The following is a 121,896-nucleotide window of genomic DNA, read 5'->3' as shown; positions in this document are numbered from 1 at the left end:
GAACGGGCTCAATGGACAGAGGCAGTCTGAACAAAAAAAGCAGCAACTCCCTCCACAGATTTTCAACGTCTCATCTGATGTTTCCACCCCCATGCTTCACAGTGGGTATGGTGCAATTCAGTATTCCTTCTCCTCCAAACACGAGAACCTGTGTTTCTACCAAAAAGTTCTATTTTGGTTTCATCTGACTATAACACATTCTCCCAGTCCTCTTCTGGATCATCCAAATGCTCTCTAGCGAACCGTAGACAGGCCTAGATGTGTGTTTTCTTCGGCAGGGGGACACGTCTGGCAGTGCAGGATTTGAGTCCCTGGCGGCGCATTGTGTTACTGACAGTAGCCTTTGTTACTCTGGTCCCAGCTCTCTGTAGGTCATTCACTATGTCCCCCCGTGTGGTTCTGGGATTTTTGCTCACCGTTCTTGTTATCATTTTGACGCCACGGGGTGAAGAGGGAGTTGAAAGTCCGTGTTGCCCAACGACAGCCCCAAAGCATCACTGCCCTAGAGGAGATCTGCATGGAAGAATGGGCCAAAATACCAGCAACAGTGTGTGAAAAGCTTGTGAAGAGTTACAGAAAGAGTTTGGCCTCCGTTATTACCAACAAAGGGTACATAACAAAGTATTGAGATGAACTTTTGGTATTGACCAAATACTTATTTTCCACCATGATTTGCAAATAAATTCTTTAAAAATCAAACAATGTGATTTTCTGTTTTTTTCTCCACATTCTGTCTGTCATTGTTGAGGTTTACCCATGTTGACAATTACAGGCCTCACTAATATTTTCATGTAGGAGAACTTGCACAATTCGTGGTTGACTAAATACTTATTTGCCCCTACTGTATATCTTTACATCAAGCATGCATGTGATGGTGAACACTTAATTATGATTTTTTTTTCTTATGTGTTTTCGCTGGTTTTGCATTTAGGCCTATAGACCCTACTCACCTACGTCACAAAATGGGCGTGTCGCTGTTTCCGGCCGCCATATTGTACCTCTTTTTCAGACCTATTCTCATTGTTTTCTATTAGTCGAGCAAGTTATAGAGCAATTCATGGAAGCCCCGGTGTTATCTGACGCTGTAAACTCATTGGATCCGTTGCATAAAAGGCGTTACGTGGAAAAGCTTCAGTTTATCCATTCGCCAGATCCGTATTTGATGCCTAAATCGATGTTTTTCGACCCGCTGGCTTCGCCTGACATCTGATACCCACACAAAATCAGCCTATTCTCACGAAAGTTTGAAAAACTTTAAGAGCTTGGAGGCTTATAAATGCTACGTTGCTGGTTAGGTGAAACACGTCCTCGTACACGAAAATTCGGCAGGAATCTTGTGCTCGGAAGGTGAGTTACGAAATTTTCAATTGAAAATCTTTTGTTCTTGCTAACATCCACTGTCAAGTCTAATGTATTTCATGTCATTTGTCAATGGAGCTAGGGCTTTTAATGTTTATATGGTTTAGCGATAGCACTAACTACATACATACGTGTATGTTGTCGGCGATTAGCCTAGCAATGATCTTAATTGTGGTTGTCAGCCCGAAACCCTCTAAATATATATTAAATGCATCTTACCAGATATAAAATGACTACTACATAATCTGTGGTAGTCGTTTGGAGCCCAGTTGTCTCGTCAAATTGCAGCAGTCAATCGCGGCCTCCTCTTCGTGTCTCTCGGAATACGGTAAAAATTCAAGTCTCTCAGTCTATCTTCTCTGTTTTTGCAACCGACCGCCACACACGACTTCACCATTTTGAGTATTAATGTTGACGAGCAGTAAAACGTGCAATAATAGGAAGAATTTACGAAGCGCTAATGCATTTCTATGGCGAGTATGCGGACATCATGGCGCGGGGGCGTGGCTGTGACGTCACGTGAGTAGGGTCTATAGAAATATCCTCCCTTCCCAACATACCCTTTATGCAATTCATATGAGAATGTATAAGGGTTACATTATTTATAAAAGGATTAGAAAATACAGTACACTGTAAATAAAGAACAATATGTCAGTAACTCCGCCTATATATGGGCGGCTTTGACCCAACTTCTTTCAATGTACTCGAGTCAAAATACGCGGTGGTTCATATTTCTGTGTGCTGTGTGATAAATAAAAAATATTCTTTGTATGCAAAATGTATATTTAAAGATTCTATAAATTATTTCATTATGACTAATACCAAAACGTTTGTATATTCGTGCTTTGAACTTTACATGTTCTTAGTTAACGGATTTGCATAGCCCTTCCAGGACCTTTCCCGCCTCTTCAAAAAAATTCAAATAAAGTTCCAACGTCGCTCTTTAGGATATCTTTAGTATATATTTTGTTATCCTTCCAGGACCTTTCCCGCTGATACAAAGCAGATTTTTTGAGTGCAAGAAGTCCGTTGGCAACGTTGCAATTTTCTGACTCTATTTTACTTTTACCATGGGCTATCTCAAACTAATTGTGGTTGAAAACTTCAAGTCGTGGCGTGGAAAGCACATTATCGGTCCATTAGCAGAGTTTAACTGCATTATTGGCCCTAATGGCTCTGGTAAGTTTTTTTTTTCTACTCCACTCTAGTTTTGTCACGGGCTAATTACCTCGTGTTCCAAGCTAACTGCTAATACTGCACTTGTTATCTTCAATTAACTTATTATAAACTATTTTTGGTCCTTAGAGGATAAAAAAGGGACTTTTCCTAGGTGGGAAATTTGCATTTTAACGTGTAGCTATTTTCGCTACGATTAATGACATTTTAGAAAACTTAGTTTTAAGTTAGGCATAACAGGAACTTCTTTTCAATCTGAATATCGTCACGAAATTCTTAGGGCATTTTGGGAGAATAGTGTTGATAAAAGCAGTAAAGTGCTCTATTACTTTCATTTGTGTTTTGCACTCGTACAGTAAATCAAATTACTGTATATGTATCAACCGAATTTGCTGATTTAACTCATTGGCTGCCATTGACTACGCTAAACGTCCATTCCATTTTGACAGGGAAAGGTTGGCGGTCCTAACAAAATGGATGGACGTCCATCGTTGTCAGTGGCAGTCAATGAATTAATACTACGGATGTTTTCCAATTAAATCTGAAATTAAGCCTTTTGATCCTAATTGATATTTTTTCATAAAACCTAAATCCATTTTTTTCTACAGTATATGTTCAAATTATAAAATGATATAATATATATATATATATATATATGTATATATATATATATAAGTATATTTCAATAAATGATAGTAAAGACATTGTAATCCATTAGAGAAGTTGGTATTTCCTAGTTGTTTATGGATAATAACACGTATCGGTTCACTATTTTAAAAACAGGTAAGTCTAACGTGATGGATGCCATAAGCTTCGCTTTGGGCGAGCGGGCGAGCATACTGCGAGTGAAGCACCTCAGCGACTTGATCCATGGTTCTCACACTGGGCAGCCGGTTTCAGGCGATACTTGCGTCACTCTGGTTTACCAAGAGGACCAGGACCAGGAGATCCTCTTCTCAAGAAGCATCTCTGGCAAGCACACATTCACTTTGACAGGATGTAATAGTTTTGCCTGTAATTTATACAAGTTTTGATGAAGTGCCTTATCAAACACTCATACATAATATACCATATAAAAATCATTTACAATATTTAAGTTATATCAAAATATGTGAGTTAGCACATTTGTTTCGTTTCAATTGGTTACACCAGCTTTTTCCACCAGTTGAAAAGCATGCAATGAAGTAGAAAATAGATTTGACTTTATTGCCTCCAGGAAGTATGGCAGCCAATTAATTTCTTTGAATATTTGTGATTTGAGGGAATATGTTGCAACATTATGTGCTTAAATGATAAATTTATTGACTGTTATTTAGGGGTGCAAATCACAAATATCATACATGCCATATTGATTCCTTGGGAAAAATTATTGGAAATTTGCTAATATTACAAAGTGCCACAATTAAATTTGATTCATGGCCCTTTGTTCCATTTCATATAATATGATTTACATACTTAACATAATTTGCATGTAAGTAATTTGAAACAATTTGATGTTTTGGTAATTTTAATGCTGAAACATTTCTAAAATTTTGAATGAAAACCATTCTTTTACAAAACACTATATCTGAAGATCGCTTTGGTAATCAATGTTTTACGTTTCAATTGATTTGATCGAATCGTTAGGTTAATCAATCAACACATCAATCTGTCCTGACTGCTAATGTGAGCCTACATAACTTTGCAGATGTCAGTCTTTTTCTTTCAAAATAGATTTCTTTCAATTGTTGCTATATTTTCTCAGGCAACTCCTCCGAGTACCTCATCAATGGCCATCGAAATACTTTCAACGGCTACACAGCAGCGCTCGCCAAGATTGGTGTCATCACCAAAGCTCAAAACTGCCTCGTGTTCCAGGTAGAAATTTTGTCACGTTATGTAAAGAATAGTTGTTGCTGGATTTTCAGACCATGTTGCTGGTCACTAGGGAACAGTGGAGTCCATCGTGCTGCAGAACCCTATAGCGCGGGGCAAGCTATTTGAGCTCATTAGTCAGTCCAATGAGTTTGTGGTCGAGTACAACGAGAAAAAGGAGGCCATGCAGAAGGCCAAGGAGGAAGCACATTTTCAGTTTAACAAGAAGAAATCAGTAGCTGTTGAAAGCAAGCAGATGTCTGATGAGAAATCAGAGGTAAGCAACTTTGGGCAAATTAATTTTAAAGATGAATTTTAAAAAATATAACGTCTTTCTTTATATTTATATATTATTTAACAGAATTTACTTTTGTCGTGACATCACAAGCATACCGTAGGTCACGGGTGTTCACAATTTTTTGCTCCAAGATCTACGTTTCAAGGAGACAACCTCCCGCGATCTATCTGTTCCTTTTTAAGGGGCCATCAATGTATGTTGCGAACTACTAGCTTGGTAGCTTTGCATAAATGGTATTACAACACCTGGGGAAATGCTAATATTCCATCATTTATCCATAAACGCATGCCTTTTAGATTCCTGTCATGCCACTTCGTGTAATTACACACATCGCAACACCAAGAAAATGATAGAAATTTGGATTGATTGTGAAACTGAAAGGACCCGCCCCCGAGATCCCGGAAATCTGGCATATTGTGTCACTACAAGGAAACAACCGGCTCAGTGCTTAGTACTGAATGGCGGCGATGATGGCGGACAATTTTGTTTTCTAGTTGCAGCGACGAATCCGACGAAACGAACATTCTTCTAATGGTGACGAGGAGAGTTATGAACCTTTCTTTGGTGTTTTGGCTTATCAATTTGAGCCCAAACGAAAGCCAATGCAGCCTAATGAAAGGATCATTGAGGGGAGCAATCACACTGATGCAACAACAGCAACATATCGTGTGGGAAACACCGAATGGTTTGTTTTGCATTTCTTTTTGTGAGGCTGATACACCGTGACCGCAAAATAATTTATAGAAAAATTATCATTTATTGTGCTATCATAGGTTTTCGCTCTGCCAACAGAAACATATGAATGGGATTAGAGGATCTGTTCTATATATTTTACGAGTGATAATTAATACATGTGTCCAATCCTATATCCAATGCGTGATATGTTTTTTATTATAAAAGATTACTCACTCTGGCCATTTTGAGCTTGGCCGTCCTTTGGTTAGCCTGGGGTGGTCTCATCAGAGCCAGTCATCGTCCTCTTTCTTGTTATCTCGGGACATTTAGGTTGCTGCGCGTGTATGGTGGGCACCGCATCTGCTTTCATCAGCGATTTCTTAGCAAAACCTGACTTCATTTGTCCATAGTTCGAATAGCTTTCAGCTGTAAAATGCGCACCACAAATAACCGTGCCGGAGGCTGGGTCTGCAAAATTAGCTCTCTTAGCGAGAACGAACTTTACTCATTGTCTGCGTAGTCCAGCTCTTTTTCTCGCGTTCGGGAACTCATGGGTACTACATTGCGACAAATGGCTATTTGTACACCACATAGCATGACAGGTTTGAACCATTTTAGCGATTTTTTGATAAAACACGAACGCAACTCTCTCGTCAATAAACAACGATGGCACCTGCCTCGACCTTTGTTTCCTTGTTGTGACGTCTCCGCCCCATACGGCTGTTTCCGGAATACTTTCGGTAATGTTCGTAATTTTCGATCTATTTTCGATAACTGGTCATGAATATGATTTCTTTTTTTTTTTTTTTTGTTAACTTTATTAATATTTGTTATCTTGCCACATAACGGTTCTATTGATATCTCACAGCCCCTTAGTATTATAATACCTTTTAACTGACAGATGTTGTTTGAGCATGCACAGTGACCTAAGTGTGGGTAAAAAAAAAAATTTTTTTAAAGTAGACATCTCTTGACTGGTTGCCCTGTATATCAATCAAGTGATGGGATTGATGATAGGCGTACAGTATGTCTATTATTATTATTATTATTTTTTTTTAAATCACTACAATTCAACTTTATTTGTATTAGCGCTGAAACGACTACCCGAATAATTTTAGTAACTGTATTTTAAAAATTGATGAAGGCATTTTCTTTGCTTTAGGGTATCGTTTAATTTTGCTAGTTTTAAGCATGATGTTTTGCCAGGACTACTTTTAATGTGGCATAACGTGCTCACGTCATGTCCGTAGAGGAAGAAGTGAGCGGCGGCGCTATATTTGATTTCAACCACCCATGAATGTAGAGGTAGCGACAGAGAAACCGACGAAAGCGAAGAAAAAGGCACCAAGAAAAAGCAGAAAATGTCAAAAGTGTGGGAGAAAAAGGCACCAAGAAAAAGCAGTAAATGTCAAAAGTGTGGGATAATTTCAAGCTGGACATCAAGGCGAACACTGTTTCATGTATTCGCTTGTAAGACAGTGCTTGCATAATACTACCTCTGCCCGGCCCCGGCTACCTGCGGCTCCGTCGACGCTTCCGCACCCCCAGCTGGACCCCACGGCCGATAATCACCCCTGAAACCCAAACGCCACTGTGCGACCCGTCTACCTAGCCCCCGTTCAACTGAAGGCACCACGTTTACTCCGAGAGTGGAGGCGCAATACTCGGGACAAGGTCAAATTAGCGCTAATTAATAACATTAACGTTACTGTACCTCGTGAACGTAATGCTAGGCCTGCGGAGGGCTAGGTTTCGATTAATTATGACTACTGTCGATGCGTGGCTAACATATCTTTCATACAGGCTTTATATGTAAAAAACAGCGCTGTAGAGTGATGAGGGTGTAAAATAAAAATATAATAAAGCTAACTATCAATTTTAGCTGGGTAGTCATTGATGGATAAAACACCAAGTAGCACTGTTGCCTAATGTGCTCCAATATAGCAGGTGTCATACATTTATTTTGAACACTGCAAAAACGCAATCCTATCAGGACTTACAATTTAGACTTAAACTTAAAACTTAACTCGAATGTAAAAATAGCTTGACACAATTGGAAATTCAATTGAAACACATGGGAAAAGCACCTAAATTTTAAATGATGTGTGTTATCAAGCATAATGGCATTTTTCGAATTTTTTCAGTAGAATACTCGATTACGAAAATATTCCATAGCTGCAGTCCTAACTTGTTTAGCGCCATATAGCGCATACAAAGGTCAGCAGCAATATTGCACAACAAAACATTATAAAGCCTTTTTTGGCCTAAAATGTTTTTTTTTTTTTTTTTTGTGATGCCTTGATCTAACCACACGATCGTTGTGATCGACTGGTAGATTGCGATCAACGTAATGAACATCCCTGCTGTAAGTAGTGTTGCTTTCCATAGATCATTAGTGCTGCAGAGGTATGGAGGTAGATTTGTGTCTTTATTATTCAATCAAAAAAAAAGTTGCTTCGATCAAATAAAAAGTTGCTTCAATCAAAATATATACTTTCAATCGAAGAAAATGTCACTTCAATCAAAATAAATGTGTTTGAATGCAAAAATAAATTTGAAACTCAAAAAAATATATTTGAAAACTATTTTTCTTTGATTGAATTTTATTTTTTTGATCAAAGTCAAGTTTTTTTTAATTGAAACACCATTTTTGATTGAAGTCATGTAATTTTCCATTTGGACCACATTTTGGCTAGGACATTTGTGTCTTTATTATTCAATCAAAAAATAAATTGCTTCAAACAAAAAAATATATATTTTCAAAAGAAAAATCACTTCAATCAATTTTTTTTTTTTAAATCAATCGTAGAAAAAAAGGTTTGAATGTGAAAAAATATTTGAGACTCAGAAATTCACATTTGAACACTTTATTTTTCATTCAAACTGTTTTCTTTGATTGAAGCAATCCTTTTTGTGTTTGAGCCATATTAGGGGTAGGACATTTGTGTCAAAATCATTCAATCGCAATAAAAGTTGCTTTAATCAAAAAACTATTTTTAATGAAAGAAAAAAATCATTTGCAAAAACTTTTTTTTTTTTTAAATATATTTTTTATTTGAAATATATATTTATTTTTTTATTGAAGTGTCACTTTTTTTGAAAAGCAAAAAGTTTTAAACTTATTTTTTTCAAAGTGGAAAAAGTTTTGAACACACTTTTTTTTTTTGAAGTGGAAAAAGTTTTGAAGGCACTTTTTTTCGATTGAATCATTTTGACACAAAGATTCTCCTTCAACGCTAGTTCCGGTGTGTTTGATTGGCAGGTAGCTGAGCCAATGACATAAAAGTATGAAGCAAGCATAATGGCCACCAGGGCTCCATCCAGCTATCGGAGTCTGTTGGAGTCTAAGCCGAATATAGGGCACCGGTACGGGCGTGTGACATCGGCATTTCACCGGAGTACGGTGCCCTGTTGCTTAATGTGATTTAACACGGCGAACTTCACCCGCTGCCCTGACGTGACGGTTGGCAATTGGTTCCAACCAGTGTCCGCGACGCGCCGGTACGGGAGTGGTCGGCGAGTGGCCCGACACTAGCCTGCCCAGTAAGCGAGTGGACTACCGGCGAGTCGCCGGCGTCCACGCCGGCAGCCCCATCACTTCAGCTTTGAATGAGTGCCGTGTCATTCGCGGGGCGTCCACTCGACAGCCGGCCTCCGCGCCTGGGGGGTGATATCGGGGTCCGACCAGTGTGCCACGACAGGGCACCGTACCGTTGCGGGTACTCCGGTGAAATGATTTTTTTCTTTCATTAAAAATAGTTTTTTGATTAAAGCATCTTTTATTGCGATTGAATGATTTTGACACAAATGTCCTACCCCTAATATGGCTCAAACACAAAAAGGATTGCTTCAATCAAAGAAAACAGTTTGAATGAAAAATAAAGTGTTCAAATGTGAATTTCTGAGTCTCAAATATTTTTTCACATTCAAACCTTTTTTTCTACGATTGATTTAAAAAAAAAAATTGATTGAAGTGATTTTTCTTTTGAAAATATATATTTTTTTGTTTGAAGCAATTTATTTTTTGATTGAATAATAAAGACACAAATGTCCTAGCCAAAATGTGGTCCAAACGGAAAATTACATGACTTCAATCAAAAATGGTGTTTCAATTAAAAAAAATTTGACTTTGATCAAAAAAATAAAATTCAATCAAAGAAAAATAGTTTTCAAATATATTTTTTTGAGTTTCAAATTTATTTTTGTATTCAAACACATTTTTTATATTGAAGTGACGTTTTCTTCGATCGAAAGTATATATTTTGATTGAAGCTACTTTTTATTTGATCGAAGCAACTTTTTTTTTGATTGAATAATAAAGACACAAATCTACTGTGCCACAGTAAGTAATGCCATATTGCAACACTAGGAATCACAGTTCTTTATATGGTTGAAACTCAAAATCTCAAATATTATATAATCAGTAAAAAGAAAGCCGTTAACGGACAACAACCCCCCCAAAATGCTAAACATGCATGCCATGTTTTTAATTCATAAATTCCATAATTCATGAACTGCATGTGTATATATACTTCTGCAATAATCAGACATCATTTAGGGTTTTCCCCAGAAAACTTGCAAAGTCCTGTGATAGAGAAGCCAGCCTGAGGCCCACCATGTTTTGGGGAAAACATTTAATACAATACATTTAAAAAAAAGAATGTTAAAAATAATATGAATTTACAGGCGAAGCATGGTAGCGTGCTAGACTTATAAAGCACTGAGGAAAGCCCTGTCATCAAATTATATTTTCTTTCTTTTTCCAGGCCCAGAAGTACCAGAGCCTCGTGGATGTTATTCAAGAAAAGCGTATGCAGCTGAGCTTGGCTGTGCTCTATCATAACGAGAAGGCAATTGAGAGAACCAGCAACACTCTGAGTGTCATGCAGGGGACTGTTGCTGCTCAGAGTGCTTCTTTGCAGGATTGGGAGGAGACTGTGAAAACCCTCAAGAAGGAGCACGGACGCCTGGTCAGGGAGCAGCAGCAAATGGAGAAAGAGATCCGGTTAGTTCATTTCTACTTGCTTTTTTCCACATTTTCAAAAATATAACATTGAGTCTGCATCAAAAAAAAAAAAAACACGTGCCATTTTATCATATGTGCTCTTAACCCTTTGTAGCAAACTCATTTAAATACTATGTAAATAATAATATTAGTTAATAATAATTAGTTTAGTATATTTTATTGATTTTAATTTCACAAGTTTTTTTTTATTATCATTATTATAATTGTGAGGTTCCCAAGAGTCATTAAAAAGTCTTGAAGCGTCTTAAATTTAAAATCTGGAGAATCAAGGTCTTAAATTGTCTCAAATTTAATGGAAACTTGCAGTAGGTATTAAATTTCCAGACAATGCATTTAATGCTAGTGAGTAGTGAAATGACTTTAGTACTATTGCTTCAACGATTAATCGATAAACTCGAGTAATTCGATTAGAAAAAAAGATTCACATTAAATTATGCTGCATCGAGTATTCGTTTAATTAAAGTGGCGTTTTAATGGTTTGTTTTCAAAGTGTTTGTTTTTAGTTTTTATTGATTTGGGTGGATACACTGCCCCCAGTGGCAACAGTGAATATGACATAACTCATTTCACATGGCTGAATCCAGCTGCTCTCTGTTAAGCCCAACATAAGCTCATTTTTTGTTTTAGCTAATGTTTTTGAATGCATTTGTATTTTAGTTCATTCGTATATTTAGCCGTTTTTTGTGGAAATATGTGTTTGAACCATTTGTTAAGAGCATTGTATTGTTAAAAATAAAGACGTCCTGGATTATTCATGTTTTATTAAAACATTTTTCTTTAGATATGTAAACAGTTAAAAAACAGTAACTAACTACTTTCCATTAGTAACAAGATAAAGCTATGAGGCATAAAATATTGCCAAACATTTTCTTTTAAATAGTGAAATGTAAACACTGATAATTAAACTGCAGGAAAATAACAATTAAAGTGCAACACTTCAACATTAAATTTTTTAACAATCCGTACCAATTGTTGTGACTTTTCGTTCAATCTCCCAAGGCTCAGCTACCGAAAAAAACTGGTCTGCACAGTTTACTATGTCTGTCGTTGGCTTTTTGCACAGTCAGGACGGAAGACACCAAATGCCATTCATTGTTGACGACTTGTATTGTATGTGCGGTCACTCCAAAATAGTTAGAATTGCCCAAGAAAGTCCAGTGGTACCATGTCAAACCAACCTACCCGACAAACTTCAAAAGGTCTTCTTTGGTCTGCTTTTCGTCATCGTATAGCAGCTTGCACAAGTGCCGTCCGAGGCGGCCCGCTGAGTGCAACCGCGACCGCCAAGCCGACCCCGCCAGGACCCTTGCCGCCGCCGCGCCCTGGTTAAAGGGCGGGCGGGAAGAGGCGCGGCCGCGTCGGCAGCTTGCACAAAACGATGCTCTTGTCCATTGTCCCATCAGGACGCGTTTTATAGGGAATAACTAGTCCCTAACTGTCCAAATAAAACGTCCCTCCCATCACTGCTACTGTTAGCGTTTGTTTGTGTGCGTCAGATTTATTGGCGTACTAGAAGCACGTGAGTAGGAAGGTTCCGCATGCGTACAAATGGAATTGAAACAATTAATTGCGTTAAAATTTTTAACGCATCAAAAGCTTTATAATTAATTAATCGAAATTAATGCGTTAAAGTCCCAGCCTTAGTTCACAGTGAAATAAAATATTTTTTTCCTCTACATCAGGAATTGTTGCGACATGTTTTGCTCTTAAATTATATTTTTATGGTATTAAAAATTTCTTGAAAAGCATTAAATTTGACTTTTAAAATAGTGCAAGAATCCTGATTTATTCATTAAATATTTTGCATAAAATTAATATCCAAAAATACAATAATCAGGCATGAAAATCACTCACCTTTCGGCGAAATTCACCGTTCTGAAGTAAAAAAGGGTGACCTACGTGAATTGTGTAGATCCGAGGACACAATTTTAAGGGGGGGTCGTAATTCCATCTAACTAACTAACAATGTGTTTTATTGAAGTTTCTAAGCCTGTCGCGACAAGTCCATTTTTGGCAAGGTAAATAAAACACTGCTGCGTGTTATCACCGCGTGCGTGCATGCATACATTTGTGCGTGCGTGTAGATGACATATGAGACTTGTTCATTTCACAGATGTTTATTGGTAATCAATACTGTACGTAGATACGCCGTAGAATTAAGGTTCAGACATACAAAATAAGGAAACACATGTTTGAAACACATATTAAACACTGTAAACGTTAGCATTGCTACATTGAGACTAATGGGGAAAAAAGACAGCTTACTTTAGCCAGCTAAACATTAAAAATTGCTGGTTAACAGCATTTGCATACGAAAAAAAAAAAATCAATGAGTGACACCACAAGCAATGACAAAAAGTGCTTTTTTGCGGAGTGTGAAGCTGTTAGCGGTTTAGCGAACGCACTTCCGGTGAACATTTCAAAATAAAAGCATGTCACGTTCATATAAATAAGGATTTCTGGAGTTAATCCCCCATACTCCAGAATTAATACAATCAAGGGCGTAGTTTTGGTCTCAACATTGGTAGTGACGATATAACAACATAACCTGCATGTACACCTTTTGCTGGGGCCGGGACATTAATAAGACCAAACAGATTGGGAGAACAGCTGTCAGGGGTACATTTCTCACGAATATGAACCTAATGAATTGATAGGCAAAATGATCAAGGCAAAAATAAATCTGTACTAACTTTCGTTCAGGTGACGCACTGTTCGATTCAAACTTTTGTTTTAAAAAACTACTAAAGAAACATTTTGAAAGCTTAACCAGAATAAATTATATTAACATGCACAATAAATACAATCTTGCTAATAAGCTATTTACTATCCAGGAATGCAAAAAATAAACATTTGTCTTAAGAGCACTCAACATGTCTAAATAAATAAATATAACTGAAAAGAACTTCTTAGTCAGGGACCAGGGTATAACAAAAATAAAGAAAACTGGAGCGTTTTTGTCCACAAGTAGAGCTAAATACAACAGAAAATGAAAACTTTTTACCCCGACTATGATTAATGTATAATAAAATGAAAATAATCTCTGCATAGGCTGCAAATATGTTTTTTAAAAATAAATAATGTAGAAAATAAATAAATACATTTTAAATAGATGCAACTCATCAGCCAATCAAATGTGCGTTTGAGGGAGAAAAAAATGGAACAGCACATTCAGCAAGTGAAAAGGGGTAAATTAAGTCCGAACATAATGAAAATAATTCACTTAATAATGGTAGGGTCAATTCTATCCTTACAACATATGGGAAGACAATCTACTGTAAATTACTATATAACTGAAGTCATTATATAATGCAAATAAGGTTGCTTAAAATTTGGATGGGACAATTTGAGCAGCCTGAAAAGTTGGTAGTGTTATGTCCCTACCGTCCCTATGCAAACCTACACCCTTGAATACTATAATATGTAAATACTATAATACTACAGAATTCAGATTCTACACTAAGAATAGCTTTAAAATGACACCCTTTTTGTAAAATATGATTGGCAATGAATATTATAATTATTATAATACTATTATATATAGTAGTATACTATAATAATAATGCTATATATTTTTTTAAAGAATTGTTTTGAGTAATGATGGAAAGGTGAAGTCAGTGTTCTGAATCTGTTTACATTCCATTCTTTTGTACAAGGAAATGCTATCAACATTAGACCTCATTGTATTTGTGTGATTAATTATTGTTATTTACATGTTTATTTGTACTTTAATAAAGAATTTAAGTGTTCCAAATGTTTTTGTGAATTAAAAAGCGGCAACAAAAATTTCATTGCTAAAATAGTTTAAAAAAAAAAAAAAAATTTTTTTTTTTTTATTGGTCGACTAATCGTGAAAATAGTCGGCTGACTAATCGGGAGAAAATTAGTCATTTGGGACAGCCCTACCAGAACATATTTCCTGCACACCCTTCTCACCTTTTTAACCCCTGACCCATTTTCATGCCTGAATAATTATTAATGTTATTAAGGATATACATATTAATTATACCGGTAACTGAGATATAGCATCCACCTGTCATGCATGTGGAGACCACACTTCAATACCAAAATTTGATATGCACGTATGTGGTCGCCAAGTCTTTATGGTGTTATTTATTTATTTATTTTTAATGACTAATAATAGAGAAAAAGCGGCATGGAAAATGAATGAATGAATAAATGACCTTATGAAGGGTTTAAGCAGAAACTAAAGTCTTACGATTATTATGGGTTGCTTTAGAGTATATATTTAATGTGAGAGCTGTATGGATGAACCTTGATTGACTAGATCTCCCATGAACCTATGCCCAGTTCCCAGGAGCATGTACTGTCCCAATCTCGCTCTCATTTCATCAACGCCAAAGTAAACACCTCTCATCATATCAAGAGAAGAGATGAGCTTCAAGCTTTGATGAAAAACAACCAGAAAATCATAGCTCGAATAGAACAGGAGCTTACTGAGGCCCAGTTGGAGAAAACAGACCTGGAGAACACCTGGAAGGTCTGTGAGGAGCAATTTAGGAAACAGAGAATGTCCCAGGTCAGAGACATCGAGCTGGATGACAGTCAGGTGAGTGTGTCAGAGGAATTCAAGTTATTAAAATTGCATGTGTTTAGTGACATTATGTGGTGTTTTCCTGACAAATGTTCTTGACAGCGTGAGCGCTACAGGGAGCTCAAGGACTTGGCCATGAAGCAGAGCGCAATTCTGTGTCAAGAAGCCCAGAAAATAAACAGAGATACCAAGGCAGCGTATGATCAGTTGGCGTTTGACCAGCGTAAAAAGAAGGAAGTTGAGGTAATGGTTTAAAAAAAAAAAAAAAAAAAAAGCAACTAGTTTGTAGTCTGCGGCCTACAATACTTTAAGGCACTGTCCAGTCGAAGTAAAAATTATTTAATAGTTTGATTGGAGGAATGTAAATACTATTGTTAACTTTTTAAACTGCTCATTTTTGGTCGTTTGAATAACGTCACCATGTTTTGTGCGTTGTGGCATGTCCAATTTTTTATTTGTTGTTCAAGTCCTTGCTAAGCAGGACGTGACGACACCTGGACCTGTCACGAAACCCGATTCAATTTTAGATCCTGGCAAAAATCCAGACAACAAAAGAGTTTCTGGCTATAACTCAAGCGATTCAGCACTCAGTTGTTCTCAGCTTGTGTCCGTGTTTTTAGCACTTATTTTCAAACATATTTCATCATGTAGACACTGTAGAAGCAAATAATCAAAATGACTGGAAATTGCCTTTAATTTGCTTTACGAAAAAAATTATTATTAATAGAAATAATATTATTAGTAAACTTGTTTTTCTCAAGCTGTGGCTGGACTACAGTTCTTTTCCCTTTTCTTGCTCTTAAATCTTATTGTTCATCTTATCAAAATATTTTGGACGGTTGACCTTTTACTGTATTTACTTTTCGTCTAGTAAGTTAAAAGACTAAAAATGACACAATATTTCATTGCATTTAAACAAAACAACAAAAGTTGAAGTGCATTTCTATCCACATGATATTTACTTAATGTAATGGAAAATCTCGACTATTTCTTTTTTGGGGTGTAATTGAAAAATCTCAAATGTAACTGGTGATAATGACTCTTGCTGTAGACTGGCATCCAGAACAACAAGTCGCACTTGGATGAATTGACCTGCAGAGCAAAGAAACTTGAGGAGTACACTAAAACTTCCAGGTAATTCTGTATGCCCTTATGTTGTACACATAAATACAGTGATCCCTCGCGACTTTGTGGTTCACGTTTCGCGGATTCCGTGCATCGCGGGGTTTAAAAAGAGTCATCAAAAATTAAAACTAAAGAAATATGCAGTGTTTCATTTTGAGGCGCAGGAGACATTATTTCGCAGCAAGGCAGACGTGACTCAGGGGCTCTGTACATAGTCAAGGTAGGGCTGGGCGATACGGCCTTAAGTGCGTATCACGGTAAATTGAGCAGATTTACTTCGATGACGATAAATTTGCCCAAGCGGGCTGTTATATAATTTGAAAATCTGAATAAATGCATGAAATACAAATTAATCATTTCTCTTTGATTTATTTACCAGCTTTAAATTTAACAATTGTACATGCAGTCTAAACAACATACAATAAGTAGAAGTATATAAAAATTTCTTGTAAAGAATAAGAACTCAAGTATGAACATTTATAACAGCTTGTCTGACTTCAACAATGTACAACATTATAAAAATCGGTACGACGACTGTGCAAATATGTCATTGTAACACAAATGACTTACAGTACACTTAACAGTACACTTGAAACAGACAACTTATTGTTAATGGCTGCTGTGACATAATTACTCAACACGAGTGTTTACTTCAAGGTTTCATTTTTTTTTTTTTTCCAGAGCATGTTTTTAATACATGCACGCACACTTGCACCGCCCACACAGACACAGCTACATTAAAGCTATTATGCTCTGATGCCAGTGAAATACTCAAGATTTTATGATGGCAGTTGTAGGATCCTAAATAAGGTTGAGTTGGATATTCATGTTAGTTGTGAATAATTTATATTTTGGTTCTATAAGACAGGCTTGTGATTTGTTTGTTTGGTTTCGTGGGATGGGCTTGTGACGTCACGTCGTACGATGTTGATGCTGGGGGAGCTGTGGGGGGCGGGCAGTTGGCTCTAAGGCAGAGAAGAAGGAATAAGATAGAGCCTCAATAGTTTTTTGACCACTCTCTCTCTTTCCCTCTCTGGATTAATCTCTCTTTATTTTCTATGTTTTTGGATCTCTCAGTTTGCTCTTTTGTTGACGCCTTTTGTTAGAATTAAAAGAACGAACTCAATGCGAGCAGTGGGAGTATTTATTCCCGCTGTCTAGTGGGCTGGTGAGGAGGACGAGGGGAAGTATGTCGATTCTGAAGGCTTTTTTGTTTTTCAAACTACAGCATTAATGACACAGAATAAAGCAAGCACATACAGAAAAATAGCTGTGGCCATTAAACGGTCATATTATAGGCTTCACCGTTGGATTATACTTTATGCTGAATGCTTTACCATCATGAAAGCTATTAGAGAAATCACACACACACAGAGATACAAAATAACGCGACATACTGATTGCTAGATGCAGTCCGTTCCCAATCCACTCATTAAGTTCAGCCGTTTCGACAAGGTTAGAGCTGCTATCCGACTCCATCATGTTCATTCGTTGCGTTAGCCGCTTGCGTTAGCCTGTGGCCTGGCTACCAGTAGAAAACACTGAAAGCACCCTCTTCTGAAATCGTGAGAACCAGGGAGGACAGCCGGTGAAAGCCTGTCTGGAGGCTGCCAAGAGTCTACTTAATGTCGGTGGAAAGTTTGGTGAAGCTCCCTTAAAGTGCCTGTGACATGAAAAAGCATGTTTATTTCATAATACACGCGGTATTTTATGATCCTGAATGAAAAGGACCGCTTGGATGTGTGTGGAAGCGATCGCTATATTTATTTAGTTTTTTTGAATCCCGCGTCATGAAAATGAGTGACTTCCGGCAACAGTCTCAAGTTGAGAAAGAGGGCGCTATGACGTGTACGGAGGAAGGAGTCTTCTTCACTATACAGCTGTACTGTTGTATGAGAAGGACTAAGGATTCAGCTGATTTTTTTGTGGATTAATTATTTTTCGCATCACACCAGCCAAACGGCTGCAGAAAAATCTTGCTGTACGAGGGAGAGGCGTGTGCGCCTTTTTTGGGTTTCAAAAGGTTCCCATTCACCGGTGGATTTTGGCCAAAAGAAGCCCTACTACTGTGGGACCATGGGACTTACGAGGAAGGGAGTAAACATGTGTTTTGTATTATGTCAAATACTGGGATCATTTTAATATGCAGGTGGCTTGCATTTTGTGGCTTGCATGCTCCTTGTCCCCTCGGCTGACAACCGGCAGCTTGTCGCACATCCCCCCGCCGGGAGAGCACTATACTCTGTTTATTGTGCTCATGTGCCAGGTGTTCGATCAAATTTTCCATCAGAAATTGCAACTTTGTGTTAAAAATAGCCCCGAATACAGCGATTACAAAGTAAACACTACAAACTTTCTTTAAATAAAGGACTACTTACGTTTGATCATGGATGGTAATGTAAAAAGCTCTCCTCATACACATCAGTTGCACGTATTAGCTGCACAACAACTGCAGCCGCCCTCCTCCACTCAGTCTCTCGCTGTTTACGACTTCGCCGTGTAGTAAAGCATTATTTTGCCATATTCACATTTGGCAGCTACATGCTCCTCCGACATCGAACTGTTTGTTCGGCGGTCATTGTCCAGCTGCTTCCCCGGCGAGCTCTCCTGTCCGTAGTAGCAGGGGAACGAGTTGTAAATTGCTCTCCACCGGGCGAGTTGGCGATCGGCGAAGACAACCGACAACCCAGTCGTCATGTGAAATGTCCGGGCTAGTTATTTGGGATTTTCCGCTTCGAAGACTTTGAAACATCACTCGGTTCGGGTTAGCATGTCAGCTAGCTGTCAGGCCTCTTGTTTTGTTTACATTCTCCGAAGCTGGGGAAAGGAAATGATATAAGCTCGATTTAGGTGGCATAAAATATCGTTCTGGAGGTGCGACAGTAAAGGTGAAGTCGACAGTTTAGACCATTATGAAGTAATTTTGCCATGCCGACCTGAATAAATACATTTTTATTATTTCATATTCCATTTAGCACAGGACTGTTATTTGTCATGACCATGCCATTTTTTTAGCTATTGAGGAAAAATACTATGATTAAAAGAATATCCTGTAAAAATATTGGAGTAGAGAGACGGAAACAATGACATTTTGCAGCTCTCTTTGTCGCGTTTTCCTCGTTCTGAATAATTCCCCCTCAACGGGTTGACTGGTCCTTCTCAAGCTATTTATTTAGCTATTGGGGAAAAATACTTGGATAAAAAGAATATCCTGTAAAAATATTGGAGTAGACAGACTGAAACAATTACATTTTGCGGCTCACTTCGTTGGGTTTTCCTCGTTGTGACTAATTCCCCCTCAATGGGCTGCATACTAAATCAGATGAAATCGTGACTCCGCTGACGTCATCCACCTGTTGGGGACGCTAGATCCCTTTAATGGTAGGCGTGGCTAACTGGCAGATTAAAAGACTAATTTCTCGTCATCTGCGCTTTGCTAAATTGTTGTATTTAGTCGAATCGTCTCAAAATATGATTCTAATTTACATAATAATCCTATTTAAGACTTTTTTCTCCTGTCGTACGCACTTTTAAGCCCGACTCCATCACATTTGCTTGTAGCGTTAGCCGCTAGCGTAAGCCTACTGGGCTTCTGTTGATCTGATTTCCTGATAACCACGTGGCTTCATACGTAAGCACACTGACTGCTTTCTTAAAGGGGAATGTACATAGCCAAACAACATAGAGTCAAAGCAGGATGAAAGGACTATATTTTCCTTATTTTATTAAATTTTTGAATTTACCGACATGGTCAAAATTACGTCGGTCATCGTGAAGAATTTCGGTAAAATGTAGCCCAAACACAAAACAACATTACTTCAATCAAAAAAGTTACTTCAGTCAAAAAAAAAAAAAAACTCAATTCAGTCAAAAAAAACATTTTCATTCAAAGTAAAAGAGTGTTCAAATGCAAAGTTTTGAGTCTCAAATGTATTTTTGCATTCAAACACTTTTTTTATCTGATTGATTTTTTTTAATTGAAGTGATGACCTTTTTTATTGAAAATATATATTTTGATTGACGTAGCTTAATACTAATAAAGACACAAATCTACCTCCATATACTGTAGAGCATCTCTGGATGAGTTCCATCAAAAGGAGGAGAGCTTGCAGGCAGACTTGCAGTCCAGCAGAGAGCGTGCCATCATTATACAAGAGGAGTTGAAACAGATACTGCATCAACTGGAAGACGCTTGCCTGGAGAGCCATGAGAGCAAGCGTCAGCTGCGGCGCAAAGACATGCTGGAAAAGATGCACAGGCTTTTCGCTGATGGCGTGGTAAGAAATACATGAAGATGATAGCAACTGAAAGCAAAACGGGACAAATTTGCCATGTGTTTCTTGTCCTAGTATGGGCGCCTTTGTGACCTGTGCAGCCCTATCCATAAGAGGTATCGGCTGGCCGTCACTAAGGTTTTTGGCCACTTCTTGAAGGCCATAGTGGTGTCGACAGAGAAAGTGGCCCAGGCCTGCATCAAGATGCTAAAAGAGGAGCGGGCTGAACCTGAGACCTTCCTTCCCGTCGACTACTTGGATGTAAGAGCTTTAATAATGTAAATACCCCACTATAGAGTGAATCTATCTGACTATAAGCCACTCCAGCCAATACAGCTATACTCATCTACTGTAAGCCACAGGTGTCCACGTTTTGATTGAGGGTATTTACATAGAAATATTTTACACTCTACAGTAGGGCTGCAGCTATCGAATATTTAGTAATCGAGTATTCGACTGAAAATTCTTTCGATTAATCGGATAAAACATTATTTTTTAGGTAAAGAGCAATTAAAAACATACATGAGAAAACGACATTTCATCTAATACTGTACCATTTTCAGTCAATGTTTTTATTTTCGATGTACATTGTTGAAAACAGCCAACAATTGCATCTCAGATGAGACTAGAAAAAAAAAAAAAAATTCACTGCTTTCACGGAAAAAACTTATGATCTTATAAAAAAAAAGAGATTCTTATTTCTTACCTAAAAATGTCATTACGCTTGATAACACACATCACTTAAAAGTTAGATGTTCTTCCTACATGTTTGATTGAATTTCCATTTGTGTCAAGCTATTTTTAGTTCTAGTTAAGTTTTAAGTTAGTCTAAACCAGACATGTCCAAAGTCCGCCCCTGGGGCCAAATGCGGCCCGTGGTCAAATTTCATCCGGCCCCCGGCCTCTGTCATAAAATCAATCACATCTGGCCCGCACACAGACTTAATAAATTGGTCAGCAGTACCGCAACCAGCATATGAAGTAGCTTACACACGAAATGCTGCTCCTCATTTACCCACTAAAAGGCAGCAGCACTTTAACCCTCTATTGCCAAATGTATCACATGATTTTGAGACTAATTTAGAATTTTGACATTTCTTTTTGAAAAAAAAAAATGATGGATGCAATTCAACACATGCATCTGCAGGTTCCATGAGAAAAAACATGATTTAGCATGGGTTATAGACAGGGGTGCACATAATTTTTTTGCCCAGGTTCTCAGAGGAGGACCTGGAGATGTGACTTGGTCTTCATTGAGCTTGAGAGCCGACCCGCCTGATACGATAAATTTATGACAAGCTTTACTTAGAGCCAATTGACTTTAATTATTTATATTAACAATTAATGCTTGATTAACATCAACTGGCACAACAAAATTGCCATTACTTTGAAGTGAAATGTAAAGAAATAAACATAAAAGCACCAATTCAAAATAAAGGGCATTATGCGGCTCCCACATTAACTCCAAGCCTTTTTAAAAGTGGGATGTCCTCCTCATAAGACCTCATTGAACGTGCATGTTTAGCGTTGTAAAATGCGAGCAAAAACACGTTTGTCAGTGCATGTCGCTGTTCATTACCTTTATTCCGCCCTATTCCGCCACTTGTCTGACATCGATAGTTTGCTTAATTGCCACATGCTCTCTGTTTTTTTCGTGCTTTTCAAAGTTTGGATGGCTGAAATTCTTTGACCCTACATAAAATGCGCTGCTCTTATCGGCGACATTGGGATTCTCACGGCACGTTTTGTAACGCATTTCCGTGCGAGCATCATTTGCTTCTAGCCATGGTACCTACTGTAGCCACTTTTCAGCAAAAGTCCTTTTTTTTTTCGGTAGCTCCGGTGACGTCTCTGTCGTCTGTCTGTCTTTTGACAGGGGTGGGGGATTACGGAAATAATTACTCAGTGTGGCCTGCCTCTTCGACATTTTGAGAAGTTATTTTCTCGTCCATCCATCCATCCATTATTTTCCGCTTGTTCCGGGGTCGGGTCGCGGGGGCAGCAGCTTTAACAGGGAAGCCCAGACTTCCCTCTCCCCAGCCACTTCAACCAGCTCCTCCGGCGGGATCCCAAGGCGTTCCCAGGCCAGCCGAGAGACATAGTCTCTCCAGCGTGTCCTGGGTCGTCCCCGGGGCCCCCCGCTGGTGGGACATGCCCGGAACACCTCTCCAGGGAGGCGTCCGGGAGGCATCCGAACCAGATGCCCGAGCCACCTCAGCTGGCTCCTCTCTACGCGGAGGAGTAGCGGCTCGACGCCGAGTCCCTCCCGGATGACCGAGCTTCTCACCCTATCTCTAAGGGAGAGCCCGGACACCCTGCGGAGGAAACTCATTTCGGCTGCTTGTATCCGGGATCTTGTTCTTTCGGTCACGACCCAAAGCTCGTGACCATAGGTGAGGGTAGGAACGTAGATCGACTGGTAAATCGAGAGCTTTGCCTTTCGGCTCAGCTCCTTCTTCACCTCGACGGACCAGTGCAGAGTCCGCATTACTGCAGACGCCGCACCGATTCGCCTGTCGATCTCCCGCTCCCTCCTACCGTCACTCGTGAACAAGACCCCAAGATACTTGAACTCCTCCACTTGGGGCAGGATCTCATCCCCGACCCGGAGAGGGCACTCCACCCTTTTCCGACTGAGGACCATGGTCTCGGATTTGGAGGTGCTGATCTTCATCCCAACCGCTTCACACTCAGCTGCGAACCGCTCCAGTGAGAGTTGGAGGTCACGGCTTGATGAAGCCAACAGCACTAAATCATCTGCAAAAAGCAGAGATTCAATGCTGAGGTCACCAAACCGGACCCCCTCAACGCTTCGGCTGCACCTAGAAATTCTGTCCATAAAAATTATGAACAAAATCGGTGACAAAGGGCAGCCTTGGCGGAGTCCAACCCTCACTGGGAACGAATTCGACTTACTGCCGGCAATGCGGACCAGACTCTGACACCGGTCGTACAGGGACCGAACAGCCCTTACCAAGGGGTTCGGTACCCCGTACTCCCGGAGCAACCTCCACAGGATTCCCCTAGGCACACGGTCGAACGCCTTCTCCAAATCCACAAAACACATGTAGACTGGTTGGGCGAACTCCCATGCACCCTCGAGGACCCTGCTGAGGGTGTAGAGCTGGTCCACTGTTCCACGGCCGGGACAAAAACCACACTGCTCCTCCTGAATCCGAGATTTGACTTCCCGACGGACCCTCCTCTCCAGCACCCCTGAATAGACTTTGCCGGGGAGGCTGAGGAGTGTGATTCCTCTATAATTGGAACACACCCTCCGGTCCCCCTTTTTAAAAAGGGGGACCACCACCCCGGTCTGCCAATCCAGAGGCACTGTCCCCGATGTCCACGCGATGTTGTAGAGGCGTGTCAGCCATGACAGCCCTACAACATCCAGAGCCTTTAGGAACTCCGGGCGGATCTCATCCACCCCCGGGGCCTTGCCACCGAGGAGCTTGCCAACCGCCTCAGTGACTTCAACCCCAGAGATCGAAGAGCCCACCTCAGAGTCCCCAGACTCTGCTTCCTCAAAGGAAGGCGTATCGGTGGAATTGAGGAGGGCTTCGAAGTATTCTCCCCACCGACTCACGACGTCCCGAGTCGAGGTCAGCAGTACACCATCTTCACTATACACAGTGTTAATGGTGCACTGCTTTCCTCTTCTCAGACGCCGGATGGTGGACCAGAATTTCCTCGAAGCCGTCCGGAAGTCATTTTCCATGGCCTCACCGAACTCCTCCCATGTCCGAGTTTTTGCCTCGGCGACTGCCGAGGCCGCAGTCCGCTTGGCCAGCCGGTACCTGTCAGCTGCCTCCGGAGTCCCACAGGCCAAAAAGGCCCGATAGGCCTCCTTCTTCAGCTTGACGGCATCCCTTACCGCTGGTGTCCACCAGCGGGTTCGGGGATTGCCGCCACGACAGGCACCAACCACCTTACGGCCACAGCTCTGATCGGCCGCCTCAACAATGGAGGTGCGGAACATGTCCCACTCGGACTCAATGTCCCCCACCTCCCCCGGGACAAGGGAGAAGTTCTGCCGGAGGTGGGTGTTGAAACTCTTTCTGACAGGGGATTCTGCCAGACGTTCCCAGCAGACCCTCACAATACGTTTGGGCCTGCCAGGTCTGGCCAGCATCTTCCCCCGCCATCAGAGCCAACACACCACCAGGTGGTGATCAGTTGACAGCTCCGCCACTCTCTTCACCCGAGTGTCCAAAACATGCGGCCGCAAGTCCGATGACACGATTACGAAGTCGATCATCGAACTGCGGCCTAGGGTGTCCTGGTGCCAAGTGCACATATGGACACCCCTATGTTTGAACATGGTGTTCGTTATAGACAAACCGTGACGAGCACAGAAGTCCAATAACAGAACACCACTCGGGTTCTGATCGGGGGGGCAGTTCCTCCCAATCACGCCCCTCCAGGTCTCACTGTCATTGCCCACGTGAGCATTGAAGTCCCCCAGTAGAACGAGGGAGTCCCCAGAGGGGGCGCTCTCTAGCACACCCTCCAAGGACTCCAAAAAGGGTGGGTATTCTGAACTGCTGTTCGGTGCATAAGCGCAAACAACAGTTAGAACCCGTCCCCCCACCCGAAGGCGGAGGGAGGCTACCCTCTCGTCCACCGGGGTAAACCCCAACGTACAGGCGCCAAGCCGGGGGGCAATAAGTATGCCCACACCTGCCCGGCGCCTCTCACCATGGGCAACTCCAGAGTGGAAGAGAGTCCAACCCCTCTCGAGAGGATTGGTACCAGAACCCAAGCTGTGTGTGGAGGAGAGTCCGACTATATCTAGTTGGAACTTCTCTGCCTCACACACCAGCTCAGGCTCCTTCCCTGCCAGAGAGGTGACATTCCATGTCCCAAGAGTTAGCTTCAGCAGCTGGGGGTCGGACCGCCAAGGCCCCCGCCTTTGGCTGCCGCCCAACTCCCTACGCACCCGACCCTTTTGGCCCCTCCCACAGGTGGTGAGCCCATGGAAAGTTATTTTCTCGTGTCCGCTGCAAATACAGTGGTCAGCCATCGGTACGCAAAAGCGTATGGAAACCGTTGAGGGCCAGCGCGTTTGTCTACGTCCAGTACGCATGCGCGCATGCGGACCACTTATGTGCACCCCTGGTTATAAATATTAGAGCGCTTATTACACATATTCATTTTGACTTTTCTTTTTACAAATTTGCAAAATAGGTTTCATTAGGACCTTATTTTTCAAATTTTGGAATTTTCTGATAATTGCTTTATGTTGCAGGTATTTAAGGGCTAAGCAACATTACTCTGTGTGACCCATTACTTCCATTTTCTAAAATGGCGAAAATCAACAAAAAAAAGAAAAGAAAGTTGACTGTGACTGCCGACGCTTCAAGGATAGGTGGAAATTGGACTATTTCTTCACTAAAATACGCAACAACTGTGTCTTACCTCATTTGTAAAGAGACAGTCGCTGTTTTTAAAGATTTCAATGTGAGGCGATATTACCAAACAAGACAGGCTGACATATACGACAAAATTACAGGGAATATACGCAGCAAGAAATTGAAGCAACTTGAAGCTAGTTTAATTTCACAGCAGTAGTATTTCGCAAGAGCCCGAGAGTCGAAAGAGAACGCCACAAAGGCTAGTTGTGGGATTGTTGAAATTATTCATTAAAAAAATTAGGGCTGCAGCTATCGAATATTTTAGTAATCGAGTAATCGACTGAAAATTCTATCGATTAATCGAGTAATTGGATAAAACAAATATATTTTTAGGTGAAGCGCAATTATAAATATACATGAGAAAAAAAGACATTTCATCTAATCTTGAACCATTTTCAGTCAATCAGTGTCTTTGTTTTCGATGTATATTGTTGAAAACAGCCAACAATTGCATCTCAGATGTAACTAGAACAAAAAAAAGACTAATTCACTGCCTTCACTCAAAAAAACCCTTAGATCTTATTTAAAATAAATAAATAAATAAATGCTGTTACGCTTGATAACACACATCACTTAAAAGTTAGGATTTTTTTCCCACGTGTTTCAATTGAATTTCTATTTGTGTCAAGCCATTTTTAAGTTCTAGTTAAGTTTTAAGTTAGTCTAAACTGTAAGTCCTGATAGGATTTTGAGTTTTTGCAGTGTTCAAAATAAATGTATGATACAGGCTGTATTGGAGCACATTAGGGACCAGTGCTACTTGGTGTTTTATCCAGCAATGACTACTGAGCTAAAATTGATAGTTAGCATTATTGAGTTTTTATTTTACACCCTCATCACTCCACAACGCTATGTTATGTTAAAGCCTGTATGTAAGACACGTTAGCCACGCATCGACAGTGGTCATAATTAATAGAAACCTAGCCCTCCGCATGGCTAACGTTACGTGAGCTTGTGACAGTAACGTTAATCTTATTCATTAGCGCTTAGCGCTCTTTATTAGCGCTTAGTGCTGTACTGCTTTAAGATGGTGGCTGTTTACTAACGCTGCCCAGACGCGGCCGAGTCTGTCATTTCGCATCTAGTTCAACATACATGTGATCTCTATGAGACTCATCAGACGCTACCTGCTACCAACGTAGCATCGTGCAGGCTAGTATTTAGCAATGTCGGCGTCGTTTGTAGTGACTGTCGGCTGCAGTAAGTTTTTTTATTTATTTTTTTTGCTTCTTCCTCTACGCACATGACATCAGCGCGTTGTCCCGCATTAAAAGTAGTCCGAGCAAAACGTGATGCTTAGAGCTGTCAAAATAAACGATTACTCGAGGTGCATAAAATTACTCGGATCAGTTTTTAAACTCGAGTTACTCGAGTTGTTCGAGTATTCGTTTCAGCTCTTAAAAAAAATAAAAATAAAGCAAATGTGACACACTGAGTGGCGTGCTAAATTTTGCTTAAATATATTGTTCTACGTAAAAAGGACGTGAGCCAAGGTCGGCCCCCCACATTTTTACCACGCCAAATCTGGCCCCCTTTGCAAAACGTTTGGACACCCCTGGTCTAAACTGTAAGTCCTGATAGGATTTTGAGTTTTTGCAGTGTTCAAAATAAATGTATGATACTTGCTGTATCGGTGCACATTAGAGACTAGTGCTACTTGGTGTTTTATCCAGCAATGACTACTGAGCTAAATTTGACAGTTAGCTTTATTGTTTTTACTTTACACCCTCATCACTCAACAGTGCTATGTTTTTACAGATTAAATCTGTAAAATCCTGTATGTATGTAAGATACGTTAGCCACGCATCAACAGTAGTCAAAATTGATAGAAACCTAGCCCTCCGCACGGCTAATGTTACGTGAGCAAGGGACAGTAACGTTAATCTTATTTATTAGCGCTGCGAAGTCTACTGCTTTAAGATGGCGGCTGTTTACTAACGCCGCTGAGTCTGTCATTTCGCATCTAGTTCTATAGACATTTGATATCTATAAGACTCATCAGACGGTACCTGTTACCACCGTAGCATCATGCTTGGGTAGTTTGTAGCAACGTTGGCATAATTTGCAGCGACTGTCGACTGCAGTCAGGTATTTATTTATTTTTTTGCTCTTTCCTCTATGCACGTGACGTCAGCGCGTTGTCCTGCATTAAAAGTAGTACGGGCAAAACGTGATTCTTAGAGCTGGCAAATTAAACAATTCCTCGAGGCGAATAAAATTACTCTGATCACTCTATAAACTCGAGGTACTCGAGTTGCTCGAGTATTCGTTTCAGCTCTCTACTCTACAGAAAGATTTGAATCGTCAAAAAGAAGTGATTACATTTTAAGGCAATGTGGTGAAAGGTCAAGTCCTCTTTCCTCTCCTTTCATACGCTGCATCCTTGTCATTCATATACAGCTGCCCATTAGGGCAGCCAAGTAGTGCAAAAAGTCCCAGTGTTGTTCTCACAGCATGTCTGAAATTAGAAATCCATTTAAATTTAAAAACCCAATCACTACAATTATAAAGAAGAAACTATAAAATCAATTTGACCTTGACTTCTTAAATTGAAGTGGACGGCATCCACTCAACGTAACCATTGTTCAAGATGAACTCAGGGCTAATGAGTGCAGACACTAGCCCTAGCATAGCTTGCATCTTTTTAAATCTGTGAAAATGGCTGGCCTCAATTTGTTCTTTCCCAATAGCTCTCTTTGCAACAGTCCGAGAATTATTAAACATCATCTCGTGCATTCAGGTGCATCCTCTAAATGAGCGGCTGAGGGAAATACCGGGCGCCAAGATGGTAGGGGACATTGTGCTCATCAATGTGACCACAAGCGTACCAGAGCTGAAGAGAGTGGTGCAGTTTGTATGTGGCAACACGCTTGTGTGTGAGACGATTAAAGAGGCGAGGAGCATTGCCTTTGATGGGAAGGAGCGCCTTAAGGTCAACCTTTTGTCCAGATAAGTGCAACAAATGCTTGTGATGCACTGTTCTGAGCTCATATCGGTTGCTGCAGACTGTATCTCTGGATGGGACCCTGTTTTCAAAGACCGGTGTGATCTCTGGAGGCTCCAGTTACTTGGCCACCAAAGCACGCTGCTGGGATGACAGAGATGTAACCAGGCTGAATCTTGAAAAACAACAGCTGACTGATGAGCTAAAGGTAAGTCAACATATAGTGTAGTGTAGTTTTTACTCTTGATTAATTACCGTAAGTTGCAAATTTAGGTCTTGTCCACATGAAGTGGGTTTTTTTTTAAAATGGCTATTTTTTTACCCTCTCAAGAAAAACATACATGCCCACACCACCTCGTTTGTAGGAAAAATATGATCTACACCAAACGATGCATGTGCCAGTTACTGGTTTCAAGGTTTACCGTGTTATGCAGTGTTATTTTTGGCAGTCCTTTTAAATGTAGTCATTTTAAAATGTGTTAGTTTTAGTCGACGGATAATCAAACAATTTTTTGTCTCGTTTGAGTTGAAGAAAACTCAACAGTTTTAGTCTAGTTTTAGTTGATGAAAACTCAAAAAATTTAATGCAGTATTAGTTGACGGATACACAAGGTTTTAGTAAAAAAAATAAAGGTTTCCAACTATTACGAATGAACATTGACAGACAAGTAAACACATATTTTCACAACACTAACTTTATTTTGGTAAAATTACCAGTATGAATGCAGTGAAATAAAACTGCTGTGCAAGGAGGTCATATGTAGCTAACAGGTTATCGGGAACTTGTGACGAGTTGTGTCGATGTGACGCTATATTACCAAACAAGACACGCTGACATGTACAACAACATTACAGGGAAGATACGCAGCGAGACATTATAGCAACTTGAAGCTAGTTTAATTTCACAGCAGCAGTATTTCGCAAGAGCCCGAGTGTCGAAAGAGAACGCCACAAAGACGAGATTGTTGAAATTATGAATTAAAAAAAATAATAATAAAGCCAATGTGACACACAGAAGGGCTTGCTAAAATTTGTTTAAATATATTGTTCTATGTAAATCAGCCAAGGTAGCCCCCCGCATTTTTACCACACCAAATCTGGCCCCCTTTGCAAAAGGTTTGGACACACCTGGTTAACTGATGATCCGTAGACGAGGCCAGCTTCTTTCACTTGGTACCAGCTAAATATTATTCAAAAATAATGATGGTGGAAGAAATAAGCATCTTGAATTTGAAACTATGTTGTCGGCGATTAGCCTCGCAATGATCTTAATTGTGGTTGTCAGCCCAAAACCCTCTAAATATATATTAAATGCATCTTACCAGATATAAAATGACTACTACATAATCTGTGGTAATCGTTTGGTGCCCAGTTTTGTCGTCGAATTGCAGCAGTCCATCTCGCTCTCCTCTCCGGGTCTCTCGGAATACGATAGAGATTCAAGTCTCTCTGTCTATATTCTCTGTTACTGCAACCAACCGCCACACACGCCTTCACCATTTTGATTATTAATGTTAACGAGCAGAAAAACACGCCATAATAGGAGGAATTTACGTAGCGGTAATGCGTACACACGACGAGCTGACGGACAATATGATGCGGAGGCGTGGTTGTGACGTCATGTGAGTGGGGTCTATAGACCCTACTCACCAACGTCACAGAATGACGTGTCGCTGTATACGGCCGCCATATTGTCCGTCTCTGTTTAGCCCTATTCTCAAAGATTTCAATTAGTCGTTCAGTTTATAGAGCAATTCATGGAAGCCCCGGTGCTTTAAGACGCTGTAAACTCATTGGATGCGTTGCATAAAAGGCGTTATGTGGAAAAGCTTCAGTCTATCCATTCGCCAGATCCATATTTAATGCCTAAATCGATATTTTTCGACCCGCTGTCTTCGCCCTCTCTGCCTGACATCTGCTACCCTGATATCTACAACTATCTTGTCCACACAAAATCAGCCTATCGTCACGAAAGTTTGAAAAACTTTTAAGGGCAGCACTCTAAGCAACATTACCCCGTGTGACCCTTTACTTCCAATTTTCTAAAATGGCGACAATCAATAAAAAAAAAGTTGACTGCGATGGCCGACGCTTCAAGGATAGGTGGATATTGGACTATTTCTTCAATAAAACATGCAACAACTGTGTCTGCCTCATTTGCAAAGAGACAGTCGTTGTTTTCAAAGAGTTCGATGTGACGCGATAATATTACCGAACAAGACACGCTAACATGTACAACATTACAGGGAAGATACGCAGCGAGAAATTATAGCAACTTGAAGCTAGTTTAATTTCACAGCAGCAGTATTTCGCAAGAGCCCGAGTGTCGAAAGAGAACGCCACAAAGACGAGACTGTTGAAATTATGAATTAAAAAAAATAATAAAGCAAATGTGACACACAGAAGGGCTTGCTAAAATTTGTTTAAATTTATTGTTCTATGTAAATCAGCCAAGGTAGCCCCCCGCATTTTTACCACACCAAATCTGGCCCCCTTTGCAAAAGGTTTGGACACACCTGGTTAACTGATGATCCGTAGACGAGGCCAGCTTCTTTCACTTGGTACCAGCTAAATATTATTCAAAAATAATGATGGTGGAAGAAATAAGCATCTTGAATTTGAAACTATGTTGTCGGCGATTAGCCTCGCAATGATCTTAATTGTGGTTGTCAGCCCAAAACCCTCTAAATATATATTAAATGCATCTTACCAGATATAAAATGACTACTACATAATCTGTGGTAATCGTTTGGTGCCCAGTTTTGTCGTCGAATTGCAGCAGTCCATCTCGCTCTCCTCTCCGGGTCTCTCGGAATACGATAGAGATTCAAGTCTCTCTGTCTATATTCTCTGTTACTGCAACCAACCGCCACACACGCCTTCACCATTTTGATTATTAATGTTAACGAGCAGAAAAACACGCCATAATAGGAGGAATTTACGTAGCGGTAATGCGTACACACGACGAGCTGACGGACAATATGGTGCGGAGGCGTGGTTGTGACGTCATGTGAGTGGGGTCTATAGACCCTACTCACCAACGTCACAGAATGACGTGTCGCTGTATCCGGCCGCCATATTGTCCGTCTCTGTTTAGCCCTATTCTCAAAGATTTCAATTAGTCGTTCAGTTTATAGAGCAATTCATGGAAGCCCCGGTGCTTTAAGACGCTGTAAACTCATTGGATGCGTTGCATAAAAGGCGTTATGTGGAAAAGCTTCAGTCTATCCATTCGCCAGATCCATATTTAATGCCTAAATCGATATTTTTCGACCCGCTGTCTTCGCCCTCTCTGCCTGACATCTGCTACCCTGATATCTACAACTATCTTGTCCACACAAAATCAGCCTATCGTCACAAAAGTTTGAAAAACTTTTAAGAGCAGCACTCTAAGCAACATTACCCCGTGTGACCCTTTACTTCCAATTTTCTAAAATGGCGACAATCAATAAAAAAAAAAGTTGACTGCGATGGCCGACGCTTCAAGGATAGGTGGATATTGGACTATTTCCTCAATAAAACATGCAACAACTGTGTCTGCCTCATTTGCAAAGAGACAGTCGCTGTTTTCAAAGAGTTCGATGTGACGCGATAATATTACCGAACAAGACACGCTGACATGTACAACAACATTACAGGGAAGATACGCAGCGAGACATTATAGCAACTTGAAGCTAGTTTAATTTCACAGCAGCAGTATTTCGCAAGAGCCCGAGTGTCGAAAGAGAACGCCACAAAGACGAGACTGTTGAAATTATGAATTAAAAAAAATAATAAAGCAAATGTGACACACAGAAGGGCTTGCTGAAATTTGTTTAAATTTATTGTTCTATGTAAATCAGCCAAGGTAGCCCCCCGCATTTTTACCACACATAATCTGGCCCCCTTTGCAAAAGGTTTGGACACACCTGTTTAACTGATGATCCGTAGACGAGGCCAGCTTCTTTCACTTGGTACCAGCTAAATATTATTCAAAATGTAATGATGGTGGAAGAAATAAGCATCTTGAATTTGAAACTGTATGTTGTCGGCGATTAGCCTCGCAATGATCTTAATTGTGGTTGTCAGCCCAAAACCCTCTAAATATATATTAAATGCATCTTACCAGATATAAAATGACTACTACATAATCTGTGGTAATCGTTTGGAGCCCAGTTTTCTCGTCGAAATGCAGCAGTCCATCTCGCTCTCCTCTCCAGGTCTCTCGGAGTACGGTAGAACTTCAAGTCTCTCCGTCTATCTTCTCTGTTATTGCAACCAACCGCCACACACGACTTCACCATTTTGATTATGAATGTTAACGAGCAGAAAAACACGCCATAATAGGAGGAATTTACGTAGCGGTAATGCGTCAAAACGACGAGTAGACGGACAATATGGCGCGGAGGCGTGGTTGTGACGTCATGTGAGTAGGGTCTATAGCAGCTGTCGGCTGCAGTCAGGTATTATTGAGAGCTGGCGGCATTGGGAGCCCGTCGCGGGATCTTGAATTCCAAATAACGGGATGCTAGAAGGGCCATAATTTATTGCGCAAAGGGTGGCTGCGTTATTGCAGTTAGTAACGAGTTTAACTGACAGCTTCATTAAAAATGTATATTATGACTGACCCGAACGTCAGGCCGACCCACCGGGAAGTGTTAGCCACTCCTGGCCTGATCCGAATTCCGTTTCTGACCACCAAGCGATGATGTTAAGCCACCGCTCTTGTGCACTGCCTCAGGAGTGTTTGGAGGCGTGCGCAGCGCATGGCATGTCACGTGAATGACACAAAACATGGCTCGGAAGCAATCTGAACAGTATGCGCACAATTAAAAAAAAAAAAAACTCACACAACTATCAAATGTCACGCTTTGTGAACATATGACAGAAACGATGGCGCATTTTCGTGTGCGGTTCTTGTCTTGTTAGACGTAAATTGCCAACCTTCTCGTCATGTTCTAGTCATCCATGATGCGTTTTCAGCTCGTCATCGTGACGTCGTCATGAAAAAAATGTTCGTTAACAAAATGTTTTCGTTGTCGTCGTCGTTGACGAAAACAACACTGGTGGTATGAAAATGTCATGGTTTCAAAATCACTTAAATTCTCAGTCATAGCTAGTGCGGTATTAGCTATTTTTTATGTCCCAAAAATTCTGCGGGAAATCTACGGCTTGAAGCGGCAGCGCTCAACCCTCCCCCTCCACTTGCTGCTCTGTCCTGTGTCTGTCGGTGACACTACCCCTGAGCTTCCCCCTCCCCTCAAAAAAGACAAAGTTGCAAGTTTGGGAGTACTTCAGCAACCGAAAAGAAACAGATGGCTGCGGCTTAGAGGAGGAGGGGCAGCAGGACCTCCAACAGGATTTCTTATTTACGTGACCATCATCCGTCATTTTACACAAAATTTAAAGTAAGTAAACGCTATCATGAACATTTCCCACCAGCTCAAGCGTGTTTAGTGTGTCTAGCTACGGTAAAACAAATACTATAACGTAAGCTTGTTAACGAGGCAGATAACGTGGCTAGTTAGCATGCCAAGACGGCTAACAAGTTTCCTCTCAACCATAAGCCTACTTTTTAAAATTCTTCTGCCATTGTAAACATCTGTTCAAAATAACATTTTCATAATACAGCCTGTGGTGTATTTTTCTCTGGCGACTTTATGTGTTGAGAGAGGGTGGATGTGTGTGTTTAATATAATGCATGCCAAGACGGCTAACTAGTTTCCTCTCTACCATAAGCCTATTTTTTTTAAGTGTTCCGCCATTGTAAACAACGGTTCCAAATAACATTTTCATAATACAGCCTGTAGTGTTTTTTTCTCTCTGGCGACTTTCTGTGTTTAGAGAGGGTGGATGTGTGTGTATTAGAGCAGGGCGGTAAACCGAAAATTTACCGGTACCGAAATTCTTTACGATGACCAACGTCATTTTGACCATGACAGTAAATTCGGTAATTTAATAAAACAAGAAAATATAGTCTTTTCATCCCGCTTTGACTCTGTGTTGTTCGGCTATGTTCATTCCCCTTTAAGAAAGCAGACAGTGTGCTTACGCATGGAGTCACGTGGTTATCAGGAAGCCAAACAAACGAGCCCGGTAGGCTAACGCTAGCGGCTAACGCTACAAGCAAACGTGATGGAGTGTTGCTTAAGGGAGGTTCGCCAAACTTTCACCCGACATTAAATAGACTCTTGGCGGCACCCAGACAGGCTTTCACCCACAGTCCTCCCTTGTTCTCATGATTTCCAAAGAGGATGCTTTCAATGCTTTCTACTGGTAGCCAAGCCACAGGCTAACGCTAGTGGCTAACGCTAGCGGTTAACGCTACAAATGAACGTGATGGTGTCGGATAGCTGCTCTAACATTGTGTCGAAACAGCTGAACTTAATGAGTGGATTGGTCTCGGATGCATCTAGTAATTAGTATATCACGTTATTGTGTATCTGTCTGTGTGTGATTTCTCTGATAGCTTTTGTGATGGTAAAGCATTCAGCATAAAGTACAATCTAACAGTGAAAATTATAATATAACTGTTTAATGGCCCCAGCTATTATTCTGTATGTGCTTAATTCTGTGTCATTAGATCGACACAGCTTTAATGTGTGTGTGTATGTATTAAAAAATGCACTGGGAAAAAAAACCTGAAACCTTGCAGTAAACACTTGTGTTGAGTAATTATGTCACAGCAGCCATTAACAATAAGTTGTCTTTTTGAAGTGTACTGTTCAAGCTGGAAGTAATTTATGTTACAATGACATGTTTGCACAGGCATATTGATTTTGACAATGTACATTGTTCAAGCCATACAAGCTGTTTTAAATGTTCATACTTGAATTCTTATTCTTTACAATGAATTTTTGTATACTTAATGTTTAGACTGCATGTACAATTGTTAAATATATTAAATTGAAAGCTGGTAAATGAATCAAGAAGAAACGGTTAATCTGTATTTCATGCATTGATTCAGATTTTCAAATTATATAACAGTCTGCTTGGGCAAATTTATCATCATTTATCGTTATCGAGGTAAATCTGCTCAATTTACAGTGATACGTGCTTAAGGCCATATCGCCCAGCCCTAGTTTGTATAATGTGTAAATGATGATACGAGTCACAGACACGGGCTCCGCCTCTTACTCTCGCTCTCCATTAATCTTCCACAAATTAATATTAATATTAGTAGTGGTATGTGTTTTACATAAAATCAATTTGATCATATATTGTTTAAGTCCAGTTCTATTGACCTTTTGCACGAGACGTCATTCTCATCGTCGACACGCCCCCGCCACCCTAATCGACGGCAAAAACACTGCATGTAGTGTACGGTAGAGCTTAGATCGGGCCTAAAAAAAATTAATTTTGACCCGGCCCGTGGGTATTAAAGCCCGACCCTGTTCTATCAGGTGGATAGTGGATTTGACATTTATTTTAATCTCTTCGAGTTGGCAGAAAACAAACGCAAAGTTTGTTCAATATATTTCTCGTATGAGAGCAAAGCGTCACATTCGTTTACATTCAGCAAAGCCGACACACGTTTCAGTATAGCATCTTCAACAATCAGTTTGAAGCCTTTTCATACCCCACTCCTGCCGCGGTGCATGTTTTTCTATTCAATTCCCCCGTCTTTAGTTTGTTTTTCACTTCTTGCTGCTTCATATCGAAAAGGAAATACCAGGATGCGGACAGGGTAGAAGAGGAAGATTAAAAAGGGGTGGGGCCACAGCGTTCACGTGATTAGGCATGCACAGCGCCTTCTCTGTTTTGTCTAAATTATTTATTTTATAACAAGTATTCCTTAGTTTAACATCCATACATCGTTTTAGTATAAGTATATGCATGTGTGATACGTAATTGGAAAGCTTAAAATCTCAATTTTCTGGGGGGAAACATTTTTTAACAGGTCATCATTTTTTTTAAAAAAACTTTTTTTTTTAAAACGGCGAAAGCCATAACTTTAACGGGATATTATCGGGTACTTACCCTGTTTCGATCCAAAAACTCCATGTAGCATGGCTCACTGAGTGTCAAGACACAGCTGTGAATGGATATATATTAGGGGTGTAACGGTACACAAAAATCTCGGTTCGGTACGTACCTTGGTTTTGAGGTCACGGTTCGGTTCATTTTCGGTACAACAAAATGAAAAATATAAATGTGCTAGTTGTTTATTACACACTTTTGTGCTTTCAACAATAGGAACATTAGCCTATACAAAGGTAAAATTCTGCTCAAAAATAGAAAATACAATATTCTGAAATGTACAGTACTGTGCAAAAGTTTTAGGGAGGTGTCCTGCCTAAAACTTTTGCACAGTACTGTATATTATGATCTTTATTCCGGAATCTCACAGTGGGTCCATACCACACACACCAACAAAGAAGAAAAGAATACTATAGTTACAGAGACATAGTAATAAAGCGACTTGAAAGGAAAGAAATGAAAAACAAAACAGAACAACAAGGAAGCACTGGCTATCAGTGCACAACTAACCGGCTTTTGTGCTAGTGGCGCCACAGGCTCAAACCAAGTCTAAAGCTCATTGTAGGGTCTGTTAAATTCATTATAATATTATTTAGCCGACTCATGAAGCTGTACATTAATTTTCTTAAAAGCGCCTTAAAGGTGGGTAACCCAGAGCTAACAAATAATTGGCTGGCGCTGTACCATCTCGGTACACGCAGTAACAGCCTCAGGGCATCATTGTAGGCTACATTTAGCCTCTGCATAGATGTAGCTGCCTACCTTGACCACAAGTGAGCAGTGTAAAACGGTATGCAGTATGCCTTAAACAGTGAGGTCTAAACGTGGGGGGAGCATGTAAAAAAAATCTTCTTTTAAGCATGTTTGCCTGTGCATAAAGTTTACAGCCTTGATGATGAATATCCCTGTCATCCGACAAGTCTTCAGATATTGCAGACATCAAGGAGTTTGTTGAGATTTTCTTTTTCATATATTTACCCTTTTGAACTTTTTAAAAAAAAAATTCTTTGATTGTATCGATTATTTATCATCTAACATATTGGAGAAAATGCAGCAGTAACAAAAAAAGTACAATTAAGCGATAGTTATGAGATAGGTATCCGTGACTTTTTTACAGACACCATTTTTTTCATTGTGATGTAATTTGTTTAAAAGTTTAAAATATCTGAGTGAATAACTTTTTAAAGTCGTTTTTTTTTTTTTTTTTTTTTTTTTTTTTTTTTTTACGAAATATTAGACATTAATTAATGATTCTAAGCTAAATATGACAGACATTTTGAATAGTACATGTAATTAATTACCTTCGTTTTATGGCTGGGTTAAAACAAAGCGGTTGCTTGACATCTGTAAATGGGGGTTTCCAGGGTAAAACGGACAAAGTAAAAAAAGTTTGGGGGCTTAATGTGCCATGAATCTGCTATGGCAGCATATAGACATATTGTTCTATCAAACACAACAGTTCTTTTGGCTCAAAATACAGCAGTTTATTTTATAGAGGAGTGCAAGAGCAGAAACTGCTTTTTTAGTGTTGTCTGTGTTTTCCGCCATAAGTATATGAATATATGTTTATTTAAAAAAAAAAAAGTGAGCGAGAGAGAAGAAGAAATAATTGACATTTTGGGCCCGACCCGGCCCAACATTGGGGTCGGGTTTGGGCTCAAGATCTAGGCTCTAGTGTACAGCAAAGACAGCTTTGTTCCTAGTCACAAACATTCAGATTCTGGTCCTGTGGTCCAACGGTGGCCTCATCTGTCTGCCTAGCTGTTTTCTTGTGTTCACATCCCCATCTGACAAAAAAGAAAATGTAATTATTATTTTACTTTTCTGAGGACAATTTTCAAGATATGTTTAACGGTAATTTCCTTACAAGTTCATGAGTATATTGCTTGAAATCTGCCAGTTGAATGTTTATATGTCACACATGCCTTGTTGCTATTGTAGAAAAGCGGCATCGATCAGGGTAACATATTTGCCTCATCAGAGATTTAGCAAGATTTGAAGGGTCGGCTCTTGCTGCAGCCTTGAACCTTGACGCCGTCACAATGCCAGCTCTCATTTCAAACCATAGCGTTGACTTCCCTGTTTCAAATTCAAATTTTAATACGTGATAAAAATGAATGACTCCATGCCCAGAAGAGTAAAGGCAGTTCTGGATATTAGTGGTGGCCACACAAAATATTGACAGTTGACATGTTGTATGTTAATATTGACAACTGTCACTATGGGGTGTACTCACTTTTGTTGCCAGGGTTTTAGATATTAATGGCTATATTTTGAGTTATTTTTAGGGGAAAATAAATTAAATCTATTATATAAGCTGCACACAGAATACTTTTCATTGTGTCAAAGTGAATTTTGTCAGTGTTTTCCCTTGAAAAGATATACTTATCTTTAATATCTGCAGAAATGCAAGGGGTGTACTCACTTTTGTGATACACTGTACTTACATATATGTCATTATGCAATGACATAATCAAACATGTACTTAGATAACGTGATTTTATCCATTTTTCCATAAATGTCGCAATTACCGCTGTCAGTTCCATTGCAAACCACTACAATGCTGCTTGTGCTTGTAACTACTCATGCCCTATATCTCAGGTGTCAAACCGATTCCAGAAAGGGCCTAGTGGGTGCTGGATTTTGTTCCAACCGATAAAGCACAGACATTTTAACCAATGAACTTCCTACTGAAACAAGCAGCACCTGACAAAGTTTAACAGATTACACATTTAAAAGATCTAATTAGTGAAAAGGTGTCCTCTTCATTGGTTGGAAAGCAAACCTGCACCCACTAGGCCCCTTCTGGAATCTGTTTGACACCTGTGCCCTACATGAACCATGTGACCACTGGCGGCGACAACAAAGAGTGTCGTAACCCTCTTTCCATGGCCCTGGTTTGACTGTGAGGACTGTGTTCTTATCTTTGAAGGCCTCGTTTTTTTCCCTGTAAACTTTATGTTGAAGCCTTTTCCCAAAAGCTCTACTTTTGTCTCATCTGACCATAGAACATTCTTCCAAAACGTTTTTGGCTTTCTCAAGTAAGTTTTGCCAAACTGCAACCTGGCTTTTTGTATGTTTCTGGGTCAGAAGTGGGGTCTTCCTGGGTATCCTACCATAGAGTCCCTCTACATTCAGACACTGACGGATAGTACGGGTTGACACTGTTGTACCCTCGGACTGCAGGACAGCTTGAACTTGTTTGGATGTTAGTCGAGGTTCTTCATCCACCATCCGTACAATCTTTCGTTGAAATCTCTCATCAAATTTTCCACTCCATCCAAATCTAGGGAAGTTAGCCACAGTGCCATTGGGTTCACATTTATTGATTACACTGCGCAGACTGCGTAGACACAGGAACATTCAGGTCTTTGGAGATGGACTTGTAGCCTGGAGATTGCCCATGCTTCCTCATAATTTTTCTTCTGAAGTCCTCATAAAGTTCTTTTGTCCTCTTTCTTTTATCCATGCTCAATGTGGTACACACTAGGACACAGGACAGAGGTTGAGTCAACTTTAATAGTGCCATTGACTTCAATGGTAAAAAAAAAAAATCAAAGAAACGAAAGTGGTAGGCAGCCATGAGGAAGTAAACCGGAAGTACCTCGGAAACTTGTCTATAGACTATAGTGGTTAAAGTCATACGCTGAAATGGCAGGAGTGTAGATTTTTTCTGGGATTTGAGTCCCATTGTTGACACCTGACTTTTCATTTTAAAACAATGCGGCATGGAAAATGAATGAATGAATGAATGTTCACAATTTTTTGCAGCTGATCATAAATACTCCACCCTATCTATCTAACCCCGACATTTCTTTGTGTATCTTTGCTGACACCTAGTGGTGGGCATGCAATATAAAACTCACCACAATTGTGTTTCTCATCTTAATTCAAAATTTTGACAAACAGTTGAACACATTGAAAAGCCAATCTGACCAATCTGTAGAGAGAGCTAATATGGTGTGTTAAAGGGGGAGTTAAGAATTTTTGACATCAGGCTTAATCTTCGAGTAAGGGGGGGTTAATTAGTCAGTGGAGTTGATTTCAAAATGTTACGTATCGTTTGTCAGTCTTCTATTATTTTTCAGGGCTCCGGAGTGGCTATGCTAATGCAAGTCAATATGGCCAATTAGCATACTAATTAAAAAATACATATGCACGCAGGAGAATCATCGATGACGCATGCAATCAATAGTGTTGGCTATGTTTTCAGGATAAAGTTATTAAAACTTTCCATTGCATGTCAATAACTGCGGTAAGAACAGCAACATTAGTAACTCAGTTGCTTTGCAAAGGAGAACAAGCTGGCTGGGCAAGCTGGGCGGAGGGATATCACATCGGTTTTTTCAGTTTTTTGTTGTTGGGGTTTTTTTTTTTTTTTTTTTTTTTTGTGGCAACGAAGCGACTTCCCGCCCCCAAAATGCAGGGAAGAATTGGAGCTGAACAGTTTTCAGGAGCTCTGTAAACCGTTGCAAGTGAACACCAAGACTTTTTACCACTTCTCAAAAAGGTGTTCTTGAAACCTTTTTCTTCGTAGACAAGACCAACTGGAAAAAAAACGGGCAACTATCAATGAGGTAAGTGGATTCCTGCATGCTTTATTTTGCCACTGGGCGAATATTCGTATACTCTAAGCTTAGTTCTACTTCAGCAGCTACAAGTATTTGATACGCTGCCAATGGGAAAACCCATTGACAGTGTATCAAATACTTGTTCTCCCCACTGTATATCATCGCAACAGTAATGCATTGTGAGCGTAAAAGCATTGTCAATATAGAAAGCAGTAGCAGTATGGCAATTATTTACAAGAATGTGCCTAAATCATAACGCAATATGTCAAAAATGAAAAACATTATAAAACTCTGACATAGGCAAATGTGTTGAACATAACTTAAAGTATTATTTCATGGATTTCAATTGCCGGTGATGGTCACCTTAGAGCACTTGATTTAAAAACTTGAAGTTACGTAATTTGTGGACTATAAGCCGCTACTTTTTTCGCCCTCATTTTGAATCCTGCTGCATATAGTATAGTGGTGCTTATTTGTTGGGAATATTGAACATGTGTCCAAGCTAGAGTTCTGTAACTTTTTTAAATAATATATATACTTTTAAACTATCCCATGATTCTGGCACTTTCTTTTTCAATCACCCTGTATTATGGTTTTCTTGTTTTAGGTAACTCCGATTGGTGGCATATAGGGTTGTTCTTGAGTGGGCGTTGAAAGGCAAACATCTGGGAAGAGGCCAGCGACGTGTTCTTCCATCGTGTGTCGTCTCCTGCATCCGTGACAAGTGCACTTCTGTCAGTGGGAACTACAATGGTTTTAGGGAAACTGAAGATGCTCTGCAATTGTTCTAAGTACAACTCCTACATACCCAGAAACTTTTGATCTTTTAAACCTTCACATTTCACAAATAAGACAATATGTGTGTGTTTTTTTTTTTTTTAATCATAGTACATTCAAAAATATCTATTAAAAAAAAAGGAAAATGTCAGCCTACTTATTCTTTAAATCTACTGACATGTAAAATGACTTTTTCTTTATCAGGCCTTTTGATGCCTGCAATGCTTTGGGGGATTGTACTTGGAGGCTTGAAATAAAAGTCTGGATCAGCAAACTTCACTGATGAATCCTGCAGTCTTTCCAGGACATGCGCCACCAAATTCTGTCAGAATGTCTGCGTTGTTGGCTCGTAACTCCTCCGGGCAACCCATCTTTTCGTTTGCTTTGGAAACTCCAAGCTGTATCTCAAAGTCCCTGATAGAGTAAATTTGATTGAGATATGTACACATAAGAAGCGTTGAGTGCAATTGTTAAAGGGACAAATGTTGGTAGAGCCTACCTTCAGCATTCCTTGCTTGCTGGCGCCCTTGCCCTCATGGAGTTGAAAACAGTGGAGCCTCTTCTGGGTGTACCTTCAGCATCTCCAGGTCACCTAGAGATCACAGTAAAAAGTAGCTTGTTAAAATTGTCATGATAATATGCATTGGTTGTAGACACAATCGCACAAAGGAATAAGGTAAACCCTAATATCTAAAAAAAAAAAACATCCAGGATTGTCATGTTCAGTTTTAAAAAAGTTATAGAATTTATTGATTTTTTAAAATCGTATTTAGGAGCGCTGTTCAACGCTTTCCCAAAGACCAACTCGGAGATTACTTTTTGGTTTATTTCTTTATTTATTACAAGCTAGGTAGGTGTCACTTATCTAAGGACATAGAAACGACGATGTCTTCGAAGGTGCAAACAACACAACCAGCACTCAACAAACGACGGACTGACAAAAATACTACAAAAATGGCCGCCGCAGTACTTCCTTCCTGTCAAACGGCTGTTAAAATAATTAGCACGAAGGAAAAATGCACTTCATGAGATATTGGACAGAACATTGACCATTGTTTCCAATTTAAAAACACGAACCATAAATATGCATGGTGTTAGTTACAAGCCTCACTAACACGAGCTGCGATATTGAGGTGTGCAGGCGATATACTTTCATATATAAAAATATTTTTTTACCTGTTTATTACATGCTCTTTAAGATGTTTGGACAGTCGAAGGCACAGCATTTGGTTTCAGGAGAGGATACCGATGAAAATGCGCGCTGCAAATACTCCAAAGCAGTACTTTTTCCACCGGTGGGATGTCATATCCAGCAGAGTAACCACTTTTTATATAGTTCCTCGTTCTTCACAGGCAAGCGGTGGAAACTTTCCTTTGTCCATTTCTTCTGTATAATTCCACAGCTTCTAAAAGCAAATTTCACCATGTTGACGCCGTTCCATGAACACTCTGCATAGCAGACCGAGGTGAAGACAAGTCGCCATAGCACTACCCTCTATTGTGGTGCCATTACGCATATGGGAAAATACTCCCGCTGAATTAAATGAATTACGGCAGTTTGGTGAGACATTGTTTTGGCTGCAGGGAGTTTTTGAACATTGAGCTGCGTTTTGAATTTATTTGACTATGTTAGATCTGTGAATATCGGTTTTAATTAGCATGCTAATTGGCCATATTGACTTGCATTAGCATAATCACTGAGGAGCCCTGAAAATAATAAAAGACTAACAAACGATACTGAATTTTTTTCAATCAACTCCACTGACGAATTAACCCCCCCCCTACCCCCCCCCAAACTCGAAGATTAAGCCTGATGTCAAAAATTCTGAACTCCCCCTTTGTAGACTTAAAAGGAGAACTTGTCTCTGACATGGAATGGCAAACATATTAGAAGCGACATTCACATCGTTCTTTGCCTGTTTTCTCAAAAGCAGAGCCATCGTAAATCAAAGTTCAAAAGTAACCAGTTTAGCAAAAAAGGTGCTAACCCTTAGATGCATAAGTGGGTCAGAAATGACCCGGTGAGGTTGTTTTCTTGAAATATCTTCAAAATGAAAAATTTTTCATTTTTTAGGTATTCCTCAAAAAACATGTTCTTGATATAATTCCATTCAAATTTTTGATGAACTTTTAATACATTTGAAGAAATTGTCATTTTTGTATTACTACCCTAAGCTTCCACAAGTGGGTCAAAAATGACCCACATGCATTTTCTATGGAATCCAATGGGAATCTTTCATTCTTATCAACTTTGGCTGTCAGCAATAAATTTACCATAGACCACACAGACAAGGTATGTAAAAAGTGACATCCCTTAAGAAGATTATTTTACACAGCAAGAGCTGATACGTGTACTGTACTATGTCCATATAGTATTTTGTGTGTGTGTCTTTCATGACTCTATTATTATTTATCAACAAATTAACCTACTTCATAACTAGCTAGCGAACTAAGGCTAGGTTCGTACCGCAGGTCCTAATACACAATTCAGATTTTTTGTCATATCTGTTTTTTTGGCGTACCCGTTCAGACTGCCTTTGTCCATTGAGCCTGTTCAAGTATCACACATGCGCTCTAATTCGCAGTCCGAGATGCGCTGAGCAAACTGGCCCGCAGGAGCATTGGAGCAGAGAGAAAACCAAGCATGTTCAGGCTTATTCTGAACCCATTTTATTTTTTATGACTGTTGTCAAGCCCGCTCCTTCCCCTAAAGCCGCGTTCAAGCTAGGCGCTAACACTAATGCACAGCTGCACCGCTACCGTAACACCCTGTCTCTCTCGTTCTTTGCTGATGTTAATTGCTGCATGATTTCCAATTTGGGGATCTTGACAGTTTGGACCGCAGCCTCATTCTGGAAAAATGTGGCCCGGATGGGATTTTAACCACATAGGAAAGTGACCTGGATCGAATTGGACTCAAGTGTCTGAAATTTCTGATGATGAGGACCCAGACTATTGTCCAGGTGGCAGTGGCAGTTGTCCACCTGGAAATCCAACTGAACAGGATCAATCTGACTCATAAGATTCCACTTATGTGTCCTCTGAAGAAGAAAGTTTCCAAATTATGGCCAACAGAATGAGTTGGTAGGACTCTTACTAGAGAGAATTACCTCCCACCCAGGGTAGAACACAGAGCCACAATGGTTCTAATATGGGTCATTTTTGACCCACTTATGGAAGAGTTTAGGGTCCAGTAACTTGTGCATCTAAGGGTTAATACAATAACAAAACAAATTTTATAGGATAGAAATGTTTGAATCTGACATGGATATAGCTGGATTTTTCCACCATTAGGTGTCATTATGATGATATTAAAGTCAAGTCACTCACATAGCCCTTAATCACAAAGAGACCCAAAGGGCTTCACAGACAAACAGGTGACATTAAAATATGAATGATCCGGCAAAGTGATTGTTTTTCTCTCCAGATACGTCAAACTAATAAGAAGATGAAGAAAAGATGTACAAAGACTGAGAACAAAGTTCTGAATTGTTAAATTATAGCAGGGTGACAGTGGCACTGACGGTTAAGCAGGTCATCCGTTGAATGAAGAATCGAGGGTTAGAATCTGGTTCCCACTTGTGCCAGTAGTTGTATCGATGGGCAAGATACTTCACCGTACTTGCCCAGGGCAATAGTACAAATTGGCTACCTCATTTCTGTCAGACTGCCCCAGGGTAGCTGTGGCTACATTAGTAGCTTACCACCATCTAGTGTAGAGGGAAAGAATAATGCAATGCAAAATGGTTTTGAAAAGTGCTATATAAATCCCATGTATTATCATAATAGCAATAAACTCTTTTTCACTTCCTCACCTGGCATGATTTTTTGGGGGTCCTAAACAGGATATCTACTGATGTCTGTCTAAACCTGGGTATCTATAGCTGTTCACAGATCTCCGCGCCAATGGGAACTCAAATTCAAGAACCAACAATGTCACAAATGCATGCCTTTTTTTCTTTTCTTTTCTTTTTTTTTCCAGAATCTGATGAGGCATAGACGGAAGGAGTCAGACCTTAATCAGATCATTCTGCAAGGAAACGGCTTAAAGACCCGCCTGAAATATACCAAAAGTGAACTTGACCTCCTTGAGAAGCAAAGTATTCCTAAACTCCTTGGGGTAAGACGACCTATGTATCAAACTCGAAAAGGTTTCATGGGTATTGAAAACTGCAAACAGCCTAGGGTTATCCATCTCTATGCTTTAGAAATGTTTTCGTTAGGGTTGTTCCGATCATGATTTTTTTGGTCCCGATCCGATCCTCATCGTTTTAGTTTGAGTATCTGCCGATCCCGATATTTCCCGATCCGATTGCTTTTTTTTGCTCCCGATTCAATTCCAATCATTCCTGATAATTTTTCCCGATCATATACATTTTGGCAATGCATCAAGAAAAAAATGAATAAAACTCGGACGAATATATACATTCAACATACAGTACATAAGTACTGTATTTGTTTATTATGACAATAAATCCTCAAGATGGCATTTACATTATTAACATTCTTTCTGTGAGAGGGATCCACGGATAGAAAGACTTGTGACTTTGTATATTGTGACTAAATATTGCCATCTAGTGTATTTGTTGAGCTTTCAGTAAATGATACTGCAGCCATGCCCCAATGCATGATGGGAAGTGGAACCATGATGGGAAGTGGAACCATTACTGTGCGTAGTGCTAGCAATTGATATATCTTTTCTGCGTTGGGAAATAAAATAAGGTGTTAAATAAAAGATCAAATGCGTCCTTGCTTCCCCACATTGCTTCCCATGATATTTCTAATTGTAGGGAGAAGGATTGTAAGGCTTTAGCCAATTAAAATAAGCCTCCAGAGGCTGCCAAAATTCACTCTACTTATTATATGCTACCTTTATCTCTATATAGGTAAAATGGCGCCATCACAGATTGAGCGTGTCAATGCGTGAGTGGGTCGTGCAACTCAGCATTAATTGCGGAAATTTTTTAACGTGATACATTTTTTAAAAATTATTGCCGCCTTTATTGGGATAAATTTGATAACCCTACCTTAAGCCTAAACTAAAGACTCTGGATGAGTGTAACATATTATGTCTGTAACGTTAAATACAACTAGAAAACGATTTAATTTTAAAAAATTTTTAAAAATTTAAAGGCATGGCCGATATTTTTTTGCCGATTCCGATACTTTGAAAATGACGTGATCGGACCCGATCGATCGGCATCTCGAGTTTTCATTGTTGCAGACACACATAATTATCACTGATTGTCCTTTCCCATGGTGACAGGAAATTTCTCGTATGGAGAGTGAACTGGTAAACCTAGACTCCCAGATCCAGATGCAGCTTGGAAGCGTGAAGGTGAAAGAAATTGCCATGAATGACCTTAAAGACCAGATTCAGCAGGTATCGTACCTTAAATGCTAATAATAAAGATATATTTTTCATCCTTTAAAGTATCCAGAGCCAGACATCAAGGTGGAATATTCTTTTATATATTCATCTTCTGAGCTGCAATCCTCACAAGGGTCGCGGGTGTACTTTAGCCTAATCCAGCTATCCATGGGCAGTAGGCGGGGTACACCCTGAATTGGTAGCCAGCCACTATTTATTCATAAAATATGCTTCTTTAGACAGAGGACATGGTGTTTTCTGACTTCTGTGCTGAGATTGGTGTGGAAAACATTCGAGAATATGAACAGGAGCGCCTGAAACATCAGGAAGAGCACAATATGAAACGGTATAAAGAATACCAGACTTCATGGGATTGAGTTTCCAATGTTCATACTACATTTTTGTATGTGGGGATTTGCATTCTAATGGACTCCAAATACTTTCAGCTTGGAGTTTGAGAACCAGTGCAGTCGCTTGAATGCCAAGATGGAGTATGAAAAAGAGCAACAAGAGAAGCAGAAGAAGAAGCTTAGTGAAACACAGGCCTCAATCCAAAATGAAGAAAGCAACATAATCCAAAAGAAACAGGTTAGCATGGATATACTGTAATCCTGTAATAATAATAATAGTAATTAAATGGTAATCCTTGAGTAAAAACAAAACAAAAAGAATTGATGCACCTCCAAAATGGACCAATCACAGTCCATTTCCACCACATCATATGCGTCGACGTGACGCTAGGTTAGAAAATTCAGTAGGGCACACGTCAGGCTACGGGGCAGAGTCGTAAATCGGGTCTTCCTTGATGGCGCAAGTCTGACGCGGAAGCATAACTCGATCTTTAGGGTCATTACTTTCTACAGAGACGAGACCAGTGCGATATTTAAACAAGACGATGATATTGAGGCACTTTAATTTGGCAATATTGTGACATCCCCAACAAATATATCAAAAAATATGATGACCAAAATATGATCACAAACTAATTTTTCAACATTGCCCTCAATAAAAAATGTCCTTAAGTCTGCTTGGACATGCAGCATCACTCAAACTGGAATTGGAGGTGAAACACTTTACATCACGGGTCTCTAAACCAGTCCTCAGAGGCCACTGTATGTCCTGATTTTTGTTCCAACTGATTGAGCACAAACAATTTAACCAATGATGTTTCTGCTAAAACCATCAGCACCTGATTGCGTGCAATCAACTGACTACGCTTGTAAGATACCAGATTGGTGAAAAGTTGTTGTCTTATTTTGTTGGAATTGAATCCTGCAACCACTGGCATATGTGGAATAGTTTGGAGACCACTAATGTACATAAGAATTCTAATCAGGGTTTCGGTCAACATAATTTATTTGTTTTTCTATTATCTTTGGTGATGTTTTTAGTCTCATAATCAGTCTCACCTTTCAGGAGGAGGAGAAGCTATTGGTGGCCGCTGAAAGAAATGACAACAAACTGGAGGAAATGAAGAACCAGTTGCTAGAGAAGAAGAATCGAGTCGCATATGCCAAAAGTGATTTGAATGAGAAAATTGCACACCTCCAAGAGATGAACCGGTTAAAGAAATGACTAATTAAGAACAAATCCAACACTTTCTCCTGTTCTGGTTTATTAAGAGAAAGTGTATGAAATTTGACATTTTCCTACAGAGAGTTGATGAAACTGCAACGGAAGGTGGCAAGTGCCGAGAGCACCTTGGAGCAGAAACGTTTAAGTCGCCACAACTTACTTCTGGCCTGCAAGTTGGATGACCAACCAATCATTTTGCTGTCAGGTGACCTGAATGAAATCAGCCAAGTGCAGGTAAAAAGACCTCTCAACAATAAGATGCCGTTTACATCATGCGTGCAAATGACAAAACTGATTTCAATGTATGCACGATCATGTGTGCAAATGACAAAACTGATGTTAATGTATGCACGAAAGTGACAAATTGTAAAACAAGTGAATGGACCACCATTATTTCAGGGTTTTCTTGGGTCATTAAAAAGCATTAAAAGTCATTAAATGAATTTTTTCAAAATTAGACCTTAAAAATCTTTAAATGTTGAGTCATTAAAAATTGGGCACATAGGTGACGTTTTCTGAGGGCACGGGGGAGGAGAAACGGAGTGTGCTTCGCCTTTGACTGCTTCTTATAGCCAGCGCACCAAGATGGGGTAATGCAAATTTTAACACAACTGTTTGGAGAAGTCTCAAGTCTCCTTGCTTGGTGTTTACTTTTTTTTTTTTTTTTTTTTTTTGCTTCTATGCTTCTAGCAGACTTACGTTATTTTAAGCCCAGGAATTGCTCTAATGTACCGGTAGTTACTCTGGTTGCTAATTTTAAGGCAGAAGGTAATACCCATCGATGGGCTGCTTGTTTCCTCTCCTAGCTCTCCTCCATGCATGCATGGCCTTCCTGAGCCTTGTGTTCTCACTGGAACGAAAGTTGCATCAAGCTGTTTGTTTATGGACTCACATGAGTGCCAACATTAAAAAAAAATTTTTTTTAAAACATGTAGAGAGAGACAAAAGAAAATATAAAAGTATACTTTGTCATTGACTTTTACATTTTGTCATTGAAAATTATAATCAGAAAAAACAATGACAATTTTTGTCATTGACTTTTTTTCAGTGAAAAACATGAAAAAACGATGGCAAATTTATTCTTTGCTTTCGCCTTTTCTATTTTGCTTGTCATTGTCTTTGCTCTTTGCTTTTACCGTAAGGAATGATCTGTCAATCAAATGACGTTGGGAGGGGCTTTCCAAACAGCTATAGCAGTCGATAGCTGATTACTCCTAGTTTACCTGAAGGAAAGTGGCATCTCAAAGCAATAGGGGGTGGGGGGGGATATTCGTATCACAATTTTTGATTCATCATTTATTTGGAGAGAGATGGAAAAATCCTTTTCACAACTGCTTAGAGAAGCTGATGACAGGCCGTATGAGTCGCCTCAGCCAACTACTCCATCCCCAAAACGGACAAATTGAATGCAGTCGATAACTAACCCTTTCCTAAAAAGTCTGAAAAAATATGTGTGTACTTTCTTTTTGGGATTAACAGCATTTATTTAAGCCTACTTTGTTTAACACAATTACACTTCAGTGTAAATAGTGCTAATCTTGTGTGAATGGTATGTGACACAACTTGAAATGGAAACAAAAACTGTCCAAGTATTGTTTAAACTCGTAAGTCAAATGTACCATAAGTTTAAAACACTGAACTTTAGTTTTTACATATTGGTAAGGAACACAAAGATGTCAAAGAAAACTGAGTCCATTGATGTGTATTTGTTATGTAGAGTAAATGGATATATGTTTTTTCTAGGTTTACTAGTACATTGACTTGATGGTAGATTAGTTAGCTCGTCAATAAGGTTTTCCCCAGCTATTCATTAGCGTTCTGTAAAAGCCTGGCTACAAAGCTGGGTGGCAGGGCATGGTGAGAGGGATACAATTCCTATCTAAGTCAATGAATGCATTGTCATAGAAATTCAATGTGTAGTTACTGAAATTAAGATTTAACTGGTTCTTAACTGGTTTTCATGAGTTTTTTTTTTTTGGTCAATGGCAATGTGCCATCAATGAGTAATATATATTTAAAAAATGGTTTAATTTATGTGGAAGCGTTGAATATATAAATTTGAGTTGTCTATTATTACATGCTTGGATAAGATTATTCGAGTCACGTCAAGTAAATTGTGCACTCATGCATTTGTGCATTACAACGTTAGATTTTTGCTTTATTCACCTCAATAATAATCAATATTCGGACTATAATGTTTTTCAGTCTTAAAAGGTGAAAGGTTTTGTAAAAGTCATGAAAATGTGTATAAGCCCTGTATTATGTGTACATATGGATTTACAGACCTGTAAATTAAGTGAGTATGTTTGGATTTATCCAGCTGGAAGAAGGCTCTGAACGTTCTTCAGCCACTATGGACGTGTTTGAGAGGGAGTCCCAGCTTGTTATTGACTATTCTTGCTTGGAGGCCGAAAGCAAGGTGAGACAGTGATGATTAGCATTTAGATTTGCAATGTATGAAACTGTGTGCGTGTAAATCTTTTGCAGGAAATGCCTGAGGAGGAGGTGGACAACTATCTGAAGACACTGAAGGAGTCACTTCATGCTCTAGAGGAGCAGTTGAAAAGCACAGCTAAGCCCAACTTTAAAGCTATAGAAAAGCTGAGGGAGGTGAAGGACAAGCTACAAGATGTGACCGATGGTACTTTGGGGACTTTGCATCTGGAATGGTGGATAGGGATTCATTGTCATTTTTTTTTCTCAAATACCTTTTTCGGTAAAAAGCCTTTTAAATTAGGGCAATTGGTGGGAGACTGCTGGACTCTTTGCCATCCAATCCCAGGGTGCGTTATTGTGTAAACATGGCAATTCATCCTCATGTTAAAAAGTATGGAGCATTTAAGGTCCCTATATTAACCTTTTGTATTTTTTAATTCAGGAGGATCCTAGATTAGTTGCACAAAACCCACACCAACCTGGGGAGAACATGCCATCTTCATACCTGAAGGCATGAAATTAACCCCCCAGCTCAGAACTATGAGGCATTTTTAGTCACCACTTTCACCTGTGTTGACCACTATAAACTAGGCTTTCTGATTTAAGGTTTTAGGGGGTGATCAGCCATGTTATCAATATAAGAAAGATAAGCAATCTGATCACTAAATGCAGCAATGCTGCATTTCTCGTTGAATAACTTTTTTGTTTACCATATACTAGTTTGCCATTTACTTGGTATAGACAAAATTCCTCAGAAGTATTATGGTGCGATTAATTTAGATTTAAAATTGATTTTCTATCACCATCAACTGCACTGAAACGTGATTACTCACAACCAGCCCTCTGTTACGTTCGTCAATATGTTCTACAAAAAAAACTGGGTGTTGTGAACATCGAGAATCATCATCACTAATGAAGAATTTGCTGTCCCTGTCACAGCCTTCAGAGCTGCGACCATCTCTGCCAGGGAGTGCGAGTATGAGTTTGGCAAAGTGAAATCTAAACGCTCACAGCTCTTCAGCAAGTGCTTCGATCATGTGTCTGGTGTCATTGACAGCATCTACAAGAGAATATGCCGGAACAAAAGTGCCCAGGTGAAAAGACCGCTTCCCATCCCTAAGTGGAGACTGTGAAATGATCATATCTCATGAAGATATGAAATCTTCGTCAGGCTATTCTTTCTGCTGATAATCCAGAGGAGCCATATCTTGGTGGCATCAACTACAGCTGTGTGGCTCCCGGGAAGCGCTACATGCCAATAGAGAATCTATCAGGCGGGGAGAAGGCGATTGCGTCACTGGCTTTGCTGTTCGCCATTTACAGGTAGCATCGATGATATAAATTGAAATGTGCTGTTAAAGTGAGATAGAGTGCTTACAAACTAGGAGTGGGAACCTCATGGCACCTCACGATACGATACGATTCGCGATACAAGGCTCACGATAACGATTATCTCACGATATCACGATACAGCAAATATCGATACATTGGTCAGAAATTTGATACATGATTTTCTATGATACAACTGTTGAAACGGAAAAAAATATATATATTTCAAAATAGAAAAAATACTGTTTAAGTCATTTATTAAAAGGTGACACCTTTTCAGTGCAACATTGCTGTAAAATATAAATCTACTGATAATTGTGTACCTGTACATATAGAGGAAACAAACCACAACCACTGATATTTCTTGGAGAAATCATGATGAATGGCACCCTTAATTTCTTAAGTTTTAAATCTTTTGAAAATTTTTAACAGTGCTGTAGGTGTCAGTCAGCAGTTGAGCTTGGAGTGGGGCAATTATAAAATTGGTGGGTCTTTTCTTTGTATATGATCTTTGTTGTCAAAAGCATTGGTTTGAGCACTTCCACTATCTGCTTCAGCATTTGAGATGTCAGACTCAGTCAGTTACATTCTTCCTCACCTTAAAAACAACGAAATAAATTTTAAAAAATGAAATCCTGATTTTTGTGTGTGTTTGAAGTATTGAATGAATTGAAAAAAAATTAATTGAATGTATAGAAATTAAAAATTCAATAATTACCTATCTTTAATATGTAGGCTACATTAATTATCATGCACGTCACCTTATATATCTTGGAAGCTATTCAAACCGTTTTTATAGCTTATTGTATCAAAATGGCAGTGATAACAGTTTGTGTAGTAAACTAGATGGAAAGTGGTTCTCAAGTAATATCAAATAAATCAGTAAATTCATGTAGGCTTATTCGCTATTCATTTTCATCCAGTTTAGGGTCCTGGTTCATTTTTTTATCATTCAACACCAAATGTCATCAAAATAATTCATGTAAATTAAAAAATCAATTACTAGTACATTGCAAAACTTTCTTACCTCAAGTGATGCTCCATAGAAATCCGGTGTCTAATTAGTCACCAGCTGCCAGTGAACCTTATTTTATTAGACATTTCTTGCATACAGCAAAGTCCTTGTTCACCTTACTTCCTTTATTATTGGTGTAAATTCCAAAGTGTGTCCACATGTGTTATTTTCAGCAATATTTTTCTCACTTTTCCTCCACCGTTCTCACGAAGCTTTTTTAATTTTTTCAACCCACTTGGGGCCGCTCTTCTTCTCTAGGCGACTTGTGCGCACTTTACCTTCACCGCCACTGGAATTGCTCAACAAACATTGAGCAGTTTACAGCATCCATACTGCATTGTATTGCCAATATGTCAAATAAAAGTATCGATACTTGGCGGGAGCATATCGATAACCGATCGGGTTGCAAAATATCGCGATATATCGCTGTATCGAGATATTGTCACACTCTTATTACAAACAGTGTTGGGCACGTTACTTTAAAAAATTAATTAGCTATAGTTACTCACTACTTCTTCCAAAAAGCAACTCAGATAGTAACTGAATTACTCTATAGTAAAAGTAACTAGTTACCAGGGAAAGTAACTATTTCCGTTACTTTAAAAAGAAGTTGTTGTATGTCAAAGAATTTGAAATTTTCTGAGCAGTATTCGAGTCAGTTGAAAAGAGAAGAACAGACAGTTAGTTGTGTTATAGACAGTGTTGGGAGTAACGCCGTTATAAATAACGCTGTTACGTAACGGCGTTATTTTTTCAGTAACGGGGTAATCTAACTAATTACTTTTCCCGCCGTTACAACGCCGTTACCGTTACTGACGTTCAAAAGCGGTGCGTTACTTACTCTGAATAAATAGAAGAAACTACCAGCCGTGTCGAGTCGAGACTCTGCTCTGTTGATTTGTCATCCAAGACTTGGGGTGCGTTCAGGTTCGAGAACAGCGTACTTACTTCTGACTACAAGCTGTTTACCCCTGCTCATTCATTTAGACAATGCTTTCCAAAGTTTGGTAACGTTTCTGTGTTTGCTACACCTGATGCTAGCCTTGTTCCCATCTCCCACTGTCAGCCAGCAATAATTCTGCTTCCATCTTGAGGACGGCAGACGCTTTGAAGGTGACGTGAATTGTCAGTAAACGAGCCTACCTGAATGCAGCCCCTCGAGAGATGCGATGGAAGTGATTGTGATTGGCTGAGGGTTAGAGTCATGTGTCTTCGTAAGCCAATCAGAGCCGGTGATTTCACAAGCAACCCGGAACAGCGCGTGCGGCAAACACACACGCAAAACAGATGCACAGGGTCGGGATGTGCGAGCATTCAGATGAAAAACTGTCCTTTAAGAAGTGGAGATATAGACACTATTTCAAGTTTGTCGAAATTAAAGGAAAGAACCTGCATGTAATGTGTAATTTATGTCCCAGGGCAAAGCTTTTGTCAACATTTGTGGTAAGCAATTCAAATCTGCTGAAGCACCTAACAAGTTAACTACCTGTCTGTTCTTCTCTATTCCACTGATTCGAATACTGCTCAGAAAATTTCAAATTCTTTGACATACAACACGTTCTTTTAAAGTAACGGAAATGGTTACTTTCCCTGGTAACTAGTTACTTTTACTATAGAGTAATTCAGTTACTAACTCAGTTACTTTTTGGAAGAAGTAGTGAGAAATGTAATAACTTTTTTAAAGTAACGTGCCCAACACTGGTTATAGAACCTTGTAATATTTATTGCACCATACCAGCAACAGATTTATCCTACACTTGAAGTGCAGCCAAAATAAACAGATTTGAATTGCTTAGCACAGATGTCGACAAAAGCTTTGCCCTGGGACACAAATTACACTTTACATGCACGTTCTTTCCTTTAATTTCGACCAACTTGACATAGTGTTTATTTCTCCACCTCGTAAAGAACAAATTTTCCTCTGAATGCTCTGCCATCATATCCCTATGCATCTGTTTTGCATGTGTGTGTTTGCCACACAGCTGTTCCGGTTTGTTTAAAAAAAAACAAAAAACAAAACAAAAAAAACTTTATTAACAACAAATACACGTATACAAACATAGGGCGAGACAATTCACATATAAACAATCGGCTCTGAAGTACGTGTGCACTATTAGGCTCGAGCGCTTACGTCACAGAATGGGGGAACACGTGAGATTTGACAACAACGCAGCCATATTGGAAACAGGTCTGGCTCGCGGGACATTAAACTTTAACTTGCCAGTTCGATAAAGAGACAAACTCGTTACTAAGGCGAAGAACAGATATGTGATCAAACTTAAGGATGTGAACAATGTTGACCCTTACGAGCAAGCCGAAGATAAATGGAGTAAAGATGTCGACGGGCTTCAACAATCACGCGAAATGGACATTCTGCTGTATTTATTGTTGGGTGTATGTTACTAAACTCATCAGCGATTCCGAAATTACAAACCGCTACAAAGCTACGAACAGTTTTGCTGCGGATGGGTGCAGGACCTGCACATTATGACCGTATCAAACGGCAACTCCATTGTTCTTGCAAAGGTAGGCTATGTGTGTTTACTATTTTCATTGCCATGAAATTGAACGCACCCAAAGTCTTGGATGACAAATAAACAGAGCAGATTAGACTCACTACGGCTGGTAGTTTCTTCAATTTATTAAAAGTAACGCACCGCTTTTGACAGTCAGTAACGGTAACGGCGGAAAAAATAATTAGATTACCCCGTTACTGAAAAAATAACGCCGTTATATAACGGTGTTATTTATAAAGTGTTGGCGTTATTCCCAACACTGCTTACAAGGTTATCAAAACAGGGATGAGCAATGTATAACAGACTGTAATTAGATAAAGCTTCAAGAAATTAAGTAAATTACTCCTCACTTTTCAGTTTCCGTCCTGCTCCTTTCTTGATTTTGGATGAGGTGGACGCCGCCCTAGACAACTCAAACATTGAAAAGGTAAGATTCTTAATAAGAGAGCAGGTAAAATAATTGTGCTGAACATAAATTTTGTTCCTGCCAGAGGTGGGTAGAGTAGCCAAAAGTTTTTCTCAAGTAAGAGGAGCGTTACTGTAAAATAATATTACTCAGGTAAAAGTAGTCGTCCAAAAAAGGTACTCAAGTACATAAAAGTAAAAAAGTATTTGGTGAAAAGAATACTTAACTAAAGAGTAACATGGTGAGTAACTTCTTATATTTTATTTTATTTTTTTAATTTTTTTAAAGTGGTATATTTTTTTCTGAGCACAAGGTTATCTATATGGACTATTGTTATCATGATAGTGTACAATAACCCATTACACCAGTGGTCCCCTACCTCCGGGCCGCTGACCGGTACCGGTCTGTGGCGCATTTGCTACTGGGCCGCAGAGAAATAAATAATTTATTAACGACTGCAATCTGGCCTGTGGCTCTTGACACATCACTATTCCTGTCTACTCTATAGACTAATCCGAGTAGAGATTTGTATAAGTTGCCATCTAGTGGTTGGCCGCAATTACTTGGGAGTTTGCACACTTATAGCAGGCCAGCACCAGTCAATGTAAACAGTAACTTTAGCTGCTGTTGACTGCGTGCTGCAGGTGTCGACGTCTTCGGACAGCTTTTTTACGGGGAAAAGGCCACCTGCTGAGCCAGAAGAGAAGCCAACAACCACGTCCATTCTGCATAGCATGTGGCTAAAAGCTAGCAAACGAGGCAACAAAAGCGAATGCACTGAGAGCATCATACCTCATGGCGAACCGTATTGGTAAAGCTACGAAACCTTTCACGATTGGATTTGGAGAAGAACTCATTGTGCTTGCGACCACGGATATTTGCCGACAAGTTTTAGGAGAGGCAGCTGTTAAATAAGAAAGGTTGATTCTGTGCATGGTGAGTGACAGTTTCCCTTCACTTAATATTCGTTTTTAGCCTTGACGTGCTATTTTATATTTACTGTCATTTTCTTCCACACATTGCCGGTCTGAGGAAAAAAAGGCCCACATTAAAAAAAGGTTAGGGACCACTGCATTACATATCCAAATTAAGCCAAAGAAATAAAAAACAAAAAAAACATTGAATTCCGACGAGAGGAAAAAATATGACATAAACTAAGCATTATTCGTCCAAAGAGCATGACTGCCCTCTGGTGGAGAAAATAGTTCAGAGTTTGTATTGTGAAGAATTCCTTCATAATTACTATTGTAACATTCAAATGTGTCTCACGTTGATGACGTGCGCAAGCGCGGGAGATGAGGGAAAGAAGAGAGTTAAGAGTAGTTGTTATTGAGGTGTTGGCGGTTCAATAAAGAGTCGGGACGAGTTTTTGTGTACCACGAAGAGTGTGCCTACATCCACCCAGGCGGTCCGCTACATTGGTGGCAGCAGTGTTTTTAGTGTGTTTCCTGTTTGTGGGAACTTTTTGCCTCTTCGGACAATTACTGGACTTTCTAGTCTGCTGCTAACTGGCTAGCTGTTCTCCAATTTTGGGTGGAATCTTCGGAGCAGTCAAACGTGGCAGCGTGGATTGCGACATCGACGAGGATTATTATGCTTCGTGGACAGATTCCTTGAGTAGCATGAGAGTCGAACTCCCAGCGCCTTTTCGCGGGGACGTCGCCAAGCCTTTTGCTATTTGGCTGAAGCAGTTTGAGGCCGCTGTGCGCGCACGCGCGAGGACCGGGAGTCACGCTGCTGCTCGCTGCTCTGGTGAGTCTCCTTCCCACAAGGTTGGATGGCGCGGCTTTTCTGCTGTGGGACAGTTTGGGACCGGACATTCAATATGACAATGAGTGAGTGAAGGGGAAATTGAAGGAGGCTTGCGGCCAACAAAAATTCCTGTTGTAATTTCAAACATGCGGCGCTGCGCGACCTCGTCAGTCTAATAAGAGCTTGGACGTCTACACGGCTGATATTTCAAGGGTTGTGGCCGAAGCATTCCCGGACTATGACATAATTGCCATAAATGGTGAGATTTTCAGGCGCTTTCTTGCTGGTCTCGATCCTGCCCTGCAGGCCAGGTGCCACGAGCAAGGGGCCACTGACAATTAGGAGGCCTTGATAATTGTGGGCTGTTGTGAATGAGCCAGGCTGGCTCTGAAGTCTATTTACGCACTCTATCTTACAACCATCTGTTGCGGCGGCCCTCGGTTCATCTTCACATAGGGTTGAGGACTGCAATGTGGACTCGACGGAGAAACGGGTTCATGTGCTGGGGCAGCTCAATTCAAGGATGGATGACTTGCAATTGGAGGTGAGGGAGCTAAGAACGCGTACCCGTGAGATGAAGTGTAGTGGTCGGCATTCCCCTTTCCCGGAGGACCGTCAACGGAGCCCTGGGGCGCGTCGAGAACTACATCTTGCCTGTCGCTGTGATTGTAGTGGAGTTGGCTGCAGATCCACTTCCAAGGGCTTCCGTGCAGAGGACGACAGTGAAGGATGGTCTCCAGAACGCAAATTTCATCGAGGATTAGATGAGCGTTGCTTCCCACATACCCAGGGGACCCATGACGCTGATTCAGGTTCTCCAGGATACCAACACATGTGCGGGAGCCTTTCACACTCGACGGAGGAGCAGCGAGCAAGACGTGGTGTCAGGTTTTTGTTGCCCTCTCGACGTTCACCTGCCCGGCATGGACATGGAAACTTCCAGTAGCTGGTATCGAGACACAGATGCCAGTGTTATCGTCACAGGGTCAAAGTGAAATGACTGCTGATACGCGCCATCGTTTGGTGGATGAGTCTGAGCCTATAGCTTATATCAAAGGACTGGTCGAAAAAGTTGATGTGATTGTGCTAATTGATTCTCGATCTAATGTAGTCGTGCCCAAAGTGGGCGCTCAACATACGAATGCTGAATGTATTTCACGCAGACCCATCCCCAATTCAGAATTGATTAGGGGAAAACACCCAATTTGTGTACCATATTCTTGTTGGTACAGGTGCTCAGACAGAGATTGAGAAAAATCCCTAGGCTGGTGTGCAGTGTGGTGTCTCCTGCCGCTGCCCCTGTTTCAGATCCTTGTTCGAGACCCGGTCTTTGTCCATCAAATTCAAACTCCCCGACATTTGGGGATCAGTCTCTGATTTACACACTGTCCCATAATTGCTCCTGCCGCTGCCCCTGTTTAGGATCCCTGTTCGAATCCCGGTTTTTGTCCATCAAATTCAACCTCCCTGACTTCTGGGGATCAGTCTCTGATTTATATCAAAGCCTGGTGTGAACAGTGTTATGCTTGTCAGCGGAGAAAGTCGCCAGGTCCCAAACATCCTGCCCCTATGCCAACCTCACGAGCTGATCAGCATTTAGAGACTACTTTTTGCCAAGCTAAAAATAACAGTATTGTTGCGAGTGAAAAGCAAAAAGCCTTGTACGACGCTAAATTGAGACATGAACCTTATGAGGTTGGGCGTCTCGTTTGGTAAATGACCCTCCAGAGTTCCGTCGTAAGCTGGCTCCTCATTGGAAGGGACCTTTTGTGGTAAAGCGATGTATGGATAAGGATGATGAGGTTGGGGTCACTTATGTGATTGGCAGTCCATTCGTGGTGGACAATTCCTAGCAAACAAGTCATTATGACCGGTTGCGGCGTTACAGCCTGCCGGTGGTCATCCCCGCGGGAATTTCGGAGGCAGTGTGTCTCTCCCCCTTCTCCATCTGAAGTGCCACCAGGGGGTACTGCTGCATCAGGAAGTCCTGCTGGTGCGCGTCTCTCTGGTAGGGACTCACAGCGTTTTAAAACCGTGTTTGGCTTCTGATGTATCTCCATCCTTGGCAGACACGGGGCCGAGTCAATAGCGGACCAATAGGCTATTAAAACTTGGGGTGTGACAAAATATCGAAATGGTAATATATCGTGATACTTTGTATCCCAAAAGGTTATCGATATGCTCCTGTCAAGAATCGAGGTCTCGTTTTAAAAAGGTGTCATTTGAAAGAAAAAAAAAAAAAACCTGCCATTGACGGTGCTCGACTCCCAATCCATTTAGACTGGAAACGTTCGTTCATTCAAAACCAGAGCATTCATAGTCATTCGGTCCGATTTTCGGGGCATTTACAGGTCACTTGTTGTTCATTTTAGGGCATTTAACAGGTCATTTCCTGTTGAGTTTGAGTCACTGCCTATTCATTTGGGTGATTCCCAGGTCACTTCCTAGTTCTGTAACGCAAAATAAACAACAAGTGACCCATAAAATACCCCAAAATCAACAGGAAATAACTGAAAATCAACAGGTAAATGACCTTAAACAGCCCAAAATTACTCATTGCCTGGCATTGGCTGCCACTGATGGCCATAGACGTTCAATCCGTTTGAAGTGGGAGGGATGGCAGCGATTCGCTGCCACTCTCCCAGTTCAAATGGATTGGACGTCTACTAGTGATAAACTCATTCCATTTCACAGCATAAGCTTGTTTTTCTGTTTATTAGTTTTTTGTAGAATATCCTAGAATGATTTCCTGACCAATGTATCGATAATCGTTCTATCTCTATATCGTCAGATCATCGTTATCGTGAGCTTTGCATCGCATATCGTATCGTGAGGTACCAAGAGGTTCCCACTCCTAATTAAAACCCCCTGTCCGGTCGAGGGATTATTTGTGGGGCTAAATTGTGGGTTTGCTGGGTCTTGTGTTTGTTAAGACTGTGTTGTGCGGCCTTGGTAAGACTAGACCTAGGTAAAAAAATCTGCTTAAAGAAAATTTTATAAGTGTTTTCACGTGTTCTTTCTTGTGTGAATTGTTATAGGTTATGTGTAAGTTTTATTGTATTTGTGAAAAAAAAATGTGTATGGAAATGAGGAAATTTCTTTTTGTATGGGGGGACACCTGTAACATTCAAATGTGTCGCATGTTGATGACATGCGCAAGCGCGGAAGACGAAAGAAAAAGACAGTGAGAGTAGTTGTTATTGAGTTGTTGGCGGTTTAATAGAGTCGGGACTGCTTCGCCCAAAGGAGCACAACTCTTAAGAGTTTTTGTGTACCACGAAGAGTGTGCCTACATTAGCAGTGCAACGGTTTGCGGTTCAAAGCCGAACCGTACGGTTCGCCTTGTACGGTTCAATACGCCTTTAGGAACCGCGCCTTTTCGGTTTTGCAATTTATTCCGAACGCTTGTGGAATGAATTGGTCGAGCTCTGTGTGACTGTGTGTGACGTGAAGCACAGCTGTGGAGAAATTCCCGCCCCGCAAGTAAATGTCCGATCGCTGTCAAGCACCTGTGTAATAGAAGCCGAGTAACGCCCTCTTTGCTTACGAGCGAAGTGAAAGTGAAACAAGAAAGAAAACAAAAAGCTATGGTGAGCGTAGGAGTGGAGAGACCGAATTTTGAGGAAGCACCCGCTTCTTTCAAATCTGAGGTGTGGCAACATTTCGGTTTCCCTGTGGACTACAATGCGGAGGGAGAAAAAATATTGAAAAAAAAAAAACGAAAAACAATTTGCAAGCATTGCTCAGCGCTTGTTCCCTATGCTAATGGCAACACTTATAACATCGGCACCTCAGCCGGCATCACCCACAGATATCACTTTCTCAGAGCAGGACAACCCCGAAGATGACACCAGTGAAAACACTCGGCGGGCTTCGTTAATTTATTCGCAACGCTTGACCCACGTTAAATTTTCCCTCGCGGACATATTTCTCCAACAACGTAATCCCCGACATTTATTAAATGGCACGCAAAGCCATCGAAGATGATTTCGATAAAGCACATAGTTTCGCCCTAACCACTGATAGTTGGTCGTCCCGTGCTACATAGTGCTACTACCTAACTGTGACGGTCCACTATAACGTTTCGACAACGAGACAATGTGCGTTAGAGAAAAGTCAGAGACACGGAGAGGGAAGAGTGTTTGTTGTGACGATGTAGCAAACGCGATGCTAGGCTAAGTGGCTCCAATATTTACTGACTGTAACCGACAGCCTACACGCTCCGCCTAGATATCTCATGGATATAGAACTACATGCGAAATGACAGACTCGGTAGCGTTAGTAAAAAGCCGCCATTTTAGAGCAGTAAACTTCTCAGAAAGGCTCTTTTGTAGTAAACCTTCCTAGCGAACCCAAGTAACTTTTTATCTAAAATACTCCTAAATCGGCAAAATCTTGACTTGAGCCTATCTTTAAAGGATGAAACAGTTTTAAAATGTTCACATGTCGAAAGTAGACAGAAGGGAACTAATGCAAAAACGGGAGCAATTTTATCAACATCAACGGTTGATTCACAGCATTAAATGACCTCCAAACATAACAAAGGTTACTATGTTTTTGTTTTGTTTGTTTTTTTGTTTTTTGAAAAAATGGGAAAAAAAACATGAAAGGTAACACCAGTTACTTTGCCAAGTAATTTTTACTACTGTGTGTGTATTTCAGTAGTCACTACACTAGCCAAAGAGTTAAGAGGCATTTTAACAGTCGAAAATGTTTACATTTCAAGTGTTTATTTCATTTTCTTAAAAGCAAAATAAAGGAAGTTAAAAAAAAAAAAAGAAAAAAAAGAAAAACGCAAACCGAACCGAAACCGTGATCCCAAAACCGAGGTTCAAACCGAACCGTGGGCTAACTGAACCGTTACACCCAAAGCCTACATCCACCCACACGGTCCGCTACACCAGGGGTTTTCAACCCAGTCCTCAAGGCACACTGTGGGTCCTGGTTTTTGTTCCAGCCGATCCAGCAGAGACAGTTGAACCAATGAGGCTTCTGCTAAAACAAGCCACACCTGACTGCAATCAACTGATTGCACTTGTAAAACACCAGATTGGGGAAAAAGTGTTGTCATCTTGTTTGGTAAGAATGAAATCCTGCACCCACAGTGTGCCTTAGTGGAATAGGTTGGGAACCCCTGCGCTACACTGTTTTAAAAGGATCATATCCCTGGTTTTCTGTGGTCAATCGGTGCCAAATATAAATTGGGAGAGAGGTTAAAATCCGTGCTTCAAAATATGTTGAGGGCAGCGCTCTAAATCAAATACTTAATTTCTTACGGTGCTTTAAAGACAGCACATGATTGAACTGGCTGGCACAAAAATGGAACGTCAAGCTTGCGTCTGATTGCTATAATGGAGTCATGTGATTATTGTTGCGACGTCTCATTGGTGAAATCGGTAGAGCTACCCCGGTAATTAGGGATGGGAATCGAAATCCGATTCCAATTCGGAGCCGGTTCCGAGTGTTTCGAGGCCTCGACATCACAATGAAAAGCCTTAACGATCCCTTTAACGATCCCTAAAGACGCATATTGCGTCGTGACGTGTCTTGTTGTCCAGACGCATCAAACTAGCATGGCACCAAGAACCACTCGCTCCAAAGTTTGGCTACACTTCACCAGGAAAAAAGGTGAAAATGAAAGGTTACGATAGTTTAGCACGAGCATTGCCGCCGTAAACATAACAGTGACAGCACGCAGGTTCGAACGCTCGAAAGTGTGTCTTCACTTCACGAGGAAAAATTATAACAAAGCGACTTGCAGTCATTGCGAGATGGAAATAACTGCATCGGGAGGGAATAGACTGCACTGTACTCACCGAGACGCTAAGGCTCAGTCCTGGCTATACAGCTAGCTAAACTCACAAATGACGATGCAGAAGACGTTGGTATAATTTGCTGACTTTATTCAACCATCACTTGAAACTAAAAATAGAAATGAAACAAATCAATTTCGTCCCCAATAACAAACAGGTTTGCATCAACGTAAATCAGCGATGATTAGCTGCTAACACCGTAATAACAAACAGTTAGGATGCGTTCGCTAGCATTAGCACATCGTTTAAACCACTACACAACTGGATTTAAGTGTCCGATCGCAAGTGGAAACACACAACAACAACACAGAAGATGATACATACAGGCGTTGGCTCTGTAGATATTTTACAAACATTAACAAAGAACGTAGGCTTGTGGCAGTGTTTCCCTTTCTCACTAACTCGCTCACTTGCTTGGATGCGGCATTTCTTCTTCTTTGCGTGTAAGCGTGCTCTTCTTCGCGTGAGAAAGCGCAAGGGCGCCACCACTTGAACTTGAAAGCACCATAAAAACTAAAAGGCATGCATTTCAATATACTGGTAAATAAAAGCAGGGGTCCCCACACTACGGCCCGCGGCTCCATATTTGGTCCGGCCCCCTGAACAATTCCAGACAGCATTTTGAATTTTTTTTGTTTTTTTCTCCCTCAGTAGTGTTATTTCCTGGCCTTCTTCAGTGAATAACTCCGAGAGGGTTATTTGGTTATTATCTATTTAATTAATAGTGCTATTATTATTTATTATTATTATATTATTATTTTTATTTTAAGAATCCACAGAGGGTTATTTGATTGTGGCTTTCTGAAAAACAATAATTTTTTTACATTTACGCACTCTTGCAATCGTCACACTTTTGCTGTTACAAACTGACCCCGGCCTCTCATCAGAGAAGGGAAAAGTTATTTGGCCCTCACAGGAAAAAGTTTGGGGACATTGCCAAAGGCAGAACAACGACCTATATGCCAAAATATACCAATATTTTTTATTTCTATTAGAAAAATGTTTCAGTAAAATGTTACACATTCTTGTGCTTATGCTACTTATTGCCACAGTTAACATTGAGACTTTGGGCCTCTTTTGACCTCGTTGTGAGTTTGTAAGGTTGTGACTTCTGATTAAACAAACTTGATGCCAATCAAAATGTTTGTTCTTCTTTTCCTCGAAATTAGAATCGATAAGAGAATCGATAAAGAATCGAATCGTTAAGCAATATCGATAATGGAATCGGAATCGTAAAAATCGTATCAATTCCCATCCCTGCCGGTAATACACCAGGCATGTCTCTACTCTTGGCATCGCTGGCAAAAAAATATGTAGAACAAAGAGGAAAAATGTAATGACTCTTGTGTTGCCCAAAGTAGCGGAGTTAGAGCAGCGTTTTTCACAAATCTACTCAAGTAAAAGTAAAAAGTATAACTTGGTAAAACTACTCTTAGAAGTACATTTTTCTCAAAAGGTTACTCAAGTAAACGTAACGGAGTACATGTAACGTTTTACTAACCACCTCTGGGTCCTGGTTATGTACAATAGGTATGTTTTGGAACTTCAGCCCCGCTAAGAAATCCAGATTGTGTTGATTTCTGTACCAGCAGGACCAGTACCAACACACAACTAGCAAATGCAACATTATTCAGACAAATGTTATTTGTGTACATGTTTATTGTGACATCCATGTACTTGTGTTCTTACTCACATGATAAGTGTCACTTTAAGAAATTCCTCTTGTACATTAGTAGTCAGTACTGTATATAAAGTCAAACATGCAAGTGATTGTGCTATTAACTCTTTCCTTGCCCAAAAAAAGTGGTCAACTGGATTCCACCTATTGCCATCTTAACCTATCATCGTTCATTTTTGCTCTTTTAGGTTACCAGCTTCATCAGGGAGGAATCCAGAGAAAAAATGCAGATCGTCGCCATCTCCCTGAAGGATGAGTTTTTCGCCAAGGCCGACACCCTCTTCGGAGTTTATATGGACGTAAGAACATCGTGTTGAACCATGAGTTGACAAACTTCAGTGCATAAGGACCAATTTAGATTTTGAACACTTTTAAATCATTTTATTATTTAAAGTTTATTTGAATCTGATAAACATAACCAAGTATTGAGAAAGGTTGGATTTAACTATTTCCTTACCAGTTTAGTACATTTTCAGGGGATAAAAACACAAGAATGCATAAAATATTAAAGATACACTTGAATTATTTTTTTAACATAATTTTTCATACCATTGGATGCCATTTTACCAGGTTTGCACTACAATTTGCATTGCAAGTGCCCAGAATGTCATTTTCTAAGCCAATCTAGTTGGTCCTTTTTGGACTCTTCTGCAGAATTGTGGATACTCTTTGCTCTGTCGTCAGTCGAGGAGGTGTGTCGTAATATGGAACCTTGTGGGCAATGTGCGTGGGGTGATTGACACACCACGCTCACACAACTACAATATTCTTGAAAATGACACTAAGCTTAGCAATTTAAAAAAATGAAATATTAACTCACTTTACGCTCCAACGGCGTTGTGTGCGCGTGTGCAGTATTTGAGTCAGGAGGCAAGCTTTCCCATAATAAGACTTTCTGGTTATAAAATCCTAAATTCTAATTAAAGAAAACTAACTCACATGATGCCAACACACTCACATAGTGCATGGAACTTATCGTCCTCTTGCAAGTGTCGGGAGGCAACGCACAGGATATTGTGGGTGTGGAGTTTAAAGTCGACTAGACGAGGACATTTGGTAACAAACAAGCTGGCAAAGGGCCTCTCTTGGCCTAGCGTCACGGTATCGGGTGTTCCACTCATAGGGAGAAATTCCTGATTCTCGTTACCAAACATGATGTGCTGTGGCATCCAGTTTCGGAGCCTTCAGCCCACCCCTCCAAGTGTTTTGTTTCTGGTCCATTTCCTAGTTGAAAATCTCTGATAGAAATCACGGATGAAATTTTCAGCAAAGTATTGAAGGAAACTTTCTGCATCTACAAAACTAAAGTGGTCACAACCGTGGCATCAATAGCTAACTGAAGAAAGACCTGCAGTCGTGCACCCAGACCGGATCCGGAACTGTAGCTGGAGCAGGGTGGGCGGCGAAAACTAAGCCAAGGGGAAACGCGGCGCCTGTCCAGGCTGCTCTTGGCTGACTAGGTGGCTCAGCGCTCTTGATAATGGTGGTCATAAAAGATAACCAAAGTGAGTGGGCATAATGCATATTTGTGCGCTGTGTTACGTGCACAATTTGAAAATCCTAGCATCTGTAGAGGGATTTAACTTCCCAACGCGATTGCAATCAAATCCAAAAAAACACCTGGAAAAACACATTTCGACCAAGGGCACACTTCCATTTTGACATATTTTATGCATGAAACGGTTCAACATGTTTGAAGCTGAGTTAATTGCCTTTTTAAAGGATTTACAGTGGGGAGAACAAGTATTTGATACACTAAAGAATACAGTAAAGAATCGAGTGGGTGTACGTGACCAAGAAGGCATACTTTGCCGAACCCTGTGTTAACCAATTGACTTGTTTAGAACCAAGCACTTGAATTTTTTTCTCTCCACAGTTTGACAAATGGATGTTCAGTCATCTGCTGACGTTGGACCTGCGTCCCTTCCCTATCTGTCGAGATGATGTCGGAATGCCCGCGAGGGACGAGGCCAGAGAAGACAGCTTGCAAAGAAGCATGCCATTGGTTTCACTGTTTACTAAGAAATAGTTCATGAACAGTTGTATTTTGTAGCCAGTTTTGTTTTATTGTAGGCTACCTGTCACAGAAACATTTGAGAGTGTTATTTGGTACTCCAAATAATGTGTCCACAGAGATGTGCATTTTTTTTGTTCCAAGCTTCAGAGAGTTGAAATGACATGAGTCCACTTGATTGTTCCCTATTGTTTATTAGATTGCCTATTTATGTAGGTGTAGCAGCCAACTCATATGGTTATAAAAAAAAAAAAAAAAAAAAACTTCCCAAATCTTGCATTCGTTGTGTAGTTGTCGTTCACTGCCTGTAATAAGGTTGTATTCTCGTTCTATTAAAACCAATAAAGGATTATTTCACTACTTTTTTTTTTTTTTTACCATAAAATACAGTTCTAGTCATCTAGGGGCACAAAATTTGAGTTCAGAGTTATAACATATATACAGGATATCTGCAGGGTGTTAAAAAGTGAAGTAAAAAAAAAGGCACAAATCCAATAATTTGAATTTAAGGCCTCAAAATGTCTAACATTCTCCTAAAATTTTATTAAGGTCTTAAATACAATTTTGAAAGGTCTTAAAAGTCTCATGATGTTACTTTACTACTACCAGTAGTACTTTGTGCTCATTTGTATCACAGTGTGAACGAGCTGGGAATAAATTCATATACTTTGCCAGTAAATCTGGGCCTCCAATTTTCCTTCATATCTTTTGTATGTTTTTTTCCCGGTGTCGATGTGAAATGGGTCTTGAATTGTATTCATTGTGGTCTTTAAAAGTCTTGAATTTGCGTTGTTGAACCCTGCAGAGACCCTTATAGGGCTTTAACCGGTTAACTCTTACACCCAACAACTATTTCAAACTGCTGTATTTCCAAAAAAGAAACGAATTAAAAACATTTTGGAAATACAAATGAAACCACAAATGATTCAAATTAGCAAGACAGTTGAACAAACTAACAATTGGAAACGGCACAAGTCGTACATTGCAGATTTGTATAAGTTCAGTTAGGGGTATGCTACAGTTAGCAATAATTCTAGCCCTTCCAACAATTGCAAAGGCAACAGAGCAAATATCCTATGAACCAGCAGATTTGCTTATTTTCTAGCTCACGACTTTAAAGGAGGCACATTGTACACACACTGCGTGGCAGAATTCTTTTGAATTATAAGGCACTTAAGTTGTCATATATACAAAACAAAAAAATACACACATACAGTGCTGGCCAAAAGTATTGGCACCCCTGCAATTCTGTCAGATAATGCTGGATTTCTCCCAGAAAATGATTGCTATTACAAATGCTTTGTTTGTAATATATTCATTTATTTTGCTTGCAAGGAAAAAACACAAAAGAGAATGAGGGGATCATTATTTTACACAAAACTAAAAAAAATGGGTCGGACAAAAGTATTGCCACCCTTTGTAACATGTGATGCTTCTTTAATTTGTGTAATTAACAGCACCTGTTACTTACCTGTTGCACATAACAGGTGGTGGATATAACTAAATTACACTTTCAGCCAGTTAAAGGATTAAAGTTGACTCAAACTCTGTCCTGTGTGTACCACATTGAGCATGGAAAAAAAGACCAAACAACTGTCTGAGGACTTGAGAAGCAAACCTGAAACCAGACCTGAATGTGTCAGGGAATGCGCGGGCAGGCAGGTTGTGTGGACCCAAATGCAGTGAAACAATAATGCAAGGCAGGTGGCAGAGAACTCAAAAAATGGTTTTAATTATAACTAACAAAAGCACAAAGTACAAACAAAAGGACTAGGGATCAAAAGGCAAGGTTCAAACAAAACTTACTTTCAAAGCAGGGCGAGTAACACGAGGAACTGGGGGGGAACGCAGGCATGAACGAGGAGGCTACGTTCATACTACAGGTCTTAATGCACGAATCCGATTTTTTGTCATATCCGTTTTTTTGGCGTGCCCGTTCAGACTGCCTTTATCCATTGAGACCGTCCAAGTATTACGCATGCGCACTAATTCGCAGTCCGACACGCGCTAAGCAAGAAGACCCGCATGCGCAGAACCATCAAAACAAATGACAGACGTCATCCGTCATTCCAGGGATATCATATTTTGCTTTTCAAAAGGTGGACACAAATAACAGACATAAATAATCCCCGTTTAGGCTTATATTCAAAGTTTATATGGATCGATAGCATGCACGCACTGTCCATGCACGTCACACACACATACGGGCAGTTTGTCCCGACTCTCGGCCGTGGAGGCAATGTTGAAATATTGCTCACTTGGAACAGAGAGAAAACTGAGCATTCTCAGGCTTATCCTCAACCCATTTTTATTTTTTATGACTGTTGTCAAGCTCAGCCCTTCCTCAAAAGCAGTGTTCACTGCAAGCTAGGCGCTAATAACGCACAGGTGCATCGCTACGGTAACGACTCTCTCGCTATTTGATGACGTAATTGCTGCATTAAATCCGATTTGCGGGACTGGACAGTACAGACCGCCGCGACAGTCTGGAAAAATGTGGCCCAGATCGGATTTAGACCACATACGAAAGTGACCCAGATCGGATTTGAAATGGTCCCGTTCTATGCGACTTGTCACGTTCAGACCGTCAAGTTAATGCCTCACTCGAGTCGGAAAAACACGAAAAAATCGGATTCGTGCATTAAGACCTGTAGTATGAACGTAGCCGGAGTGACAAGAAACTGGGTCTTTATATACACACACGCAGACAAGGGGTAACGAGACGAGGAACAGCTGGGTAACACAGGTGGATGCAGATTGCAGGATACACTGGGAGAACACACACAGGCGAAAGCAATGGGCAATCACAGGGACAAGTCACACTAGGAGAAAACAAACACAAAACCCAACAGAATGTTCCTGTGTCTACTCTGCGCAGTGTCTTCAATAAGTGTAAAGCCAATGGCACTGTGGCTAACCTCCCTAGATGGTTGGACGGAAAAGAAAAATTGATGAGTGATTTCTACAAAGGATTGTGCGGATGGTGGATAAAAAACCTTGACTAACATCCAAACAAGTTCAAGCCGTCCTGCAGTCCAAGGGTACAACAGTGTCAAACTGTACTATCCGTCGGCGTCTGAATGAAAAGGGACTCAATGGTAGGATACCCATGAGACCCCACTTCTGACCCAGAGACATAAAAAAGCAAGGGTGGTGTTTGCCAAAACTTACCTGGAAAACCAAAAATGTTTTGGAAGAATGTTCTCTGGTCAGAGGAGACAAAAGTAGACCTTTTTGGGAAAAGGCATCGACATTGAGTTTACAGGGGGTAAAAAAACGAGGCCTTCAAAGAAAAGAACACGGTCCCCACAGTCAAACATGGCGGATGTTCCCTGATGTTTTAGGGTTGCCTTGCCAACTCTGGCACTGGACTGCTTGACCGTGTGCATGGCATTATGAAGTCTGAAGGCTACCAACAAATTTTGCAGCATAATGTAGGGCCGAGTGTGAGAAAGCTGGTCATGGGTCTTCCAGCAGGACAATGACCCAAAACACACTTCAAAAAGCACTAGAAAATGGTTTGGGAGAAAGCACTGGAGACGTCTAAAGTGGCCAGCAATGAGTCCAGACCTGAATCCCATAGAACACCTGTGGAGAAAATGGCAGTTTGGAGTAGGCACCCTTCAAATCTCAAAGACCTGGAGCAGTTGGCCAAAGTCGAATGGTCTAAAATTCCAGCAGAGCATTGGAAGAAACTCACCGATGGATACCAGAAGCGGTTGTTTGCAGTTACTTTGTCTAAAGGTTGTGTTACCAAGTATTTGGCTGTGGGTGCCAATACTTTTGTCTGGCCCATTTTTGTGTAAAATGATAATCATTTAATTTTTTTTCATTGTCTTTTGTGTTTTTTCCTTGCTAGCAAAATAAATGATATTACTACGAAAGCATTTGTAATTGCAATAATTTTCTGGGAGAAATTGAGCATTATCTGACAGAATTGCAGGGGTGGCAACTGGCAATATTTTTGGCCATCACTGTATATACTGTAGACAACACTAAGGGTTAATCAAAGTAAAACTCCCTGACATATTCCAATGTACAAATACTTTTTTTTTGTTATTCGTATGCTTAAGAAGAATAACGACAATTCATAACAATTGAATTATAAAATAAATAGCCGAAATATTTGAAAAAAAAAAAAAAAAAAAAAAAACTAGTGTGGTCCCTGAAACCCTCATTTTGTGTAAGTAAAATTTTCCAAACAGCAAAATCAGATTAACCGCAAAGAACAATATTTTAACATCAGACTTAAAACCTACTATTATCACACTTTGATCAATGACAATAGTATGCTAAGTTTTTTCATCAAAGAATGCTGAAAATATTTTTTTTCTAGCTCACATATAGTACTCGTCGCGCTGCATTGTGCGTAACACACCACGTGACCAATATTTACGGAAGTGCTGTTTACATTTCGAAGGTGCTCACCTTTCGCCTTATGATGTCTTTCCACGCGAAGATAACCCTAAAAGAAGCCGAAACCATTTATTACACATAATTGGGACGTAAGGAAAGTTTCATATTGACGCCAAATATTTTATGGATGATGCAGTAGCTGCGTTGGTGGCTCAGTATTTGCTAGCAGAGGTAGCGTTGGGTTCCATCGTACACGAAATTCTGTGAAACAACGCTATCAAGGTGGTAGCTCATAAACTGGGCTGCGGAAGTCACTAAAGTTTATTAACATCCGAGCATTTGCCAGCTGCATTCAGCTTACTATCAACGTTAGCTTGGATATTTTGCATCATGGGCGCCGAACAGAGCGGAGATGCTGAGCACAAACATTCGGACTACAGTTCGACTGGTGAGTATGCTTCTTTTCTTTTCCAAACACCTTTCCTGATGTTTGTATTGTCATTATTATTATTATTTGTCATTTCACGTTACCTAATTCCCCTGATGCTACAGCGTCAAACTCAAGTGGCAGTGCAACCTATTCACGACTTTCCAGTTTACGTTGTGGCGAATTATCTTCCTTTTTAGATTTACCAAGACCAATTTAATTCAGTCAAAAAATGTCATAATTTCCCTAGAGCTAAAGTAGCAATTACACATGGCATTTGACATCAATTAATATCTGACTTTAATCTTTTACTCAAATGATCTGTTTTAACTAAAAACTCATATTTGTGAAGTGGTTCCCTCTCCTGCCAAGCAAAAGGCGAAGATGGATGACATTGTGGTGGTAGCTCAGGGAACACAGTCTATGAGGAATATCCACAGTGACCCCGATGTCATCAAACTCCAAGAGATCCCTACTTTCCAGCCGCTTTTGAAAGGTGTGTGTCTTTTGAAGTTTCAACCTGTAGCTCAACCCCTGACGTGTGTGTGACGTGTCAAGGTCACGAATAATGAGAGACTGAGATGATAATCTATTTTGCTACCAACAAACAGCAGCTCCATCCTAGAATTGCTGAACAGACTGTATGTCAGTCAAAAGGCAGTAATGAACCCATTTTTATGATGAGTTGACACATCCTTTGCTCTACTGGCAGGGGTGCTGAGTGGCCAGACGTCCCCGAGCAGTGTGTGTCTAGAGAGACTGGACTCCGCACAGGTGCTGCAGCTCTGCACCCGCTACCAGGACCACCTGCACCAGTGTGCCGAGGCCGTCTCCTTTGACCAGAACGCTTTGGTCAAGCGCATCAAAGAGGTAAGTGGCACCAGCATCGCACAACTGTACGCAGTTAACGTAACAAACATTAATTAATTTTTCAGAGTTCACCCTGAACTGGTTGTCACACTCATATACATATCTACAGATAATTCAGTGTGTTTAATCAACTTACCATGCAAGTCTTTAGGATGTGGGAGGAAATTGGGAGTACCTAGAGAAAATATACGCAAGCACAGGCAGAACACACTGACTTAAATTAACACATAAGTAAATTAAAATGTCCATTATAATAGAAACTGTTGCGCTTGGTTAGCAACATTGCTGTGCTTCATCTTGTAATAATGAACATTTAATGACCAATAAGTTATGTGTTTACACCAGGTTGTTTATGTGGTCGTGACGATATGTCTTAAAATAGGACATATACAGTCATTCACTCTAAAAAGTAACTGTGAAATAAATATGCAAAATAATAAATTATAGACAAATAGACAAGTTTCCTGAGTAAAACATGGGTGGCGGCGGCTTCTGCTCCGAACTTCCGGTTTAGACAGAACACATGAAGTGCGGTTGAAGTAAACATTGTGTTGACAAAGTTAAAACTGCAAATTCAGACCAGAGGAACCCACGGAATCTCCAAAGATGGATTCAGCACGACATAGATGACACTCTGAGACTTTCTGTGCTTTGCATGAACTCCTGGAAGCGCCTATTTATATGGTTGGAAGTGTGATGTTTTGAACAGTGTCCAGCTTCAAGCGCCAGTGTGGATCTACCTCGCCATAAGTCTTAAATCGAAACCAGCCACAGACAATAAGTTAAGGATGTGCCATGGACTTCTTTATATATTGACATGACACTTTCGCCAGATCCTGCGCCACGCCTACAGTATGGGGCCTGCCCACACTCAGCTTCAGTTAAAGCTAAGTAATGCTTCGCAGTCGGTCGCAGTAGTTCTTAAAATCAACGCAACGCGAGATTCAGGTTGAAAAAGTACAAAAGCTGTACCGCATACAAGCAGGAAGGATTTTATCAGGAGTGATTTGTTCGACAATTCAAGGTAATTATAATATTTTTCGTACCAAAACGTGAAAAAAATCAATGGGAGAAATAAACCGCTACAGCATTGGCAATATTTACGTAAAATAAATGCTAACTGCTTTTTTTTTTTGTTTTGTTCTAACCAAGAATCGAGACTGTTTTATGTCCATATCTAATGAGAAGTCAGGGATCTAGGCACTTATTCACAAGAATTTTCAACGTAAAAAGCTCTTTGTGGTGATAAGCGGCGCAACAGTGGCTTAAAGACTAGCAGCACATTTGACACATTTACGCAAAATAAATGCTAAATGCCCGTTTTTTTAATTTTTTAATTTTGCTTTTAACCAAGAATCGAGTCTGTTCTTCCATATCTATAAGGAATTCAGGGATTTGAAGTGTGTATGACAGGATAAAAAAAAAGTCTTAAATCGCATTATTATGTGCATTTGAATTTTGAGACGATTCGACTATATACAACAATTTGGCAAAGTGCAGATGACGAGAAATTAGTCTTTTTTCTAATCTGCCGTTTAGCCACGCCTACAATTATAGGGCTCTAGCGTCCCCAACAGGAGGATGACGCCGGCAGAGTCATGGTTTCATCTGATTTAGAATTCAGCCCATTGAGGGGGAATTATTCGGAACAAGGAAAAAGCGACAGAGAGCCGCCAAATGTCATTGTTTCAATCTCTACTTCAATATTTTTACAGGATATTCTTTTATCCAAGTTTTTTCCCCAATTGCTTAATAAATTGTATAGTCATGACAAATAACATTCTTGTGCTAAATGGAATATGAAATATTAAAAATGCATTTATTCAGTATGACATTGCAAAATTACTCCATATTTTCAAAACTGTCGACTTCACCTTTACTGTCGCACCTCCCGAACGATATTTTATGCCACCGTAGTTTGTCCGGCTTTTGTCATTTCCCTGCCCCAGCTTGGGAGAATGTAAATAAACCAAGAGGCGTGACAGCTAGCTGACATGCTAACCCGAACAGAGTGATGTCTCAAAGTCTTATTTTTGCTTTTTGAAGCGAAAAGTCACAGAATAGTAGCCCTGGACACGTCACACGGCGTAAATAATATTAAACATGATCATAATTACAATAATCATTGTAATAACAATATCAAAGACAAGTCATTTCATGTGCAAGATTTTAGCTTTTAGTATTTTTTAAGCACCGGCATATGAAAATGCAGGGATAGGAAGAACATACCTTCCATAACACCAGCGACAACATGGCTACATAAACACCCTGTCTTTGTGGTGGCATGGGCTTGGTTCTACATCTGCCTTCATAAACATATTGTCCTTCCATGTCGGGTTGATGGCAGATGAATGCGGTATTTCGAAATTGTCTTTTTTGAGGGATTTTGATGAGTAATGTTAGTGAAGGCTCCACTGTTGTTTCGGATGGAAAAAGTGTAAAACGGAAGTCGCGAGCAGAAATGCGAAAGTAAAGCGGAAGTACCTCGGAAACTTGTCCATAGGGTTCTCCAAAAAACTATCTTCATAGTCACATCAGGAGTGAGCGCACAGTTGGTAAAACTCAGCAATTCAGAACTAAATTATTTTAAGTCTTTGGATGTTTTCAGCACTTATCTTCAAACATAGTTCGTTTAGAAACAAATGATTGAAATGGCTTTTATTTTATTTTATTTTATTTTATTTAATCACAGTAATTTACAGGTAGGCTATACTGTATTTCTGTCAACTGTCATGTGTTGACAAAACTGTAATTTACCATTTTCCCCTCTAGATGGAAGGATTTTGCCTTTATACACATACCTCAATTGGATGTCCTTTTGGGAAAATATATACATAGGTATATATATACTTTTTTTTTTTTTTTTTTTTTTAAAGTGAACCTAAAAATTGTCTCAAAATGTACATCTACTTCATTAAGATTTCATGTCAAATTTACTCAGTTTTCTCTGTGTGACCTTTATTGCTGTTTGGTTAAACATGAAGTCTGTATACCCCAGGTAGACAAGGCTTATTTTGTTGTTTTCATTGCAACAACCGGATACATTCATTAAAAAATGTTCATCAAATGCATTATTAGTGTAGTGTACTTTTTTGAGCTTCTCACTAAGCTCAGTATTGTCTAAATAGACTGCTTTTGTGCTTGTCATCCAGATGGACCTCTCAGTGGAGACTTTATTCAGCATCATGCAGGAGCGCCAGAAGCGTTACGCCAAGTATGCTGAGCAGATCCAGAAGGTCAACGAGATGTCCATGATCCTGCGACGCATTCAGATGGGCATCGACCAGACGGTGCCGCTGATGGAGCGACTCAACAACATGCTGCCTGAAAGTGAGCGCTTGGAGCCCTTCAGCATGAGGGCCGATGCAGAACCGGGCACCAAGTAAACATCATTGTAGCAAATAAAGAAACCTGAGGTGAGGATTCCGTTTGATTTCTATATGGGGCTTCTACTTGGAAGCATTTGAGACTCCTACAATTTCAACTTGGAAGTACGAGACCTGAATGTAAATGAGCTGTGGATACCTCATGAGCCTGAGAAACTGGTGGATTTAAGAGATGAAGAAACACAGGGAAGAACTCAAGAGCAAACAATACACTCAGTGTGGACCTGACAGGTTTTCTTTCAATTTACTGCCTGCTTTTCCAATTTACACTGAAAAGTCAGGGGTTGTACAAACAAGACTTTAATTTATCTGGCACATAACAGTCTTTCTGAAATGACCACTGCTAACCTGCAAATTACCCTCAGAGCACGTACAGTACATAAAAGTGTCAAGAAGTACTTTTTGTTCTATGTTTAGTTTATGTCGACAATATTGGGCTTTATGACGTACTTCTGTTAAACCAGGGATTCCCAATCCTTATTATTATTGGGTGTGCTGTGGGAAATTATGCAATTTTATTAGATGTCCAATGCATTTTAATTTGGAGGGCTGGCCATGCCTGTTGCCTTCAATACTCTACCCCGCAGTTTAAATGGATTGGACGTCTATCGCTGTCAATGAAAGCCAATAACTTAATTTGTGAAATGTCCCATGATATTGACCCACGTATCCCCTCCCCCGTTTCTATTCATTGAACACATTCTCGCTGAGTAGCGAAAAATATCATTTCTCTAGTGGTTCATTGAAATACCAGTTTTTCGAGATAAAACCACAAATTCAAAATGGATTGGATGGCTATCGCGATCACTGGTAACCAATGAGTTAATTCTGGTGTATTTTCTAAGCTATGTGAAGCATTGCAGCCATGCGGTTCACTCCTATAGACCCTACTCACCTACGTCACAAAATGACGTATCGCTGTATCCGGCCGCCATATTATCCGTATTTTTTAGACTTGTTCTCATTGTTTTCAATTAGTCGTGCAAGTTATAGAGCAATTCATGGAAGCCCCGGTGTTATCTGACGCTGTAAACTCATTGGATGCGTTGCATAAAAGGTGTTATGTGGAAAAGCTTCAGTTTATCCATTCGCCAGATCCATATTTGATGCCTAAATCGATGTTTTTCGACCCGCTGTCTTCGCCGTCTTTGCCTGACATCTGCTAGCTACCCTGATATTTACAACTATCTTGTCCACACAAAATCAGCCTATTCTCACGAAAGTTTGAAAAACTTTAAGAGCTTGGAGGTTTATAAATACTTTGTTGCTGGTTGGGTGAAACAGGTCCTCGTCCACGAAAATTCGGCAGGAATCTATCTTGTGCTCGGGAAGGTGAGTTACGAAATTTTCAATTCAAAATATTTTGTTCTTGCTAACATCCACTGTCAAGTCTAATGTATTTCATGTCATTTGTCAATGGAGCTAGGGCTTTTAATGTTTATATGGTTTAGCGATAGCACTCTCACTACATACATATATAATATGTAATAAATATGAAGTGCGATAGCACTACTCCAGATTGTCCCTAGTTGAATTTATTTTTTGGCTTTTGACCTCAATAGTGAAATTGTAAATTAATTGTATGACAACTGTCTTATTATCCCCGTATAATTATATATTTTCAGGTAGTTCATTCACAACGTCTGAGTGTATGTTGTCGGCGATTAGCCTAGCAATGATCTTAATTGTGGTTGTCAGCCCAAAACCCTCTAAATAAATATTAAATGCATCTTACCAGATATAAAATGACTACTACATAATCTGTGGTAGTCGTTTGGAGCCCAGTTTTCTCGTCGAATTGCAGCAGTCAATCTCGCTCTCCTCTCCGGGTCTCTCGGAATACGGTAAAACAAGTCTCTCCGTCTATCTTCTCTGTTTTTGCTACCGACCGCCACACACGACTTCACCATTTTGATTATTAATGTTAACGAGCAGAAAAACACGCCATAATAGGAGGAATTTACGAAGCGCTAATGCATTAACATGATGAGTATACGGACAACATGGCGCGGGGGCGTGGCTGTGACGTCACGTGAGTAGGGTCTATTGGCCTCAAAGCTGGGGTGAGTGAGGATTTCAAGGATTTAGCAGGGTGCTAATGGTGAGCGGTGGTTGTTGTTTTCTAACTGGTGTGCTTCTAGTTGAAACGTTTCTGTGTGGATTTAAGTTCTAAGCTGTAACCGTCCATGAGTGAGTCATTCATTTCTGTTTTTAAAGAACGGAGGAGAAAGGGAGGAGGGCTTGTTTGAAGATTGCTTCAGAAAAGTTCCAGTCATGTGCTACATAATAACAGGAGGACGTGACACTATCTGCCTGAGGAGCAATACGGTGTGAAATGAAAGAAATCCAATTTCCTCTTTTTAAACGTCTCATTTGAATGGAAATCAAATGGCACCCGTGCCCATTCCTGGAAATGCTGCTCATTGCTTTCACGTCCTTCACTCAGCAACCATGTACTTGTTTTAATGCCCAAAAGAAGACATTCTGAGCTTTTGAAGCATGCCTTCTCATCATAGGCGGAATTTGACTTTTGAGGCAGGGGGGGCACAACATGTTGATGACCCCAAAACACAGTGTCAGCAATAAAATAACTCTAAGGCTACGTTCATACTACAGGTCTTAATGCACGAATCCGATTTTTTCGTGTTTTTCCGACTCGAGTGAGGCATTAACTTGACGGTCTGAACGTGACAAGTCGCATAGAACGGGACCATTTCAAATCCGATCTGGGTCACTTTCGTATGTGGTCTAAATCCGATCTGGGCCACATTTTTCCAGACTGTCGCGGCGGTCTGTACTGTCCAGTCCCGCAAATCGGATTTAATGCAGCAATTACGTCATCAAATAGCGAGAGAGTCGTTACCGTAGCGATGCACCTGTGCGTTATTAGCGCCTAGCTTGCAGTGAACACTGCTTTTGAGGAAGAGCTGAGCTTGACAACAGTCATAAAAAATAAAAATGGGTTGAGGATAAGCCTGAGAATGCTCAGTTTTCTCTCTGTTCCAAGTGAGCAATATTTCAACATTGCCTCCACGGCCGAGAGTCGGGACAAACTGCCCGTATGTGTGTGTGACGTGCACGGACAGTGCGTGCATGCTATCGATCCATGTAAACTTTGAATATTTGCCTAAACGGGGATTATTTATGTCTGTTATTTGTGTCCACCTTTTGAAAAGCAAAATATGATATCCCTGGAATGACGGATGACGTCTGTCATTTGTTTTGATGGTTCTGCGCATGCGGGTCTTCTTGCTTAGCGGGTGTCGGACTGCGAATTAGTGCGCATGCGTAATACTTGAACGGTCTCAATGGATAAAGGCAGTCTGAACGGGCACGCCAAAAAAACGGATATGACAAAAAATCGGATTCGTGCATTAAGACCTGTAGTATGAACGTAGCCTAAAGCTGCATTCACACCGGCCGCGAAATAACGCGTGACGCGTACATTGCCGTCGCCAAAAGCATTCACACCGAGCTCGAGAAGTCAGACCACGAGACTGAACTACTTCCGGTTCAGCCCTTGTTTAGTATCCGGTGAAACCATAGACGCATCGTTGAAAATGGCATAGAGAAGTTGTCGATGATCATTACGAAATCTTCACCAGGAACAGCTGAAACACCAAATGCCAAAGCTAATGTTGATAGCCATCCTCTCCCTGATGTTAGCAGACTTTCTGCCAACAACGCAACACGAGAGGCCATTGCAGTGCGGGAAGCATTCACCTTATATTTCACAAATGAAGTTGCATTACAGTAGCAAGACTGTAAATTGTTTAGAAAGTGTTAATAAATACCACGCATGGACATTTGCCATGCCTGCATTTTCTGTAATGAAATTTTTTATTAAATTTTCATTTTTATAATATTTTAAAATTCACTTGTACTGGCAACTCTTGTTCTGTGTGTGCAGTAATTAGAGCCTGGAAAAGACAAAACATGGTGTTTGGCAGTTGTATGATATTGATTTCAACATACAAGTTAATAATGTGATGTTAAAGTGTTTGTAAATTTCTTATTTAGTTTCTTTATTTAGTATTAATCGATGACAAGATCTGCTGGAACCCCTACATTAGCTATCTCCAAGCCAATCTATCACCAAGTATTTCAATTCTTGCTATCCTATCCTATTTTTAACACACAATCATTACAAACTCTATAAAATTCATTACGTTCCTTGCTTCTAACCACCTGTTTGAAAACGAAGAGGTTAGTTACCGGTATATTAAAAATGTTTGTGTGGATAAATAATATTTGTAATCAAGTATTTATGTACTTATGACAGTTGTCAGCTAATTTGTTGGTGCAGGGGGTTTGGGTTTTCTAAGTTCACATTTCATACTACTCCTTTATTAATTTTTTGGTTGATGCCTGATGTTTTAATGCGCATATAATTGGAAATAGAATTTATGGTATAATAAATGAAAACCCAAATTGTAACTAACTATGAAACAAATGAAGTAGGAATGAATACAATTTTGAAAAGAATTTTAACAAGCCTATGTACATAGAGGAATGCAAAAACCTATGTAAGCCATTTTTTCAACTCCACTGCAAATCATATTAGTCTGATTATAATTAGACTCCTTTGATACACCATACATAATAGAGCAGACTGCAAGACATCAATTCGGTACTAATTAAACTATAACTCCCCACTGCAAAATACACACAGTAAAATAGTTGTAGAATAAAGAAAAAAAAAAATCACACAGTAAAAATTTTAAAAGAAAATAACTACTATTTTTTAGTTGATGCCTGATGTTTTAATGCTCATATAAACGGAAATAGAATTTATGGTATAATAAATGAAAACCCAAGTTGTAACTAACTATGAGTGTAGCTGTACAGTACCTAACTAGGTAACAAATGAAGTAGGAATGAATACAATTTTGAAAAGAAGTTTTTTTTTTTTTTTTTAACAAACCTATATACATAGAAGAATGCAAAAACCTATGTAAGCCCTTTTTTCAACTACACTGCAAATCATTTAAGTCTGATTGTAATTTGACTCCTTTGATACACCGTACATAATAGACCAGACTGCAAGAGATCAATTCGGTACAAATTAAAACTAATTCCCCACTGCAAAATACACACAGTACAATAGTTGTAGAAGAAAAAATTCACGCAGCTCCCGTGTGCCTTCACAAACTCAAACGCAAGCTGATGCAACTTTAATCAAAGCTCCTGCTGCTTCATCTTTGGAAGTGTGTCGATAAGCTCTTGAAATGCCAGAAGACAGTGGTTTATTTTGTGGGTTGGTGCATCGTTTCCGTGGAATTTGATGGCTTGGATAATCTCATTCTCCCACGGAGTCTCCCGCCTTTCGCTTTTTACCTGTATTAAAAAAAAGTCCAACACAAACATCAGTTACGTCGATTAATAAACTTTATACATACCACGCGACCTTTGTGGTGTGACTGCCGGGGTGAGAGAGGAGGGGTCCTCAGCTAACTGTGGAAGGGGAGTAGCACAGAACGGCTGGCGTTTCTGCGATGTGAACCATGGCTGGTGTGCAGTCTGTCAGCGTGCTTCCCAAGGTAGGTGTTCCAGGAGGCCAGTCCATTGAGGGTGTAGTCGAAGGACGGATAGGCTCTATGCAAGGAGTGGAATCCCCCATCAAACTCTGATGTTCGTCTTGGCTGATGTTAAAAAAAAAAAAAAAAAAAAAAAAAAAATTAAATAGATATAGGTAAATTAAAATAACAAAATAAAAACCAAAACATAGTAACAATGCTGCATTTGTCGGTGTCATATAGGGGTCATGGCATTCCTTTGAGCAGATATGAAGAGTTTTTTTGTTCCTTATTAATTTCTTCCATATCGCACAGAAACCTTAAATGCACACGCAATCGAAACTTAATGCACATACAAACATACCGAAATTAGTAGAGGTCTTTCTCGATGCTACAAATTTATCAAGGAACGCCATTAATATCGTGCATTTCCACGTCGGCCGGCGTTGTGCCGAATAAAGAAAAAAAAAAAAAAAGACCAGCACCGAACCAGCCGCTGCTGCGCTAAATAATTGTAAACAAATAAGCATAGCAGTTTTCCCGTTTTGTCCGAGTTGTAGTAAGTTGTTGGCTTTAAGTACTGTAGCCCGTAATTTAGCATTTGCTACCTTTTTTTGCGTTAGCTGCGGCGTTCAGTACTTACCAGAAACATTGAGCACATCGCTTATTTCCCTCCAGGCAGCGTCCTTCTTGTTCCGGTCTTTCTATGTTGGCAATGTCGTGTTGAAAAGGACTTTATGGTCACTCACAGCAATTATCAAAGCGCCTTCCATTTTCTGGGTAGTTTGAAATGTTTTGACTAGTGTTCACCGGATGTGGCGGCATGTTTCCGGCTCCGGGGCAGCTAAAGTCACGTGAATGAGAAAACGTATTCGATTGGCTGCTTCCCCCTCGACGCCGAACTCTGCCGCAGAAAAGTTCAACCAAACCATCTCCTTGCGGCGCGTTAAATTTGACGCGCGTCAGTCGATTTGGCGTCATCGCGACGCCCCGACGCGTGACGCGTGACGCAAGGCAGCTTGACGCGCCTTGTGGCGCGTTTACATTGACTTTCAATGGAAACCCGACGCGCCGCAAGCAAATGACGCGGCCGGTGTGAATGTAGCTAAAAGAGCATATGACACCAGAAAAAAAGTCTTAAATGGCATTATTATGTGAATTAGAATCATATTTTGAGACGATTCGACTATATACAACAATTTAGCAAAGCGCAGATGACGAGAAATTAGTCTTTTAATCTGCCAGTTAGCCACGCCTACCATTATAGGGCTTTAGCGTCCCCAACAGGTGGATGACGTCAGCGGTAGACTGGGCTCATCCGTTTTACTATTCAGCCCATTGAGGGGGAATTGTTCAGAACGAGGAAAACGCAACGAAGAAAGCCGCAAAATGTCATTGTTTCAGTCTCTCTACTCCAATATTTTTACAGGATATTCTTTTTATCCAAGTATTTTCCCCCAATAGCTATATAAATGGCTTGAGAAGGACCAGTCAGCCCGTCGAGGGGGAACTATTCACAACGAGGAAAACGCGACGAAGAGAGCGGCAAAATGTCATTGTTTCTTTCTCTTTACTTCCATATTTTTACAGGATATTCTTTTTATCCAAGTATTTTCCCCAATTGCTAAATAAATGGCATGGTCATGACAAATAACAATCTTGTGCTAAATGGAATATGAAATAATGCGTAAGTACCCCCCCTTACAAAAAAGTCAAAAATTGACTTTTCTCAAAAGTCAACTTTTTGGGCATATTTGGGCTCTGCCGAGAGTCCTGACATGTTTTTAGAACGTTTCCTGGCGCTCCTTGGCCCAAAAGTGTTTTTTGACTGTTTTTGAAATTTTGAAAAAAAGCGTAAGTACCCCCCCTTATAAAAAAGTCAAAAATGGACTTTTATCAAAAGTCAACTTTTTGGGCATATTTGGGCTCTGCCGAGAGTCCTGACATGTTTTTATAACGTTTCTAAGCGCTCCTTGGCCCAAAAGTGATTTTTGACCGTTTTTGAAATTTTGCAAAATGCGTAAGTACCCCCCCTTACAAAAAAGTCAAAAATGGACTTTTCTCAAAAGTCAACTTTTTGGGCATAATTGGGCTGTGCCGAGAGTCCTGACATGTTTTTGGAACGTTTCCCGGCGCTCCTTGGCGAAAAAATGATTTTTTACTGTTTTCGAAATTTTGAAAAATGCGTAAGTACCCCCCCCTTACAAAAATGTCAAAAATGGACTTTTCTCAAAAGTCAACTTTTTGGGCATATTTGGGCTCTGCCGAGAGTCCTGACATGTTTTTAAAACGTTTCCCGGCGCTCCTTGGCCCAAAAGTGTTTTTTGACCGTTTTTGAAATTTTGAAAAATGCGTAAATACCCCCCCTTACAAAAAAGTCAAAAATGGACTTTTCTCAAAAGTCAACTTTTTGGGCATATTTGGGCTCTGCCGAGAGTCCTGACATGTTTTTAGAACGTTTCCTGGCGCTCCTTGGCCCAAAAGTGTTTTTTGACTGTTTTTGAAATTTTGAAAAAAAGCGTAAGTACCCCCCCTTATAAAAAAGTCAAAAACTGACTTTTATCAAACTTAATTTTTTTTGGCATATTTGGGCTTTGCCAAGAGTCCTGACATGTTTTTGGAACGTTTCCCGGCGCTCCTTGGCCCAAAAGTGTTTTTTGACCGTTTTTGAAATTTTGAAAAATGCGTAAGTACCCCCCCTTAAAAAAAAGTCAAAAATGGACTTTTCTCTAAAGTCAACTGTTTTGGCCTATTTGGGCTGTGCCGAGAGTCCTGACATGTTTTTAGAACGTTTCCTGGCCCTCCTTGGCGAAAAAATGATTTTTGACCGTTTTTGAAATTTTGAAAAAAAGCGTAAGTACCTCCCCTTACAAAAAAGTCACAAATTGACTTTTCTCAAAAGTCAACTGTTTTGGCCTATTTGGGCTATGCCGAGAGTCCTGACATGTTTTTAGAACGTTTCCTGGCGCTCCTTGGCGAAAAAATGATTTTTGACCGTTTTTGAAATTTTGAAAAATGCGTAAGTACCCCCCCTTACAAAAAAGTCAAAAATTGACTTTTCTCAAAAGTCAACTTTTTGGGCATATTTGGGCTCTGCCGAGAGTCCTGACATGTTTTTAGAACGTTTCCTGGCGCTCCTTGGCCCAAAAGTGTTTTTTGACCGTTTTTGAAATTTTGAAAAAAAGCGTAAGTACCCCCCCTTACAAAAAAGTAAAAAATTGACTTTTCTCAAAAGTCAACTGTTTTGGCCTATTTGGGCTGTGCCGAGAGTCCTGACATGTTTTTAGAACGTTTCCCGGCGCTCCTTGGCAAAAAAATGATTTTTGACCGTTTTTGAAATTTTGAAAAATGCGTAAGTACCCCCCGTTACAAAAAAGTCAAAAATGGACTTTTCTCAAAAGTCAACTTTTTGGGCATATTTGGGCTCTGCCGAGAGTCCTGACATGTTTTTAGAACGTTTCCCAGCGCTCCTTGGCCCAAAAGTGATTTTTTACCGTTTTTGAAATTTTGAAAAATGCGTAAGTACCCCCCCTTACAAAAAAGTCAAAAATGGACTTTTCTCAAAAGTCAACTTTTTGGGCATATTTGGGCTCTGCCGAGAGTCCTGACATGTTTTTAGAACGTTTCCCGGCGCTCCTTGACACAAACGTTTTGTTTGACCGTTTTTGAAATTTTGAAAAATGCGTAAGTACCCCCCCTTACAAAAAAGTCAAAAATGGACTTTTCTCAAAAGTCAACTTTTTGGGCATATTTAGGCTCTGCCGAGAGTCCTGACATGTTTTTAGAACGTTTCCCGGCGCTCCTTGGCCCAAAAGTGTTTTTTGACCGTTTTTGAAATTTTGAAAAATGCGTAAGTACCCCCCCTTACAAAAAAGTCAAAAATGGACTTTTCTCAAAAGTCAACTGTTTTGGCCTATTTGGGCTGTGCCGAGAGTCCTGACATGTTTTTAGAACGTTTCCTGGCGCTCCTTGGCGAAAAAATGATTTTTGACCGTTTTTGAAATTTTGCAAAATGCGTAAGTACCCCCCCTTACAAAAAAGTCAAAAATTGACTTTTCTCAAAAGTCAACTTTTTGGGCATAATTGGGTTGTGCCGAGAGTCCTGACATGTTTTTGGAACGTTTCCCGGCGCTCCTTGGCGAAAAAATGATTTTTTACCGTTTTTGAAATTTTGAAAAATGCGTAAGTACCCCCCCTTACAAAAAAGTCAAAAATGGACTTTTCTCAAAAGTCAACTTTTTTGGCATATTTGGGCTCTGCCGAGAGTCCTGACATGTTTTTAGAACGTTTCCTGGCGCTCCTTGGCCCAAAAGTGTTTTTGACCGTTTTTGAAATTTTGAAAAATGCGTAAGTACCCCCCCTTACAAAAAAGTCAAAAATGGACTTTTCTCAAAAGTCAACTTTTTGGGCATATTTAGGCTCTGCCGAGAGTCCTGACATGTTTTTAGAACGTTTCCTGGCGCTCCTTGGCGAAAAAATGATTTTTGACCGTTTTTGAAATTTTGAAAAATGCGTAAGTACCCCCCCTTACAAAAAAGTCAAAAATGGACTTTTCTCAAAAGTCAACTTTTTGGGCATATTTAGGCTCTGCCGAGAGTCCTGACATGTTTTTAGAACGTTTCCTGGCGCTCCTTGGCGAAAAAATGATTTTTGACCGTTTTTGAAATTTTGAAAAATGCGTAAGTACCCCCCCTTACAAAAAAGTCAAAAATTGACTTTTCTCAAAAGTCAACTTTTTGGGCATATTTGGGCTCTGCCGAGAGTCCTGACATGTTTTTAGAACGTTTCCTGGCGCTCCTTGGCCCAAAAGTGTTTTTTGACTGTTTTTGAAATTTTGAAAAAAAAGCTTAAGTACCCCCCCTTACAAAAAAGTCAAAAATAGACTTTTCTCAAAAGTCAACTTTTTTGGCATATTTGTGCTGTGCCGAGAGTCCTGACATGTTTATAGAACGTTTCCCGGCGCTCCTTGGCCCAAAAGTGTTTTTTGACCGTTTTTGAAATTTTGAAAAATGCGTAAGTACCCCCCCTTACAAAAAAGTCAAAAACTGACTTTTCTCTAAAGTCAACTCTTTTGGCCTATTTGGGCTGTGCCGAGAGTCCTGACATGTTTTTAGAACGTTTCCTGGCCCTCCTTGGCGAAAAAATGATTTTTGACCGTTTTTGAAATTTTGAAAAAAAGCGTAAGTACCCCCCCTTACAAAAAAGTCACAAATTGACTTTTCTCAAAAGTCAACTGTTTTGGCCTATTTGGGCTATGCCGAGAGTCCTGACATGTTTTTAGAACGTTTCCTGGCGCTCCTTGGCGAAAAAAGGATTTTTGACCGTTTTTGAAATTTTGAAAAATGCGTAAGTACCCCCCCTTACAAAAAAGTCAAAAATATACTTTTCTCAAAAGTCAACTTTTTGGGCATATTTGGGCTCTGCCGAGAGTCCTGACATGTTTTTAGAACGTTTCCTGGCACTCCTTGGCCCAAAAGTGTTTTTTTACTGTTTTTGAAATTTTGAAAAAAAGCTTAAGTACCCCCCCTTACAAAAAAGTCAAAAATGGACTTTTCTCAAAAGTCAACTTTTTGGGCATATTTAGGCTCTGCCGAGAGTCCTGACATGTTTTTAGAACGTTTCCTGGCGCTCCTTGGCGAAAAAATGATTTTTGACCGTTTTTGAAATTTTGAAAAAAAGCGTAAGTACCCCCCCTTACAAAAAAGTCACAAATTGACTTTTCTCAAAAGTCAACTGTTTTGGCCTATTTGGGCTATGCCGAGAGTCCTGACATGTTTTTAGAACGTTTCCTGGCGCTCCTTGGCGAAAAAATTATTTTTGACCGTTTTTGAAATTTTGAAAAATGCGTAAGTACCCCCCCTTACAAAAAAGTCAAAAATGCACTTTTCTCAAAAGTCAACTGTTTTGGCCTATTTGGGCTGTGCCGAGAGTCCTGACATGTTTTTAGAACGTTTCCTGGCGCTCCTTGGCGAAAAAATGATTTTTGACCGTTTTTGAAATTTTGAAAAAAAGCGTAAGTACCCCCCCTTACAAAAAAGTCAAAAATGGACTTTTCTCAAAAGTCAACTGTTTTGGCCTATTTGGGCTGTGCCGAGAGTCCTGACATGTTTTTAGAACGTTTCCTGGCGCTCCTTGGCGAAAAAATGATTTTTGACCGTTTTTGAAATTTTGCAAAATGCGTAAGTACCCCCCCTTACAAAAAAGTCAAAAATTGAATTTTCTCAAAAGTCAACTTTTTGGGCATAATTGGGTTGTGCCGAGAGTCCTGACATGTTTTTGGAACGTTTCCCGGCGCTCCTTGGCGAAAAAATGATTTTTTACCGTTTTTGAAATTTTGAAAAATGCGTAAGTACCCCCCCCCCCCCTTACAAAAAAGTCAAATATGGACTTTTCTCAAAAGTCAACTTTTTTGGCATATTTAGGCTCTGCCGAGAGTCCTGACATATTTTTAGAACGTTTCCTGGCGCTCCTTGGCGAAAAAGTGTTTTTTGACCGTTTTTGAAATTTTGAAAAATCCGTAAGTACCCCCCCTTACAAAAAAGTCAAAAATGGACTTTTCTCAAAAGTCAACTTTTTTGGCATATTTGGGCTCTGCCGAGAGTCCTGACATGTTTTTAGAACGTTTCCTGGCGCTCCTTGGCCCAAAAGTGTTTTTGACCATTTTTGAAATTTTGAAAAATGCGTAAGTACCCCCCCTTACAAAAAAGTCAAAAATGGACTTTTCTCAAAAGTCAACTTTTTGGGCATATTTGGGCTCTGCCGAGAGTCCTGACATGTTTTTAGAACGTTTCCCAGCGCTCCTTGGCCCAAAAGTGATTTTTGACCGTTTTTGAAATTTTGAAAAATGCGTAAGTACCCCCCCTTACAAAAAAGTCAAAAATGGACTTTTCTCAAAAGTCAACTTTTTGGGCATATTTAGGCTCTGCCGAGAGTCCTGACATGTTTTTAGAACGTTTCCCGGCGCTCCTTGGCCCAAAAGTGTTTTTTGACCGTTTTTGAAATTTTGAAAAATGCGTAAGTACCCCCCCTTACAAAAAAGTCAAAAATGGACTTTTCTCAAAAGTCAACTTTTTGGATATTTAGGCTCTGCCGAGAGTCCTGACATGTTTTCAGAACGTTTCCTGGCGCTCCTTGGCGAAAAAATGATTTTTGACCGTTTTTGAAATTTTGAAAAATGCGTAAGTACCCCCCCTTACAAAAAAGTCAAAAATGGACTTTTCTCAAAAGTCAACTTTTTGGGCATATTTAGGCTCTGCCGAGAGTCCTGACATGTTTTTAGAGCGTTTCCTGGCACTCCTTGGCGAAAAAATGATTTTTGACCGTTTTTGAAATTTTGAAAAATGCGTAAGTACCCCCTTTTACAAAAAAGTCAAAAATTGACTTTTCTCAAAAGTCAACTTTTTGGGCATATTTGGGCTCTGCCGAGAGTCCTGACATGTTTTTAGAACGTTTCCTGGCACTCCTTGGCCCAAAAGTGTTTTTTGACTGTTTTTGAAATTTTGAAAAAAAGCTTAAGTACCCCCCCTTACAAAAAAGTCAAAAATATACTTTTCTCAAAAGTCAACTTTTTGGGCATATTTAGGCTCTGCCGAGAGTCCTGACATGTTTTTAGAACGTTTCCTGGCGCTCCTTGGCCCAAAAGTGTTTTTTGACCGTTTTTGAAATTTTGAAAAATGCGTAAGTACCCCCCCTTACAAAAAAGTCAAAAATGGACTTTTCTCAAAAGTCAACTTTTTGGGCATATTTAGGCTCCGCCGAGAGTCCTGACATGTTTTTAGAACGTTTCCTGGTGCTCCTTGGCGAAAAAAATTATTTTTGACCGTTTTTGAAATTTTGAAAAATGCGTAAGTACCCCCCCTTACAAAAAAGTCAAAAATGGACTTTTCTCAAAAGTCAACTTTTTGGGCATATTTAGGCTCTGCCGAGAGTCCTGACATGTTTTTAGAACGTTTCCCGGCGCTCCTTGGCCTAAAAGTGTTTTTTGACCGTTTTTGAAATTTTGAAAAATGCGTAAGTACCCCCCCTTACAAAAAAGTCAAAAATGGACTTTTCTCAAAAGTCAACTTTTTGGGCATATTTGGGCTCTGCCGAGAGTCCTGACATGTTTTTAGAACGTTTCCTGGCGCTCCTTGGCCCAAAAGTGTTTTTTGACTGTTTTTGAAATTTTGAAAAAAAGCTTAAGTACCCCCCCTTACAAAAAAGTCAAAAATATACTTTTCTCAAAAGTCAACTTTTTTGGCATATTTGGGCTGTGCCGAGAGTCCTGACATGTTTTTAGAACGTTTCCCGGCGCTCCTTGGCCCAAAAGTGTTTTTTTACCATTTTTGAAATTTTGAAAAATGCGTAAGTACCCCCCCTTACAAAAAAGTCAAAAATGGACTTTTCTCAAAATTCAACTTTTTGGGCATATTTAGGCTCTGCCGAGAGTCCTGACATGTTTTTAGAACGTTTCCCGGCGCTCCTTGGCCCAAAAGTGTTTTTTGACCGTTTTTGAAATTTTGAAAAATGCGTAAGTACCCCCCCTTACAAAAAAGTCAAAAATGGACTTTTCTCAAAAGTCAACTTTTTGGGCATATTTAGGCTCCGCCGAGAGTCCTGACATGTTTTTAGAACGTTTCCTGGCGCTCCTTGGCGAAAAAATGATTTTTGACCGTTTTTGAAATTTTGAAAAATGCGTAAGTACCCCCCCTTACAAAAAAGTCAAAAATGGACTTTTCTCAAAAGTCAACTTTTTGGGCATATTTAGGCTCTGCCGAGAGTCCTGACATTTTTTTAGAACGTTTCCCGGCGCTCCTTGGCCCAAAAGTGTTTTTTGACCGTTTTTGAAATTTTGAAAAATGCGTAAGTACCCCCCCTTACAAAAAAGTCAAAAATGGACTTCTCTCAAAAGTCAACTTTTTGGGTATATTTAGGCTCTGCCGAGAGTCCTGACATGTTTTTAGAACGTTTCCTGGCGCTCCTTGGCGAAAAAATGATTTTTGACCGTTTTTGAAATTTTGAAAAATGCGTAAGTACCCCCCCTTACAAAAAAGTCACAAATTGACTTTTCTCAAAAGTCAACTGTTTTGGCCTATTTGGGCTATGCCGAGAGTCCTGACATGTTTTTAGAACGTTTCCTGGCGCTCCTTGGCGAAAAAAGGATTTTTGACCGTTTTTGAAATTTTGAAAAATGCGTAAGTACCCCCCCTTACAAAAAAGTCAAAAATATACTTTTCTCAAAAGTCAACTTTTTGGGCATATTTGGGCTCTGCCGAGAGTCCTGACATGTTTTTAGAACGTTTCCTGGCACTCCTTGGCCCAAAAGTGTTTTTTTACTGTTTTTGAAATTTTGAAAAAAAGCTTAAGTACCCCCCCTTACAAAAAAGTCAAAAATGGACTTTTCTCAAAAGTCAACTTTTTGGGCATATTTAGGCTCTGCCGAGAGTCCTGACATGTTTTTAGAACGTTTCCTGGCGCTCCTTGGCGAAAAAATGATTTTTGACCGTTTTTGAAATTTTGAAAAAAAGCGTAAGTACCCCCCCTTACAAAAAAGTCACAAATTGACTTTTCTCAAAAGTCAACTGTTTTGGCCTATTTGGGCTATGCCGAGAGTCCTGACATGTTTTTAGAACGTTTCCTGGCGCTCCTTGGCGAAAAAATTATTTTTGACCGTTTTTGAAATTTTGAAAAATGCGTAAGTACCCCCCCTTACAAAAAAGTCAAAAATGCACTTTTCTCAAAAGTCAACTGTTTTGGCCTATTTGGGCTGTGCCGAGAGTCCTGACATGTTTTTAGAACGTTTCCTGGCGCTCCTTGGCGAAAAAATGATTTTTGACCGTTTTTGAAATTTTGAAAAAAAGCGTAAGTACCCCCCCTTACAAAAAAGTCAAAAATGGACTTTTCTCAAAAGTCAACTGTTTTGGCCTATTTGGGCTGTGCCGAGAGTCCTGACATGTTTTTAGAACGTTTCCTGGCGCTCCTTGGCGAAAAAATGATTTTTGACCGTTTTTGAAATTTTGCAAAATGCGTAAGTACCCCCCCTTACAAAAAAGTCAAAAATTGAATTTTCTCAAAAGTCAACTTTTTGGGCATAATTGGGTTGTGCCGAGAGTCCTGACATGTTTTTGGAACGTTTCCCGGCGCTCCTTGGCGAAAAAATGATTTTTTACCGTTTTTGAAATTTTGAAAAATGCGTAAGTACCCCCCCCCCCTTACAAAAAAGTCAAATATGGACTTTTCTCAAAAGTCAACTTTTTTGGCATATTTAGGCTCTGCCGAGAGTCCTGACATATTTTTAGAACGTTTCCTGGCGCTCCTTGGCGAAAAAGTGTTTTTTGACCGTTTTTGAAATTTTGAAAAATCCGTAAGTACCCCCCCTTACAAAAAAGTCAAAAATGGACTTTTCTCAAAAGTCAACTTTTTTGGCATATTTGGGCTCTGCCGAGAGTCCTGACATGTTTTTAGAACGTTTCCTGGCGCTCCTTGGCCCAAAAGTGTTTTTGACCATTTTTGAAATTTTGAAAAATGCGTAAGTACCCCCCCTTACAAAAAAGTCAAAAATTGACTTTTCTCAAAAGTCAACTTTTTGGGCATATTTGGGCTCTGCCGAGAGTCCTGACATGTTTTTAGAACGTTTCCCAGCGCTCCTTGGCCCAAAAGTGATTTTTGACCGTTTTTGAAATTTTGAAAAATGCGTAAGTACCCCCCCTTACAAAAAAGTCAAAAATGGACTTTTCTCAAAAGTCAACTTTTTGGGCATATTTAGGCTCTGCCGAGAGTCCTGACATGTTTTTAGAACGTTTCCCGGCGCTCCTTGGCCCAAAAGTGTTTTTTGACCGTTTTTGAAATTTTGAAAAATGCGTAAGTACCCCCCCTTACAAAAAAGTCAAAAATGGACTTTTCTCAAAAGTCAACTTTTTGGATATTTAGGCTCTGCCGAGAGTCCTGACATGTTTTTAGAACGTTTCCTGGCGCTCCTTGGCGAAAAAATGATTTTTGACCGTTTTTGAAATTTTGAAAAATGCGTAAGTACCCCCCCTTACAAAAAAGTCAAAAATGGACTTTTCTCAAAAGTCAACTTTTTGGGCATATTTAGGCTCTGCCGAGAGTCCTGACATGTTTTTAAAGCGTTTCCTGGCACTCCTTGGCGAAAAAATGATTTTTGACCGTTTTTGAAATTTTGAAAAATGCGTAAGTACCCCCTTTTACAAAAAAGTCAAAAATTGACTTTTCTCAAAAGTCAACTTTTTGGGCATATTTGGGCTCTGCCGAGAGTCCTGACATGTTTTTAGAACGTTTCCTGGCGCTCCTTGGCCCAAAAGTGTTTTTTGACCGTTTTTGAAATTTTGAAAAATGCGTAAGTACCCCCCCTTACAAAAAAGTCAAAAATGGACTTTTCTCAAAAGTCAACTTTTTGGGCATATTTAGGCTCCGCCGAGAGTCCTGACATGTTTTTAGAACGTTTCCTGGCGCTCCTTGGCGAAAAAAATTATTTTTGACCGTTTTTGAAATTTTGAAAAATGCGTAAGTACCCCCCCTTACAAAAAAGTCAAAAATGGACTTTTCTCAAAAGTCAACTTTTTGGGCATATTTAGGCTCTGCCGAGAGTCCTGACATGTTTTTAGAACGTTTCCCGGCGCTCCTTGGCCTAAAAGTGTTTTTTGACCGTTTTTGAAATTTTGAAAAATGCGTAAGTACCCCCCCTTACAAAAAAGTCAAAAATGGACTTTTCTCAAAAGTCAACTTTTTGGGCATATTTGGGCTCTGCCGAGAGTCCTGACATGTTTTTAGAACGTTTCCTGGCGCTCCTTGGCCCAAAAGTGTTTTTTGACTGTTTTTGAAATTTTGAAAAAAAGCTTAAGTACCCCCCCTTACAAAAAAGTCAAAAATATACTTTTCTCAAAAGTCAACTTTTTTGGCATATTTGGGCTGTGCCGAGAGTCCTGACATGTTTTTAGAACGTTTCCCGGCGCTCCTTGGCCCAAAAGTGTTTTTTTACCATTTTTGAAATTTTGAAAAATGCGTAAGTACCCCCCCTTACAAAAAAGTCAAAAATGGACTTTTCTCAAAATTCAACTTTTTGGGCATATTTAGGCTCTGCCGAGAGTCCTGACATGTTTTTAGAACGTTTCCCGGCGCTCCTTGGCCCAAAAGTGTTTTTTGACCGTTTTTGAAATTTTGAAAAATGCGTAAGTACCCCCCCTTAAAAAAAAGTCAAAAATGGACTTTTCTCAAAAGTCAACTTTTTGGGCATATTTAGGCTCCGCCGAGAGTCCTGACATGTTTTTAGAACGTTTCCTGGCGCTCCTTGGCGAAAAAATGATTTTTGACCGTTTTTGAAATTTTGAAAAATGCGTAAGTACCCCCCCTTACAAAAAAGTCAAAAATGGACTTTTCTCAAAAGTCAACTTTTTGGGCATATTTAGGCTCTGCCGAGAGTCCTGACATTTTTTTAGAACGTTTCCCGGCGCTCCTTGGCCCAAAAGTGTTTTTTGACCGTTTTTGAAATTTTGAAAAATGCGTAAGTACCCCCCCTTACAAAAAAGTCAAAAATGGACTTCTCTCAAAAGTCAACTTTTTGGGTATATTTAGGCTCTGCCGAGAGTCCTGACATGTTTTTAGAACGTTTCCTGGCGCTCCTTGGCGAAAAAATGATTTTTGACCGTTTTTGAAATTTTGAAAAATCCGTAAGTACCCCCCCTTACAAAAAAGTCAAAAATGGACTTTTCTCAAAAGTCAACTGTTTTGGCCTATTTGGGCTGTGCCGAGAGTCCTGACATGTTTTTAGAACGTTTCCTGGCGCTCCTTGGCGAAAAAATGATTTTTGACCGTTTTTGAAATTTTGCAAAATCCGTAAGTACCCCCCCTTACAAAAAAGTCAAAAATGGACTTTTCTCAAAAGTCAACTGTTTTGGCCTATTTGGGCTGTGCCGAGAGTCCTGACATGTTTTTAGAACGTTTCCTGGCGCTCCTTGGCGAAAAAATGATTTTTGACCGTTTTTGAAATTTTGCAAAATGCGTAAGTACCCCCCCTTACAAAAAAGTCAAAAATGGACTTTTCTCAAAAGTCAACTTTTTGGGCATATTTGGGCTCTGCCGAGAGTCCTGACATGTTTTTAGAACGTTTCCCGGCGCTCCTTGGCCCAAAAGTGTTTTTTGACCGGTTTTGAAATTTTGAAAAATGCGTAAGTACCCCCCCTTACAAAAAAGTCAAAAATGGACTTTTCTCAAAAGTCAACTTTTTGGGCATATTTAGGCTCCGCCGAGAGTCCTGACATGTTTTTAGAACGTTTCCTGGCGCTCCTTGGCGAAAAAATGATTTTTGACCGTTTTTGAAATTTTGAAAAATGCGTAAGTACCCCCCCTTACAAAAAAGTCAAAAATGGACTTTTCTCAAAAGTCAACTTTTTGGGCATATTTAGGCTCTGCCGAGAGTCCTGACATTTTTTTAGAACGTTTCCCGGCGCTCCTTGGCCCAAAAGTGTTTTTTGACCGTTTTTGAAATTTTGAAAAATGCGTAAGTACCCCCCCTTACAAAAAAGTCAAAAATGGACTTCTCTCAAAAGTCAACTTTTTGGGTATATTTAGGCTCTGCCGAGAGTCCTGACATGTTTTTAGAACGTTTCCTGGCGCTCCTTGGCGAAAAAATGATTTTTGACCGTTTTTGAAATTTTGAAAAATCCGTAAGTACCCCCCCTTACAAAAAAGTCAAAAATGGACTTTTCTCAAAAGTCAACTGTTTTGGCCTATTTGGGCTGTGCCGAGAGTCCTGACATGTTTTTAGAACGTTTCCTGGCGCTCCTTGGCGAAAAAATGATTTTTGACCGTTTTTGAAATTTTGCAAAATCCGTAAGTACCCCCCCTTACAAAAAAGTCAAAAATGGACTTTTCTCAAAAGTCAACTGTTTTGGCCTATTTGGGCTGTGCCGAGAGTCCTGACATGTTTTTAGAACGTTTCCTGGCGCTCCTTGGCGAAAAAATGATTTTTGACCGTTTTTGAAATTTTGCAAAATGCGTAAGTACCCCCCCTTACAAAAAAGTCAAAAATGGACTTTTCTCAAAAGTCAACTTTTTGGGCATATTTGGGCTCTGCCGAGAGTCCTGACATGTTTTTAGAACGTTTCCCGGCGCTCCTTGGCCCAAAAGTGTTTTTTGACCGGTTTTGAAATTTTGAAAAATGCGTAAGTACCCCCCCTTACAAAAAAGTCAAAAATGGACTTTTCTCAAAAGTCAACTTTTTGGGCATATTTAGGCTCTGCCGAGAGTCCTGACATGTTTTTAGAACGTTTCCTGGCGCTCCTTGGCGAAAAAATGATTTTTGACCGTTTTTGAAATTTTGAAAAATGCGTAAGTACCCCCCCTTACAAAAAAGTCAAAAATGGACTTTTCTCAAAAGTCAACTGTTTTGGCCTATTTGGGCTGTGCCGAGAGTCCTGACATGTTTTTAGAAAGTTTCCTGGCGCTCCTTGGCGAAAAAGTGTTTTTTGACCGTTTTTGAAATTTTGAAAAATGCGTAAGTACCCCACCTTACAAAAAAGTCAAAAATGGACTTTTCTCAAAAGTCAACTTTTTTGGCATATTTGGGCTCTGCCGAGAGTCCTGACATGTTTTTAGAACGTTTCCCGGCGCTCCTTGGCCCAAAAGTGTTTTTTGACCGTTTTTGAAATTTTGAAAAATGCGTAAGTACCCCCCCTTACAAAAAAGTCAAAAATTGACTTTTCTCAAAAGTCAACATTTTTGGGCATATTTGGGCTCTGCCGAGAGTCCTGACATGTTTTTAGAACGTTTCCTGGCGCTCCTTGGCCCAAAAGTGTTTTTTGACTGTTTTTGAAATTTTGAAAAAAAGCTTAAGTACCCCCCCTTACAAAAAAGTCAAAAATATACTTTTCTCAAAAGTCAATTTTTTTGGCATATTTGGGCTGTGCCGAGAGTCCTGACATGTTTTTAGAACGTTTCCCGGCGCTCCTTGGCCCAAAAGTGTTTTTTTACCATTTTTGAAATTTTGAAAAATGCGTAAGTACCCCCCCTTACAAAAAAGTCAAAAATGGACTTTTCTCAAAATTCAACTTTTTGGGCATATTTAGGCTCTGCCGAGAGTCCTGACATGTTTTTAGAACGTTTCCTGGCGCTCCTTGGCGAAAAAATGATTTTTGACCGTTTTTGAAATTTTGAAAAATGCGTAAGTACCCCCCCTTACAAAAAAGTCAAAAATGGACTTTTCTCAAAAGTCAACTTTTTGGGCATATTTAGGCTCTGCCGAGAGTCCTGACATGTTTTTAAAGCGTTTCCTGGCACTCCTTGGCGAAAAAATGATTTTTGACCGTTTTTGAAATTTTGAAAAATGCGTAAGTACCCCCTTTTACAAAAAAGTCAAAAATTGACTTTTCTCAAAAGTCAACTTTTTGGGCATATTTGGGCTCTGCCGAGAGTCCTGACATGTTTTTAGAACGTTTCCTGGCGCTCCTTGGCCCAAAAGTGTTTTTTGACCGTTTTTGAAATTTTGAAAAATGCGTAAGTACCCCCCCTTACAAAAAAGTCAAAAATGGACTTTTCTCAAAAGTCAACTTTTTGGGCATATTTAGGCTCCGCCGAGAGTCCTGACATGTTTTTAGAACGTTTCCTGGCGCTCCTTGGCGAAAAAAATTATTTTTGACCGTTTTTGAAATTTTGAAAAATGCGTAAGTACCCCCCCTTACAAAAAAGTCAAAAATGGACTTTTCTCAAAAGTCAACTTTTTGGGCATATTTAGGCTCTGCCGAGAGTCCTGACATGTTTTTAGAACGTTTCCCGGCGCTCCTTGGCCTAAAAGTGTTTTTTGACCGTTTTTGAAATTTTGAAAAATGCGTAAGTACCCCCCCTTACAAAAAAGTCAAAAATGGACTTTTCTCAAAAGTCAACTTTTTGGGCATATTTGGGCTCTGCCGAGAGTCCTGACATGTTTTTAGAACGTTTCCTGGCGCTCCTTGGCCCAAAAGTGTTTTTTGACTGTTTTTGAAATTTTGAAAAAAAGCTTAAGTACCCCCCCTTACAAAAAAGTCAAAAATATACTTTTCTCAAAAGTCAACTTTTTTGGCATATTTGGGCTGTGCCGAGAGTCCTGACATGTTTTTAGAACGTTTCCCGGCGCTCCTTGGCCCAAAAGTGTTTTTTTACCATTTTTGAAATTTTGAAAAATGCGTAAGTACCCCCCCTTACAAAAAAGTCAAAAATGGACTTTTCTCAAAATTCAACTTTTTGGGCATATTTAGGCTCTGCCGAGAGTCCTGACATGTTTTTAGAACGTTTCCCGGCGCTCCTTGGCCCAAAAGTGTTTTTTGACCGTTTTTGAAATTTTGAAAAATGCGTAAGTACCCCCCCTTACAAAAAAGTCAAAAATGGACTTTTCTCAAAAGTCAACTTTTTGGGCATATTTAGGCTCCGCCGAGAGTCCTGACATGTTTTTAGAACGTTTCCTGGCGCTCCTTGGCGAAAAAATGATTTTTGACCGTTTTTGAAATTTTGAAAAATGCGTAAGTACCCCCCCTTACAAAAAAGTCAAAAATGGACTTTTCTCAAAAGTCAACTTTTTGGGCATATTTAGGCTCTGCCGAGAGTCCTGACATTTTTTTAGAACGTTTCCCGGCGCTCCTTGGCCCAAAAGTGTTTTTTGACCGTTTTTGAAATTTTGAAAAATGCGTAAGTACCCCCCCTTACAAAAAAGTCAAAAATGGACTTCTCTCAAAAGTCAACTTTTTGGGTATATTTAGGCTCTGCCGAGAGTCCTGACATGTTTTTAGAACGTTTCCTGGCGCTCCTTGGCGAAAAAATGATTTTTGACCGTTTTTGAAATTTTGAAAAATCCGTAAGTACCCCCCCTTACAAAAAAGTCAAAAATGGACTTTTCTCAAAAGTCAACTGTTTTGGCCTATTTGGGCTGTGCCGAGAGTCCTGACATGTTTTTAGAACGTTTCCTGGCGCTCCTTGGCGAAAAAATGATTTTTGACCGTTTTTGAAATTTTGCAAAATCCGTAAGTACCCCCCCTTACAAAAAAGTCAAAAATGGACTTTTCTCAAAAGTCAACTGTTTTGGCCTATTTGGGCTGTGCCGAGAGTCCTGACATGTTTTTAGAACGTTTCCTGGCGCTCCTTGGCGAAAAAATGATTTTTGACCGTTTTTGAAATTTTGCAAAATGCGTAAGTACCCCCCCTTACAAAAAAGTCAAAAATGGACTTTTCTCAAAAGTCAACTTTTTGGGCATATTTGGGCTCTGCCGAGAGTCCTGACATGTTTTTAGAACGTTTCCCGGCGCTCCTTGGCCCAAAAGTGTTTTTTGACCGGTTTTGAAATTTTGAAAAATGCGTAAGTACCCCCCCTTACAAAAAAGTCAAAAATGGACTTTTCTCAAAAGTCAACTTTTTGGGCATATTTAGGCTCCGCCGAGAGTCCTGACATGTTTTTAGAACGTTTCCTGGCGCTCCTTGGCGAAAAAATGATTTTTGACCGTTTTTGAAATTTTGAAAAATGCGTAAGTACCCCCCCTTACAAAAAAGTCAAAAATGGACTTTTCTCAAAAGTCAACTTTTTGGGCATATTTAGGCTCTGCCGAGAGTCCTGACATTTTTTTAGAACGTTTCCCGGCGCTCCTTGGCCCAAAAGTGTTTTTTGACCGTTTTTGAAATTTTGAAAAATGCGTAAGTACCCCCCCTTACAAAAAAGTCAAAAATGGACTTCTCTCAAAAGTCAACTTTTTGGGTATATTTAGGCTCTGCCGAGAGTCCTGACATGTTTTTAGAACGTTTCCTGGCGCTCCTTGGCGAAAAAATGATTTTTGACCGTTTTTGAAATTTTGAAAAATCCGTAAGTACCCCCCCTTACAAAAAAGTCAAAAATGGACTTTTCTCAAAAGTCAACTGTTTTGGCCTATTTGGGCTGTGCCGAGAGTCCTGACATGTTTTTAGAACGTTTCCTGGCGCTCCTTGGCGAAAAAATGATTTTTGACCGTTTTTGAAATTTTGCAAAATCCGTAAGTACCCCCCCTTACAAAAAAGTCAAAAATGGACTTTTCTCAAAAGTCAACTGTTTTGGCCTATTTGGGCTGTGCCGAGAGTCCTGACATGTTTTTAGAACGTTTCCTGGCGCTCCTTGGCGAAAAAATGATTTTTGACCGTTTTTGAAATTTTGCAAAATGCGTAAGTACCCCCCCTTACAAAAAAGTCAAAAATGGACTTTTCTCAAAAGTCAACTTTTTGGGCATATTTGGGCTCTGCCGAGAGTCCTGACATGTTTTTAGAACGTTTCCCGGCGCTCCTTGGCCCAAAAGTGTTTTTTGACCGGTTTTGAAATTTTGAAAAATGCGTAAGTACCCCCCCTTACAAAAAAGTCAAAAATGGACTTTTCTCAAAAGTCAACTTTTTGGGCATATTTAGGCTCTGCCGAGAGTCCTGACATGTTTTTAGAACGTTTCCTGGCGCTCCTTGGCGAAAAAATGATTTTTGACCGTTTTTGAAATTTTGAAAAATGCGTAAGTACCCCCCCTTACAAAAAAGTCAAAAATGGACTTTTCTCAAAAGTCAACTGTTTTGGCCTATTTGGGCTGTGCCGAGAGTCCTGACATGTTTTTAGAAAGTTTCCTGGCGCTCCTTGGCGAAAAAGTGTTTTTTGACCGTTTTTGAAATTTTGAAAAATGCGTAAGTACCCCACCTTACAAAAAAGTCAAAAATGGACTTTTCTCAAAAGTCAACTTTTTTGGCATATTTGGGCTCTGCCGAGAGTCCTGACATGTTTTTAGAACGTTTCCCGGCGCTCCTTGGCCCAAAAGTGTTTTTTGACCGTTTTTGAAATTTTGAAAAATGCGTAAGTACCCCCCCTTACAAAAAAGTCAAAAATTGACTTTTCTCAAAAGTCAACATTTTTGGGCATATTTGGGCTCTGCCGAGAGTCCTGACATGTTTTTAGAACGTTTCCTGGCGCTCCTTGGCCCAAAAGTGTTTTTTGACTGTTTTTGAAATTTTGAAAAAAAGCTTAAGTACCCCCCCTTACAAAAAAGTCAAAAATATACTTTTCTCAAAAGTCAATTTTTTTGGCATATTTGGGCTGTGCCGAGAGTCCTGACATGTTTTTAGAACGTTTCCCGGCGCTCCTTGGCCCAAAAGTGTTTTTTTACCATTTTTGAAATTTTGAAAAATGCGTAAGTACCCCCCCTTACAAAAAAGTCAAAAATGGACTTTTCTCAAAATTCAACTTTTTGGGCATATTTAGGCTCTGCCGAGAGTCCTGACATGTTTTTAGAACGTTTCCTGGCGCTCCTTGGCGAAAAAATGATTTTTGACCGTTTTTGAAATTTTGAAAAATGCGTAAGTACCCCCCCTTACAAAAAAGTCAAAAATGGACTTTTCTCAAAAGTCAACTTTTTGGGCATATTTAGGCTCTGCCGAGAGTCCTGACATGTTTTTAAAGCGTTTCCTGGCACTCCTTGGCGAAAAAATGATTTTTGACCGTTTTTGAAATTTTGAAAAATGCGTAAGTACCCCCTTTTACAAAAAAGTCAAAAATTGACTTTTCTCAAAAGTCAACTTTTTGGGCATATTTGGGCTCTGCCGAGAGTCCTGACATGTTTTTAGAACGTTTCCTGGCGCTCCTTGGCCCAAAAGTGTTTTTTGACCGTTTTTGAAATTTTGAAAAATGCGTAAGTACCCCCCCTTACAAAAAAGTCAAAAATGGACTTTTCTCAAAAGTCAACTTTTTGGGCATATTTAGGCTCCGCCGAGAGTCCTGACATGTTTTTAGAACGTTTCCTGGCGCTCCTTGGCGAAAAAAATTATTTTTGACCGTTTTTGAAATTTTGAAAAATGCGTAAGTACCCCCCCTTACAAAAAAGTCAAAAATGGACTTTTCTCAAAAGTCAACTTTTTGGGCATATTTAGGCTCTGCCGAGAGTCCTGACATGTTTTTAGAACGTTTCCCGGCGCTCCTTGGCCTAAAAGTGTTTTTTGACCGTTTTTGAAATTTTGAAAAATGCGTAAGTACCCCCCCTTACAAAAAAGTCAAAAATGGACTTTTCTCAAAAGTCAACTTTTTGGGCATATTTGGGCTCTGCCGAGAGTCCTGACATGTTTTTAGAACGTTTCCTGGCGCTCCTTGGCCCAAAAGTGTTTTTTGACTGTTTTTGAAATTTTGAAAAAAAGCTTAAGTACCCCCCCTTACAAAAAAGTCAAAAATATACTTTTCTCAAAAGTCAACTTTTTTGGCATATTTGGGCTGTGCCGAGAGTCCTGACATGTTTTTAGAACGTTTCCCGGCGCTCCTTGGCCCAAAAGTGTTTTTTTACCATTTTTGAAATTTTGAAAAATGCGTAAGTACCCCCCCTTACAAAAAAGTCAAAAATGGACTTTTCTCAAAATTCAACTTTTTGGGCATATTTAGGCTCTGCCGAGAGTCCTGACATGTTTTTAGAACGTTTCCCGGCGCTCCTTGGCCCAAAAGTGTTTTTTGACCGTTTTTGAAATTTTGAAAAATGCGTAAGTACCCCCCCTTACAAAAAAGTCAAAAATGGACTTTTCTCAAAAGTCAACTTTTTGGGCATATTTAGGCTCCGCCGAGAGTCCTGACATGTTTTTAGAACGTTTCCTGGCGCTCCTTGGCGAAAAAATGATTTTTGACCGTTTTTGAAATTTTGAAAAATGCGTAAGTACCCCCCCTTACAAAAAAGTCAAAAATGGACTTTTCTCAAAAGTCAACTTTTTGGGCATATTTAGGCTCTGCCGAGAGTCCTGACATTTTTTTAGAACGTTTCCCGGCGCTCCTTGGCCCAAAAGTGTTTTTTGACCGTTTTTGAAATTTTGAAAAATGCGTAAGTACCCCCCCTTACAAAAAAGTCAAAAATGGACTTCTCTCAAAAGTCAACTTTTTGGGTATATTTAGGCTCTGCCGAGAGTCCTGACATGTTTTTAGAACGTTTCCTGGCGCTCCTTGGCGAAAAAATGATTTTTGACCGTTTTTGAAATTTTGAAAAATCCGTAAGTACCCCCCCTTACAAAAAAGTCAAAAATGGACTTTTCTCAAAAGTCAACTGTTTTGGCCTATTTGGGCTGTGCCGAGAGTCCTGACATGTTTTTAGAACGTTTCCTGGCGCTCCTTGGCGAAAAAATGATTTTTGACCGTTTTTGAAATTTTGCAAAATCCGTAAGTACCCCCCCTTACAAAAAAGTCAAAAATGGACTTTTCTCAAAAGTCAACTGTTTTGGCCTATTTGGGCTGTGCCGAGAGTCCTGACATGTTTTTAGAACGTTTCCTGGCGCTCCTTGGCGAAAAAATGATTTTTGACCGTTTTTGAAATTTTGCAAAATGCGTAAGTACCCCCCCTTACAAAAAAGTCAAAAATGGACTTTTCTCAAAAGTCAACTTTTTGGGCATATTTGGGCTCTGCCGAGAGTCCTGACATGTTTTTAGAACGTTTCCCGGCGCTCCTTGGCCCAAAAGTGTTTTTTGACCGGTTTTGAAATTTTGAAAAATGCGTAAGTACCCCCCCTTACAAAAAAGTCAAAAATGGACTTTTCTCAAAAGTCAACTTTTTGGGCATATTTAGGCTCCGCCGAGAGTCCTGACATGTTTTTAGAACGTTTCCTGGCGCTCCTTGGCGAAAAAATGATTTTTGACCGTTTTTGAAATTTTGAAAAATGCGTAAGTACCCCCCCTTACAAAAAAGTCAAAAATGGACTTTTCTCAAAAGTCAACTTTTTGGGCATATTTAGGCTCTGCCGAGAGTCCTGACATTTTTTTAGAACGTTTCCCGGCGCTCCTTGGCCCAAAAGTGTTTTTTGACCGTTTTTGAAATTTTGAAAAATGCGTAAGTACCCCCCCTTACAAAAAAGTCAAAAATGGACTTCTCTCAAAAGTCAACTTTTTGGGTATATTTAGGCTCTGCCGAGAGTCCTGACATGTTTTTAGAACGTTTCCTGGCGCTCCTTGGCGAAAAAATGATTTTTGACCGTTTTTGAAATTTTGAAAAATCCGTAAGTACCCCCCCTTACAAAAAAGTCAAAAATGGACTTTTCTCAAAAGTCAACTGTTTTGGCCTATTTGGGCTGTGCCGAGAGTCCTGACATGTTTTTAGAACGTTTCCTGGCGCTCCTTGGCGAAAAAATGATTTTTGACCGTTTTTGAAATTTTGCAAAATCCGTAAGTACCCCCCCTTACAAAAAAGTCAAAAATGGACTTTTCTCAAAAGTCAACTGTTTTGGCCTATTTGGGCTGTGCCGAGAGTCCTGACATGTTTTTAGAACGTTTCCTGGCGCTCCTTGGCGAAAAAATGATTTTTGACCGTTTTTGAAATTTTGCAAAATGCGTAAGTACCCCCCCTTACAAAAAAGTCAAAAATGGACTTTTCTCAAAAGTCAACTTTTTGGGCATATTTGGGCTCTGCCGAGAGTCCTGACATGTTTTTAGAACGTTTCCCGGCGCTCCTTGGCCCAAAAGTGTTTTTTGACCGGTTTTGAAATTTTGAAAAATGCGTAAGTACCCCCCCTTACAAAAAAGTCAAAAATGGACTTTTCTCAAAAGTCAACTTTTTGGGCATATTTAGGCTCTGCCGAGAGTCCTGACATGTTTTTAGAACGTTTCCTGGCGCTCCTTGGCGAAAAAATGATTTTTGACCGTTTTTGAAATTTTGAAAAATGCGTAAGTACCCCCCCTTACAAAAAAGTCAAAAATGGACTTTTCTCAAAAGTCAACTGTTTTGGCCTATTTGGGCTGTGCCGAGAGTCCTGACATGTTTTTAGAAAGTTTCCTGGCGCTCCTTGGCGAAAAAGTGTTTTTTGACCGTTTTTGAAATTTTGAAAAATGCGTAAGTACCCCACCTTACAAAAAAGTCAAAAATGGACTTTTCTCAAAAGTCAACTTTTTTGGCATATTTGGGCTCTGCCGAGAGTCCTGACATGTTTTTAGAACGTTTCCCGGCGCTCCTTGGCCCAAAAGTGTTTTTTGACCGTTTTTGAAATTTTGAAAAATGCGTAAGTACCCCCCCTTACAAAAAAGTCAAAAATTGACTTTTCTCAAAAGTCAACATTTTTGGGCATATTTGGGCTCTGCCGAGAGTCCTGACATGTTTTTAGAACGTTTCCTGGCGCTCCTTGGCCCAAAAGTGTTTTTTGACTGTTTTTGAAATTTTGAAAAAAAGCTTAAGTACCCCCCCTTACAAAAAAGTCAAAAATATACTTTTCTCAAAAGTCAATTTTTTTGGCATATTTGGGCTGTGCCGAGAGTCCTGACATGTTTTTAGAACGTTTCCCGGCGCTCCTTGGCCCAAAAGTGTTTTTTTACCATTTTTGAAATTTTGAAAAATGCGTAAGTACCCCCCCTTACAAAAAAGTCAAAAATGGACTTTTCTCAAAATTCAACTTTTTGGGCATATTTAGGCTCTGCCGAGAGTCCTGACATGTTTTTAGAACGTTTCCTGGCGCTCCTTGGCGAAAAAATGATTTTTGACCGTTTTTGAAATTTTGAAAAATGCGTAAGTACCCCCCCTTACAAAAAAGTCAAAAATGGACTTTTCTCAAAAGTCAACTTTTTGGGCATATTTAGGCTCTGCCGAGAGTCCTGACATGTTTTTAAAGCGTTTCCTGGCACTCCTTGGCGAAAAAATGATTTTTGACCGTTTTTGAAATTTTGAAAAATGCGTAAGTACCCCCTTTTACAAAAAAGTCAAAAATTGACTTTTCTCAAAAGTCAACTTTTTGGGCATATTTGGGCTCTGCCGAGAGTCCTGACATGTTTTTAGAACGTTTCCTGGCGCTCCTTGGCCCAAAAGTGTTTTTTGACCGTTTTTGAAATTTTGAAAAATGCGTAAGTACCCCCCCTTACAAAAAAGTCAAAAATGGACTTTTCTCAAAAGTCAACTTTTTGGGCATATTTAGGCTCCGCCGAGAGTCCTGACATGTTTTTAGAACGTTTCCTGGCGCTCCTTGGCGAAAAAAATTATTTTTGACCGTTTTTGAAATTTTGAAAAATGCGTAAGTACCCCCCCTTACAAAAAAGTCAAAAATGGACTTTTCTCAAAAGTCAACTTTTTGGGCATATTTAGGCTCTGCCGAGAGTCCTGACATGTTTTTAGAACGTTTCCCGGCGCTCCTTGGCCTAAAAGTGTTTTTTGACCGTTTTTGAAATTTTGAAAAATGCGTAAGTACCCCCCCTTACAAAAAAGTCAAAAATGGACTTTTCTCAAAAGTCAACTTTTTGGGCATATTTGGGCTCTGCCGAGAGTCCTGACATGTTTTTAGAACGTTTCCTGGCGCTCCTTGGCCCAAAAGTGTTTTTTGACTGTTTTTGAAATTTTGAAAAAAAGCTTAAGTACCCCCCCTTACAAAAAAGTCAAAAATATACTTTTCTCAAAAGTCAACTTTTTTGGCATATTTGGGCTGTGCCGAGAGTCCTGACATGTTTTTAGAACGTTTCCCGGCGCTCCTTGGCCCAAAAGTGTTTTTTTACCATTTTTGAAATTTTGAAAAATGCGTAAGTACCCCCCCTTACAAAAAAGTCAAAAATGGACTTTTCTCAAAATTCAACTTTTTGGGCATATTTAGGCTCTGCCGAGAGTCCTGACATGTTTTTAGAACGTTTCCCGGCGCTCCTTGGCCCAAAAGTGTTTTTTGACCGGTTTTGAAATTTTGAAAAATGCGTAAGTACCCCCCCTTACAAAAAAGTCAAAAATGGACTTTTCTCAAAAGTCAACTTTTTGGGCATATTTAGGCTCCGCCGAGAGTCCTGACATGTTTTTAGAACGTTTCCTGGCGCTCCTTGGCGAAAAAATGATTTTTGACCGTTTTTGAAATTTTGAAAAATGCGTAAGTACCCCCCCTTACAAAAAAGTCAAAAATGGACTTTTCTCAAAAGTCAACTTTTTGGGCATATTTAGGCTCTGCCGAGAGTCCTGACATTTTTTTAGAACGTTTCCCGGCGCTCCTTGGCCCAAAAGTGTTTTTTGACCGTTTTTGAAATTTTGAAAAATGCGTAAGTACCCCCCCTTACAAAAAAGTCAAAAATGGACTTCTCTCAAAAGTCAACTTTTTGGGTATATTTAGGCTCTGCCGAGAGTCCTGACATGTTTTTAGAACGTTTCCTGGCGCTCCTTGGCGAAAAAATGATTTTTGACCGTTTTTGAAATTTTGAAAAATCCGTAAGTACCCCCCCTTACAAAAAAGTCAAAAATGGACTTTTCTCAAAAGTCAACTGTTTTGGCCTATTTGGGCTGTGCCGAGAGTCCTGACATGTTTTTAGAACGTTTCCTGGCGCTCCTTGGCGAAAAAATGATTTTTGACCGTTTTTGAAATTTTGCAAAATCCGTAAGTACCCCCCCTTACAAAAAAGTCAAAAATGGACTTTTCTCAAAAGTCAACTGTTTTGGCCTATTTGGGCTGTGCCGAGAGTCCTGACATGTTTTTAGAACGTTTCCTGGCGCTCCTTGGCGAAAAAATGATTTTTGACCGTTTTTGAAATTTTGCAAAATGCGTAAGTACCCCCCCTTACAAAAAAGTCAAAAATGGACTTTTCTCAAAAGTCAACTTTTTGGGCATATTTGGGCTCTGCCGAGAGTCCTGACATGTTTTTAGAACGTTTCCCGGCGCTCCTTGGCCCAAAAGTGTTTTTTGACCGGTTTTGAAATTTTGAAAAATGCGTAAGTACCCCCCCTTACAAAAAAGTCAAAAATGGACTTTTCTCAAAAGTCAACTTTTTGGGCATATTTAGGCTCTGCCGAGAGTCCTGACATGTTTTTAGAACGTTTCCTGGCGCTCCTTGGCGAAAAAATGATTTTTGACCGTTTTTGAAATTTTGAAAAATGCGTAAGTACCCCCCCTTACAAAAAAGTCAAAAATGGACTTTTCTCAAAAGTCAACTGTTTTGGCCTATTTGGGCTGTGCCGAGAGTCCTGACATGTTTTTAGAAAGTTTCCTGGCGCTCCTTGGCGAAAAAGTGTTTTTTGACCGTTTTTGAAATTTTGAAAAATGCGTAAGTACCCCACCTTACAAAAAAGTCAAAAATGGACTTTTCTCAAAAGTCAACTTTTTTGGCATATTTGGGCTCTGCCGAGAGTCCTGACATGTTTTTAGAACGTTTCCCGGCGCTCCTTGGCCCAAAAGTGTTTTTTGACCGTTTTTGAAATTTTGAAAAATGCGTAAGTACCCCCCCTTACAAAAAAGTCAAAAATTGACTTTTCTCAAAAGTCAACATTTTTGGGCATATTTGGGCTCTGCCGAGAGTCCTGACATGTTTTTAGAACGTTTCCTGGCGCTCCTTGGCCCAAAAGTGTTTTTTGACTGTTTTTGAAATTTTGAAAAAAAGCTTAAGTACCCCCCCTTACAAAAAAGTCAAAAATATACTTTTCTCAAAAGTCAATTTTTTTGGCATATTTGGGCTGTGCCGAGAGTCCTGACATGTTTTTAGAACGTTTCCCGGCGCTCCTTGGCCCAAAAGTGTTTTTTTACCATTTTTGAAATTTTGAAAAATGCGTAAGTACCCCCCCTTACAAAAAAGTCAAAAATGGACTTTTCTCAAAATTCAACTTTTTGGGCATATTTAGGCTCTGCCGAGAGTCCTGACATGTTTTTAGAACGTTTCCCGGCGCTCCTTGGCCCAAAAGTGTTTTTTGACCGTTTTTGAAATTTTGAAAAATGCGTAAGTACCCCCCCTTACAAAAAAGTCAAAAATGGACTTTTCTCAAAAGTCAACTTTTTGGGCATATTTAGGCTCCGCCGAGAGTCCTGACATGTTTTTAGAACGTTTCCTGGCGCTCCTTGGCGAAAAAATGATTTTTGACCGTTTTTGAAATTTTGAAAAATGCGTAAGTACCCCCCCTTACAAAAAAGTCAAAAATGGACTTTTCTCAAAAGTCAACTTTTTGGGCATATTTAGGCTCTGCCGAGAGTCCTGACATTTTTTTAGAACGTTTCCCGGCGCTCCTTGGCCCAAAAGTGTTTTTTGACCGTTTTTGAAATTTTGAAAAATGCGTAAGTACCCCCCCTTACAAAAAAGTCAAAAATGGACTTCTCTCAAAAGTCAACTTTTTGGGTATATTTAGGCTCTGCCGAGAGTCCTGACATGTTTTTAGAACGTTTCCTGGCGCTCCTTGGCGAAAAAATGATTTTTGACCGTTTTTGAAATTTTGAAAAATCCGTAAGTACCCCCCCTTACAAAAAAGTCAAAAATGGACTTTTCTCAAAAGTCAACTGTTTTGGCCTATTTGGGCTGTGCCGAGAGTCCTGACATGTTTTTAGAACGTTTCCTGGCGCTCCTTGGCGAAAAAATGATTTTTGACCGTTTTTGAAATTTTGCAAAATCCGTAAGTACCCCCCCTTACAAAAAAGTCAAAAATGGACTTTTCTCAAAAGTCAACTGTTTTGGCCTATTTGGGCTGTGCCGAGAGTCCTGACATGTTTTTAGAACGTTTCCTGGCGCTCCTTGGCGAAAAAATGATTTTTGACCGTTTTTGAAATTTTGCAAAATGCGTAAGTACCCCCCCTTACAAAAAAGTCAAAAATGGACTTTTCTCAAAAGTCAACTTTTTGGGCATATTTGGGCTCTGCCGAGAGTCCTGACATGTTTTTAGAACGTTTCCCGGCGCTCCTTGGCCCAAAAGTGTTTTTTGACCGGTTTTGAAATTTTGAAAAATGCGTAAGTACCCCCCCTTACAAAAAAGTCAAAAATGGACTTTTCTCAAAAGTCAACTTTTTGGGCATATTTAGGCTCTGCCGAGAGTCCTGACATGTTTTTAGAACGTTTCCTGGCGCTCCTTGGCGAAAAAATGATTTTTGACCGTTTTTGAAATTTTGAAAAATGCGTAAGTACCCCCCCTTACAAAAAAGTCAAAAATGGACTTTTCTCAAAAGTCAACTGTTTTGGCCTATTTGGGCTGTGCCGAGAGTCCTGACATGTTTTTAGAAAGTTTCCTGGCGCTCCTTGGCGAAAAAGTGTTTTTTGACCGTTTTTGAAATTTTGAAAAATGCGTAAGTACCCCACCTTACAAAAAAGTCAAAAATGGACTTTTCTCAAAAGTCAACTTTTTGGGCATATTTGGGCTCTGCCGAGAGTCCTGACATGTTTTTAGAACGTTTCCCGGCGCTCCTTGGCCCAAAAGTGTTTTTTGACCGGTTTTGAAATTTTGAAAAATGCGTAAGTACCCCCCCTTACAAAAAAGTCAAAAATGGACTTTTCTCAAAAGTCAACTTTTTGGGCATATTTAGGCTCTGCCGAGAGTCCTGACATGTTTTTAGAACGTTTCCTGGCGCTCCTTGGCGAAAAAATGATTTTTGACCGTTTTTGAAATTTTGAAAAATGCGTAAGTACCCCCCCTTACAAAAAAGTCAAAAATGGACTTTTCTCAAAAGTCAACTGTTTTGGCCTATTTGGGCTGTGCCGACAGTCCTGACATGTTTTTAGAAAGTTTCCTGGCGCTCCTTGGCGAAAAAGTGTTTTTTGACCGTTTTTGAAATTTTGAAAAATGCGTAAGTACCCCACCTTACAAAAAAGTCAAAAATGGACTTTTCTCAAAAGTCAACTTTTTTGGCATATTTGGGCTCTGGCGAGAGTCCTGACATGTTTTTAGAACGTTTCCCGGCGCTCCTTGGCCCAAAAGTGTTTTTTGACCGTTTTTGAAATTTTGAAAAATGCGTAAGTACCCCCCCTTACAAAAAAGTCAAAAATTGACTTTTCTCAAAAGTCAACTTTTTGGGCATATTTAGGCTCTGCCGAGAGTCCTGACATGTTTTTAGAACGTTTCCCGGCGCTCCTTGGCCCAAAAGTGTTTTTTGACCGTTTTTGAAATTTTGAAAAATGCGTAAGTACCCCCCCTTACAAAAAAGTCAAAAATGGACTTTTCTCAAAAGTCAACTTTTTGGGCATATTTAGGCTCTGCCGAGAGTCCTGACATGTTTTTAGAACGTTTCCTGGCGCTCCTTGGCGAAAAAATGATTTTTGACCGTTTTTGAAATTTTGAAAAATGCGTAAGTACCCCCCCTTACAAAAAAGTCAAAAATGGACTTTTCTCAAAAGTCAACTTTTTGGGCATATTTGGGCTCTGCCGAGAGTCCTGACATGTTTTTAGAACGTTTCCCAGCGCTCCTTGGCCCAAAAGTGTTTTTTGACCGTTTTTGAAATTTTGAAAAATGCGTAAGTACCCCCCCTTACAAAAAAGTCAAAAATGGACTTTTCTCAAAAGTCAACTTTTTGGGCATGTTTAGGCTCTGCCGAGTGTCCTGACATGTTTTTAGAACGTTTCCCGGCGCTCCTTGGCCCAAAAGTTTTTTTTGACCGTTTTTGAAATTTTGAAAAATGCGTAAGTACCCCCCCTTACAAAAAAGTCAAAAATGGACTTTTCTCAAAAGTCAATTTTTGGGCACATTTAGGCTCTGCCGAGAGTCCTGACATGTTTTTAGAACGTTTCCTGGCGCTCCTTGGCGAAAAAATGATTTTTGACCGTTTTTGAAATTTTGAAAAATGCGTAAGTACCCCCCCTTACAAAAAAGTCAAAAATTGACTTTTCTCAAAAGTCAACTTTTTGGGCATATTTGGGCTCTGCCGAGAGTCCTGACATGTTTTTAGAACGTTTCCTGGCGCTCCTTGGCCCAAAAGTGTTTTTTGACAGTTTTTGAAATTTTGAAAAAAAGCTTAAGTACCCCCCCTTACAAAAAAGTCAAAAATATACTTTTCTCAAAAGTCAACTTTTTTGGCATATTTGGGCTGTGCCGAGAGTCCTGACATGTTTTTAGAACGTTTCCTGGCGCTCCTTGGCCCAAAAGTGTTTTTTGACCGTTTTTGAAATTTTGAAAAATGCGTAAGTACCCCCCCTTACAAAAAAGTCAAAAATGGACTTTTCTCAAAAGTCAACTTTTTGGGCATATTTAGGCTCTGCCGAGAGTCCTGACATGTTTTTAGAACGTTTCCCGGCGCTCCTTGGCCCAAAAGTGTTTTTTGACCGTTTTTGAAATTTTGAAAAATGCATAAGTACCCCCCCTTACAAAAAAGTCAAAAATGGACTTTTCTCAAAAGTCAACTTTTTGGGCATATTTGGGCTCTGCCGAGAGTCCTGACATGTTTTTAGAACGTTTCCCGGCGCTCCTTGGCCCAAAAGTGTTTTTTGACCGGTTTTGAAATTTTGAAAAATGCGTAAGTACCCCCCCTTACAAAAAAGTCAAAAATGGACTTTTCTCAAAAGTCAACTCTTTGGGCATATTTAGGCTCTGCCGAGAGTCCTGACATGTTTTTAGAACGTTTCCTGGCGCTCCTTGGCGAAAAAATGATTTTTGACCGTTTTTGAAATTTTGAAAAATGCGTAAGTACCCCCCCTTACAAAAAAGTCAAAAATGGACTTTTCTCAAAAGTCAACTTTTTGGCCTATTTGGGCTGTGCCGAGAGTCCTGACATGTTTTTAGAAAGTTTCCTGGCGCTCCTTGGCGAAAAAGTGTTTTTTGACCGTTTTTGAAATTTTGAAAAATGCGTAAGTACCCCACCTTACAAAAAAGTCAAAAATGGACTTTTCTCAAAAGTCAACTTTTTTGGCATATTTGGGCTCTGCCGAGAGTCCTGACATGTTTTTAGAACGTTTCCCGGCGCTCCTTGGCCCAAAAGTGTTTTTTGACCGTTTTTGAAATTTTGAAAAATGCGTAAGTACCCCCCCTTACAAAAAAGTCAAAAATTGACTTTTCTCAAAAGTCAACTTTTTGGGCATATTTGGGCTCTGCCGAGAGTCCTGACATGTTTTTAGAACGTTTCCCGGCGCTCCTTGGCCCAAAAGTGATTTTTGACCGTTTTTGAAATTTTGAAAAATGCGTAAGTACCCCCCCTTACAAAAAAGTCAAAAATGGACTTTTCTCAAAAGTCAACTTTTTGGGCATATTTAGGCTCTGCCGAGAGTCCTGACATGTTTTTAGAACGTTTCCTGGCGCTCCTTGGCGAAAAAATGATTTTTGACCGTTTTTGAAATTTTGAAAAATGCGTAAGTACCCCCCCTTACAAAAAAGTCAAAAATTGGACTTTTCTCAAAAGTCAACTTTTTGGGCATATTTGGGCTCTGCCGAGAGTCCTAACATGTTTTTAGAACGTTTCCTGGCGCTCCTTGACGAAAAAAATGATTTTTGACCGTTTTTGAAATTTTGAAAAATGCGTAAGTACCCCCCCTTACAAAAAAGTCAAAAATGGACTTTTCTCAAAAGTCAACTTTTTGGGCATATTTAGGCTCTGCCGAGAGTCCTGACATTTTTTTAGAACGTTTCCCGGCGTTCCTTGGCCCAAAAGTGATTTTTGACCGTTTTTGAAATTTTGAAAAATGCGTAAGTACCCCCCCTTACAAAAAAGTCAAAAATGGACTTTTCTCAAAAGTCAACTTTTTGGGCATATTTAGGCTCTGCCGAGAGTCCTGACATTTTTTTAGAACGTTTCCCGGCGCTCCTTGGCCCAAAAGTGATTTTTGACCGTTTTTGAAATTTTGAAAAATGCGCAAGTACCCCCCCTTACAAAAAAGTCAAAAATGGACTTTTCTCAAAAGTCAACTTTTTTGGCATATTTGGGCTCTGCCGAGAGTCCTGACATGTTTTTAGAACGTTTCCCGGCGCTCCTTGGCACAAACGTTTTGTTTGACCGTTTTTGAAATTTTGAAAAATGCGTGAGTACCCCCCCTTACAAAAAAGTCAAAAATGGACTTTTCTCAAAAGTCAACTTTTTTGGCATATTTGGGCTCTGCCGAGAGTCCTGACATGTTTTTAGAACGTTTCCCGGCGCTCCTTGGCCCAAAAGTGTTTTTTGACCGTTTTTGAAATTTTGAAAAATGCGTAAGTACCCCGCCTTACAAAAAAGTCAAAAATGGACTTTTCTCAAAAGTCAACTTTTTGGGCATATTTAGGCTCTGCCGAGAATCCTGACATGTTTTTAGAACGTTTCCTGGCGCTCCTTAGCGAAAAAATTATTTTTGACCGTTTTTGAAATTTTGAAAAATGCGTAAGTACCCCCCCTTACAAAAAAGTCAAAAATGGACTTTTCTCAAAAGTCAACTGTTTTGGCCTATTTGGGCTGTGCCGAGAGTCCTGACATGTTTTTAGAACGTTTCCCGGCGCTCCTTGGCCCAAAAGTGATTTTTGACCGTTTTTGAAATTTTGAAAAATGCGTAAGTACCCCCCCTTACAAAAAAGTCAAAAATGGACTTTTCTCAAAAGTCAACTTTTTGGGCATATTTAGGCTCTGCCGAGAGTCCTGACATGTTTTTAGAACGTTTCCTGGCGCTCCTTGGCGAAAAGTGTTTTTTGACCGTTTTTGAAATTTTGAAAAATGCGTAAGTACCCCCCCTTACAAAAAAGTCAAAAATGGACTTTTCTCAAAAGTCAACTTTTTGGGCATATTTGGGCTCTGCCGAGAGTCCTGACATGTTTTTAGAACGTTTCCCAGCGCTCCTTGGCCCAAAAGTGTTTTTTGACCGTTTTTGAAATTTTGAAAAATGAGTAAGTACCCCCCCTTACAAAAAAGTCAAAAATGGACTTTTCTCAAAAGTCAACTTTTTGGGCATATTTAGGCTCCGCCGAGAGTCCTGACATGTTTTTAGAACGTTTCCTGGCGCTCCTTGGCGAAAAAAATGATTTTTGACCGTTTTTGAAATTTTGAAAAATGCGTAAGTACCCCCCCTTACAAAAAAGTCAAAAATGGACTTTTCTCAAAAGTCAACTTTTTGGGCATATTTAGGCTCTGCCGAGAGTCCTGACATTTTTTTAGAACGTTTCCCGGCGCTCCTTGGCCCAAAAGTGATTTTTGACCGTTTTTGAAATTTTGAAAAATGCGTAAGTACCCCCCCTTACAAAAAAGTCAAAAATGGACTTTTCTCAAAAGTCAACTTTTTGGGCATATTTAGGCTCTGCCGAGAGTCCTGACATTTTTTTAGAACGTTTCCCGGCGCTCCTTGGCCCAAAAGTGATTTTTGACCGTTTTTGAAATTTTGAAAAATGCGTAAGTACCCCCCCTTACAAAAAAGTCAAAAATGGACTTTTCTCAAAAGTCAACTTTTTTGGCATATTTGGGCTCTGCCGAGAGTCCTGACATGTTTTTAGAACGTTTCCCGGCGCTCCTTGGCACAAACGTTTTGTTTGACCGTTTTTGAAATTTTGAAAAATGCGTAAGTACCCCCCCTTACAAAAAAGTCAAAAATGGACTTTTCTCAAAAGTCAACTTTTTTGGCATATTTGGGCTCTGCCGAGAGTCCTGACATGTTTTTAGAACGTTTCCCGGCGCTCCTTGGCCCAAAAGTGTTTTTTGACCGTTTTTGAAATTTTGAAAAATGCGTAAGTACCCCGCCTTACAAAAAAGTCAAAAATGGACTTTTCTCAAAAGTCAACTTTTTGGGCATATTTAGGCAATGCCGAGAATCCTGACATGTTTTTAGAACGTTTCCTGGCGCTCCTTAGCGAAAAAATTATTTTTGACCGTTTTTGAAATTTTGAAAAATGCGTAAGTACCCCCCCTTACAAAAAAGTCAAAAATGGACTTTTCTCAAAAGTCAACTTTTTGGGCATATTTAGGCTCTGCCGAGAGTCCTGACATTTTTTTAGAACGTTTCCCGGCGCTCCTTGGCCCAAAAGTGATTTTTGACCGTTTTTGAAATTTTGAAAAATGCGTAAGTACCCCCCCTTACAAAAAAGTCAAAAATGGACTTTTCTCAAAAGTCAACTTTTTGGGCATATTTAGGCTCTGCCGAGAGTCCTGACATTTTTTTAGAACGTTTCCCGGCGCTCCTTGGCCCAAAAGTGATTTTTGACCGTTTTTGAAATTTTGAAAAATGCGTAAGTACCCCCCCTTACAAAAAAGTCAAAAATGGACTTTTCTCAAAAGTCAACTTTTTTGGCATATTTGGGCTCTGCCGAGAGTCCTGACATGTTTTTAGAACGTTTCCCGGCGCTCCTTGGCGAAAAAAATGATTTTTGACCGTTTTTGAAATTTTGAAAAATGCGTAAGTACCCCCCCTTACAAAAAAGTCAAAAATTGACTTTTCTCAAAAGTCAACTTTTTGGGCATATTTAGGCTCTGCCGAGAGTCCTGACATTTTTTTAGAACGTTTCCCGGCGCTCCTTGGCCCAAAAGTGATTTTTGACCGTTTTTGAAATTTTGAAAAATGCGTAAGTACCCCCCCTTACAAAAAAGTCAAAAATGGACTTTTCTCAAAAGTCAACTTTTTGGGCATATTTAGGCTCTGCCGAGAGTCCTGACATTTTTTTAGAACGTTTCCCGGCGCTCCTTGGCCCAAAAGTGATTTTTGACCGTTTTTGAAATTTTGAAAAATGCGTAAGTACCCCCCCTTACAAAAAAGTCAAAAATGGACTTTTCTCAAAAGTCAACTTTTTGGGCATATTTGGGCTCTGCCGAGAGTCCTGACATGTTTTTAGAACGTTTCCCAGCGCTCCTTGGCCCAAAAGTGTTTTTTGACCGTTTTTGAAATTTTGAAAAATGAGTAAGTACCCCCCCTTACAAAAAAGTCAAAAATGGACTTTTCTCAAAAGTCAACTTTTTGGGCATATTTAGGCTCCGCCGAGAGTCCTGACATGTTTTTAGAACGTTTCCTGGCGCTCCTTGGCGAAAAAAATGATTTTTGACCGTTTTTGAAATTTTGAAAAATGCGTAAGTACCCCCCCTTACAAAAAAGTCAAAAATGGACTTTTCTCAAAAGTCAACTTTTTGGGCATATTTAGGCTCTGCCGAGAGTCCTGACATTTTTTTAGAACGTTTCCCGGCGCTCCTTGGCCCAAAAGTGATTTTTGACCGTTTTTGAAATTTTGAAAAATGCGTAAGTACCCCCCCTTACAAAAAAGTCAAAAATGGACTTTTCTCAAAAGTCAACTTTTTGGGCATATTTAGGCTCTGCCGAGAGTCCTGACATTTTTTTAGAACGTTTCCCGGCGCTCCTTGGCCCAAAAGTGATTTTTGACCGTTTTTGAAATTTTGAAAAATGCGTAAGTACCCCCCCTTACAAAAAAGTCAAAAATGGACTTTTCTCAAAAGTCAACTTTTTTGGCATATTTGGGCTCTGCCGAGAGTCCTGACATGTTTTTAGAACGTTTCCCGGCGCTCCTTGGCACAAACGTTTTGTTTGACCGTTTTTGAAATTTTGAAAAATGCGTAAGTACCCCCCCTTACAAAAAAGTCAAAAATGGACTTTTCTCAAAAGTCAACTTTTTTGGCATATTTGGGCTCTGCCGAGAGTCCTGACATGTTTTTAGAACGTTTCCCGGCGCTCCTTGGCCCAAAAGTGTTTTTTGACCGTTTTTGAAATTTTGAAAAATGCGTAAGTACCCCGCCTTACAAAAAAGTCAAAAATGGACTTTTCTCAAAAGTCAACTTTTTGGGCATATTTAGGCAATGCCGAGAATCCTGACATGTTTTTAGAACGTTTCCTGGCGCTCCTTAGCGAAAAAATTATTTTTGACCGTTTTTGAAATTTTGAAAAATGCGTAAGTACCCCCCCTTACAAAAAAGTCAAAAATGGACTTTTCTCAAAAGTCAACTTTTTGGGCATATTTAGGCTCTGCCGAGAGTCCTGACATTTTTTTAGAACGTTTCCCGGCGCTCCTTGGCCCAAAAGTGATTTTTGACCGTTTTTGAAATTTTGAAAAATGCGTAAGTACCCCCCCTTACAAAAAAGTCAAAAATGGACTTTTCTCAAAAGTCAACTTTTTGGGCATATTTAGGCTCTGCCGAGAGTCCTGACATTTTTTTAGAACGTTTCCCGGCGCTCCTTGGCCCAAAAGTGATTTTTGACCGTTTTTGAAATTTTGAAAAATGCGTAAGTACCCCCCCTTACAAAAAAGTCAAAAATGGACTTTTCTCAAAAGTCAACTTTTTTGGCATATTTGGGCTCTGCCGAGAGTCCTGACATGTTTTTAGAACGTTTCCCGGCGCTCCTTGGCGAAAAAAATGATTTTTGACCGTTTTTGAAATTTTGAAAAATGCGTAAGTACCCCCCCTTACAAAAAAGTCAAAAATTGACTTTTCTCAAAAGTCAACTTTTTGGGCATATTTAGGCTCTGCCGAGAGTCCTGACATTTTTTTAGAACGTTTCCCGGCGCTCCTTGGCCCAAAAGTGATTTTTGACCGTTTTTGAAATTTTGAAAAATGCGTAAGTACCCCCCCTTACAAAAAAGTCAAAAATGGACTTTTCTCAAAAGTCAACTTTTTGGGCATATTTAGGCTCTGCCGAGAGTCCTGACATTTTTTTAGAACGTTTCCCGGCGCTCCTTGGCCCAAAAGTGATTTTTGACCGTTTTTGAAATTTTGAAAAATGCGTAAGTACCCCCCCTTACAAAAAAGTCAAAAATGGACTTTTCTCAAAAGTCAACTTTTTTGGCATATTTGGGCTCTGCCGAGAGTCCTGACATGTTTTTAGAACGTTTCCCGGCGCTCCTTGGCACAAACGTTTTGTTTGACCGTTTTTGAAATTTTGAAAAATGCGTAAGTACCCCCCCTTACAAAAAAGTCAAAAATTGACTTTTCTCAAAAGTCAACTTTTTTGGCATATTTGGGCTCTGCCGAGAGTCCTGACATGTTTTTAGAACGTTTCCCGGCGCTCCTTGGCCCAAAAGTGTTTTTTGACCGTTTTTGAAATTTTGAAAAATGCGTAAGTACCCCGCCTTACAAAAAAGTCAAAAATGGACTTTTCTCAAAAGTCAACTTTTTGGGCATATTAAGGCTCTGCCGAGAATCCTGACATGTTTTTAGAACGTTTCCTGGCGCTCCTTAGCGAAAAAATTATTTTTGACCGTTTTTGAAATTTTGAAAAATGCGTAAGTACCCCCCCTTACAAAAAAGTCAAAAATGGACTTTTCTCAAATGTCAACTGTTTTTGCCTATTTGGGCTGTGCCGAGAGTCCTGACATGTTTTTAGAACGTTTCCTGGCGCTCCTTGGCGAAAAAATGATTTTTGACATTTTTTGAAATTTTGCAAAATGCGTAAGTACCCCCCCTTACAAAAAAGTCAAAAATTGACTTTTCTCAAAAGTCAACTTTTTGGGCATAATTGGGTTGTGCCGAGAGTCCTGACATGTTTTTGGAACGTTTCCCGGCGCTCCTTGGCGAAAAAATGATTTTTTACCGTTTTTGAAATTTTGAAAAATGCGTAAGTACCCCCCCTTACAAAAAAGTCAAATATGGACTTTTCTCAAAAGTCAACTTTTTTGGCATATTTAGGCTCTGCCGAGAGTCCTGACATGTTTTTAGAACGTTTCCTGGCGCTCCTTGGCGAAAAGTGTTTTTTGACCGTTTTTGAAATTTTGAAAAATGCGTAAGTACCCCCCCTTACAAAAAAGTCAAAAATGGACTTTTCTCAAAAGTCAACTTTTTTGGCATATTTGGGCTCTGCCGAGAGTCCTGACATGTTTTTAGAACGTTTCCTGGCGCTCCTTGGCCCAAAAGTGTTTTTGACCGTTTTTGAAATTTTGAAAAATGCGTAAGTACCCCCCCTTACAAAAAAGTCAAAAATGGACTTTTCTCAAAAGTCAACTTTTTGGGCATATTTGGGCTCTGCCGAGAGTCCTGACATGTTTTTAGAACGTTTCCCAGCGCTCCTTGGCCCAAAAGTGATTTTTGACCGTTTTTGAAATTTTGAAAAATGCGTAAGTACCCCCCCTTACAAAAAATTCAAAAATGGACTTTTCTCAAAAGTCAACTTTTTGGGCATATTTAGGCTCTGCCGAGAGTCCTGACATGTTTTTAGAACGTTTCCTGGCGCTCCTTGGCCCAAAAGTGTTTTTTGACCGTTTTTTAAATTTTGAAAAATGCGTAAGTACCCCCCCTTACAAAAAAGTCAAAAATGGACTTTTCTCAAAAGTCAACTTTTTGGGCATATTTAGGCTCTGCCGAGAGTCCTGACATGTTTTTAGAACGTTTCCTGGCGCTCCTTGGTGAAAAAATGATTTTTGACCGTTTTTGAAATTTTGAAAAATGCGTAAGTACCCCCCCTTACAAAAAAGTCAAAAATGGACTTTTCTCAAAAGTCAACTTTTTGGGCATATTTAGGCTCTGCCGAGAGTCCTGACATGTTTTTAGAACGTTTCCTGGCGCTCCTTGGCGAAAAAATGATTTTTGACCGTTTTTGAAATTTTGAAAAATGCGTAAGTACCCCCCCTTACAAAAAAGTCAAAAATGGACTTTTCTCAAAAGTCAACTTTTTGGGCATATTTGGGCTCTGCCGAGAGTCCTGACATGTTTTTAGAATGTTTCCTGGCGCTCCTTGGCCCAAAAGTGTTTTTTGACCGTTTTTGAAATTTTGAAAAAAAGCGTAAGTACCCCCCCTTACAAAAAAGTCAAAAATTGACTTTTCTCAAAAGTCAACTGTTTTGGCCTATTTGGGCTGTGCCGAGAGTCCTGACATGTTTTTAGAACGTTTCCCGGCGCTCCTTGGCGAAAAAATGATTTTTGACCGTTTTTGAAATTTTGAAAAATGCGTAAGTACCCCCCGTTACAAAAAAGTCAAAAATGGACTTTTCTCAAAAGTCAACTTTTTGGGCATATTTGGGCTCTGCCGAGAGTCCTGACATGTTTTTAGAACGTTTCCCAGCGCTCCTTGGCCCAAAAGTGATTTTTTACCGTTTTTGAAATTTTGAAAAATGCGTAAGTACCCCCCCTTACAAAAAAGTCAAAAATGGACTTTTCTCAAAAGTCAACTGTTTTGGCCTATTTGGGCTGTGCCAAGAGTCCTGACATGTTTTTAGAACGTTTCCTGGCGCTCCTTGGCGAAAAAATGATTTTTGACCGTTTTTGAAATTTTGAAAAATGCGTAAGTACCCCCCCTTACAAAAAAGTCAAAAATGGACTTTTCTCAAAAGTAAACTGTTTTGGCCTATTTGGGCTGTGCCGAGAGTCCTGACATGTTTTTAGAACGTTTCCTGGCGCTCCTTGGCGAAAAAATGATTTTTGACCGTTTTTGAAATTTTGCAAAATGCGTAAGTACCCCCCCTTACAAAAAAGTCAAAAATTGACTTTTCTCAAAAGTCAACTTTTTGGGCATAATTGGGTTGTGCCGAGAGTCCTGACATGTTTTTGGAACGTTTCCTGGCGCTCCTTGGCGAAAAAATGATTTTTTACCGTTTTTGAAATTTTGAAAAATGCGTAAGTACCCCCCCTTACAAAAAAGTCAAATATGGACTTTTCTCAAAAGTCAACTTTTTTGGCATATTTAGGCTCTGCCGAGAGTCCTGACATGTTTTTAGAACGTTTCCTGGCGCTCCTTGGCGAAAAGTGTTTTTTGACCGTTTTTGAAATTTTGAAAAATGCGTAAGTACCCCCCCTTACAAAAAAGTCAAAAATGGACTTTTCTCAAAAGTCAACTTTTTTGGCATATTTGGGCTCTGCCGAGAGTCCTGACATTTTTTAGAACGTTTCCTGGCGCTCCTTGGCCCAAAAGTGTTTTTGACCGTTTTTGAAATTTTGAAAAATGCGTAAGTACCCCCCCTTACAAA

At 39.9% G+C, this 121,896-nt stretch overlaps 2 protein-coding genes across 4 annotated transcripts; both read left to right on the top strand.

Moving 5' to 3' along the window:
- Nucleotides 1-1,046: 1,046 nt before the first annotated feature.
- Nucleotides 1,047-68,291, top strand: smc1b (structural maintenance of chromosomes 1B). Of its 3 annotated transcripts, none has more exons than XM_057837939.1 (25): nucleotides 1,047-1,347; nucleotides 3,319-3,507; nucleotides 4,280-4,392; nucleotides 4,463-4,666; nucleotides 10,129-10,367; nucleotides 14,700-14,958; nucleotides 15,046-15,186; nucleotides 15,995-16,077; nucleotides 20,138-20,345; nucleotides 20,418-20,603; nucleotides 28,500-28,691; nucleotides 28,765-28,911; nucleotides 45,993-46,130; nucleotides 47,277-47,393; nucleotides 47,621-47,727; nucleotides 47,828-47,969; nucleotides 48,798-48,943; nucleotides 49,037-49,190; nucleotides 51,277-51,375; nucleotides 51,444-51,597; nucleotides 52,332-52,486; nucleotides 52,564-52,715; nucleotides 56,610-56,679; nucleotides 66,090-66,200; nucleotides 67,778-68,291. In XM_057837939.1, exons 2-25 carry the CDS (start codon nucleotides 3,333-3,335, stop codon nucleotides 67,928-67,930), a joined length of 3,645 nt encoding a protein of 1,214 aa, XP_057693922.1. In that variant the 5' UTR covers nucleotides 1,047-1,347; nucleotides 3,319-3,332; the 3' UTR covers nucleotides 67,931-68,291. The 3 variants fall into 3 exon arrangements, 2 of the variants coding, with proteins under 2 accessions (XP_057693922.1, XP_057693921.1); XM_057837938.1 differs by lacking the exon at nucleotides 1,047-1,347 and adding an exon at nucleotides 2,334-2,538; XR_009063366.1 differs by lacking the exons at nucleotides 1,047-1,347; nucleotides 56,610-56,679 and adding an exon at nucleotides 2,334-2,538 and having other exon boundaries at nucleotides 67,778-67,927.
- A 4,013-nt stretch (nucleotides 68,292-72,304) lies between these two features.
- borcs5 (BLOC-1 related complex subunit 5) lies at nucleotides 72,305-81,867 on the top strand. The gene is made up of 4 exons (XM_057837910.1): nucleotides 72,305-72,719; nucleotides 73,051-73,194; nucleotides 73,411-73,568; nucleotides 76,721-81,867. Exons 1-4 carry the CDS (start codon nucleotides 72,662-72,664, stop codon nucleotides 76,952-76,954), a joined length of 594 nt encoding a protein of 197 aa, XP_057693893.1. The 5' UTR covers nucleotides 72,305-72,661; the 3' UTR covers nucleotides 76,955-81,867.
- Nucleotides 81,868-121,896: the final 40,029 nt, after the last annotated feature.

The sequence above is a fragment of the Corythoichthys intestinalis genome, chromosome 5 (assembly GCF_030265065.1).
Source record: "Corythoichthys intestinalis isolate RoL2023-P3 chromosome 5, ASM3026506v1, whole genome shotgun sequence".
Taxonomy (NCBI): Eukaryota; Metazoa; Chordata; class Actinopteri; order Syngnathiformes; family Syngnathidae; genus Corythoichthys; species Corythoichthys intestinalis.
Note: the sequence above shows the minus strand (reverse complement) of the source record. Positions and strands in the feature narration are given on the sequence as shown.

Bases quoted from the DNA above. Each gene is read 5' to 3' on its own strand.
- smc1b (XM_057837938.1), top strand. From the start codon at position 2,430: ATGGGCTATCTCAAACTAATTGTGGTTGAAAACTTCAAGTCGTGGCGT. The intron at 28,692-28,764 runs GTCAACCTTTTG...CGGTTGCTGCAG, and splicing joins ATGGGAAGGAGCGCCTTAAG to ACTGTATCTCTGGATGGGAC. The intron at 46,131-47,276 runs GTAAGACGACCT...CCATGGTGACAG, and splicing joins GTATTCCTAAACTCCTTGGG to GAAATTTCTCGTATGGAGAG.
- borcs5 (XM_057837910.1), top strand. From the start codon at position 72,662: ATGGGCGCCGAACAGAGCGGAGATGCTGAGCACAAACATTCGGACTAC. The intron at 73,195-73,410 runs GTGTGTGTCTTT...CTCTACTGGCAG, and splicing joins TTTCCAGCCGCTTTTGAAAG to GGGTGCTGAGTGGCCAGACG. The intron at 73,569-76,720 runs GTAAGTGGCACC...CTTGTCATCCAG, and splicing joins TGGTCAAGCGCATCAAAGAG to ATGGACCTCTCAGTGGAGAC.